The 140480-nt window shown below is 41.2% G+C and overlaps 1 protein-coding gene across 2 annotated transcripts; it reads left to right on the top strand.

The window, feature by feature from the left end:
* The first annotated feature begins 28100 nt into the window (after positions 1 to 28100).
* rspo2 (R-spondin 2) lies at positions 28101 to 116685 on the top strand. 2 transcript variants are annotated; one of them, XM_012964623.3, is made up of 6 exons: positions 28101 to 29238; positions 29920 to 30163; positions 72060 to 72248; positions 83081 to 83224; positions 84164 to 84352; positions 115898 to 116685. In XM_012964623.3, exons 2-6 carry the CDS (start codon positions 30070 to 30072, stop codon positions 116011 to 116013), a joined length of 732 nt encoding a protein of 243 aa, XP_012820077.1. In that variant the 5' UTR covers positions 28101 to 29238; positions 29920 to 30069; the 3' UTR covers positions 116014 to 116685.
* Positions 116686 to 140480: the final 23795 nt, after the last annotated feature.

The raw sequence follows: 140480 nt of genomic DNA, 5'->3' as shown, positions 1-140480 counted from the left end.
TGTGAGCAGCATTTAAGATAAAAAAAAGTTGGGGAGCAACGCAAGCATGAAAAAAGTTCCTAATAAAGGCTGTGATTGATTATTTGGTAGCCCCAGTGTGGACTGGCAGACTACAGAAGGCCCTGTTAGGCAGTACTTATGTCTTTATGCCTCCAAAACTTGCCTTCAAATCATAAATTCAAAATAAACAACTGCTTTGAGGCCACTGGGAGCAACATCAAAGGGGGCGGTGGGCAACATGTTCCTCACGAGCCACTGGTTGGGGATCACTGGTCTAGAGTGTAGAAACTGAAGCAAACCCACACAAGAATGGAAGGAATAAATAAACTCATTGCAGATACTGCCACGACAGGATTGGAACCTACAACCCCACAGCTTAAGCACTGATGCCACCAACTCTGCCAACATGGGGCATTTCAGGCTAAAATATTTTGTTGCTACATGTGTACAGAAAAGTAACCCTAAAAGTAACAGGACCCCCTAGCAAATTCTTTCCCCTACACCAGATACAATGTGTGCTTTCTTATATGGGAAGTTCACGTTTAAGTGAAATAATTTAAAATACAAATAATAACAAATTAATATGAACTGCAAATTGTCACCCTCTATATCAGGGATCCCCAACCTTTCTTACTCGTGAGCCTCAGTCAAATGTAAAAAGACTTGGAGAGCAACACAAGCACCATAAAAGTTCATGGAGGAGCCAAGTAAGGGCTGTGATTGGCTATTAGGCAGCCTCTATGCACACTATCAGCTTACAGGGGCTTTATTTGGTAGGAAATCTTGTTTTTATTCAACCAAAACTTGCCCCCAAGTCAGGAACTCAAAAATAACTCCCTGGTTTGGGGGCACTGAGAGCAACATCCAAGGGGTTGGGGAGCAACATGTTGCCCCCGCGCCCCTGGTTGGGGATCACTGCTCTACATCATACTAAAAGTTACAGTAGCTGAAAGATTAGATTGGAGTGAGATTTTTTCCACCCATCCCTAAAACTGCACAAATATATAAATATTCTGCTTTCGTCAGGACCCGTTCAATTTATGGGTCTGCTCTCTCTATTTAAATGGTTCCCAACCAGAGAGGACTGAGCTTGAAGGCCACGTAGGGTGAGATGAAGGTCAATTATAATGCAATTTGTGGTGAATTCTTATTCTTTGATCTATGGCTTTAACCTTGTTATATAGGGACCTTGAGCAACAGTCGGACCTTCTAAACTAGTCCAACAACTGCTGGTCTATTGGTATATTCCTCTTCAGACCATAAGCCTGTGTACGCTTAGCAGCTCTGCAATTTATATCAACAGGCAGTTAGAGAAGATGGAAGCCCAGCAATACTGGAAGGCAGGGGCCAACATCTGAGGGGTGGGAGGATGGGGTATAAACTACTACTCCTAGTACCCCCAGCCTTCAGCTGCTATTATCAGGATTATGTGAGTTGTAGCTGGAGGACTGGGAATCCCAGATGCACATATTGAAAATATCTAATAATTATTTCAGTATAATCTGTCCTTTATAGGTATCTATGCTTTCCTGTAATGGGCCTCTGAGCTGCCAGGGAATATGCCCTTTCTACCCTAACCTAAACTCTCTGTCCTATAGCCGGCTCTGGCTGCAGGTTTCTTGAGAAGAACGTTGGAGATGGGAGCTGGCTGCTAAACCATTTCTGCTTCATTTCCTCTTTATTTCTTTTGCTCTGAGTCAGCACAACCATCCTACGTGCAGTAATTATATTTCATTTTTATAAGAAGCTCTGTTTTTTAATATTCCTAAAAAAAAAACAAAAAGTTATGGCTTAGGAGAATATTCAACCCTTAATGCTTTCCCTTTAAGGGACGTTGTGCATTTATTGGACGCTGATTTTTCATACCAAGCAAAAGTAATAAATAATCTCGATTTCTTGGAAGACTAAACAAGCATGAATTAATTTCTGTGTTATATAATGTATTATACAGAAATCTGACCACATGGATCCAGGTTATTAAATAGCTGAAACAAGTTCTAGTATGACTCAAATACATTTCTGCAGAAATCAGCACTGTCTCAGTTTACTTTGGCAAATCACAATCTAGCGACGGAGCTATCAATATATAAGTGCATGAGTTGCAGTTTCTGTAGCAAAGAAACTCACAGTAGTCTTGTTTTTAGCTCGTTATTTTTGATTATTGATATCTGAGGAACATGAAGTCATTTGCTGGCGCTTGTTTGGAAATCTATATGCTTTTTCTATAGGCTGACATAATGATTTACCAGGCGGCAGTTGCTAGTACAAAAGAATATAATGGACTGGGGGATTGTGTTTTATTACATTTACAGTTTAAAGGGGCATGGCTGAGAATCCAGCTCTATAACACAACATTCAAACTGAACTTGCCGAAATGTCACCTCAATGACTGTAACAATTTCAGTAGGTTGGAACCCAGAAATGACAGCTAGAGCTGAACTTACTGCCCTGTGAAGACTGAAACCCCTGCCAGTTCTGGATTTCACCATATAGTTACATAGTTACATAGGGTTGAAAAAAGACCAGAGTCCATCAAATTCAACCCTTCCAAGTAAACCCAGCACACAACCTATACTAACCAATCTATACACTCACATACATAAACTATATATATACAACCACTAATACTAACTGTAGATATTAGTATCACAATAGCCTTGGATATTCTGATTGTTCAAGAACCCATCCAGGCCCCTCTTATAGGCATTAACAGAATCTGCCATTACCACATCTCTAGGAAGGGCATTCCCCAACCTCACTGCCCTCACCGTGAGGAACCCCCTACGCTGCTTCAAATGGAAGCTCTGTTCCTCTAATCTAAAGGGGGGCCCCTGGTGCATACTAACACTTTTTTGTGGCCCCAGAACTTTTTGTGGTGGTGCTGACCAGGGCCGGAACTAGGGAAAGGCAGAAGAGGTCCCCCCTCCACCCACACATTACTGGTACCTGTACCCCACTGTGTTTCTGCCGCACGTACTCACATGTTCCCCCTTTGTCTACACCAGTAATGCACATCTAGCCATTATTTGACCAGCCTATCAGCAAATTCCCAGCTAGGGCCATTGTCGGCAATGCAAATTTGTTAGGGCAGCAAACCTTCCTGTAGATCCCTCCCTTTCTTGACCCTCTCAACGGCGATCACTTCCCTTTTAAGTAGATGACCACCTCTTCCCCACCCATTGCCCCACCCCAAGTGACATCACTGTCCCTCTCCCACCCCGAAGGCTGGTATTAAAGTGGAAGAAAGGTGGCAACAAAGATGCGCGCTTGTTAGCATGCAGAGGTGATCATCTGGATTGCCCAGGGTGCCCAGCTGGCTAGGCTCAGCACTGGTGCTGACAGTGATCAAGCTTACTTCGGAATAAACTGCAGAGTTCAACAAATGAGCACCGAGGACTTGCATCATCTTTGCAAATAGCCCCTATTGTTTGGTAAAATGAATCAAGTATTTTACCATTGTTCATACCAATTTCACCAGTAGAAGGCACTGTTCCATAGGTGTTTATGGAGGAGCATTCATTGCACTTCTTCAGAGAAACCAGTATGGCAGTTCATCAATAGCTTCAAGAATATCTAGCCCAAAGATGAAGATAAATAGCATAAATATTGATTAATAGCCCCTGGCCATATACGTTCCTAAACACTTATACCAAAATAAAATGAATAGTCCCATATGGACTGCTGGCCTGAAGGAGGCTCAAAACTGTGTCTCTGTGCTTCCAAAACTGCAAAAATGTAGAAAAAATAGCCACCTACTTTGAGGCCATTGGAAGAAACATTAAAGGGGTTGGGAAGCAACATGTTGCTTATGTGCCACTGGTTGGGGATCACTGGTCTACCATCTATAGTTAGAAAGGTACAGATAGGAACCAACTGCACAGGTACATATACATTCTCTACAGTAGTGATCCCCATCCAGTGGCTCAGGGGCAACATGTTGCTCCCCAACCCCTTGGATGTTGCTCTCATTGCCCCCAAACCATGTAGTTATTTTTGAATTCCTGACTTGGGGGCAAGTTTTGGTTGAATAAAAACAAGATTTCCTACCAAATAAAGCCCCTGTAAGCTGATAGTGTGCATAGAGGCCCCTAATAGCCAATCACAGCCCTTATTTGGCACCTCCATGAACTTTTATGGTGCTTGTGTTGCTCTCCAAGTCTTTTTACATTTGACTGTGGCTCACAAGTAAGAAAGGTTGGGGACCCCTGCTCGACGGTGATATTAGCTGTAGTGTATTTGTTTGATGTTAATGTTAAGTAAAAGCCATATATTATGGCTCTTGACTTGTAGACAGTCACTAAGATCAAGGGTTAGACCCATGTGTCTTTGACCTTATTGTTAAAACTTTAGGGTAATGGCTGCAGGACAATTTTGTGTTCTTTTTAAGTAGTACAAAGGGGAGAGTTTCCTAGGATATCAGTCTACAGGCTATAAGTGAGTGGGGAGCAGTTTTGGGCACCTTGGCAATCCCATGATCACAATGGTTCTCTACACTAGGGCTACTTGCAGTTAAGAGGCATTTCACATAAGGTGAACCTGGAGTGCACCTGTTCTCACTTGTCTAGGTCATAAAATAATCCCAATATGAATCTATCTCTATAGTTTACCTTATAATACATGGAACAAAGCCCTGGTCATTTAGCGAAGCTCCATAATCCTTATTCCCCCTGTTTTAAGTTTTCTATCTCAAAGGCAGTTTTTGACATAGAAATTTCCTCTGGGGTGTTCTGCATCCCCATGACTCTTACTACTGCAGAGGAGTTTTTCCCAAACAATGACCTACTTGACTATCTGGTACACAACAGAGTAGCTGGACTGTGGCCAGCATCACTAATACAACAATCCAGCTCTGTACTGATGAGTTCCAGAAGGACTTAAACAGTTGCACATGGGTCAGTTTCTGGATGTGTGCTTCTCGTCTGTGCTGAGCTAGCCTTTAAAATTTATATTATACTGCTAGCAGATGCACATAATCATCTTGGTCAGTGGTAGAAATGTGCAGGTTTTATATATACTACATGTTCCTACCCTATATCTTTTCTAACTGTTTACATATGATCACCCATCTGATGCCCATCTGACCCACAGTTTGTTTAGTTTGGCCAAATACCGGAGCTTCGTAGTCTAAAGGTCCTCATACAGGGGCCGATTCTAGCTGCCGATATCGGTCCCTTAGACAGATTCGGCAGCTAATCGGCCCGTGTATGGGCACTACCGACAGGCCTGCCCGACCAATATCTGGCCTTAAATTGGCCAGATCTCGATCAGGCAGGTTAGAAAATCTAGTTGGATCGGGGACCGCATCGGCTCATTCATGCGGTCCCCAAACCGACTTTTCCTATACCCGTCATTATAATTCAATCCCCCAGGGCCAAATGATCGAATTATCCTGGATTCTCCCGATATCGCCCACCCATAGGCCAAGCGAGCGGATTGGCCAGTGTATGGGGACCTTAAGTGCAAATGACATTCACAAAATAGATCTTTAAATGATCACCCTCCATAGTGACAAGTAGCTGACCCAGGCTTGAAGCAGAGACACCTAGAAGAAGGGGGTCTGGCAGGCTTAAGGGTCAATAAAAGAAACAAGAGAAAACAAGAGACATTTTTCTAGTAAGAAATAGCTACTCAATTCATTATTTTTTGTACAGATCACAAGTCTCTCAATTTAGTTCATTTAATCTACATAAAATGATATGTTATTTAAAAGATAATTGTTGTAGAAGGTTTGTTATGTCCGTTTGATTCCCAAGTGCCGAAAAGCACTAGTCCAGCAGTTCCACCTAAGATTCATAAAACACCTTAAAGACCTTGAGCTGGTGTCAACTGTGACCTTCCATCACTGACCAGTAACATCTATAGTGGAGTTCTTTGAAGGGGTACTCAGGGCTGCTTTAAGTTACCAGTGGGCCCAGGGCAAGTATCTCATTGGTGGACCCTCACAACTGCTCCAATAAATTTCTTATAGTACTACCCAAAGTCAAAGGAAAGTACAGTAAGGAAGGAAATATTGAGAAAAGAGTGTTCTCACTGGTTCTTACTAAAATAGACATGGGATCCAGGTGTGCCAGCCTGTACTGACTGTCTGGAAAAAGTTAAACTGTAATGACTAATACTAACTTTTTATTAAAAATATATCCTTTAGGAACATGTTCTAATAGAGAGTAAAATAAATAGTTATGTAAAGCTCTTCCAGCTGATGAGGGAATGCTTCAGTCAATTGTTATAGCTGATAATGGTAGGCCCACAGTCCTCTTGGGCCCTGGGCAATTACCCCTTTTGCCTATTTACAAAAAATGGCTCAATATACCTCTTGTATAACCAGTTGGGGTTACTATAACACAGGAAGGGTATCTGTGACCTGTATATATAATTACCCACATATTTGACTGAGTGGTCCTTGCCAATAATGTACAGTAGGGGATCACATTGTTGCTTGGATAAAGAACTGGCTGCAATGCAGTGAGCAAAGTAATGCAAATGGATCAGTAATATGATGGCACATCACTAACATTTTTCCTTCTTTATCTCATTTCTGTATAAAATAGGCCAACTTTGGTCCTACTGATCAAATGTGTAAGTGATTGAACTGCTCATTTTAAAGTCTTGGTGAACTGTTTAACATTTCTCCTAGACATGTAGTATTCCAGAGTGGGATTGGTTCTTTATCAGTAAGTCCTATATAATATACACTATATAATATAATATACACAAGGCTAAATGAACTGCATTGAATAGATACAATATTTCCTATGGCAATGCTAGGCAAGAGATTTAACTTGCAAACATTGCAGATTGTTTCCTCCAACTCCATTTTTTTCTGTGTTACATGTATATTTGATATATATGATATTTACATGTTACCTCTCTATATTTTTGGTGATTTATATTTAAGTTACCCCTTTTTTTAAATTAAATGCTATGTTTCTCAAGGGTTCAGTTGGACGAAGATAAATTGTTCCCTTTGTTTACAAACACAGCTGACAATTCTGCTCTTAAATTATGTCAAAATCTCTACATTTGTAGATATTTATTTGTCTTCTTTTACCGGATCCTCTTCTCAACTGGTAATTTTAAACCTTTTGTCTTCTTTTAAAAAAATAAAAATGATTGAGAAACTGTTAGAGGGTACATCAAAAAAACTTGAGATGGAAGTTATCAGTGGAAGGATATTAGCAGAGATCAGTTGCTCTGAGCTAGTACCACAAGTTCAGAGAAGATGAAGGCTAGGATGATAACAATGTTTATGACTGGTACGAAATGACAGAGAAGAGCTGTCAGATTTATTTAAGTAAGTAACGTGGGAAAGGACTAACGCGGGTCAGATAGAGCCTTGATACTTATCGTGCAAACATCTGACACTGGCATTGTAGTATAAACTGCTTCCCGAGATGTCTGCGTGGCAGGCGGAGAGGTGGGGAAACACGGTTGCGTTAGGGAATAAAGATAAACTGAGGAGACAGGAGAGTGTCACCATGAATTGCTAACTGATATCTCCAGGCTTATTTATAGGTTATACTTCCATTGACTTGATGCAGTTTGTACTTTAATGTTAGTAGATTAGTAGGTTACTCACCTCTGTTGTGTGGTGCTGAGAATTAAATTCATTTTTGGCCACAGACCCTATCCAACTTAGTCATGCTCTGTCACACCTAATTATGCTATAGGTTAGCCCAAACCCTCACCATTTCTGTAATTGACTACCCATATAAATATGTACAACTGCGTTCAGCACTGTATGACTTGATATATCCAACTTATCCAAAACCGGCCACACCCAAACAACAGTACTGATACTGATTTCAATAATGATATTGATATATCCAACATTTCAAAACCGGCCACACCCAAACAACAGTACTGATACTGATTTCAATAATGATATTGATATATCCAACATTTCAAAACCGGCCACACCCAAACAACAGTACTGATACTGATTTCAATAATGATATTGATATATCCAACATTTCAAAACCGGCCACACCCAAACAACAGTACTGATACTGATTTCAATAATGATATTGATATATCCAACATTTCAAAACCGGCCACACCCAAACAACAGTACTGATACTGATTTCAATAATGATATTGATATATCCAACATTTCAAAACCGGCCACACCCAAACAACAGTACTGATACTGATTTCAATAATGATATTGATATATCCAACATTTCAAAACCGGCCACACCCAAACAACAGTACTGATACTGATTTCAACAATACTGATTTCAATCTCCGGTGGGAGTGCACCACGGATGATCAAGCAGAATAGAAAGTGTAACCCTATCTTGGCTAAAGCAGGCCGTCCCATGCTAGTGAACAGTGGAACACCTTCACATGTGCCTTCACTAAGTAGAAAAGGAAGCTGAGGGCGTTGTGTAAAATAAAGGTGATAGGGATGTTGCTTCAAGAAAGTATTTCTGTTTTTAACTAATTTTTTCTGGGCACCGGGAAAAACCTGGTGGGCCCCGCCAACGAAGACCAGATCTGAAGCATTTGCACTCCCCTGCTGACCTCCCTCTCTCCCCTGATCATGGTGAAGTTAAGTATAAGATACTTGGGGGGGTTGAGCAGTCGGGGCATGTGGGGGCCCCTGAAGTGGCAGTCTTAGTGGGCCCTGAACACCCCAGTCTGAAGCCCTATGTACTTGTGGGCCTGTAAAAGGTATCAGAGCAATGCCCCCATGCACATGTTTTGCCAAATGGTACTGTTATCACAAATCTCAATATGTGGAAAGCAGAAAATGAGTAACAGAAACTCTAGTCAAACACAGATAAAAATCACAAGGTCATGGGATCTCAAATAAGAATAATTCAGGCCCTAGCAGTTTAGTCTTGGATGGGAGCTGTGGCCTATGGAAATGATTTAATAGTCAAGTTGAAATATTGGATCTAACCCCATCAAGTCTGGCCATCCATCTGTTCCCATGATGACCTAATATTCTGGAGAAGGTGGGAAATTGACCAACGACAGCGCACAAATGTATTTCTATTGATCTCTATCCAGTATTCCTTCTTTTGTCTATTTTTACTTTGTGTTTATCTAATGGAAATACTTAGTTTCCTCTTGCCTTGTTTCCTATGGTTAAACACTTGGTGATCCTACGAGAGCAAAGAACATTATAGAAGAAGCCATGTTCATATTATTTAACATAATATTTCATGTAGCCCAAATAATCTGAACTGCAGATGTGCCATGTACTCAGCAACGTGCCGAATGGGCAGGGGAAGGTTTTGACACGTGACAGATGATCTGCAAAATACAGAATTGCAGGATTGTCTGTGGAAACAGCCCCTCCAACCTGGCATACATGCCCATATCATTGGTCAAAATCAACCAAACTGCCTCTATAGTAGTTTACTGAATCTGGTTGAAGTTTAAGCATTGCCTAAAGGCTCACTGGACTTTCTGGCTATAGCCTTCCTAATTATTTCCCACAAAACTTTTTTGTACTTTTTTATATTTTTATAATCACCTGACAAGGGTGTGTTCTGGACAATGGGCAAGGACAATTTATGGACAACGAACCAAAAGTTATTGGTGATATAATTATTAAAAAAAAAGAAGCATTTGCTCACAAGTGCACAGAGAGGTACTATGTCAGTACAGGTATGAGATCTGTTATCCGGAAACCTGTTATCCAGAAAGCTCCAACTTACGGGAAGGTTATTTCCCATAGACTCTATTCCAAGGGGCAGATTTAGTATGCTACAAAATTCGCCACACATGTAATAAATAGGCCCTTAGCAAATAATTCCAATTTTTAAAAAGGATTTCCTTTTTTTTCTGTAATAATAAAACAGTACCTGTACTTGATCCCAACTAAGATATAATTACCCCTTATTGGGGCAGAACAGCCCTATTGGGTTTATTTAATGGTTAAATGATTCCCTTTTCTCTGTAATAATAAAACAGTACCTGTACTTGATCCCAACTAAGATATAATTACCCCTTATTGGGGCAGAACAGCCCTATTGGGTTTATTTAATGGTTAAATGATTCCCTTTTCTCTGTAATAATAAAACAGTACCTGTACTTGATCCCAACTAAGATATAATTACCCCTTATTGGGGCAGAACAGCCCTATTGGGTTTATTCAATATTTAAATTATTTTTTTATTAGCCTTAAGGTATGGGGACCCAAATTATGGAAAGATCCCTTATCTGGAAAACCTCAGGTCTCAAACTTTCTGGATTACAGGTTCCATACCTGTATAAACACAATTCTATAGGAAAATGTTAGGATTTGAGATCCCTGTGATTACCACAAAAGATAATCTGGTGTAGAAATATTTTATATTGTTTGAAACTTTAATTCTATATTCATTTCTTATGTGAGATTCAAGTTCTGAGTCCAAAAATCTATTTTCTATTTTATTTATATATATTTTTTTCCCTGAAAAATGAATACAATTAAAACTGACAATTATATACCTATCAATGACAATGTTCCATCATGTTGCTGAGAGGTTTGACATAGTTTGCATCTTCGCCCACCAGTTGTATGGATACTGCCCAGTATTTTTGACATCCACTTTGATGTTCCTCAGATCCAGTTTCAGTCCCAGAAAATTAGACTAAATTGGTCATGTAAACACGACTTGAGGGGCTTTCTCATCGGAGGTATTTTACTTAACTTCTTCACATTTCCTTGGAAAGAAACCTTGTTATTAAATGAAAAACAAACCCTGTTTGCTCTTCTTTTATTTAGACCCTAGGAAGGAAAAAAACTCAGGTTATTTGGAGTAAAAGTGCCTCTGGCAGCCCTTCTTGAAAAACTGATTTATTCAAATCTAAATTTTAGTTTTGGTGTGATTTAAGAAAATTCCAGTAAATGCCTGAATTTTTTGAGATTTTTTTCAATTAAAAAAACTGTATGCAAAAATTTGTCAACTAATCTGGCAAACTTCTATATATCAATTGGAGGATTATTTTCGACATTTTGAAAATTGGAATAGTCTGCAATCCAAAAGTCACATCGTAAATGGCGGAAAAACCTTTCTGACTTTGATGCTTCAGTGCATGATTTTGGAAGCCTCCCATAGGACTCAATGGCACTCTGCAGCTCCAACCCGGCCCAAGGAAAGTCTCCCATAGGGCTCAATGGCACTCTGCAGCTCCAACCCGGCCCAAGGAAAGTCTCCCATAGGGCTCAATGGCACTCTGCAGCTCCAACCCGGCCCAAGGAAAGCCTCCCATAGGGCTCAATGGCACTCTGCAGCTCCAACCTGGCCCAAGGAAAGTCTCCCATAGGGCTCAATGGCACTCTGCAGCTCCAACCTGGCCCAAGGAAAGTCTCCCATAGGGCTCAATGGCACTCTGCAGCTCCAACCCGGCCCAAGGAAAGCCTCCCATAGGGCTCAATGGCACTCTGCAGCTCCAACCCGGCCCAAGGAAAGCCTCCCATAGGGCTCAATGGCACTCTGCAGCTCCAACCTGGCCCAAGGAAAGTCTCCCATAGGGCTCAATGGCACTCTGCAGCTCCAACCCGGCCCAAGGAAAGCCTCCCATAGGGCTCAATGGCACTCTGCAGCTCCAACCCGGCCCAAGGAAAGTCTCCCATAGGGCTCAATGGCACTCTGCAGCTCCAACCCGGCCCAAGGAAAGCCTCCCATAGGGCTCAATGGCACTCTGCAGCTCCAACCTGGCCCAAGGAAAGCCTCCCATAGGGCTCAATGGCACTCTGCAGCTCCAACCTGGCCCAAGGAAAGTCTCCCATAGGGCTCAATGGCACTCTGCAGCTCCAACCCGGCCCAAGGAAAGCCTCCCATAGGGCTCAATGGCACTCTGCAGCTCCAACCCGGCCCAAGGAAAGTCTCCCATAGGGCTCAATGGCACTCTGCAGCTCCAACCCGGCCCAAGGAAAGTCTCCCATAGGGCTCAATGGCACTCTGCAGCTCCAACCCGGCCCAAGGAAAGTCTCCCATAGGGCTCAATGGCACTCTGCAGCTCCAACCCGGCCCAAGGATGTCTCCCATAGGGCTCAATGGCACTCTGCAGCTCCAACCCTGCCCAAGGAAAGTCTCCCATAGGGCTCAATGGCACTCTGCGGCTCCAACCCGGCCCAAGGAAAGTCTCCCATAGGGCTCAATGGCACTCTGCAGCTCCAACCCGGCCCAAGGAAAGCCTCCCATAGGGCTCAATGGCACTCTGCAGCTCCAACCCGGCCCAAGGAAAGCCTCCCATAGGGCTCAATGGCACTCTGCAGCTCCAACCCGGCCCAAGGAAAGTCTCCCATAGGGCTCAATGGCACTCTGCAGCTCCAACCCGGCCCAAGGAAAGCCTCCCATAGGGCTCAATGGCACTCTGCAGCTCCAACCTGGCCCAAGGAAAGCCTCCCATAGGGCTCAATGGCACTCTGCAGCTCCAACCTGGCCCAAGGAAAGTCTCCCATAGGGCTCAATGGCACTCTGCAGCTCCAACCCGGCCCAAGGAAAGCCTCCCATAGGGCTCAATGGCACTCTGCAGCTCCAACCCGGCCCAAGGAAAGTCTCCCATAGGGCTCAATGGCACTCTGCAGCTCCAACCCGGCCCAAGGAAAGTCTCCCATAGGGCTCAATGGCACTCTGCAGCTCCAACCCGGCCCAAGGAAAGTCTCCCATAGGGCTCAATGGCACTCTGCAGCTCCAACCCGGCCCAAGGATGTCTCCCATAGGGCTCAATGGCACTCTGCAGCTCCAACCCTGCCCAAGGAAAGTCTCCCATAGGGCTCAATGGCACTCTGCGGCTCCAACCCGGCCCAAGGAAAGTCTCCCATAGGGCTCAATGGCACTCTGCAGCTCCAACCCGGCCCAAGGAAAGCCTCCCATAGGGCTCAATGGCACTCTGCAGCTCCAACCTGACCCAAGGAAAGTCTCCCATAGGGCTCAATGGCACTCTGCAGCTCCAACCCGGCCCAAGGAAAGTCTCCCATAGGGCTCAATGGCACTCTGCAGCTCCAACCCGGCCCAAGGAAAGTCTCCCATAGGGCTCAATGGCACTCTGCAGCTCCAACCCGGCCCAAGGAAAGTCTCCCATAGGGCTCAATGGCACTCTGCAGCTCCAACCTGGCCCAAGGAAAGTCTCCCATAGGGCTCAATGGCACTCTGCAGCTCCAACCTGGCCCAAGGAAAGTCTCCCATAGGGCTCAATGGCACTCTGCAGCTCCAACTTGGCCCAAGGAAAGTCACAATACCAAAGCTTGAATGAATCCGAAACTTTCATACTCGGCGCAACAATACGATTTTGTCGCACACATTTTGTTGCAAAGTACGAAAAAGTCACACAAAGTATGAAAAAGTCACAGAAAATACACACGGTATGAACCAATACGAGTTTTTTGTATTCAGACTCAATCGTACTTTGATAAATGTGCCCTTTAGACTGCAAGCTCTAATGAACAGTTCTCTCTCTCTTTATGCACCGAATCCCAGATTTGGTTCGAGATTCAGGCTTTTTTGAAGTATTCCGTTTTGGTCGAATCCACGATCCCAGCCGAACAGAATCGGAATCCTAATTAGCATAAATTAGTGTATGCTAATTAGAATTCGGAAGGGTTAAATGTTAGGGGGGGGGGGAAATCGGTGCGCGCAAGCTGATTTTTAACCCTTCCCGGTCCTAATTAGCATATGCCAATTAGAATTCGGTTTGGGATTCACCCATATCCATCGGGGTGGGTTCAGGGAACCGGAAAAAGTGGGTTCGGTGCATCCCTGCTGTATTGGTCACCATTTTAGCTAATCTCTGATAAAATCAAAACCAATTACTTAGCTGGACTATTGGATAAAACTGAGAATGTTTCCCTACCAAGGGGGGAGAGTCATGAAACTATGATGGTCCTTCAGGATGTTGCGTTTTGTTTTTTAAAAAATATGCCTAAACATTTATATTATAAAACCACCGAGAGATTCCTTGAGTTTATTGTAAATTCTAGGCAAAAGACCATACCTTGTGTAGCTCAGGTAATAGAGCAAAGCTTTACATTTTGGTTGGAGGGTGTTAATAATTGGTCATGGGAGCTTGGTCAACAACCATAAAATAACCAATTCACTCAGCTCTATGTACAGCAATCACTCACTCACTCTTTCTCTAGTCATCAAGGCAAAACATTGCAACACTGGTGCTGTCTAGCGTTTTTATCATGGCTCTAAACATGATGAGTGGTTAAATGTTTTATTAACTCAGTAACCAACCACATCTGTCAGGGAAGCATCTGCTTTCAGTTTATTTGTATCCCTTATTTACTGGTGTTTCCCATTATGAGAGTTACCTGTAGCTGTTTGAGCTTGAAAGAAGGTGCATGTCTATAAACTTTAATAGGTTTCAGCTGACCCAAAGTAATTGTCCAGTTTGCCTTAAAGGGGTAAAATAATTCTATAACCTGAACCCTCGACCAGAACCCCTACCAGCTGTTGTACTTTTTGTGTTTTCCCAAAAGGGTACCCATCACTTATACTTTATGCCTGAGGCAGCAGAGGATACTAGAAGGCTCAGCCATAGCTGGAAAGGCTTTAGCTGGCTAAACTATAAACCATATGACAATTAGTCCCACGGGGCAATGCAAAAGAAGTAATTGCAATCTGCAATGTTAGATTGTGACTCCATATCATAGAACCCCTGTGCAACACCCGCCAGTTGCAAAGAGCTCGAGCTTCAACTGTTTCCCATGGGGTCATGTGTGTTATCTGAGATACTTGCTCATAAATACAGCATTCAGAAACGTAACTGTGATCCTCGCTTTGAAGACGAGGCGATTCTGAAGCTTTTGAGATGTCATTGTCAATAACCAAGGGGCTACTTTGCTGGACAGTACAGCTGTCTCACCCACAATACTCCTCTCACGTACACATGGGGTGAAACGTGGCCTCAGCGGGGAAAATCAAATATTTAACGTCTCACTTGCCCTTTGAACTCTAGACTTACTGTTCAGTTTATGGAGCAGGAGTCTATGTAGCAGCTTGGCGAGAAGATGGGCTGCCGATTTCATGGTATCTGAAAGCCATTGTTAGAGGAAATGGACAGCTATCATAACACACAAAGGAATCCCCAGGAATGGAATTTTCATCATAGGGAGGAGGCATCATTTTTGTTTTCATAAAAGGCCTTATATTCGATCAAACACATGACTAACATGAAAAACACACGCAGCAAAACAATATTTATCTAAGTTTATCAGGTCCAACACATTGCTCCCTTGTTGTGCTGCTCTCTTGAAATATGAATTTGGGCTATCCTGCATAGTGTAATGAGTTGGATGGATAGTAGCATACTATCATTGTTTAGTCACGTACACGGGTTATATAATTGAATTAGAAGATGAATCCATGACTAGATTAATGATCCTTTCTAAGGACCATCTGTAAACTCTTCACAGGAGACTGAATAGAGTATGAAGTAAGGGATTATTAGATTATAAATGCAGGTGAAGTCTATTGGGTATTCCTGCCATTGGTTGACCCTTCAGGAGACCGTGCAATGAAAAGGAGAACAGATAAGGGCTCTGGTAGGTCTTTCTCATCTTCATGAATCAAAATGAAAAGAAATAATATAAATGATTATTTGCCATGCAGGATAAAGTTTTAATGTGTTTTCTACTATTAATCAGTGACCCGACATTGTTTTGGGGGGGCGATATATAATTCCATATGTTGAAGCAGTAAAATAAGTTTGAAATGGATATTTTCCCAATTTGGACACAAGTTGAATGGGGCTTATCTGATCATTTGTCTCTTGGCCTTATGTGACTGGGTCACGGTATCCCACTGCATCCACAGATTAATGGGATAATCAAGCAATTGGGTTTCCCAACCTTCCTGATCAATATCTAACAACTCCCAGTCAAATATTGCTTGAGGAGGACATCATTTTGCTCTGATAAACAGGACAACAAAATGCTTAGTGGGTCTTGACATAATTGAAAAATAAATGAATCAGCTAAGCATTAACATGGTCTTAAGTTACAGTTCACCCCAATTTATTTATTTATTTAAAACAGGTATACCTGCTTCCACTGATTGATAGGAACCATGATACTTCCCTTAGGCTCACAGAGTCATGCAACCCTTTCCTAGTGAAGTTTTAGTCTCTGGGATTTGAAGTCCCTTAGCTCTTGAGAGAATCTGTGCACCACCAACTATGGAAAGCAGAGGCACTTCTAGTCTTCCAATCCATCACTTCACAATGGAAAAAGGCGAGGGAGGGGTTGCAATACACTGCTAGCCTACAGGGGGGTTGGGAAAGGTTCATACTTTAACTTTGTATTGAAACAAAGGGGAAAATGGCCTTTTCTATTAGATAGATCATTAGTGGAGATTATTATTATTAACATTTATTTATAAAGCGCCAACATATTCCGCAGCGCTGTACAATAAGTGGGTTACATACATTGGACATACAGAGTAACATATAAAGCAATCAGTAACCGATACAAGAGGTGAAGAGGGCCCTGCCCAAAAGAGCTTACAATCTACAAGGAGAAAGGGTTGAGCCACAAGGTGATGTATTTTCTTGTGGTGTGCTGTGTAATGGTGTCACTGTGTTTGTTGTCAAGCAATGAGCACAAAATGGGGATTCCATCATTGTCTGCATTTATACTCAAATTCACCTGCTTGTGGGTAATACTTCTACAGATGTCAAATCAGATCTTTACCCTGGACCCACCAGTACCTTAAAGCGCCACTGCTTCCAACCCTGCTAAATGATTCATGTTGTCTTTATAGTGTTGCTGGTCCTTTTTAGAAGATGTAAAGAAAAAGCCTGAGCGTAGAAGAAACGTTCTAACTCTTCCTCTATAAAGCAAATGCATTACTCTCAGAGCCTGAAAACCACAGGTCAGCTTGTGTGGAATGCAGCGTGTATGGTGGAGCTAATGATGGAAAGATTAGTGGAAGATAAACATAAATAGGTTTGTTCAATAAATATTTGATGCATTTAACTTAGCCACATCTATAGATAAATTTGACCCGTTACTGCTGGTTAAAGACTTGCAATTAAAGTTAAGAGGAACAAAATAAGTCACGTAAATGCTAAAGCTTGAAAAATCCATCTCTGAGCACATGTACAGTATGTTTCAGTGCTTCTGTACACGTAAAACCCTTTCTTTAAAGCAGATGTTCTTCTTTTTATTGCTGCGTGTTTGCTACCAGTCCAGCTGTGTTCCACCATCTTTTATCTCTACTTCGAACAAAGCCCCACCCATTGTATTGTCTTCCATGTAACCTTAGCTCATATATATTCATGACCTGGGCCCCAGAGCCAGGCCAGAACTGACATCAGAACTCCAGCACAGCAAGGCAGAAAGGCTACCCACTGAGCCACCATGATAATAACTATGCGTAGCTCTAAATACTATGGCATTTCTCTAATAGAACTTAAAATGAGCAAAGCAGCCAACTTTGGGATTACTAAGCATGTTAGGACTTCAGGACATAAAAGCTGGCCACAGGCAAAGAGACCAGGTTATGTAGTTGGGAAGCCATTTGTTTGGGTGTGGAGCCAGGGCAAACATTGTAATTTATCAGACATGTACAGAATATAGTAATAAAGCACATATGTTCTTCTGTTCTGTGTCTGCCTATTACATTACACAGTAAGGTAGGATAAAAAAAAGACATACATCCATCAAATTCAGTTGATCCAGAGGAAGAACCCTTTCTCTAAAATGTTAATATTTATACAGAACCTCCTTTCTTCTAATTGGAATGGGTGCCCTTGTGTCTGCTGGAAGTACCTACTGGTAAATAATGAATAAGAGCCCTTATTATATGATCCCCTTATATCAGTGCTGTCCAACTGGCGGCCCGCGACCCCCCTCTGTGTGGCCCCCCACCTGTCTGGCTGCTTTGATGGCTTACCTTTGTGTAAGCTTTAAATAGTATCAGTACTGAGATTAACTGGCCCCCTGCATGGTTCTCACCTCAGATTCAGGCTGTAATCACCCTGTATTGTTTAAATATGTAATCCCCTGTGTTTTTCACACCTTTTAGTTTCAGCATTGTTCACCCCCTGCAGTGTTCACACCTCAGGCTCAGGCTGTAATCATCCACCTTGTTCACCTGTTCACACCTCAGACATTGTATGTAGTGCCTGGACTATGCTGCCTGTGTATATGGCACACACACACAGACAGCATAGGGTAGGCAAAGTATGGCACATAGGCAGTATAGGGCAAGGAGGGTATGGAACACACAGGCAGCATAGGGCAGGCAGAGTATGGCACATAGGCAGCATAGGGCAGGGAGGGTATGGAACACACAGACAGCATAGGGCAGGCATAGTATGGCACATAGGCAGTATAGGGCAGGGAGGGTATGGAACACACAGGCAGCATAGGGCAGGCATAGTATGGCACATAGGCAGTATAGGGCAGGGAGGGTATGGAACACACAGGCAGCATAGGGTAGGCATAGTATGGCACATAGGCAGCATAGGGCAGGCAGAGTATGGCACACACAGGCAGCATAAGGGAGGCAGAGTTCTGCCTGTGTGTGCCATACTCTGCCTGCCCTATGCTGCCTGTGAGTGGTGAACCTGGCAGGGGTTTGTTCTGGGAGTTTGTTAGTAGTTGGAAACAGCCATTAAATGGTCCCTAAGGTGTGTAATTATGTTGCTGGGGGTTGCTGTGCTATCCACAGGGGAGGAGGAGGCATATGGATTTAAGGGTGTGTCTTAATATGACATAATATAATTCTTTCATATATGAATAACTGTTGATATCCCCGTAGTGAGGACCAAGCATTTGGGTTTTTGCTGCACTACCACCATTGTGATAAAATGGGTGTGGTTCAAAAAAGGGGAGTGGCCAAAACTGGCTTCCATTAGCGGCCCTCCAACATTAGCGGCCCTCTTCTCCAGTGTAAACAGACCCAACTTGGCCAGTCTTTCTTCATAACCGAGACCATACCCCTTAGCCTTTGCCCTTCTTTGGACCCTCTCTAATTTAATAATATCCCATTTGAGCACATGAGGCTAAAACTGCACAGCATATTCTAGATGGGGCCTTACCAGCGCTCTGTTTTCAGATAAACACTAAAGTCTGTTCTGCCCAGTACCTAACCCTTTCATGTACAGAGAAGTGGGACTTTGTTTATCATGGAAAATTGGGTCTAAATTAGCCTTAATCTATATAAACCCTGTTTGTTTGAGAAGATTGATGAATTGGACCTACACCAGTCTGTTTCCTACTTCCCTCACTTAAACAAGGAAGTGATGCCATCTAACGTTGGACAGGAGGCCAGAAGAGAGATGGGAGACTTCTCCTACCAATTGCACCTATATGCACCCTTCTTTGGCTACACCACCCATATTTTACTATGGCACCCATCCCACTACTGGGACTTAAGAATCAGCCACTAGAAAACAGGAGTAATGTCTAACATAGGGTATAGCTCCTACAAATTTGGGTGGCTGATGGTAAGAAGTAAATGGCCTATAGAATGATGTTATTCTTGACCCAAAGCAGGGTATGGTCAGTCTACAGCCCCCTCTTTGTTACTAAGTTCCACCACACAGCATTGACTTGCTTCAGATACTGGGAGTCATAGTACAGTATTAACCAGAAAAACCAAACATTCCTGTTGGTGGGATTTTACTAAGATCTGCAAAGTCTTCACGAAGGCAGAAAAAGGTATAATGGGACCAAACGTAGCCAGGGAACTGGGAGAGCTGGGACCCTGCTAGTGACGACAATGAAAGTTGCTGTGACTGAGCGCACAAAACAAGTTTCTAGGAAGCCCAAAGCTGGGAACTATGGAATGAAAATTACATGATATGGATAATTTGCACGCAAAGCTTGAAAGGCTCTGCAGTAGTTGGTTATACGTTTCAGCAGATGCAGGAAATCATAAAAGCACAGAAGTAATTGCACAAAGATGAGATCTGTGTTTTTTTAGAGAACAGAAACTGATAAGACAGAAAGTTGGTCCAGTCCTAATTTATCTACTGGGGCGCTTTGTGCCCATTTCAAGAATGTCTTTGCTCATAGGGCTGCCTATCCTGCTCAATAAGAATGCCCTGTGGGGCCCCCTGCAGCTGGTTGAAGGGCTGGCACTACGGGACTCAGCCAGCAGCTCTTTGGCACAATTGTGACATTACTGCTGAATCCCCTCTATACGCACATTCACTGGAGCTGTATCATAAGCAACACGCTCCCTGATGGAAGGGGATAAAACTGCTACAGATTGTGAACAAGCCCAATGTGCAAGCTAATATGAAATGTCTTCATAGAACTCCATGCAAGTGTAAACCCATAAAGCCAACAGGAGCCTGAAGTACACAGTTTCTGAATTAAAGGGGAACTCCACCCAAACACAAATTAAGATTTTTGAAAAGTAACATTATTTCAAGCAATTTACATCAATTAAAAACTATTCAGCCTTTTCATGATGTTTAATGTAATAATATGGTTTGGAACAGTTCCCTAAGCCCCGCCCCCTGTTCCCCTGCTGATCTGGCTGACTACTGTGAGACTCAAATAAAATGTAGCAGTAGTCGCCTGACCTCAGCCTGCCTTCAGCCTGCATCCTCCCAATCCCACAATTCCCTGCACATGTGATGTCAATAAGGAAAGGAACATTACAGTGCAATGCATTGTGGGTTATGTAGTTCCTGCATGCTGTCCCTGGATTTCAACATATATAAATGGTATTTATTCATACTTACAGTAACAGATTACAGTGATCGATATATTAGGGTTTTGGGTCTCTTTTTGGTTCAGAAGCCAGAGTTTTCCTTCAAACTAAGGTTATTCCAAAACTCTGCAGTCTCTGAATACTATAATTTGCTGCTATCACGTTTACCCCTATCCCATATGTAGTTAAAGGTGCATCTTGGGGGACATTTAGCAATCATCTCAGATATACCTGCCGCAGATAGAATAATAATAGAAGAAAATATTCATTTGTTATGGGATACTGCACTACAGCCAAACTGCCCAGCTTCTAAAATGAGCCAAAATATCTTTATCTTTTATCCAACCAACATCCCCACAACCATCCAGCATCCAACCTGCTAATAGTTTTTCTTTTGCAAGACGGATAAGTCATCTATAAACAGCAATATTGTAATATACAAAGAGCAATTGCACAAACCCAGGCGGCTGGAATACAGAGAGACGTTATGGCAAATCCCCCACGTGGAGACAATGGAATGAGAAATATACAAAAGCCAAACCAAGATTTCATAATCTGGGCTGGATTTGTGTCCAACCTACATAGGCAATCCAAGTTAGAAATTCAAAAGGAATAAATGCTTACAAATAAGTCCAGCTTTTGATTTTTCTTTTACTTTTATTCCCCTTGTTCAACATGAATACAAAGAATAGGGCTTGTTGCTAAACATACCTTTTGCCTATTGTTTCAATCTCAAAGTAGGTACCAGAATAGCACTCAATAATAAACCCAAGTCCAGTTTGGGACTCCTCCAGTTACATGGGAGTAGGAGAAACAATAGGTTAGCTGAAAGCAGTTCTAATGTGTAGCGCTGGCTGAAAGCTCAGACTCAGGCACAATGCACTGAGATGGCGCCTACACACCAATATTACAGCTAAAAACATTTATTGGTTCAAGAATAAAATTTAAAATGGCAGAGTGAATTATTTGCTATGTAAACAGTGTCATTTAGAAATAAAAAGTACCTCATACAAATCATGACAGTATCCCTTTAATGACACAGATGCCCAAGGAAAATTCTACTGTGATCCTATTAGTCCTTACAGAAGACTGGGGCACTGGGATTGGCTGTACATCTAGATTGTAAGCTCTACGGGGCAGGGACCTCCATCCTCCCGTGTCTTTGACTCTTAACTTATTGCAACTGTATCTTGCATTTATTTGTATTTATTGTTTTAGGCTGCCATTTTGGCCAGGGGAGAATTAAGGGAACAGTATTATTAGCATGACCCATCAGCTGTTGTTGAAATACAACTCCCAGACTTCATGACAGGCTGTCGGGGGTGCCGGGAATAGTACGTATGAACAACAACATATAAATGTGTGCACAGTGGGAGGCAGGAGATTTGAGGTCCTTACTGGGCTCTTTCCCCATGTGATCTGCCCCCCTATTGATCGGCCAGTAACTGGTCTGTACACTTGGGCATATACTAAATATAATTCGCCGATACCCGCGCCACTGTGAGACAATATTTCCACCAGCTCAGCATCATCTCTAGAAGAATTTTTAATAACAAATGTTATTTGGGCGACTCCTTTATGGGGATTTGAAAGAGGTGAAATTCAAAAACAGTAAATACGCCGCTGTCTTGCTCTAATCCCTATTATGTAATGCCTGTCTTGTTCCTCGGCTCTCTTGTTCGCAAGTTACGCTCTGGAACAGACAGATAAAGGCAGATTGTTTCCATATGCACAGTTCTCACTTCTCTCCCGCTGTTGCCTTGATGCACAGACCCTCTAGTGGTTACATGACACACAGGGCTCCGAGCCGCACAGTCCCACCCAGCCTAATGAAAAAACATGCAGTTCTAAGCGACTTTTCGATTAACGTTGGTTTTTAAAAATGTCACTCGCTTTAGAGCTATTTGTACATAGAATTCCTACTGAAACAACAGCAAAAAAAAAAAGTAGCAAAAGTCAGTTCTCCTTCAGGTCTGTTAATCAGTCGGCTTCTGCTACATTGTTTTAGGAGTCAGGAGTGCAGAGAATATAATCAGCCAGGCACTGGTTTCTATAGCACCTACACTTAGGGGCACATTCATGAAATCATGAGTTTGAATCCCAAATGGGAAAAATTCGGATTGGATACGATAATTTCTGATGATCGCAAATATCACGAAAATGCTTACGAAAAAGTCATATTAGGCACGATAATATCGTATTGGCAATCCGAAAGTCATGACATTTTCATATCCAAACGATTGTAACCCGGCCCAAGAAAAGTCTCCCATAGGGCTCAATGGCACTCTGCAGCTCCAACCTGGCCCAAGGAAAGTCTCCCATAGGGCTCAATGGCACTCTGCAGCTCCAACCCGGCCCAAGGAAAGCCTCCCATAGGGCTCAATGGCACTCTGCAGTTCCAACCTGGCCCAAGGAAAGTCTCCCATAGGGCTCAATGGCACTCTGCAGCTCCAACCCGGCCCAAGGAAAGTCTCCCATAGGGCTCAATGGCACTCTGCAGCTCCAACCCGGCCCAAGGAAAGCCTCCCATAGGGCTCAATGGCACTCTGCAGCTCCAACCCGGCCCAAGGAAAGTCTCCCATAGGGCTCAATGGCACTCTGCAGCTCCAACCCGGCCCAAGGAAAGTCTCCCATAGGGCTCAATGGCACTCTGCAGCTCCAACCCGGCCCAAGGAAAGCCTCCCATAGGGCTCAATGGCACTCTGCAGCTCCAACCCGGCCCAAGGAAAGTCTCCCATAGGGCTCAATGGCACTCTGCAGCTCCAACCCGGCCCAAGGAAAGTCTCCCATAGGGCTCAATGGCACTCTGCAGCTCCAACCCGGCCCAAGGAAAGTCTCCCATAGGCTCAATGGCACTCTGCAGCTCCAACCCGGCCCAAGGAAAGTCTCCCATAGGGCTCAATGGCACTCTGCAGCTCCAACCCGGCCCAAGGAAACTCTCCCATAGGGCTCAATGGCACTCTGCAGCTCCAACCCGGCCCAAGGAAAGTCTCCCATAGGGCTCAATGGCACTCTGCAGCTCCAACCCGGCCCAAGGAAATTCACGATAACGAAGCTTGAATGAATCCGAAACTTTCGTACTCGGCGCGACAATAAGATTTTGTTGCAAAGTACGAAAAAGTCGCGCAAGCGGTGAAAAAGTTGCAGAAAATATGCACGGAGCGTTCGTGGATTAGTAAATGTCCCCCTTAGGGTGAAGACACACGGAGCTACTAGTAGCAGCTACTTGTCATGGCTACCAAATGCCAGAAAATACCCAGAATACTGAGAATTGCCTCTGCCTCAGTAAATGATCAGCATTGTGTATTTTAGTGGCCACAAGAAGTAGCTGCTACTAGTAGCTCCGTGTGTCTTCACCCTTACAAATAACTGACATTGTCTAAATCATTTTATATAGGATGGTTGCTTAGAATGACATCCTTATTCATTGTGCCAAAATAAAATTATGGGTGCCATTCCCCTTTAAATAAGAAAATGACTATCCTGATTCATAGTACAGCTGAGCACTTAGTACAGTGATCCCCAACCAGTGGCTCGCGAGTAACATGTTGCTCCCCAACCCCTTGGATGTTGCTCCCAGTGGCCTCAAAGCAGGTGCTCAATTTTGAATTCCTGACTTTTGGGCAAGTTTTGGTTTCATAAAAACCAGATGTACTGCCAAACAGAGCCTCCTGTAGGCTGCCAGTCCACATAGGGGCTACCAATAGCCATTCATAGCCCGTATTTGGCACCCCAGGAACCTTTTTCATGCTTGTGTTGCTCCCCAACTCGTTTTACTTTTGAATGTGGCTCACAGGTAAAAAAAGGTTGGGGACCCCTGACTTAGTACATCTAGCCATTCCAGCACTATAAGCAAAGGTGAATGTAAGTGGCAGAAACAATACTATTAAAACTATTAGGTATTTTACATTTTATGGCAGTGGTATAATTGTTATTATAATACATAAGAGCCATCAATATCCATATAAATATATATAATCGGTTCTTAGTGATGTCATTTATGTCACATGACTTACTGGAACTTGTGTATTTTTATAAATGATATGAGGATATGACCTGTATAAAAGTGCTTGTGCTCCTGCCTTTATATGGTATTGATGACTTATAATATCCTTGTATTTTACCATAGGGGGTACAATATTCACTAGGTAATCCATTACTGATATAGTGCCACAGTGGGTTACAGAGATTAGACATCATTCACATCGGCCCTAGTGGATCTTTTGATCTAATCCCCTATAAGATAAACATTAGGGCCACATTTTTCAGGAGCCAATGAAGCTGCCTGTATGCATATGGAATGTAGAGGGGATAGTAGAGTTCCAGGTGACAAAGCAAGAACGTACTAATTCCTCATAGATAGTGCCCTGCCTGGAACTGAACTTGGTGCCATAGGGGCAGCAGAACCCATTAGGTTTCTTTACCCACCTGTGTCTATTCCTCAAAATGTATAAGCATGGGGAGAGTCTCTAGACCAGCGGTTCTCAACCTGTGGGTCGGGACCCCTTTGGGGGTCAAACAACGCTTTCACAGGGGTCGCCTAAGACCATTGGAAAACACATATTTCCGATGGTTTTAGGAATTATTTTATGGTTGGGGGTCACCACAACATGAGGAACTGTATTAAAGGGTCGCGGCATTAGGAAGGTTGGGAACCACTGGTGTAGACTGTGGCTGGGGAGGCCCAGAAATATATCCTTACAAGCTGGCTTTGGGGTAGCAAGCTAAGCCCTTGATTAATGGGCAGTCGAATTGGAGACAGAGGCATGGGTAGCCTTACATATCTGGTTTCAGGGTTCAGTTCCATCCAGGGCGCTACCAGTATGGAGTTTGTAACATAAAAAAATATATATATATACACAGTATATATGATATAATGACACCAAGGAGTTCCATGACCATATAAAGGTATAAGGTTGCAGGCTGGGGGCTTTTATACAGGTCTGTGACCTATAATATCCCTGTATTTTAGTGCAGGGGGTACATGACATTTTATAATATGCATTTCAAGTCATGTAAATCAAGTGACATCACTAAGCAACGATGATAAATGATGACATCATCAAGGGCACAGTTAGGCACAGTTTTTTATTAGCCACAGAGGAGCTCCGTGGCCATGCAGGTCATGGATTTCCAGTATCTGTATGTCTAATAGCCTTATATGTTAAATAGGGGTACATTATAGCTTATAATAAAGAGCCCTGTGATATAAATGACTTTACTAAGAACTATTTATACCTGATGATATCACTAAGCACGTAGGATATAGTTTACACATGATTTTTAATGAATCATGTGACATCACTAAGCAGAGATTATAACTGATGACATCACTAAGCAGGAATTAACGTGTATGTGTGCTGGGGTCTCTTTGCATGGCCATAGTATTCATTTCAACTAGTAACCCTTGAGACGTCAGCAGAGGCTTCTGGGAGTTGTTCTTCAACAACTGACAGTCAGTGTCATAGAGGGTCTGTTAGGAGCCACCAAAAAGGCCACTGTTACAGCAATTATATATAGCTAGTGCCAAATAGTATAGGCTTTCTGTATATGAAATAAGCATGGGCATATGGGAATTGGTTTAGGCTGGGTCCAGGGCTGTCCAACTGGAGGCCCACAGGCCACATGTGGCCCTTCAGTGGATTTGTGCAGAAGCTCCATAGATTTCATTATATGGCATCATCATTTTAACTGAATCTGGCCCTCCAGCATATTATATGAGAGGTACCTAGCCCACTACTTGTTGGCCTAATGCCTCACTGAGGGATTTAGTCACCCGCGATAGGTCTCTGCTACCCCGGGTGACTAATCGCTTTACCGGTAGCAAAGAGACCCGCCGGTGGAACGGCCTGCACATCTCTTTGGTTTTCCAAAGTTGCCTGTCAGTGAAAAGGCATGTCGGAGCAATTAGTCACCCGCAGTAGCAGAGATCTATCTCGGGCTACTAAATTGCTCCATGGGACTTAAGGAAGTTGGACAGCACTGCATTAGGTCATGGGCCCACTGAGAGGTCCTATGGTGCCCAAGCATATCAGTCCTGCTGAAAGAAAACTATATTTCCCCAGGGGGAGATCCTAGGGTACCCGGGTGTGCCTTCCAGTCCTGCTGATGGGCCCCACATGTAACAACACTGATATTAAGAGCCACAGAAAACTATATTTCCCCAGGGGGAGATCCTAGGGTACCTGGGTGTGCCTTCCAGTCCTGCTGATGGGACCCACATGTAACAACACTGATATAAAGAGCCACAGAAAACTATATTTCCCCAGGGGGAGACCATAGGGTACCCTGCTGATGGGACCCACATTTGGCATCTCAGATATATTGTGCCACAGCAACTACCTTTTTATCTTGTCCTACATTCCCTTCTCAACTTAAACGCAGGTCCCTGGGACCTTAAAGTGGACCCCCTTAGCCATCTATGTGGGCAATAGCTGCCATTATAAATGGGAGGCAGAATGTTCATGTGAAATATCATTGGACCAGTTCTGTCTGTACCAGGGATATTGTAAATGGCCAATTGCATTAAGGGAATAATCTGTTTTCAGTTTGGGTAGGCCCGAGGGGGGGTCCCGGTCGACCTGTTGCCATTCGTCTGCAATCAGACTACTACTTCGGTAGCTCAGACATTAGAAGGCGACGTGATTACACAACCCAGCCTTTGTCATGCACTATAAACCTCATTCCCTCGCCTCGGTCCCTTTAAGTCTCCCCAAATGCCATTAAAGTTGTAAAAACTCTTTGGAGCACGAATGTCTTTCCTCGCAGTGTCGTCTCTTGCATTGTCCCCTTGGCTCCTCTAATTGGGCTTTGTGTTTAATTTCATTTAAATGCGGCCGCAGTATTCTGCCAGTTACACTCACTGAGAAACATGTGTATGCTGTGCCCCCCTCAGCCAAGGAGTATGGCGCAGGAATACAAACGCTGTAGATTGGGAGGGATATGTCCCCTAAAGTATAGGGGGCTTAGTGCAGAGTCTTAAATGTCTTATTCCCAAAGTTTAGGGGGGGTTCTGTAACTTCTAGTTACACCACTGTTTTAGATTGTAAGCTCTTGGGAGCAGGGCCCTCAGATCCTCTGTTTATTGCATATCCCTTGTTTGCTCAATCCTTGTAAGATTATGTAAATTGCTGTAAAGTGCTGTGTAACTCTTTGGCACTATAAATATATATAATCTATATAAATAAATTATGATGATAAATGCAGATGTGAGTATAGCAAACCACAAAATCATTTTTGTGCACAAGAGGTTATAGCATCAGCCTGAAACTGCTGCTTTCAGCAAACGGAGCGGTTTCGGCCGCTGTGAATCGCGCACAAATAGTTCTATCCCAGGGGCAGACATTCGCAGTCACATAGCGCATAATGCACTAACTATTGCGCGTCAGGGTTATTGGACGCACTGCGAGTGGCTGCTCAGGACTGAACCTTGGGAAGGGTTAGAGAGCTTGTTAGCCATGATGTAGGTGAGAGCTGGGAGTGAGGGATAGACTGGAGGGGAGGGGGAAGGAGGAGGATCAGGGTATGACTTTGTTTTATTTAGGACCCCGGGGAAAGCAGCCGAGTGTGGCTGGGAGGCGATAGTGCTCTATGTATATACAGGGGAGCGCAGCACCACCTACATACTGGCCCATTAAACCTGCTGCTCACCTCATCATAGGGATCGTACGGACAGCGCAGGGCTGGGATACAGAGGCGCACACACAGCGCAGGGCTGGGATACAGAGGCGCACACACAGCGCAGGGCTGGGATACAGAGGCGCACACACAGCGCAGGGCTGGGATACAGAGGCGCACACACAGCGCAGGGCTGGGACACAGAGGCGCACACACAGCGCAGGGCTGGGATACAGAGGCGCACATACACCGCTGGGTAGCAATAGCCAGAGGCGCACATAGTGGTGGGTAGCAATAGCGAGAGTCGCACATACTGCGCTGGGTAGCAATAGCGAGAGGCGCACATAGCGGTGGGTACCAATAGCGATAGGCGCACACACAGCGCTGGGTAGCATTAGCGATAGGCGCACACACAGCGCTGCGTAGCAATAGCGAGAGGCGCAGATAGCAATGGGATGCGCAAAGCGCACGGACAGTGCAGAAGAGTGAGAGGTGCACTGAGAGCGCAGGGCTGGAGCAGATAACGCTGCGAATCGCACAGAACTGAAGTTGAGTGCGGGGCAGTAACGGTGAGGGCTGGGGCAGAGATAAACGCAGACAGGGTTCAGCGCTCATGTACTAAGAGTACAACTGGATGGTGACAGGTTGTGCAAAGATTAAATAGACTGAAAGAGCCGCACAGCGAGAGACGCACAGACAAGTACACTAGTGCGATTCCCTTGCACAGACCATCACCTGCGACTTGCTGAATCCCCATGGACTTCTCCCCTGGCTGTGACTCGCTGCCGCCTCTTTCCCACTGATGGAAAAGTCCCAGGACCCCTGTGTGATGGTTAAACCCCCCCAGTCGCCAATGGAGCCCTCAGCCCAGCAGCCCTCTGCCCGGGACCTGCAGTGAGGGTGCCCAGACACTTGCCCAGACACTTGCCCAGACAGCACCGGGTCAGCCTGGGAAACCCACCGACTGATCAATCCCTGCGGATTATTGGAACAATCACTTCTCAAGGTAAGGGGGAAAGGGGAATGCAAACTGCCTCCCAGTGCAGCAGGGAGGATTTCTAACAGGTGGCATGGGAGGCTCTAATCCCTTTACCTGGGCCATTCTAATTACTCCCTCAGTCTCATTAAGATGATTATTCATTTACAAATGAGTCTTTAAGGGGAAGTCAATCCAAAAGCTAATGAAAAAAAGCTGCAACTCTAAGCATCTTTCTAATATACATCAATTAAAAAGCTGTCAATGGACTGAATGTTATGTGTAAATGTAATTGCTATTAAAAGCTGTGTTTGTTTGTCCCTCTGGTTCTGCCTATTAACAATGTAGCAGACGTTAGTTCTTTACTGGGGTTCCGCTACTTTGTTTCAGTAGTCAGAACCAGCAGTGCAGAGGGTACAAACAACCAGACAGATGGTGCTTTCACAAGCAATTGCAAATAACTTTAAAACCGTTAAATGTTTTGAATGAATGTATATTGGAGAGATGCTTAGAATTACATTTTGTTGTATTATGCAAAAAAACAAGTTGTGTTTTGGGTGGAGTTCCCCTTTAAGTGTTAAATCACTAAATGAATAGCACGGTGTGAATGGAGGGGGGCTGTGATCAAAGCACAGTTTGGTGATAATTGAATTTTAGGAGTTTGACACCCCTGGAGCTTACAAAGTGCCTTTCTTGTGTCTGTGTATCCAGGCTGCTGTGCTTAGGTGCATTGGGACCCCGCAGCACCTGGAACGCCTGCCAGAGGAGCTGCTGTCTGACCCCCCCCAGGAAGGATACCTTCTATTTTCTCTTATTATTTCTCTGCCTTCACCTAAACTTGGTGATACTGAGGCTGCCCAAATGCAGTTTCAACTCTTTTCATTCGTCCTGATCATCCTGAACTGTGTGGATTACAGTCACTGCCAAGCCAACCGCTGGAGACGGAGCAAGAGAGGTCAGTGCCTGGGGAGGGAAAGCTCAGCCTGTAACTGATCCACAAGCGCACACGTGTCTCGCTGGTAACACTGTCACCAGTTTGCCCCGTGGGCTTCCATTGGCGCAGGGAGCTGTTGGGATCTAATTCCCAGTCGCTGCTCACATTGTGCTTTCTGTATGGTCGATAGGTGGTGTTATGGTATAGGCATGGCGATGAGCTCACCGGGGCCTGTTCCTATTGGCTACGGAGATTGTAATAACTGGAGAAGGAGCTTAATATGAGCTGGGTGCAAGGCATAATAACCATGTCATTGGGGGGGCTTCAGCTTTACCATAGGGATGGTTTAAATGTAGGTCTCCAAAGTCAGGGCCCAAGCTAGGGGTAAGAACTGGCATGCATGTTTATTGGCTGACCGTAATATTTCTGCCATTCTGATAAGGTGACAGTTACAACCATTACATGAAGGAATTGGGGTCCTGGTCAATGCTTGATCATAACCCCATAAGCCTAAACACAAGTTGCCACCTTTACAACCTGACTTAAAGTCACTTTGCCTGTTTCAAGTAGTGAGGTGGCAGCCTAAGTGATTCATTTTGTGTCTTTATTGTGGTGTCAGTAGGCCAACACTGCCCGAAGAATGTGCCCGGCTGTCTCTGTTGGGTAGTGTGTGTGGCTCTGCTAGTGTGTCTATAGTCATTCCTACCTTTATACAGGGGATAGAGGGCACCGAGGACTTTAATTCTTCCACCTATGCTGTGCCATGTCTCTCCTATAACCGTATTTAGTTGGTGGGATGCTAGACAGAGCTGCTGTGCAACATAATCTGTCCTTACACACATGCCTTGGCCATCCAGCCCTTTTATTAAGTAACTGCCCCATTGAATTAAGCCAGCAAGCTAACAGAAGTACAGCAATGTTATGAATAGACTGGAGCCTACCCTCATTCCTGGCCCTCCTTCAGCTGCTCCAGACTCTGGAATCCTGGTTGGAAAATACATGCTGAATTGGCAAAGGTGGGCTTACTAACTCGATAGGGAGGCAGCAGCCCTTGCCCTGAGAGGGTTAATGGCCAAATAGACTTTCTGTCCCCAGAGGCGACCGATCAGCGAGGGAAATGTAGCTGACCAGCCGGTGACTGCGTTAGCACCGAGCACTTAGATTTCCATCGGGCAGCAGCGCGTTCTGGAGAGACCTCCCCGCCACTTTGAGGTGCACGGGGCTTCCAAATGTGCTCCGTCTGGTTTCAATTAACTGGTATTTGGCTGAAAAAAGATAGTAACAGTGGTTTTGCTGTGCAGTATTTTAATTTGTTACCATGTAACGCTGCACTGTGGGGTTTTTTTTTCTGTGTAAATATAATGCAATAACCTGAGATTATAAAGGGAATATAAAAAAAAACAATTAAACATAGAGTTAACTTTTCTGAGCTCCACCTGCAAACCTTATGGCCAACAATAGAGCCACATTATTATGTGAAATTAGAGTTCCTGGAGGACAAGGCGCAAGCCAAGTATGTGTTCTTTAGGCCGCGTTCCCAAGGAGGTTTTGGAATTATTGATGCACATCAATCAGAACTCATAGTGCAAACCCAGGCAAAATGTATTTATAGCCCCTCTGTTCCATTCGAGCCCCTCTGTGTTCCATTCGAGCATATGTGAGGTAGAGCTTTGGGTAATATTTTCATTTGGAATGGGTTGTCTTTATGGCCCTCTATGCAATGTATGGATAAATCATATTACAGGCAACCATAGTGTGGCTTCTATTTGCATGAAGGGAGCACGGAATGACTCTCACGTGTCCCTAAATTCTATATTATTAGCTTGAGGTTATGTGAAAATAGAAATTGAATGCATTCTGATCATCCCAAGGTTATTAATTCCTTCCAGAGGTAACGAACATTAGGTCTGTGTTACCTGCAGCCCTTTGACTTGTCCATTAAAGGGGCAGTTCACCTTTAGGTTTTAATATACTGTAGACAGTGATATTCAGAGACAGTTTACAATTGGTAGGCAATTGCAGCAGTTATCTGGTTGTCAGTGTAATTTATCTGGTTGCTAGGGTCCACTTTACCCAGCAACAAGGCAGTGGTTTGAATTGAATAACAGACTGTAAGATGAAAAGAAGACAACCTGAATATAAAGATAAGTTATACAAAGTAACAATATACATGTATGGCATGGTGTTATGGCATAGGCATGGAGATGGGATAACTGGAGAGGGAACTTTAGGTGGAAAGAGGAATGACCATGACTTTTGGGATATCATTGTAGTCTTACGGAGCAATGGATTTTTTTTTTTTTGCTGTAATCATTGACTTCCCACCCCCCAACAACCAGGGGGTTTTAAACTGGGCACTGGAAAAGGAAGAGAAAACATTTAAAAAATAGACCAATTGAAAAGTTGCTAAGAAAAAGACATTCTATAATAGACTAAAAGTTACACTGAAAGGGAACTAGCCCTTTAAATACAACCCCAGCTCTGGGAGTGTTGAGTTGTAACAGATGTAAGGACACAACGTGCCAGATATGCTGTAGAATATAGTACAACTGTTTCTCTATATTGGTTTTATGTAGAACTAGGGGGGAATCTGGCGACATTGTGCCAAAAAAATGGGGTCTTGACCCCCAAAAAGTCCGAGACCACAGCTGCCGAATATTAGCTGAGATGCTTGGCATTCAGCTCCACTTCTTTTTTATTATTAAAGATGTAATTGTTCAAGTTTTTCATATAATATAATATTTCTTATTAAATGTTAGTGTTCTGCTGCCCCAGGAGAGGAGTGTTCCAGTTGCACAGTGGTACCATCAAGGCATAGGTTTGTGCTGTATGGATCCCCCATACATTGTATGCAATTAATGCTACTTATTCCTTTTCTTAACAAATAGGTGCTAATTCTAGTACTTTGTTTAATATATCTGCAAATAATTCCACGGCTGCCAAAAAACCCCCACAATAAGTTAAAACCCAAATAGTTACAAGCCTTCACGCGATGCCTGCGTATATGTTCCACACATTGCTGGGTTTATTTGATTTAGATGACAGACATGTGCTGTTAGATTTGGGATATACTTCACTGCACATGGAGACTGGCTGAGAGCACCAAATATTATTATGCACAGTAAAGAGAGAATGGCTGAGATGTCAGATGCTGTAAATCAATACATGTTTATATTTTGGCCCCAAATATTTTATTAAAAGACAGTGGGAAAAGCACCCAACACTTGCTATATGGGAAGTTATGAGGAAAGAAAGAGTATAGAAAGCTCTGAAGAAAGTGCCCTGTTGGGAATTGAATCTATGACCCCCCCGTGCTGAGGTCTTATGTTCAGTTCCCACCAGGGTACTTTCTTTTTAGAGTTTGTATGTTCTCCCTAATTTTGAGTGGACTTTCTCTCACAATATACAAACATGCTGGTAGATGAATTTGTTTCTTAAAACAGCCCCCAGTACTACCTATTTGGCCTTCCTTCTCCCACTTTGTGCCATTTGTCTTATAACTATAGCCACTCAGAATAGCGTAACTATAAGTGAGTTGGCTAAGGTGGCAAGCTAAGGTGCATTGGGCTGCTATATATCAGTAATCTTGCAGCTTATAGGCTAGGTTTTTTTAGGCTTGAAATAAATCAGGCTTGGACCAAACAGTCTAATTATACTGTGGAAAGAAGTGCAAGAGACCATATGGGTTTCCTTTGCTCTTGGGCAAAAGCTTACAGAGGAGTCACTTGTTCAGAACGATTCCCTTGGACGCTGCAGTGTCTGAGTGTATCTGTTTTCCCTAAAAAGAATATTTACAAGAAAATATAGCCTGTGCTGCTCTATTCCGTGTTTTTAGTGTAGTGAATAATGGATGGTTAATGCCTCTAATGATAACAATGACGATAAATATATTTACAGCCTTCCCGGCTAAATTGAAAGCATAAAGCTGAGAATACTCCGGGGACGAGGATCACATAACCCTGTTATTGATCTTGTAATTGTACATGTGGTTTCTAGTAAGTACCACTAGAGCAGTCTCTTGTAACATCCAAATGTCATCCGTCCCTGACTAATCATCTGGCCAGAGATTAGCCGTAGATAAAGCACACTCACCGCCATTTACTCTGACATTTATATAGGATCCCAAATCTCAATCTCAGGTCTGAGCACTGATCTGTCTGTTCAGCCAACTGTCCCCTTTATTTCCAGATTAGTTATAAAGGAATACACAGCCTACATTCACAGGGGGCTGAGACCAGGCAAACTCAGCTAACCACACCAATGAAACAGCGCCCCTAGTGGACAGATAGTCAAAAAAAAAACAGCAGAATGCTTTTTATGTTATTTGAGTAGGACCAGTTTCTTTTGTTTTTTTGCATTTATACCTATGAACTGAAGCTGCCATATATCTTGCTTGTGCTTATAGGTTGTAGCAAAACAGCAACCCTAGAAACCAAATAAAGTAGCTGAAGCTTCCATACTAAGGACTATTACGTTTTCAGTTTTATGTAAGGCGTATGCATATTTAATAACATTACATTTTATTGGTTGGCTTCTGTAGTCATGTGATGGCAGTGTCAGGCGAATGCGTGGGATAGAGGGCATTATAGAAGGGCTTTAAGTGGGGCCACTATACCTTTAATTTACCCTTGGAAATATAAAGAAGGAAATAGAGCATAATTATGACTCTAGGACTCAGCTTGCAATTTCTTGTCTAAGCAGCCATTGTCTCTCTGTCTGGTCACAAGCTACTTATCTCTCATAGGCCCCCTATTGTGTAATAAATCATAGTGCCTTCAAGTTAGTAAACAGAGATGCCTACCCAGACAAAGTAATGTGTGTGTGCCTGTCCCACCCCCATTCTGCCAGCCCCCCAACAATCATGCTCTCTGCTTTTTGGATTTCCGGCCACTCTTATATGGGTGCAAATTGCTCAAGGGTGACAGGCTTGTTACTGCTGGTGACCAGGTGAGGCAGGGGTTAAATCATGGCAACTCCCAACCAAATACATGTGAATTGACATGTCTGAGAATAGCAATTGTTTCAAATAGGGGGCAGACTTTAAGAGAACTAGTGAGCAGCCCCAAGGGTTGGTCCTGGGAAAAATTACTTTCAGTCACTTGTGGGACCAATGGCTCTTCTGCATAAAGCGCTATGGACAGTATTTAGCCTTAATGTCCCTTTAACTTGCAGTTTTCTTTAATGATTTATTGTGTTCTTCCATGAAAATAAATGGCCTGCCAGAGAGCGGACCAGACCTGACTCATGGAGAGGGATGGTATTGCACTATTGATTTAATGTAATGAGATCAACTTGTGATTTGCCCATTTGTCCTAATGGTATCTTGTACACACAGTACTGTACATGCAGTCCTAGGTCTGGTGCGGGTAGCACAGGGAAATTAAGTGACTTGTTCTTGGCTACATGGAACAGACTGGAATTGATCCCAGGTCAGTCAGAGTTAGAATATAGTAGCGTGAAGGGCAAAGTAAAGTTTTAATAAAATTGTATTATTGTTAAAGGCCATAGAAATGCTGTACCAGCAGGCCCGGACTGGCAATCGATGGGTTCTGGCCAATGCCAGAGGGGCTGCTATAAGATGCCATAGACAGTCACTATTTATTGGGCTGGGGGGGCTGTTTGGGCCTCTGTGTACTTGAAATGCCAGGGTCTATTTTGGATCCCAGTCTGGATCTGCGCACCAGTACCCCTTTTTGTGTATGGAATGCTTATATTTAGTTGCATATAAGTGGCAGTACCTGCAAGACCTGTATTGCCTGGGACTTTACTGTTCTTTTAAAGAGGGGGTTCTTGATACAATTTATAGCCAAGGTGGCCATCTGGGCATGAAAAATGGTACTGGCAGAGATGTGACCAAGTTTATTTTCCAAAGCACCTTGTCTTGGACCATTGTCAGCCATGATGCCCTGCAATGTGTCACATTTTATATATACATATCTTTCTAGTGCCCTAGTTTGTCTATTGTGGAATTGACATTCCATGCACATAGGGAGAGATGGCGGTGCAGATTTGGGACATCTCACGGAAAGGAGTCAACCTGTCTCCATCTCTGCCTGTGCTATTATTGTTTCCCACAAATAAAATGGGCCTGTGTCATCCTGCAGCTCCATTGGGGCAAATATTTTGGCAAAAAATGTAGAAGCTAAACTCCCAACACCATATTACAAAAATAGAAGTTAACATAAATGTTAACTTCCCCTTTAATCACCCATCTTTTCTCTTCTTATAAATAAAATGTACCTTGCCGTAATAAGAAGCATTGAAATTTGATCTAGCGCTGAACTATACCAACTCCAAACTCTGTAGTCCTCCTGCCATCAGACTGGTAGCCATTGGGCACAGGGGAGCCACAGTTTCTATGGTTTCTGTTAAGGGGGCACAGGGGCTTGTAAGCAGCATAAGGACAATTCCCATTTAACCCAACAAATGTTTTTAATGTAACCCCCGTCAGCTGAAAGAAAGGGAAACTAAACATTCTCCTTGCAGAGTCGTTGACTAAATGGTATTTTATATATCTCCTTATCGTACACATCTGGGTAACCCCTTTTTGTAATCCACGTCCAATATGTTTCCTAAACAGCATCTAATTGTCGGGCTGTTATCCCTAACAAGGCAGTTACATACCTGGGTTTTAACCATATTTTCTGGAGAACAATAAAGCTCGCTCTGCTTAAACCTGAGCAGCCCCCTCGTAAAATGCCCCAGCAAAACGGTTTCAGCATTTAAAGTCTTGTAAATTTTTGAGTAACTTAAACATTAGATTATAAAGTGGGTTTTTATTTTGAAGTCGTTCCAACAGATGTTTTCTAGAATTTCAAACTTTTTTTCCCCCCCACCTCTTTCCCTCCCCTTTTTCTTTAGCTCGAATTTGATTGCAAAGCTTAAAAGTGACCTGGCAGCCCGTGGCAACAAAGGCTATACTGTGCCTTTAATTAAATGTGGAACTGCTTAGCCAGCCGGCTGGTCAGCAGCGCAGGGGTGATAGTTGGGCTCCTGCTTTGGAGCTTAAGTTTGGTATTGTGAGTGGGAGAAATGAATAGAGATCTAGCTGGAATTGTGTGAATTGTCCCTGTTACAATAATCTAAGCTGCTTTTAATTGATCTCCCGCCACACTGAACAACTGGATTAAGCCCCCCGAGCATGACTTGAATTGGCTCTTGGGTGAATGTTTGATTACCAGCAAAAGACTTGGTATTGGCAGATGCGCGGATATTGTCAACACTGTGGAATTTGAGCAAATCCAGGATGCGCTGTGTTTGTTTTCATTCCCCCCGCTAATTCCGTTGTGTAGGATGATGATTTGTGTCACAGAGAAAAGCAGAGCTGATTTTAATGGGGGCTCCCATACAGGCAGTTGTCTGGGGCCTGAGCGTTAGAGCTGCAGTTGTTGAGTTGGGGCAGGAGATGTAGCGAGGCAAGATGGTGACCAGAAGCCTTCATATCAGTCTTGCCCAAGCCGAGGGCCTCCAGGTGCCGTTGAAGCTCAGCATCCAGCAGGCACCAAAGGCTGCCGGGGGCCTTCAGAAACGAAGGGACATCCACTTGGTTATAAATGAATAATCCAAGCCTTGCTACAGACTATTTGTCGGAGATCAGTGTAGAGGAGCTTGTGACTTGGCACATCAACTTCCACCAACTTCTGTCATTGATGTGTGTTTGGCTAAACTGCGACTCCATGGGTTTAGACTTCTAATACTTGTTTGTTCTTTGTGGCTATATGGCCCTCATATTACTGATATTCTGCAATTTAGCTTTACACGTAGGATTTGGAAGATGTAGTTTCACAATAACCAGAGGGACACACATTCTACATCCTTGGTATGAATAATTAAGACAACTGTTGCAATTTGTACAGTCACTAGTGACATTTGTGTTCCAAGCGGTTCAGCAGTGTCACTGGGGGCACCTGGGGGCTCATGATAAATGGACTTTTTACTCTTATCTTAAACCAGCCCTGCCAACATCTGTTTTGTAATTCCCAGTAAGGGTGAAGACACATGGAGCTACTAGTAGCAGCTACTTGTTGTGGCTACTAAAATAGACAGTGCTGATTATTTACTGATAATTGTCTCTATGTGTCTATGTCTATGGCAGGGTATTTTCTGGCATTTAATAGCAGTGAAAAAGTAGCTGCTACTAGTTACTCTGTGTATCTTCACCCTTAAGGGCAGTGACACACAGGGAGATTAGTCGACATGCAACAAATCTTCGTTGTCGCAGGTGACTAATCTCCCTGCAATGCCATCCCACCAGCTAGAATGTAAATTGCCGGTGGGATGGCATACGCAGCGCCGTGATTTGCCAAAGTTGCCTTGAGAGGAAACTTTGGGCGACTTCGGCGCCACGTATGCCATCCCACCGGCACTTTACATTCTAGCCGGTGGGATGACATTGCGGGGAGATAAGTCGTCCGCGTCAAGGGAGATTTGTCTCCCCGTCTGTCATGGCCCTAAAGGTGACCATACATAAGCCAATAAAGGATACAGATGAGCCGAGTTGCCAGCTTATTGAGCCATTTATGGGGCCTACCTGGACAGCATCTGGCCGAAAATCAGATAGAGGTCGATTGGGCAGGATTAAAAATCCCATCAGGGGAGGTGTGTTCTCGTCCCAATGGCCCCATTCTCTCAATGTGATTTGAGCATTTGGCCCTCGGGCCAAACAATGTGATCAACCCTATATCACCCACCTCGAGGTGGGCATTTTAGAGAAAGATCTTGCACTACTAGCGGTCAGTGTATGGGCACCTTTAGTTGGAACATACAGGTTTTTTACACTGCACTGATGGTTCTCAAACTTGCTCTATAATGCCATTATTACAGCTTGGGACTGATATGCTCGATTGCACATGTGCTGTTGAACAATTTATATAGCAACGCTGGTATATCAGCCATAGTTCCAGGAATACCTAGCGAATAAGTCTCCTCACCCTAATTGACCTCCATGCTGCACTTTCGGGGGTATCTTGGACAGCAAATAAGTATTCTCCTATAATCTCCCATAAATTAACCCTTCAGCCTGGGCCCCCCCTGACACTGTTGCAGGACCCCCGCCCCAGGGAGGCCAGAGTTTGAGAAGCAGTGTACCGTATCCTTGACTTGAAAGAACAACATGTTTGCACATTTCGAAATACTATTGTCATGGTCTCCTTAAAATGTTCAGTTTAATGGTACTCTCAGATCTGGTATTAACCAGAATGTCTTGGGATACCTTGAAAAATGTACTCCTTTTCCTTCACGTGTCAAAAAAAAACTTTGAAACTATTTAAGCAATGTGAAAGGAGGGTATGTTACACTGAAAACAGGGACCCCTAGAGAGTTCAAGAACCTTTACAGTTTCCTCTGCCTGAAAATGTTGAGTTATCCTAGTGATGGTTTGTTGTTAGAAAGGCAACGTTCCCACCACTGAAAGGAGAGCATTGTTTAATTGTTTAAGCATTGTCACTTGTTTGAGAGGTGGGATACTTGATATTGGGCTGGATTTTCCCCCAAACTAGCAGTTAAGGGATAGCTTATTGCACATTGGCAGTATGAGGCCTCACCAGGAGATCAGTGGAGTAGATTCCAGAGCTCCCTGAGATGTCTCCAAGCAGGGAATCCAGTAGTAAAAAGAGCAAAAACCCTGCATTAAAGTATATAGTGTTATCCCAGAGATAACAGAGCTGCTTGCCATGACTGGGAGCTTGCCTTGGGCCTGGCCGAGTAGCAGATGTGGGGGAGAAATCAAGCTCCTATATATTTTACAGGGCAGTGACAATGGCTACGGGTTGGTAGAACAAACGGACACGTGTCTTTTTTGACAAATGTTCCATTTTGTTAAAACAATTTCCTGAAGAAAGTTTTAATTCCTCAGTAATTGATACCTTTGCCTCATATTTTCCTCTTTACTGTGTAGGCAGCATTATAAGCTCTGTGGCAACAGTTTGAATAATGGCCTTCCCTTGGCAGCTGTGTGATAGCAGGTATAGTAGGGAGAGATGGTACCTATAGTAGCGGGGGGGGGATAATAGTCACTGGGAAGGGACTGGGGCTGTGGGATAGCAGGTATAGTAGGGAGAGATGGTGCCTATAGTAGCAGTGGGGGGATAATAGCCTCTGGGAAGGGACTGTAGCTGTGGGATAGCAGGTATAGTAGGGAGAGATGGTGCCTATAGTAGCAGGGGGGGGATAATAGCCTCTGGGAAGGGACTGGGGCTGTGGGATAGCAGGTATAGTAGGGAGAGATGGTGCCTATAGTCACAGTGGGATAATAGCCTCTGGGAAGGGACTGGGGCTGTGGGATAGCAGGTATAGTAGGGAGAGATGGTACCTATAGTAGCAGGGGGGGGGGGATAATAGCCTCTGGGAAGGGACTGTGGCTGTGGGATAGCAGGTATAGTAGGGAGAGATGGTGCCTATAGTAGCAGTGGGATAATAGCCCCTGGGAAGGGACTGGGGCTGTGGGATAGCAGGTATAGTAGGGAGATATGGTGCCTATAGTAGCAGTGGGATAATAGCCTCTGGGAAGGGACTGTGGCTGTGGGATAGCAGGTATAGTAGGGAGAGATGGTGCCTATAGTAGCAGTGGGATAATAGCCTCTGGGAAGGGACTGGGGCTGTGGGATAGCAGGTATAGTAGGGAGAGATGGTGCCTATAGTAGCAGTGGGGGGATAATAGCCTCTGGGAAGGGACTGGGGCTGTGGGATAGCAGGTATAGTAGGGAGAGATGGTGCCTATAATAGCAGTGGGGGGATAATAGCCTCTGGGAAGGGACTGGGGCTGTGGGATAGCAGGTATAGTAGGGAGAGATGGTGCCTATAGTAGCAGTGGGGGGATAATAGCCTCTGGGAAGGGACTGGGGCTGTGGGATAGCAGGTATAGTAGGGAGAGATGGTGCCTATAATAGCAGTGGGGGATAATAGCCTCTGGGAAGGGACTGGGGCTGTGGGATAGCAGGTATAGTAGGGAGAGATGGTGCCTATAGTAGCAGTGGGGGGATAATAGCCTCTGGGAAGGGACTGGGGCTGTGGGATAGCAGGTATAGTAGGGAGAGATGGTGCCTATAGTAGCAGTGGGGGGATAATAGCCTCTGGGAAGGGACTGGGGCTGTGGGATAGCAGGTATAGTAGGGAGAGATGGTGCCTATAGTAGCAGTGGGGGGGATAATAGCCTCTGGGAAGGGGCTGTGGGATAGCAGGTATAGTAGGGAGAGATGGTGCCTATAGTAGCAGTGGGGGGGATAATAGCCTCTGGGAAGGGGCTGTGGGATAGCAGGTATAGTAGGGAGAGATGGTGCCTATAGTAGCAGTGGGGGGGATAATAGCCTCTGGGAAGGGGCTGTGGGATAGCAGGTATAGTAGGGAGAGATGGTGCCTATAGTAGCAGTGGGATAATAGCCTCTGGGAAGGGTCTGGGGCTGTGGGATAGCAGGTATAGTAGGGAGAGATGGTGCCTACAGTAGCAGTGGGGGGATAATAGCCTCTGGGAAGGGACTGGGGCTGTGGGATAGCAGGTATAGTAGGGAGAGATGGTGCCTATAGTAGCAGTGGGGGGATAATAGCCTCTGGGAAGGGACTGTGGCTGTGGGATAGTAGGGAGATATATAGTGAAATATCATAGGCTGTGGACCACATTTTCATGTATAAGGGATTCCGATATTACCCACGGGATACACAGGCACTGATGGCCAATAGTACCACTTTGTGTTATGGTACAGCCCTAATCTAGAGAGTTACAGGTTGACTGTTAAATGGTGAAATGTTTAGAACATTGCAACATCATGCTGCAGTACATCTGCTAATGGTTAAATGATCACCATGGGGCATTGGCCACAGAAATGTCTTTGGCTTTCAGGACACTCTATTACATAATCAGATGCGGTATAATAGAATTTTCTTAATGAAATAAAAATCTTGGCACAGGTCAACTGTTGCACTCAGAAATCAATTGCGTTCAGGCTCAAATGGAAATCGGATCGATTATTTACTTCATCTAATGATGTACATTAAAACCAATTTAACAAGGTGTAGAAATGCTTTGAGATCTGATTTTATTTATTTTTTTACCAGGATAACTGGTTATGAACTCATAAAAGCCAAGCTGCAATAAATAATGTAAGAACTTTTAGCAATTATATAGAATTTATAGAGTTGGTCCATTGCTAATGCGAAAGGACGGAGATAGAAATTACTGACATTTGTATCTAAGGTTGAAAGTTGTTTTTGTATCTAGGGTGGAGTCTCTGAATACTGTTGGGAGCTAATGTCTAACTAAGCAGCCATCTTGAATGTGATATAAGCTTTCTCTGGGCTCTGGTTGCGCTAGATGATGGAAGTTGATTGCCTGTCTTACCTGCCATTGAGTCCTAGGTGGCTATTATGACCGGTAGCCCAATGGACTGTGTGTGGTGGTACTTGTGGCAAGCATTCCTTGGAAGGTTCTTTCTTATTGTTAGGTTATATAGAAGTTATTGTATTTATATTTATGTTATTAAGTTGTCCTCATTGTCAATTTAATCTATCGCCTTCACCTGGTCCCAAACTGGACTCTCCCTTCTATCTATAAAGCTTCATTATTTTTGTTGAAAGGGGTTCAGGGGTGTTGGTGGGGTAAGTTCAGTGGGATGTTGCCTATTTCTGCCTGCTTGATGCTGATCTATTTGTGACTTGTTATTTTGGAGCCCTTAGGGCTCTGGTACACGGGGCGATTAGTCGTTCGCGAGTCTTTTTCGTCGATTTCCCGAAATCACGCCGCGTGTGCCATCCCACCGGCGACTTACATTGTCGCCGGTGGGCTGGCAGTGGAATGCAACTCGGGGAGATTAGTCGCCCGCGAACAGGGAGTTTTGTCGCGGGCGACTAATCTCCCCGTGTGCCAGAGCCCTTAGTGTATGTAGGAATCCATCTGTCTATTCCCCCATAACAGAAGGCCAGTTTCAGGAGCCCAGTATGCCTAATACTGGTCAAAAACTGGGTTACTATGATAAGAGATAGAAGAACCATGCAAATGCCATATAAAAACCTGCTTTTTGCTCTGGGGCTCTGCTTGAGAACCTGCTATTGGCCAGGCCTCTAATATATTTGGTGTAACACCGGATCCCTCAGCCTGGATTGCTGCTGAAATGCCCCGTTCAGTGGAAAGTAACGTTCTTGAATGACTCTTTAAGTGGGCCGTATGTTGTCATTTATTGCTATGCAGCAATCAACTAATATGGATTTTCAGAACAGATGCATGCCTTGAACTGTTAGAGGCCTTAGGAACTCCATGTGCTCCCATAGGTAGGGGGGGATGAGGGGAAATCCATATCATAGATCCTTTAATGGGTCTTTCAAAAGGGTCTCTATGAAAAAAGTCTTCTCTAATTGCAAAGTGCTCCTTCCTTCCCCCTATTTTTTTTTTTAAGTCATGTCTGTTTTTCTGCATGCTTTCAGGATTCCTCTCATCATAGAGGGTTCCTCCATGATGTAATTATACCCCTGTCCCTTGTTATGATCATACAATAAAAGCTTGGTAGTGTTCATACCAATATAATTACATTTTTGTGCTTTCAAAATGCCCGTGCCTTCAGTGATATTAAAACAGATCCATGTCCTTTGCTGGCTTCCTGTATGGGGGAGGCTATGATAGTATAGGATGGAGATGAAGCTCTGTAAGGCCTGTTGTGGCCAGGCAGCCTGATAGTCCTTAACAATCATAAGAAATAACTGTAGTCTGTCCCATTCTTTTATCTTTGGCTTCCAGTGTTGGATAACCATCTCCTACCTTTTATCTTCTCACTAACTAGCTGTCCACAAATTTCTCTTTCAACTACGGCCTTTACTTCCACTACAGCCTTTACTTAGGGGAATGAGAGCATATGCAGAATATCTTTTCATTTGCTGATGCCATGAAAACCAGTATCTAATTCTAACAGTCTACGTTTCACCAGGGAAACCGGTTACATGTATAGGACATGTCTCCCTTAATACACTACCTTGAGTTCTTGCTGACCTCAGTACTGTTGAGGCTCATCTCAGAGACAGTTTTTCTTGCTTACATATGGGTATTTTGGGAAGTATGAAGGCTCATTCTGCCTCACTGGTGGGCTAGTGATAGCCTTTAGCTTATCATGGGGTAGAATACTCAGTCATTTATTGCAACACTAACTGCAACAACCACATCAAAACCATGACTTTGATTGTATTCATATAGTTTCTTTGATAAGTAACCCCAACCGCGTTCCTGTCTGTAAAGATAAGTATGTGGCGCTTGCAAAGACATATGTGTAAGTGCTAAAGCTAATGCTCTTGGGCCAGACTTCTTACGGCGTTACATGTCTGAGATGATTTCTCTGGCGCTTTCATGAGGTGGGACGAATACTATTAAAAATCTGATGTAATATTATGAAAGTTCTCAGGCATGCTGCGGGATTGCCCATCATTGGAACATCTAACTGTCTGGTCATTAGGGAGGGGATGCAGACCGTGAACACTCATTGTAATGAAATGGTTTCTTATACCATTCTTCATTCCCCCTTCAAATCAGGCCAGTCCTAACAATCTATCATGGACCTGTTTCCTTCCTGTAGTTCATAGTCACAGTATATCCATATACTCATATATAGCCATGGTAATACTCCATATTGAAAAACATAAGAAGCTATAAAGTAAGCCCAGAAATTTACCAGACATCAAGGTCTTATTTCTCTGTCATTGTGCTAGTCCAGGACAATGATCTTTCCCCTTGATATACAGAAATAACACTTTAAAGGTTTTGGTAGGAATCTGGGGTGCACGTTAACATATTTATATACATTTATATTAATATAAAATGCTGTGTTCCATTTGCTTTAATGCCTGGAACAGGAACCGACAGCTGAGCAGTGCTACACTATGTGCAGGATACAACAATGTTTGTTTCCAAATAATACAGTGCACTGTGGCTCAGCTACTAGTTTGTATTAGAAGTTTATGTACTGTGACACTGTGTTTGCTTAGTGGTTAAAGAAAAAGTAAATCTTTTTTAAAAAAAAAAATAAATGCTAAAATTACTCTGTACAGCTCCCAGAATAATATACCTCTCCCTCCAATCAGATTTATTTTGTTTCTCTATTTCAAGCAGCTGAACCGTAGTTCTTTTATTCAATTCCTTGTCTAATGTGAAGCTCCACCCCCTTTTGTTTTCTTAGCCCTACTACTCTCACCTCAAGAAGGTGCCTACTCTGCCTGCCTCATTGATCTTAATTGAAGTAGTGGTAGTGAGCATGCTCAGTAGCAGGGTCCAACTGGGCCCTGTCGGCCCAGACCCAACCCTTGGCGACTCTCCCCCTGCCCGACCATTCCTCCCCTGATACGTTAAACTTACGCGTGCTCATGGAAGGACGTCGGGTGTAGTACCCGGGGGGGGGGGGGTTAGGGGGCGCGCACCTGCAGGGGCCCTGGGGCTGGAGCCATGGTGGGCCCTGCCCCCCCTGCTCAGTAGGCACCTCTTTGAGCTCTTCATAATCGGAGAGAGAAGGGGTGATCAGTGTATTTTTTGACCAACTTAGGCTATTGTTTATACAATCATCCCCCAAAATAGAGAGTTATAGCCACCACCTTGTACATGTGTCCACCCCCTCTGCACGTGTTGGTCAGAAAATGTAAGACCGCCCATACATTAATGGATATTATATCCCTCTGAAGTAAGTTATAAAGATTTAGAAGTCAGTAAGTAGTTCTGTAACTATGAAGACCACAGTGTGAGTTATATTGGCCAGGGGAAACTTTGTAAACTCCGTAAAGATTTTCTATTTAAGGCTCACGCTCCCCCTTCAATTTTAATATATGGTCTGGGACCCCACCTACATATAGACCTAATACAGTTCTTCTGTTTTTTATCTTAGCCATTGTTTGTAGCATGTCTAAGCACTTTAGGTTCCAGTCTAACTGACCTTCAGGCTGGTTAGGCATTGATGGTCAATTGCTCATTTTCCTGGTTTTTTAGTTTTTGATCTCATAAAACAAATATGGCTAATATTTATTGTCACCGTGATCATTTTGAGTCCTAAAATATTAAGCAGATCCCTTGTAGACAATGTGATGAATAAGAGCCAGGTATTTTTTTTTTTATATTTAAAGTACACCCTGTACTATGTAGTTAAAGAAAGATCAGTAGTGTTTATCCTCTATATTTCCGAAAGGCTATAGTGCCCACAGGCATATTATGTTCTGGTACATTTATTGAACGTGCCAAAATGCAGTTTATGCAGTACAGGTATAGGACCCGTTATCCAGAATGCTCGGGACCAAGGGTATTCCGGATAAGGGGTCTTTCTGTAATTTGGATCTCCATACCTTAAATCTACTAAAAAATCAATAAAACATTAATTTAACCCCATAGGATTGTTTTTCATCCAATAAGGATTATTTATTTCTTAGTTATGATAAGTTACAAGATACTGTTTTATTACTACAGAGAAAAAGGAAATCAGCTTTAAAATTCTTTATTATTTGATTAAAATGGAGTCTATGGGAGATGGGCTTTCCGTAATTCTGAGCTTTCTGGATAATGGGTTTCTGGATAAGGGATCCCATATTTGTATTTTGCATTCAAGAAACACAAAATGCATCGAGGTACAGTAGGGTTAAGTGCCAGATTTGTATTTTATTCAAGTGGGGATGTAGATAAGCTATGGCTTTGGAAATCCTAACTATATACAGAACATTTGTTTTCTTTAATAAATAGAATATACGGGGGCACAGTAAATTAGCGATTCCTACCAGAGTGATGCCACCTAGAGATTTAAGGTCATTCTTTCAGGGTGGATTCCCTGAGCTAGAACTAGTGGGAGAACGTAAAGAACGTAAAGGGGTTGTTCACTTTTGATTCATTTTTAGTATGATGTAGATAATGTTATTCTGAGACAATTTACAATTGTTTTTCATTATTTGATTATATTTGTGTGGTTTCTTTTAGTTATTTAGATTTTTGTTTAGCAGCTCTCCTGTTTGGAATTTCAACAGCAAGCTTAGGGAAAGTCAGCCTGTAGGGCTAGATAATGGTGAAGGTGCTGTACAGAACCTGAGTAGGAAGACCCCAGAGAAGTGCAAGCTTAGGGAAAGTCAGCCTGTAGAGCTAGATAATGGTGAAGGTGTTGTACAGAGCCTGAGTAGGAAGACCCCATGGAAGTGCAAGCTTAGGGAAAGTCAGCCTATAGGGCTAGATAACGGTGAAGGCGTTGTACAGAGCCTGAGGTAGGAAGACCCCAGGGAAGTGCAAGCTTAGGGAAAGTCAGCCTATAGGGCTAGATCACGGTGAAGGTGTTGTACAGAGCCTGAGGTAGGAAGACCCCAGGGAAGTGCAAGCTTAGGGAAAGTCAGCCCGTAGGGCTAGATAATGGTGAAGGTGTTGTACAGAGCCTGAGTAGGAAGACCCCAGAGAAGTGCAAGCTTAGGGAAAGTCAGCCAGTAGGGCTAGAACCAACAGAGAAATCTAGTGTCAACAGTGTTAAGCTCTGCGTAAACGGATTAGTACAGTTAGTACACAGATGGTTGAACCACCTGCATGTGGACCCTAACTGACTGTGATATTTCTGGAAATTATTCCTCCTCTGAGGGAGTGTGACATTGCTATTATATTGATTTAATAATATTGAATGTAGTGTCTTACTGAGATACAGTTTAGCCTACTTCCAAATAAACTGATACTGGGCATCTTAAAGACCAATTAGCTTGCCTATTTGATCTCCTTTGGAAGCCCGTCTTGAAGGTCAGTTAGAAAGCGAGATATGGGATGAACATTCATTTATTGTCTTGCTGCCTAATTCCCGATATTTCATGTATATAAGGGGCTCTTTACCAAATGTTAGACGTGTTAGTAGTTTGTGAGCTCCTGTTAACAATTTCTTAATCATTAGGGTAATATGCTTCCCTATCAGGCTGTTGTAGACCCTTTAAAGTTTGTAAACAATAACTCAGCTGCTTCAAGCTTCAGGGGCTGTTCCACTGAAGTAAATTAATACATTATGTATATCTGTTGCGTTCTTCATATGAAATCAATAACCTCATGCTTTTGTAGGGGACTGAAGGTTTAATTGCCATTTATTCAAGCAGTCCCCCAAGGTTTTGGCCAGCTAAGTGTGGTTTTAAATTACAGTTGGGAGATGAAGCTGTTTCCTTAACCTTGGTTAAATAATTTTTCTGGCAGTTCGGTACCTGGCTAGCAGATATCACTGGCTTGATCTCTTTCTCTGGATTTTACCTTCCTGGAATGTGGGTGCAGGTTAGGGCTTGGGCGGAGGTAGGCCCAGTAGGTGAACCTACAGTAGTGTGAGGATAGTCTTTTAATAGCTTACTCCAGGAGTAAGTGAGTTAGGATCAGGTTAGCTAGTAAGAAGCCTGAAGCTCCACCGAGGATAATTAGTCTTGGGTGTATCACCCTCTGGATAGGAACGCAAGTATACAGGGACTACTGTAACTCATCTAGGTTCCCCTTGGGGGACCTGATGCTAAGGATCGGACACTTCTAAGTTCTAAATCCACTGTTCAATTATAGACCCCTGATGGGTATATTCTTCTGGGAAGCATTGTACATGAGTAAATGCTGGAAAACCATACTGTATTTATCTGTGACTGTCCTCCAAGTGTGTTCCTGTGAGTAAAAGTTGCCATTTGTTTTAATTGATTCAGTCAACCTGAGGGTTGTAGTCCAGCAACACCATTTCTTCACTAATTCCCCCGTGGACTCATTCCCAAAGATTAAGTCACATATTTATTGATTTGTATGGTGATCAGAAAGTTTTCTGGAGCCCCCAGCAACTCCGTTTAACTATAGGCTTACACCCTTAATATTCAGTAAAGGGTCAACTAAATATCCAGATTAACAAACCAGTTCAGTTTCCTTTTGCTATAAGTGCTACTTTGCTTTTTCTTTTATACAGCCATATTATGAATATCTTATATTGTTGATTGATAAAATAATTTGTTCCACTAATCAAAAACCAATTTGGATTGCTTTCAGTCTATAGATGTTTGTGATTTATTTGCTGTCTAATAAAGACTTTCCATCTGTTACTTTGGTAGTTTGCGTTCTAAGAGCTATGAGTAAGAAATGAATGACTATAAACAAGTGGTAGCAATAAAACATTAATGATGTATATGTCTATTGGCTTAGCTGGGCAATGAAATCAAATTACTCAATACTTCAAGTCCAGTGTTCCCGGGAAATGAGTCAGTTGCTCTCAGAGCGAGAGAGACATGACAAAGATATGAATCTGAAAGTGATCTCTATCTCTATCAGACCTTTTGTAACAGGCTCTTGCTAATTGCACTTGTGTGGTTTTACTATGAATGTCACTTGGACCCGGGCTAAGAACTGTTTGGGAATTGTATTTAAGCTTTTTAGCATAGTTGGTTTAATTTTTTACTTTATTCTATTTTACTGTATAGTGAAAATATAATGGGATGTAAGTGGAGGAGGCCCTGTGCTTTATTGATGGGTTTTGTCAGACTCAACTCTTAACCGTTGGAAGTCAAAATGGTATCCCTTGTGGACCATATCTGGTGAGACCAAGCCTATTATTTGAAAACAACATGTATTCAAACAACAGTTCTAAGGATGGCCAAGAATGACCCCCTATATTGAGATAGCAGGTCATATAGCGATTGTACATGTTGTCCACTTGGTTGTGATCATAAGAACATATTTATGCATAGTGAGTATATGTTTGTGTTGTTAATAAGCTCTTGGAATTCCTCTCTCCGGTGCTCCAAGTGTAACAAAACTTCAAGTATGGCTGGGCAGCTTGGCGCTCCTTATCATGTGCCGGTCTAGGCCTGGGCCTTAGTGGCCATTCCACATATCCAGGCCTGGGGAGCTTAGTCTAAAGGCCAGATGGGGTGCGATTTGGGAAGACTTTGTTTTAGATACACCTTAAACATGTGTGGCAAATTCGTATTTACTCTCCTTGATTATGTTGAAACTATGGCTCCATGGCTGATAAAAATTTTCTATATCTTTAACAATGTCATGAGCTTGAAATGAAGTCCAACAACTACTTACCCAGGTCTTTAAGGTTCAAAACAAGCAATTTTACCATCAGTACCTATAAATTCAGGTTTTATGTAAATCCTGTAGCAGTTTTGATCAGATGTTTGTTTCTGTTGCAATTGTCTTTATATTTCCATTACTGTCTGTTTTGGTGCCAGCTGGGTTGCCTGACTGTACCTTCTCGGGTATTGGTTAAAGGTGGCCATACACGGGCCAATTGCAGCTGCCAATATTGTTCCCTTGGACCAATTCGGCAGCTTATCGGGCCGTGTAGGGGCAGGAACGATGACCATGCCCGACCGATATCTGGTCTGAAATTGGCCAGATATCGATTGGGTAGGTTAAAAGATTTAGTCGGATTGGGGACCACATCAGCTCATTGATGAGGCCCCCGAACCGACTGTGCCATTACCTCTGTTAGAATTCGATCGTTTGGCCCCAGGGCCCAGGTGGGGATATCGGGAGAAGATATGGGCACCTTAACCCCCTACTGGCTTTTTGTTAAACGCTGGAGCAGGAAGAAATCAGTAAAGATGTGGCCAGTAAACAATGACAACTTCAAAAAGGGTGAAACTGCCGGCAGAGTCAGTAACACCTGTATAGAAGCTAGAGAAAACATAGCAGGAGGGTTCATCTTTTTATACAATTTGAGAAATACAGGGAACATATAACATTGCAGTATAGTAGCCTTAAGAGAATGATCTGTTCTCAAATACATTAATCACCAATAAATGATGCACTAGAATGTGACATATTTGGTTTGTGCCAATAGAAATACTTTGGAAACAGAACAGTTACAACCATTCTGCCCTGGTTTGCGTTAACAGGCTCCCTTCTGAAACTCTAAAAAAAAGGTACTGCAACTTAATATGTGGTGGAAATACACAAGCTTGTGCTACTTAAATCTTTGTGGAAGGCTTAGAGAGGATAGAAAGGAAAATATTTGAGGAGATCAACTGAATGTGGTGGAATATAAGCAATATCACCTGAGAAGGATTAGCGTCTGCCAAAACTTGACCTGAGGAAGGGCTCTTCAGCTCGGATTTGTGTTGTGATCATATCAATTGCTAGTAGTTTATACAAGTGCAGTTGTTCACTAATAATAATCTTACAGTTAAATGAGCGGCTGATCTTTCTTGGCTTATGCATCTCAGATTAACGTTGAGAAATATCCATTCCAATGAGTGGCAGCTCTTTATTTCTCTCTTTCCTCCCCATTGACTTTGCTTTAAGAACAGGCGCCAAGCTGTGTTAACTGACAATTGGTGCAGAATAAAGAACATACCACCTTCCTTTTACTATTTCTGCATATTACATAGATTGTATAGTTGTAAAATAAAACATTTAGAAGGGTCATGGCAACCCATCCAAAAAAGCATGGTGACCCATTCTTGGGTTCCAACCTGTTGGTTAAGAAGTCCTGATCTCCATAAAAAAAACTATAAAACCAAACCTACTTGTTAATAGGTCATATATTTACTTTTAATGAGTTTCTTAAAGAGCCCCTTTGAGCAAGATAGGAGGGTTAGTCATTTTAACTGTGGTGTAATACAAACTCCCTTTGTGCAAATGTATTATTTGCTATCTTTAAATCACTGTGAAGGAACTGTATCTGGGCTGGCTGCTGACAACCTGTGAATTTTGTATACAGGTATGAGACCCATTATCCAGAACGCTCGGGACCTGGGGTTTTCCAGATAAGGGGTCATTCCGTAATTCGGATCTCCTAATTTAAGTATACAAAAAAATTATTTAAACAGTAATTAAACCCAATAGGATTGTTTTTCCTTCAGGGATAATTATATTTTAGTTGGGATCAAGTACAGGTACTGTTTTATTATTACAGAGAAAAGGGAATCATTTAACCATTAAATAAACCCAATAGGGCTGTTCTGCCCCCAATAAGGGGTAATTATATCTTAGTTGGGATCAAGTACAGGTATTGTTTTATTATTACAGAGAAAAGGGAATCATTTAACCATTAAATAAACCCAATAGGGGCTGTTCTGCCCCCAATAAGGGGTAATTATATCTTAGTTGGGATCAAGTACAGGTACTGTTTTATTATTACAGAGAAAAGGGGAATCATTTATATAATGTGAATTCTTTGATTAAAATGGAGTCTATGGGAGCTTTCTGGATAATGGGTTTCCGGATAAGGGGTCCGATACCTGTATATGGATACGGGCATTTTATCACATTTACGGTTTTAAAGCAATAAACTGTCATTACCATTCCAGTTTCCAATCTAACTTTGTTTTTTTTTATATCTTTTTAAAAATATAAAAAATATCAATCCTTCCCTTAATCAACCACCACATTAATTAACATTTGAATTTTCATGGTTATAGAGTTTTTTGAATCCACGGCTAAACTCATTTACTCTAAAACCAGAAATGTCTGGTCAATTATTAAAAGATCCAAACTGAAAAACCACAAACGAAAAAAAAAACCAAAACGTGAAAACCCCAACTTTTTCATTTTGTTACACAAATGAAAATGTCAGAAAACCACAAAGCAAAGGAAGAGCTTCCAGTTGTAAAATGGACACATGTCATTTACTTCTACATGATCTTGACAGCTTTAGATGGCATTGTTTTTCTTTTTGATTTGTCACAGTTTATGGTAAAAAAAAATCAAGTTTTTTTCTGTGACATATCGTATCGTGAAAAAAAATTGAACAATAGTAAATGCCCCCTTAAGGGGCACATTTACTAATCCACTAATCCGAATGCATTTTTTTCGTAATGATCGGTATATTTGCAACTTTTTCGGCGCTGTCACGTTTTTTTTTGTATTTTCCGTGACTTTTTCGTCACCGTTACAACTTTATCGTATATTTTCCGCGACTTTTTCGGCGCCGTCGCGGAAAAATCGGATTGGTTTTTCCGCCGTTTACAATTGCTCAATACGAAAAAGTCACGAAAAATACGATAAAGTTGTGACGGTGACAAAAAAATTGTGCAAAATACGAAAAAATTGCGACAGACGAAAAAGTCGCAAAATTTTCGTTTCCAATCTGATTTTTTCCCATTTGGGATTCGGATTCGTGGATTAGTAAATGTGCCCCTAAGCGTCTACTAAACATACACTGCTCTTTTTATGGACACCAATTTGTATTTTAATTCTATATCATGTTATCAGTCCGTTCCATGGTTACCACTGTGTAAGGGTCTTGCTTCAGTCCGTTCCATGGTTACCACTGTGTAAGGGTCTTGCTTCAGTCCGTTCCATGGTTACCACTGTGTAAGGGTCTTGCTTCAGTCCATTCCATGGTTACCACTGTGTAAGGGTCTTGCTTTAGAACCCTTCTCTTCATATTAAGCTATTAAGAATTAAAGGAATGTCATCTCCTTAAGGTTAATGCCCCATAGAGAGATTAGTCGCCCGCGTCAAATCTCTGCTACCGCGGGCAACTAATCTCCCCAAAATGCCTTTCCACCAGCAACAAAGTGAATTACCAGTGGAAAGGAATACGTTCCGCTTTATTTGGAGAAGGAAACTTTAAAAAAAACGAAGCGACGTGTATGCATTTCCACCGCCGATTCAATTTGTTGCCGGTGGAGAAGTATTTTGGAGAGATTAGTCGCTCGTGGTAGCAGAGATTTATTGCAGGGGAATAATCACCTTGTGGAGCATTTGCCTAATGGGACTTCATATGGGCCAACTAAGAGATTTTGAGAACAATACATGACTTCAAGGCTTCTGAGCAGACCTTGGGTATCTCAATCTCTGAGAGATCATTGGTTTTATTGCCAAGGCATTTTCATAACAATTATATGACTTGAGGGCAAGGTCAGTTTAGCATTAATGGGTAAGATTTTCATGATTCTTGTCAGAGCAACCAACAACTAAACAGAAAAGGTTAGAATAAGTACTTGCACAGCCTCAGTTATTGATGAGCAATCTTATTTTTATTTCCCCCAGTATTAAATGAATCCTCTTACTATTAGGGTTGGACTGGGCTGCCAGGATACCGGGGCCCAGGAACCCTGCGGCCCAGACCCAAATTCCTGTAGCCACTCCCCTGGCTGGCAGTTTCCCTGCCCTGATGCCTTGAAAGTAAGTTTCGCGCTCAGGGGAGGACGTTGGGCAGGTGGCAGGGGCCTCTGTGGGGGTGCGGGGCCCTCCAGTCCAACCCTGCATGTCACCTCCTGCTACAGTAGGCCACTGTCCCATTTTCTTTTTGGTATCAAGGGATGAAAACATAATTTTACCTCTTTATAGGTCCCTGGTAAGGCCTCACCTTGAGTATGGGGGGCAGTTTTGGGCTCCAGTCCTTAAGAAGGATATTAATGAGCTGGAGAGAGTGCAGAGACGTGCAACTAAACTGGTAAAGGGGATGGAAGATTTAAGCTATGAGGTGAGACTGTCGAGGTTGGGGTTGTTTTCTCTGGAAAAGAGGCGCTTGCGAGGGGACATGATTACTCTGTACAAGTACATTAGAGGGGATTATAGGCAGATGGGGGATGTTCTTTTTTCCCATAAAAACAATCAGCGCACCAGAGGCCCCCCCTTTAGATTAGAGGAACGGAGCTTCCATTTGAAGCAGCGTAGGGGGTTCCTCACGGTGAGGGCAGTGAGGTTGGGGAATGCCCTTCCTAGTGATGGGGTAATGGCAGATTCTGTTAATGCCTATAAGAGGGGCCTGGATGAGTTCTTGAACAATCAGAATATCCAAGACTATTGTGATACTAATATCTACAGTTAGTATTAGTGGTTGTATTTATAGTTTATGTATGTGAGTGTATAGATTGGTAGGTGTGGGTTAGGTGTGCTGGGTTTACTTGGAAGGGTTGAGCTTGATGGACTCTGGTCTTTTTTCAACCCTATGTAACTATGTGTGCCGACAATGAGGATATTCTCCCTGTCCGTGATCACATGGAAGGCCTGCACATTACTGCTGATCTGGGAAAGAATCCTTATGGGGGAGTTGAACCTGACGGGGCAGGGATGCTATGCATGCTGGGACAGACGTCACCCAAGCAGGAGCAATATGTAATCAAGATAATGGCCGCGAGTTTTGACTGACTTAAGGAAGCAGGATGCCTGGTATTAATATTATAATTTAATTGCCCGGGAATTGGAACCTAGTTACATGGTATGTGGATGGGAGGAAGACCTATGAACAGAGGGATTGTGTCTGAACGTTTTTGATAAATAAACATTTCCTTTAAGTTATGATTCATTAGGAGCTACATTTTTAAAAATAAGTTGGAAAGTCTGCAATACACATACGTTCTTATGCCGGGCGCATTGTGCGCAGCCTGTTTGTGCACTATATATTCAGGCCTGGAGCAGTCATGCAGAAATTACACACAGATTTTGGAAGCAAAGTTTCTTGAGAAAATAATGACATTGGAAAAGCCGCACAGAGTTAAAGTAGCACTCTTACATTTATTATTTTGCCTTTGGATTTGGTTAATGGAAACAGTAAGAGCGGAATGGATATATATTTTTCTTTTGCTTTCCCCTGGGTTTGTACAAAGGTGTTTGTGGCTAGCTGAGCAAGGATGCCATTTTAACTCTTAACAAGAGACAATATTCAGCCTAATACTGTAATTTCATTGCTAAGCAAAAATATTAGGGCATACCAACCCCCTAAAAAAATCCTTGGGCCGGCCAACCCAAACGCACAATAATACCCCTCCTCTAATCTGATTGGCCGGTAAAGATAACCAGACCGAGCCCTGGCTTCATTTCTGGTTGCACCAACTTAAATACTCATACTTTTACCATTTCTGCTCTCTTTAGACCCACTGAGAACTTTTTTGGGTCTTTCTATTGCATTTAAATGGTATCTATTGTGAAAATGAACATGTTTTATAATCTTCATCTCACTGGACTGTAATCAGTTCAAAAAAAATGTACTGTTTATGAAATATTCACTATCTGTCTCTTAACAAACATTCTCTCTCTTTATGATCTCTTTATGCAGGAGGTGGAGTCAAATTGTGATAGACAGTTAGGTCTAATGCATCTTTTGCCTAGAAGATGTATTAGAACTAATAAGCTGGCTCTAATGAAAATCTTGTTTTTCTACATGCAGGATGTGTGCTGGAGTCGGTTATTTTCTTAGATTTAGTTTTTTCTAGAGTCAGTTATTTGAGTTAGCTCTAATAACCTTTGCTAGGAAAGAGAGCTAACTCTAAAAGATGTATTAGGGCTACCTGTCAATTAAAATCTGACCCCAAGCTTCTGCATGAAGAGAAAATGACAGTTGCTGAGAGGGAGACGGTAAAGAATAACTTGGTTATTTCAGAAATGGGACAGAATTTTCATCGATTACATATAGAAAATGTCATATTTCCATGAGATAAAGCTCATACAGGTATGGGATCCCTTATCCGGAAACCCGATATCCAGAAAGCTCTGAATTACGGAAAGCCCGTCTCCCATAGACTCAATTTTAATAAAATAATTCAGATTTTTAAAATTGATTTCATTTTTCTCTGTAAAAATAAAACAGTTCTTTGTATTTGATCCAAACTGAGATATAATTAATCCTTATTGGGGGCAGAACAGCCCTATTGGGTTTATTTAATGGTTAAATGATTCCCTTTTCTCTGTAATAATAAAACAGTACCTGTACTTGATCCCAACTAAGATATAATTACCCCTTATTGGGGGCAGAACAGCCCTATTGGGTTTATTTCATGGTTAAATGATTCCCTTTTCTCTGTAATAATAAAACAGTACCTGTACTTGATCCCAACTAAGATATAATTACCCCTTATTGGGGGCAGAACAGCCCTATTGGGTTTATTTAATGGTTAAATGATTCCCTTTTCTCTGTAATAATAAAACAGTACCTGTACTTGATCCCAACTAAGATATAATTACCCCTTATTGGGGGCAGAACAGCCCTATTGGGTTTATTTAATGGTTAAATGATTCCCTTTTCTCTGTAATAATAAAACAGTACCTGTACTTGATCCCAACTAAGATATAATTAATCCTTATTGGGGTCATAACAATCCTATTGGGTTTTATTGATTTTTTAGTAGACTTAAGGTATGGAGATCCAAATTACCGAAAGACCCCTTATCCGGAATACCCTTGGTCCTGAGCATTCTGGATAAGGGGTCCTATACTTGTACTACATTTTAATTTTCACAATAGTTCTCTCTTAAGGATAAGCAATACAGAAATGGCCCAATTCCACCTATTTAGTAAATGAGCCATTGATGCCAGGCGCAGATCTTTACATCTGACCTCAGAGACATAAAGACTTGTGCCTGATTGGTGCCCAAAGTACAGGGGTCTATTCCACAATTTAGCACTGTGCCCTGCACCAATCATGCAAACAGGACAGCAACCAACACAAGGAGACATAGACATCAACTCCTATACTGCACCGGGTCTAAGCCCCAGAAGTTTGTTGTATTGCACAGTATTTTCTGCCCATCATCACACAAAGCGCCCGAGTCTGGCTTTAATAAATGTGCCCTTATTTGACCCTGTATCTTTCCTTTCCCCAAAAAATAGAATTACACCCATGGTTTATGAGTAAGATTCTTGTATCTTTAGTGTCCAGAAATCCTATTCCGTGGGTGTTTTATATCGACACCAATGGAAAATGCCCTAGGGAGGGTGGTCTTATGTGTTTCATCCATGAGAAAAGAAAAGACTAAGACACTTCTCCGCCAGACAGCTGATGGTCACCCTAAAATACTGATGTGTGTGTGTTTACTGCAGAGGTTTAGAATGATCTCAGCTGCCATAGTGACAAGCGATAACTTTAATAAATAGCAGATAAAGCTTCTCCTATGGGCACACTTTCCATGTTAAACTCCATTAAAACCATTTCATGACATTTCACAAATCATTTGAATTAAGTTAAATTAAAAACAAAACAAAACATAAGCTATGGAGCCAATGTACAGCGTCCAACTCAACCTTTGCATAGGTTTAACAGGATTAAAATAGCTGTGGAAATGAAAACTTTGACTTATTTTTTTCAATTGGCATATATATATTAACATATACTGAGCACATACAGGCTTTTCTCTACAGTCTCTATGTTTACTAAAGGCTCTCTCCAAACTATTTTTTTATTATTAACATTTATTGATAAAGTGCCAACATACCCCGCAGCGCTGTACAATAAGTGGGTTTCATACATTGGACATACAGAGTAACATATAAAGCAATCAGTAACCGATACAGGAGGGGAAGAGAGCCCTGCCCAAAAGAGCTTACAATCTTTGTTTGAGGTCATAATCACTCTCTTCTGCATATGTGCTCATATTAAACATTCTGTGGGTGATTTACAGGTGATTTCTACATGCCCCCCAGACACATTGCTCATGAAACCAGCAGTGGGCTGCAAGAGACTGTGTCTGGGAAAAAGTGTGAGTTTTAATAAAGGCCTTCTCAAGGCAACAAGAAGCACAGTAACATGCTGAGAGCATCACAGGGGCCCATTAATGGGGAGGGGGGGAATAGATAAATATAGAGAGGAAATGTAGATTGCATAAGTGCACGTGTTAAGGTGTCAACCTTTAGCTCAGGGATCCCCAACCTTTTTACTTTTGATCCACACTCAAATGTTGGTGAGCCATGAAAAATGTTCTTTGGGGATGCAAAATAAAAACTGCTATTGGCTATTTGGTAGCCCCATGTGAACTGCTGGCCTGTAGGAGTCTCTACTTGGAGTAAAACTCTGTGCTTCCAAAACTTGCCTCCAAGACAGAAATTTTGAGGCCACTGGGGTGGAAAGCAACATGTTGCCTTTGAGCCACTGGTTGGGGATCACTTCTCTAGCTATTGCTCAACATTTAATGCTATACTTCAACAACCCCTGGAGACCTGTGGATGAGACTTCCTGATTTATGTAACTGGAGCTGACTTCCATTTTAATGAATTTAATTTGATGAGACACCTGGTCAATATGGGGCGAAGCACTGGCCATGTATCCTTCACCCACCAGGGCAACCCTCAGCCCCAAGTAGTTTTAATCTTGCTTTTTGAGAAAAGTGTAATTTTCCTTCTTGGCTAAGTAGCGTGAATAGTGACCAGCCAATCCCCTTGATCATACCAAGACTTTCTACACTAATATCCCAGGGGCACTGCTTGGTAATTAAGCAAAAGTAACACTGAGTCGCTATAGTGTTATACCTACAGCAATTTCATCCAAGGAGATGGTGCTGTTTAACGTGCCTACCTAAATGAATGGTATGCCATTAGTTCTAGAAGATTAGATGTTTGGCACTATTACTAAACAGAACTTTGATTTAGAAAGTGTACTTCTTTAATGCTTGGACATAACACTGAGGGAATACACGGTTCTCCGTGGTGTAAGCAGGCCTCTCATTAGCTGTAGAATAAACAAAGGAATTCCACTCATATATTGGCACGGCCGCACAAAATGATAAGCACATTGGGCTACCTTTTTATTGCTCACACTTCATTTGATTTCAGATTTTCTAAACAGCTTTCAGGTTGACTTAAATAAGTGCGTTGCTTGGAATCACAATTGTTTTGTTGCTGTTTTCTGTTTGCAGAAGAGCCGCCATATCTGCACACTGTCTATGGCTGTAAAAGCAATAGCACCTACACAACACAGGCATGTTTATCTTGGAATATCTCCTCTTCTTTGTATTTATATACTGAAAGGTGTTTTGATATAAACCTGTTGTTGACCATGATTTAATTGAATTCTAGGCATACCATATATTACCCCCTGCATTTATAAACATATTTTTTTTATTATGATAGTTTTGCCTTTGTATCCACTATAAAAATACACCTATTAATACTAAACATTGGTCCATTACAAAATTGTCATTTTGATTTTTCTTTCCTGTTTAGGTATTCTGGTAATGTAAATGTTGCAACAACTGGTTCTCTGTTGACTCTTTAGGTTGGACTCTTATTGCACCTTTACTTTGAAAATGACATTTGATCCCTTAGAGCACATGTTTTTTAAACTTTTTCAGTTCAAGTCCCACTTGGGGGTCCAACATTTGTTCAGGCCCCCCCATAGCTCATAATATGGTTACAGATACATAGAAAGCACTGCCATTCCGCCATAGTTCTGAGAATATCACCACAAATAAGTGGCTACCTCACATTTCATCTTAACTGACCTTTGAGCTGGACTTCTAATAATATCCTAGAGAGCAACTAGGTGTTCCACAAATGTTACCCTTACTTGCCCTTAAGCCGGGCCCCCTAGGAGGGGCAGCCCGTAGTTTGGGAACTATGTCAGAAGAGGTGATGCATTTCCATTGCTTAGCCAACCCCTGCTGACTCTATTTATATGGACCATAAATCTCTATTTCAATCTTTAGGCCAAAACATTGGAGAATGTGGGATTACACAACACACAAGAGTGGCCAGGCTGCATTAATCAAGTTGAATAAAATCTGTCCCAAATAGACAAAAGTTGGTCAGTAGTGATGAGCGAATCTGTCCCGTTTAACTTAAATCTTTCAAAAGATTTGCGAAACGGCGAAAATGTTACGGGTAAAAAAATTTTGTCGCCCGCAACAAATTTTTTGATGTGTGACCATTCTTTTGACGTCCGCGACAATTTATTTTGACACTGTGACTTTATTTTGATGCCGTGACTATTCTTTTGACGTGCGACTATTTATTTTGATGGCGCAACAATTCTTTTGACACCCACGACAATTTTTGGACGAGCGGCGAATTTTTCCGCGGCAAATGTTTTCATCCGTTTCGCGAAACAATCTGTCAATGGCGAAACGCGGAAATCTGCTGCAAATCCAGGGCTGGCGAAACATTTTGCCCATCCCTATTGGTCAATTTAGTCAAAGACAACCAATTTGACCAATCCTCCCACTGTACTATGTACAGTATGGCAAGTCTGACTCTGTTTGTAGAACTGAAAAAAGATGGGCCTTTCTGGATACCTTGTGGGCAAATAAAGTGTGATTGGGCATAACTGCCCGTGGAATGGGCCCGGTTTTTTAAATAGTGAATGTTGGAAGGTACACAATGTTTACAACTAAGCAAAAAGTTATTAAATTGAAGTGTGGCTTACATTTTCTCACAGGGTTAAAAGCCCATGCATGAAACACATTAAAATGCATTTTTAATTTAAGTCAGATCTTCGGATCAATTGTCCCACGAAAAACTGTTCCCTAAAATAGAACGTGTTGCATGTCATCCTCGCCAGAAACAAACGGATAAGTTACAATTTCTTTTTGGGTTCCCAAATTTGGATTTACCAATTGTGTGTTTAACTAGAGCGAACGCAAAATATATCCTATGAATGAATGTATTTTTTTTACTTATATGTAGTGTCCTACTTTACCTTCTCTCTCCCTTATGGACAGAAGATTGTATCAAACCTTTTGACGTTCTCCTGAAGAAAAGCGTATATTTTAGAATTTCATTTTAGATTAAACAGGAAGAAAATAATTACTGAACATCAATGATCTCCTTTGTTGGTACTTGGGCTGGAAGTAAAACATTGCCCTGAGAGATAGCACACTTACCGTGGGCAAGTCGTTTTCATTTCAAAAGACCTTGACTACAGACCATTCAGTTCCTTCCACGGGGCTCCTGGCAGGAGTTCATTAGCCAAATAATCTTTGTTCGTACGGTGTCTATAAAAACTGATGTTGCAGAAATGTTTTTTTTTCCCCCCATTTTGTGAAACACCGTTGCTCTGAGGGCTTACAGCTGCACTTTATTAAAGTGGCCTTATATACTTCATAAAGGAATGAAACACAGCCTCTATCTAGACTTAAAAGCCAACGTTGTATGTTCTTTTGTGATAAGGTGCAGCGTTTGCGGTGTCGGAACATGGAACAGATGTGTTGCTTTGATTGGTACAAGTCATGGAACTAATCCCACCAGGGTGTTAAATGAAAACATTCGCACGTGAAATGGTTAAACTTTAAGGGTGTGAAACATCTGAATTTCTGGTTTCTGTTAAAAAAAAAAAAAAAAAAGTTGTTAATGCCAATTCCAGTGGGTAAAATTGTCTGTGTCCAGATGATTTCAAGGTTTCTGGTGAGAAAGAATGGCTTTCTTGCCCTGTGGTCAGCGTTTATTAAAAGGAGCTGGGTACAAATGTGTAAAAATGTTCTTTTGTTTCGTTACGGAGCTACAACCCTAGAGGCAAATCTAGGAAGCCGACCCCAAGACTTACAGAACTGGTGCTTAACAAAGAATTAGGCTGGAAATGCTATACATTATGTTCTGGGCTTGTGAAAAGCCCAAGGCCACCACAGGCCTTCTGTGCCTCCAGAATGCCCCAGTAGCTCCCCATTTTCTGTTCTGCTAGTTCTCAGCCCATACTCGGCTGTCGGTTACCTGAGTTAGGGGTCGACTCACAATATACCATGTGAATGTCACAATGCAAGACTCATTCAGGCTGAGTTTCAGCATCAAAACCAGCTTCTATAACAGATGCAGCCTCACTGTCTGCTAATGTTCTGATGATTTCTCACCAACCCTAAGCTTAGCTTCTCAACAACTGAGCATGTGCAGTGCCACTGACACTCAGAAGATAACCTAAAAAATCCAAGCTGCTGTGAGCAATATTGTAGACATTACCAGGGTCGGACTGGGCCGCCGGGACACCGGGAAAAATCCCGGTGGGCCCCGGCCCTAGTGGGCCCCAGCGGCCCAGTCCGACCTTTGCCGGCGCTCCCCCTACTGACTGTTCCTCCCCGACGCTTTCAATTTATACGCGCTCGGGGAGGACGTCAGGCGGGGGCCCCTGGGGGGCGGGTTAGGGGACGCGGCTGGGGCACCTGCAGGGCCCCTGGGGCGGGAGCCCCGGTACGCCCTGCACCCCCCAGTCCGACCCTGGACATTACTGTTATAGGGCTGCTGAACCTTTGGCGTGTATAGTAAGTTCAGTATATAAAATACATCATATTTAGCCATATCATTTTTCAGGCAGCTATTTACTCCATTTATAAGTAGAGTTTTCCTTCAGTTCTGATACCAGGATGATACAGCTTTCTTGCAGGTCTCGGGGCCTGTTATTCTCTACCTCTAGGTTTACATTGTGATCAATAGAACTAGAAGTAGTATCAGTATTTGAATGCTGAAAATATACTAGGCTGGTTTTACCCAGGACTGGAAAAATAGAGTAAATTAAACATTTGCATCAACACAGGAAATTTACAAATAGACAAAATGTCAAATTCGTGTAAAAACATTGATATACTGTACTTATTTCAGAAAGTTAGGCCCTATAACAAGCATAGTTTATTGTGTGTATAGAGAATCCATTTGTTCAATTTTACATTTTTTTTTTGCTTGCTGATTAAACAATTGATAATGTATTCTTTAGCGGCATGAAACGCAGGCATATATCCCTCCCCAACAGCAAAACCTTGCCTTTATCAATATTTAATCTCCTCTGCCGCTTACCAAATTATGTAAATCACTGAAGAGTGAAAAATCCCGCATGGTTCATATTACATTACATCATTTGTGTCGGTAAATAGAGATTCTGTTTTTCAGTGTCACCTTCAAGGTCATTAATGTATAGATAAGGAAACTGAGCCAAGGGTAGAGCCATGAGTTAGTTCATTCCAACCAGAGAATTTCCCATCCACCCACCACAACCGTGTGTCGGAGGTTATACAATAACATCCTGTGGGCTTCCGTATCAAACCGTTCTACCTGCCCCCTGGGCTTTCTCCCCTCCCTACACATACCTTCTGCATGATGTTCACATTCACTTCTCATCATTTAGTTTAAAAGGTGAAACCTTTTTGGAAAATGACTTTGCCTTTAAATTGTAGTTTTGGTATCCATCCAATCCCACTGCCATATCTATTGTGTTAATGCACAAGTCAAACAATTGGATGATCATTCAGCAATATGTGGTCATAGAGCAGGGGTCCCCAACCTTTCTTAAGGTGCCCATACTGCCAAGTGAGCAGATCTTCTCCTGATATCCCCCACCTACAGGTGGGCGATATCGGGAGAATCCAGGCTAATTCGATCGTTTGGCCCTGGGGTATAGGCAAAGTCGGTCCAAGTAGATTTTTTAAACTGCCTGATCGATATCTGCCCAATTTCAGGCCAGATATCGGTCGGGCAAGCCCGTCGGTAGTGCCCATACACTGGCCGATTAGCTGCCGAATCAGTCTAAGGGACCTATATCAGCAGCTAGAATCGGCCCGTGTATGGGGACCTTTACTCATGAGCCACAGTCAAATGTAAAAAGACTTGGAGAGCAACACAAGCACCATAAAAGTTCATGGAGGTGCCAAATAAGGGGCTAAGATTGGCTATTAGGGGCCTCTATGCACACTATCAGCTTACAGGGGCTTTATTTGGTAGGAAATCTTGTTTTTATTCAACCAAAACTTGCCCCCAAGTCAGGAATTCAAAAATAACTCCCTGGTTTGGGGGCACTGAGAGCAACATCCAAGGGGTTGGGGAGCAACATGTTGCCCCTGAGCCACTGGTTGGGGATCACTGTCATAGAGCTTAAATGATCAAAATACCAAAATACCAGAAGGATCTGCAATGAAATAGACATACAAGTGACAGTAAATCCCCCAATAAGCGGTTTATGGTAAGGAGGCTCTGTGAGGCCCTAAACCAAAGTGAAGCTCATTATTGGTTCAACGTGATATAGGACTTTTGAGGTATAGCAGCCCTATAATAAGCTTGTGCCTGGGTTAAAGTGCCAGCCTAGGGGCTGGAGAGTGCCATTGCTCAATAATGTTCCCAATTCTGAACAGCAAGGATGGGCAGTAAAGAGGAGCTGTACCATAGTTTCAGAGGGGGGAGGGAATTAATGTATTTAGGGGCGTTTGTAGGTCATGAAGCTGGTTCATTGACTTAATTTGAGTCCCTTGAGAAAAAGGTTAAGAAACACTGTAGGAAGCCTTATAAGGGCCACTTTATTGGGTTACTTAGTTCCCCCTAATAGGGTTTATGTGTGCACCTTCCTATTTATGTGGCCGGCGTGTACATTCCTCTATAGATCACCGCAGCAATTCTAATTTTCAGTTGTGGTTCTATAAAGGAAGGCTAAATATATACCCTCAATGCTATCATTCAACCCGGAGGCACAAGTTAAGATCTTAAGCTACAGTTTTGTTCCGATGTAAACACTTGACTCATTACATTCTTTGATTACTTCGTTACCAGTAATCAAGCAACGGTCACACATCCAAAGTGAATACCTTGCTTAAATAGCTAAACGGCCCTAAAATAGAGGCTAAACATGTCATTTACATTAAAGAACCACTGCTTGTTTGAAGTGTAAGGAATTGCCCCCAGAAGCACTAAAATGTTGAGTTAATGAAAGCTTTCAACATGATTCAAAACACACATAAGTGTCCTCTCTTCAAGGCCTTTCTGCAGTGTGTGTGTGTGTGTTTAGGCTCCAATTTTGTTAAGATTTATTATTTTTCAGCTTCAAACACCAGAAACGCCATTACTTCAAAGCATTTTTCCAATAGAATGTATGCTGGGCGGGTTTAAAACTTGGTCTTGTTCATAATAGATGTTTACATCATTGTGTGACGTTGCTCTGCAGACCAGAATAACCTATTCTCTTTAATTATGTCATTTTTACTTCAACAATTCTCTTCATGTACGGCTGCCTTATTCTGCCATGTGTTTTATAGTTGTGATGTTGTTGTGCATATCATCAAAAGGTCGCTGAACCAGAGAGAAACAGAGGGGAAACATGACGATTTGCACAGTACTCTCTCACCACAACTGTCTTTCAGACTGGGCTGTCCTAGAATAAGCTCTGGACCTCCCAGTGGGAAACCACTGCTCTAGTAGCTTTAATCTAGTTTTATCAATTTTGTAATTCTTTTGCCTTATTAAGCTTGGTTGTTCTAACTGCTCCTATCCACTTCTATCTCTGAATGAGCCCAATATTGCATATCGAGGAAAGATTCATTCCTTTGGTAATCTTGGAAAATAAGGGAATTTTATTATTTATGACCACCTTTAGATCTGCCTATTTTTACTACTTAAGGTCCCCATACACGGGCCGATTCTAGCTGCCAATACCGGTCCCTTGGACCGATTCGGCAGCTTATCGGCCCGTGTAGGGGTGGAAATGAGGGGCCTTTCTGAAATTGACCAGATATCGATCGGCCAGGTTAGAAAATTCAGTCGGATCGGGGACCGCAATGGCTTGTTTATGCGGTCCCCGAACCGACTGCCCCAGGGCCAAACGATCGAATTAGCCTACACACTCCCCGATATTGCCCACCCGTAGATGGGGATATCGGGTGAAGATCCGCTCGCTTGGTGATCTCGCCAAGTGAGCGAATCTTAACGTGTATGGGGACCTTTACTTACTAGACTGAAGACTTTGACATTCCTCTGGCTTCTACAGGAGCTTAATAGAGCCACAAAAGGGCTCTTTTGCGTGCTTACACTACTAAAACTTATCTTCAAGCCAGAATTTAAAAATGAGCAGCTTTTTTAAGGTCACCGAGAGCAACACGTTGCTCATGAATCACTGGTTGTGGATCACTGAATCATAGGCAGAGATTGAGGAGGTTAAAGTGTTCATCATGGCTGGCATCTTGGTTGTGTTGCTTCTGGACATAGAAGGCCTGCCAGATAGGCAGAGAAAGAGTGTGCCTTTTAGGGACAATTCTCAACCTGGTGCTGCTCCTGTGCGATGCCACCTACCCTCACCCCTACAGTTACCTTTCCTACATCAGAGGAGGTCCAGGGGGAGCACATCACTTGTGCAGGGAGTGGAATAGTGAGAGAGATGAATTTCTCATTCAAAAACTGGAAATTCGGCTCCTAAAGATACCAGCAGTGGCTCTTTGCCAGCCCTGGTAACTTTGGGAGGTGCTGCCACCTGAGGTGAGTTTCACACCTCATGGCAGCAGTGCCCCTTGTGCCTTTATTACTGTTAGGAAAGATTTGCATCCACCTACACACACATGATAACTTGGATATCACTCTTTGAACACAGTTGTCCTAAGCCAGTGGTGGGCAAACTTATTAGTCAACTGAGCCAAATATCAACAAAACAGCAATTGAAATTTCTTTTAAGAGCCAAATTTTTTGAAGACTGTCACTGACTCGTGCATGAAACGAGCAAGCCTCCCCTGCACTGTGTATCCCGCCCCCTGGCTGCGCCGCGTCTCCCATAGCCCAAACACCACCCCCTCCTGCTGATTTTTGCTACGGGCAACAAAAATGCGATCGCACTGTGCATGCCAGCCCGCACCTGCCAGCCCGCACCTGGAAGAGCCAAATTCAAGGGGCTAAAGAGCCGCAGTTTGCCCACCACTGTCCTAAGCAATTAAACTTGAGGAGCTACAGTATACTGAAACAGTTAGCCTTAATTCCTTTCTAAATATTTTAATTACTGTATACTTCATAGATGGGTGTCTTGTCTGGGCTTTAGTGATATCAGGTTAATAACTGTGTTTTCTAATTGAAAATTTCTATCTGAATTTAAACCTGGGGCCTGAATTAATCTAATTTGCCTTGCGTTTATGAGAAGTTAATAGCCAGTACAATAGCAGCGATAAATACCACACACTTTATGCAATCACATGCTTTTCTGACACTCTTCTGGATTAATGAGGCCTTTTGGCCGGAGAATTCTTAGTTATGTAAGAAAATTGGCAAAACAAAAAAATAAATTATGTCTACAGTAGTGCATTTCAGGAAAAAAAAAGTACAATATTTTATACATCTGTGTTTATTTTTCTAGACTTTTATTTTATATTGCTGAATTAAATTGTAATTGTGGAATATTAATACTCAATTCGCTGCTTGTAATCTTTTAATTTGTAGAGACAAGGAAAGGCAGATTCACAGGATGGATGCCAATTTGTTAGGTACCCCCTCCCCCCATTGAATCCAATCACCATTTTCCCTGGACCTGGGAACCTATATTTTGCTTTCCCAGGCATCCCTAGCGCATTCACAGAGTAAGATTGGAAAAAGTTACAATGGCAGTGCAATAATAAAAATAAAAGATATTTCCCCTGGGCCAGTGCAGTTTTTTCCTGAATAAATGCCCCATTCCTTGTCCTTATGATCCTCAAAACAAATGAACCTGCCAACCATCTGTTGAATTTCTTGTCCCAGTATCCAGCAATTGTTCCTGCCAAAGAAACCTATGACATGCAAGATCATAGCTTGTATTGCAGGGTAGTTATAATCTGTATCCTTATCGTCTGTACCTGGAAATCCCTCTCTGAGCTGCCAGTTCTTTTGGGCCTGTGTGAACCTCGAACTCACTAGTGTACATCCAGTTTGATGTTATTTGATTGGTAAGGAGACTGCGATATTAGATAGCACCAGAAGCATGAGGGAAATGTAGCCAGTAAATGTCCATATTTCTTTCTAAAGGTGGCCATACATGGACCGATTGTAGCTGCCGATATAGGCCCCTTAGACCGATTCAGCAGCTTATCGGCCCGTGTAGGAGCAGCAACGACGGGCCTGCCCATCCAATATCTGGCCTGAAATTGCCCAGATATTGATAGGGCAGGTCGGATCGGGGACCACATCGGCTTGTTGATACGGTCCCTGTACTGACTGCGCCCATTGCTGTCGTTGAGGGCAGTGAGGGCAGTGAGGTTGTGGAATGCCCTTCCTAGAGATGTGGTAATGGCAGATTCTGTTAATGCCTTTAAGAGGGGCCTGGATGAGTTCTTGAACAATCAAAATATCCAAGGCTATTGTGATACTAATATCTACAGTTAGTACTTGTGGTTGTATTTATAGTTTATGTATGTGAGTGTATAGATTGGTAGGTGTGGGTTAGGTGTGCTGGGTTTACTTGGATGGGTTGAACTTGATGGACACTGGTCTTTTTTCAACCCTATGTAACTATGTAACTATGTCGTTGTATTATTGGTTGCTATAAAGTAACTGAACTGGTGCTAACCTGCATCGTTACTGATAAAATCCACTTTGATTGAGAATACGTTGAGAATACGTTGAAGCAAAAGAAAAAGTTCCACCAGCACACCCTTACCTCCTCCAATTCTTGATACTCGGTGCTCAGCCCAGAGAGTCGGCGCTCCCAGCACAGTCCAATAAGAAATTTAGCCGGCACAACGAGTGTGATGCAAGCGGGGCTTAGCCCCGCTTGCATCACACTCGTTGTGCCGGCTAAATTTCTTATTGGATGTTACGTAGAAGCACATCTTTACCCGGCTAAATTTCTTATTGGATGTTACGTAGAAGCACATCTTTACCCGCATAAATTTCTTATTGGATGTTACGTAGAAGCGCATCTTTACCCGGCTAAATTTCTTATTGGATGTTACGTAGAAGCGCGTCTTTACCCGGCTAAATTTCTTATTGGATGTTACGTAGAAGCGCGTCTTTACCCGGCTAAATTTCTTATTGGATGTTACGTAGAAGCGCGTCTTTACCCGGCTAAATTTCTTATTGGATGTTACGTAGAAGCGCGTCTTTACCCGGCTAAATTTCTTATTGGATGTTACGTAGAAGCGCGTCTTTACCCGGCTAAATTTCTTATTGGATGTTACGTAGAAGCGCGTCTTTACCTTGCTAAATTTCTTATTGGATGTTACGTAGCAGCACATCTTACCCGGCTAAATTTCTTATTGGATGTTACATTGAAGCACGTCTTTACCTGGTTTTCCTAATCTTTTTTTTAGAACAAGAGTCAGTTTTGTGATGCAAGGTTTTCTTTCAGAATTAATAGTTTATCCTGTTTAAAAATATTGTGAAAACATTTTTTTTAAATCAGCATAAAATAAAAGCTTCCCCGCCCCCCCTTAAAAAAGCCCACCTTAACTAGAAATGACTCTAGCGATGGAGTCTTTCCAGGAGCAAATGTATAGGTCATTGAGCACTGCCTGAGAGTTTTGGCACATAGACGCTGTGTAAGCAAAACAGTGCCTGTTGGTGTCGCTTGGAGCAGGTGGCTTGGTTCTCCTTTACTAACTTTTGAGTTGTTAATCTTTGTTACTGGATCCTACCGTGTCTTGAAACAACTTTTGATCAACATCAGAAACCTCTAACCTTTCTTCCCCTTAAGAAGCTAAATACAGTTTTATTTTTCTTGCCACCTGCAAGGAAGTGGATGGGAGTTCTGGATGTTTGGGCTTCAAATCCAAATTATGATGAATGAGTTTGTAACCTTTTCACAAAGCAATTTCTCTAGAGATCTGAGCCGACCAGGCATCGGGAAGCCGCCACACCGCGTGTGCTTAATAATTACAAAGACCTTTACTTTGACAATTATGCGAGCTTGCCAAGGGAGCAAAAGGTTGCAAGTGTGTTTTTGTGCATTTGGGTGGAGCAGTTAAAGTTTGGTTTTGGAAGTGGGTCAGCAAGACTTTGCTTTCATTTTAGACCCTTTTTCTCGGGAGGGCCCACCAATTGTAATTGCTCTTTCATCTGAGTGTAATTAACTGTGAAATGGGCAGGGCTTGAGTCAACTCATAGTCAATCAGAGCACTATATTCTTCAGAAATTTACATTTCAAGAGCCACGCCAACCTAAACGGAACAGCAACATATGTTTGAAAGCGCCTCTATATACCCTAGTTGCCACTTGTTTTTTTCGTTACCTTTCTGAGAAGCCTTTGTAAATAAATATTGCAGTTAACAAGTACTTAGTGTGTTCTTTTCCGTGTATTTTTTAGACAGCAATATATGAGGTCATTTTGCAGAACCTTTGTTTTTCTCAAGCTGTGGGCCCAACCTGCCTTGTCTCATTTACAGTTCTGGGGAGGTTCATATGGACGCCATGATTCTCCTGCTTGGCAGTAGCTGCTATATAAAGCCTATAGCTAAAGTACTCAAGCACTGAATTTGAGTTTTTCTTGTTCCAATGTATATTATGGAGTTAATATAAAATTGTATGTAAACATAATTTTGCAGGTCCATGCAACCTTTGTATTTTCAGTACAGGTATAGGACCCATTGACCAGAATGCTCGGGACCAAGGGTATTCCGGATAAGTGGTCTTTCTGTAATTTGGATCTCCATACCTTAAGTCTACTAAAAATCAATAAAACATTAATTACACCCAATAGAATTGTTTTGCATCCAGTAAGGATTAATTATATCTTTGTTGGGATCAAGTACAGGTACTGTTTTATTATTACAGAGAAAAGGGAATCATTTAACCATGAAATAAACCCAATAGGGCTGTTCTGCCCCCAATAAGGGGTAATTATATCTTAGTTGGGATCAAGTACAGGTACTGTTTTATTATTACAGAGAAAAGGGAATCATTTAACCATTAAATAAACCCAATAGGGCTGTTCTGCCCCCAATAAGGGGTAATTATATCTTAGTTGGGATCAAGTACAGGTAATGTTTTATTATTACAGAGAAAAAGGAAATCTGTTTTAAAATTTAAAATAATTTGATTAAAATGGAGTCTATGGGAGATGGGCTTTCCGTAATTTGGAACTTTCTGGATAATGGGTTTCCGGATAAGGGGTCCCATACCTGTACTAATGTTTTAAATGTAAATGAATCCAGGGATATATGGGTAGAACCCCTGCATATATTGTCAACATATAGTCCTTTCCTGATAGGTCTGCATGGGCCCCTATCATAATTTGATCATTGACCTGATTGGATTAGCCTATTTTGAATTTCTATTCGGGTCGCAATATCTGCTCGCTTGGTGACCTCGACATACGAGTGCATCTTTACATGTATGCCCTGCTTTAATAATCGTTTACAGATGGAAAAAAGAAAGTGAAATGAAATAGGTGCTTACGCCAATGGCGCAAAAAAAGAAGTATTAAGCTTTTGTTTACAACTTTTATTTTATGATATAAAAGGAATCATTTATTGACCAGTATCCAAAGTAAGCAGTATAGCATTGAAGTGGGTCTGTTTTCAATTGAAGTTCCTTGACAAGTATCCAAGCTGGCACAATTCTACTTTTTAATGGTTCCTTTTACCCCACCCTAAACTTTTATTTGTGGAACTGATAGGTGCTTTTCAACTGTTGTTTTAATGGTTTTTTGTTTTACAGCCAGCTATGGGACCAACCCGATATGCAAAGGTTGCCTGTCCTGCTCGAAAGATAATGGCTGCCTCCGCTGCCAGCCAAAACTGTTTTTCTATCTGCGAAGAGAAGGTATGAGGCAGTATGGAGAGTGTCTGCAGTCCTGCCCTCCTGGATACTATGGAGTCAGAGGACCGGATATGAACAGGTGTTCCAGTAAGCAGATTTATTTATTAACTTACAATTGTACATTATTATATGCTATGTAGTGATGAACGAATCTGTCCCGTTTTGCTGCGCCATAAAATTTGCGAAATGGCACGAAAATTCGCGAAACGCATTTGCCGCACAATTTTTTTGTCGCCCGCGACTTTTTTGTCGCCACAGCTATATTTTGCCACCTGTGGTTTTTTTTACGTGACCGCACCATTTCAACACGACCGCGCCCAATTTGACGCGCAACAAAAACAAAGAATTTCCACGAGACAAATTTTTTGCGCCAAATTTTCTCGGAAGTTTTGCGTAACAATTCACCAATGGTGAAATGCGGAAATTCGCTACAAATCCATGCTTGGCGAAAAAATTCGCTCATCACTAATGCTATATCCTAAATGTATGTCCTTGGGGATGTCCAGTACCATCTTAATATTTTGGTTGCATTCTAATAACAACACAGCACCTTTATAAAATGGTTCCTAACAGTGTTGAGGCAAGTTTTTCCAGGTCTAGTAACCCATAGCAACTAATCAAATCTTTGGTTTCAAACAGCTGACCAGAAAATGCTATCTGCTGATTGGTTGTGATAATGCAATGGACTTGTTTGGTGGCAACAGTGTCTCCTGTTCATGTTAAAAGTATCAGGCTGGCAATTCAAATCCAAATATTAATTTTAATCTTATTAAAGTTCCTTTATATATTTAAAGCTCAAGTCACAAATTTTAAAATGACTTTAAAGGTTTAGGATCATGCATGTTCCAAGCTTGATGTGGCTTGGGACGCAGAGAGAAGAAGGCAGCCCATAAGGAAAGACTCTTATTTCTACTTATATTTCTTGTGATGGGAAAGTAGTCTGGAATGTTAAAAAAAATGTGGGTTTAGTATGCATTTAATATATTCAGAATCACCAGATTTGTCTTTTGTTTGGAACGTTCCCAGGTAAGAGCCTTCATGAACTAGACTAGGAAAAAAATGTAATAAAAACAAAAACCTCTCCACTTCCGAAGCACTTGTGTCTCCGGCCAACCCGGTAATCTAATACATATTTGAGAGATGTCTTCTGTCACTCTTTCCTCGTGCTTCCACCTTGATTTTATAAAGGCACATCTGTAAGGTCAAGCGGATTCAAAGATCGACCAATCAAGCTTCTATCACTGCCACTATGGCTGAGTTAATGGCTGAATTCCCTCTGTCAAAAAGGGCGGCTATTCAAACAGTAGGTCAGAGTTTCAAGAACCAGATGTAAATACCAATCAGGGCAGCTAAATTCACACTGCGTATATGGGAGTTAGAATGTGAGTAGGATGGGCTCTGTAGCATTATATCGCTAAGCTAGACATCACCGTAACTGGGAACATCTGTGTTATATTAAGGTGGCCATACACCAGGAGATCCACTCGTTGGATGAGGTTGCCAAACAAGTAGATCTTTCCACCGATATGTTCACCTGAGGGGGGCGATATAGAAATAATCTGATTGTTTGGCCCTCGAATGACAAAAACGGCAGTAGGATAATAAGCCAATGTGGTCCCCAATCCGACAATTTTAGTCCAGATATCGGTCAGGTACGCCCATTGGGGTTCCCCATATATGGGTAGATAAGCTGCCCAATTGGTCTGATGGACCTGAATCGGCAGCTTAAAGGAGAAAGAAAGGTAAAAACTAAGTAAGCGTTATCAGAAAGGTCTATGTAAATACAGCCATAATCAAAAGATTAGTTGTGTCTGTTTTCCTCTGCCAGAGACACACCGCTCTCTCTTCTCTCCCGTCTCCTGCTCCCCCCTCCCTCAAGAATGCTAAGAACTCAATCCCCCCTTAGGAATGTGGATCTGAGCAGGAAGCTGACTCATAGGGGCACATTTACTAATCCACGAATCCGAATCACGAATGGGAAAAAATCGGATTGGAAACGAAAATTTCTGAAGATCGCAAATTTTACGAAAATGCTTACGAAAAAATCGTATTAGTTACGAAAATATCGTATTGGCGATCCGAAAGTCACGAAATTTTCGTACCGAACAATTGTAAACAGTGGTAAAACCTTTCCGATTTTTTCGTGCAAGCGTCCGAAAAAGTTGTGCGGTGTACGAAAAAGTCGTCCGGACGCCCGAAAAAATTGGTGAAAATACGCTCGGAGCGTTCGCATGAACGCTCGAGCATTCGTGCCTTTGTAAATGTGCCCCCTAGTCTTACTAACTGAGCATGTTCACTTGGTCTGAGTATTGGTGCAGGAGTGAGGCATTATGGGAACTTTCTTTACACAGCTCAGTGTTTTTTCTTCCTGTTTGGCTTCTGATCATCTGAACGGGAGAAATATGGGGAGACTTAAGGTCACTATTGAGAGAACTGAAGGTATGCCTGCAGCTTGAGATTAACTCTTTATTAGCCTTTCCTTCTCCTTTAAATCTGCCCATGTATGGCCACCTCTAAATACATAAACAACTTAAAATGTTGGTGAGCCATCATACACTGTGAGCCCCCATGATGGCAGCTCAATGAAACAAATATATGTGCCTGTAAGGCCATTGTGGTGAGAAGTGTATCCCTTTGGGGCACAAACAGTCTAGTGCTCATGTGGTTCAAGAGCAAAACTTTTTCCTTGCTCCAGTGAGTCTTGCAAGTATGAGTAGCTAACCTCCTCAAGATAAAGGCATATTCTACCAATTAAAAAGGCAAACACTGTTTGTTTGGGCAGCAATGAAACCTGTGTCTGGCCAACTGCAAGCAGCCGCTGAGGGGAGGTAGAGAAAGCAACCGCTGATCCTCAAAAATACATAAATATGGGAAATCTAAACCTCTGTCTACTATGACAGAAAATAAAGCAACGCTGTAAACTGGGTGGGTATGTAATAATGGTATCCTCTATTATGGGGGTACGGTTTCTCAGAACATCAACTAATCTCACATTCTTTGCATTAAGGGTGGTTGTTTTCAGTGTATCTTCAGGTAGTCATTACAATATGTACTGTATATGTATACACACAGAGTGTTGCTTCCATATGAGTAGTGGGAGGCTTTTTAAGGCTTGGTTTAGGTAAGGTACATTTATATGTAACCCATATTTGGCTACAAACCAGTTAAACACCAGCTATTGGTAGAGCATGGGGTACATTGGGACTCTCTTTATCTGGAATGGGCCTTCGCTATATGGAAGGAACTGCTGGATAGTGTTGTTAAACTACACCTGCCACTGCCACTGTGTAGTGTAATTGCTTAGATCAAAAGATAAGGTGGACGCCAGGAGCTCTTGCAATTAAACTTTAACTATTCATTGTCCAAGACAAGTTGTAGAATGCAGGGATAAGTAAATACTCACAAATGCACAGATATAGCAGATACCTTCTGAGGATAGTAAGAGAGGATGCCACCGGTTTATCCCACCTCTTTGGGAGACTGGGCAGGATAAATGCACCTGTCAGCTTGGTACTACTTGGGAGATCAGTGTGAATAGTTACTCTAATCCTCAAGTTGAATACCTTTAACTGGTATGGGTCCTACAGCCGACTATGGGCCAGGGATTTACACTGACCTGTATCCTGTGTCTGTGGCCCTAGGCTAAGGCAACATTGCCTGTATGGAAGGGTACTTCCAGCTAACCTTCTAGTTGGAGCCTGAACTGCTCTTGCTATCTAGTTCTAACTGCCTCACTCTCCTAGAGGGTGCTATTACAGTATCCTGCTATTCTAGATAGTCCTCATTCACGGGGTCCCCGTCCACGACTTCACCAGAGTGGATGTTAAGCTCTGGGGCAATGGCTTGGCTTTACTGGGGCGTATGTCTGATCCCAGGCTCAGTGGAGCTTTCCTGAGACTCGGAGGCAGCCAAAGATGAAGCCACACCTCCTTGCTAGACACTATATGAGTGTGCAAGGGGTGTGGTCAACCAACTAAACCAATAAGGTATAGTGCAATAACTGTAAACTAGATACATGGGACTTTGCCCAGTAACAGTTCAATCAGGAAGAGGTAGGGTTTAAAGCCATAGGGCAGCTTAACCCTTTGGGTCCCTATATGTTTTTTTTTAGTGATCTGTTGGCTCATAACCTCATGCCATATACACCTTATTGGGTTGCAAGGTGGCCTTGGAGTGAAGGATATCTAACATATGTCTATAACTTGAAGACTTTCAGCTGGCTGTTGATAGTAAGGGGGGAAATAGACTTGGTCTGCAAAATATGGAGGGATGTACAGTAAGTTAAACAGTAAGCTATTATCTCCATAATATCCTTTTTTAAATATGGGAGGTGATAATGCTTAATAAAATTAACATCAGTGATGTATTCTCCAATAAGAAAATGAAAATGGTGGGGGGAAAGGATATTAGAGCTAATGCTTTGCCAGGAATCCCAGACAGAAAATGTAAAAACGTCACTTTAGTTCAATCTTCTTAGACGATAATCTTTGATGTGGCTAAAAGTTTGGCATGGCTTGCTAATCCAACTTTTGTTCGATACAGTACATTAACACATGATTTACATCATTTTCTATGAGTTCTGAATTATTTTTCACATTTTATTCAGGTTGATTAAAGTTGGCCATTGTACGTATTTTAACAGGTGATTTGTGTTGGTTAATGTCATTTTTATCTCTTTTCTCCAGCACATGACTTTATTCAGTAGTCTAAATATATTTGTTGTACATCAGCAGTTTAGGGTTTGTATAAAAAAAAGAAGATAGGAAGATATGGTATATAATGGAATGATATAAACTACTGTGCTTAAAATATATATATATATATTGTGAATTATCTTCACTTTTCTTTCACTAGCAAGGACTTGGTCCTAGCAACAATGAAACAATCTATATATTGCTATTGTCACTGAGCACAATTTATACAGATATAATGTATGGGATAGTCATGGCTTTTGTTTATTATATTGTTATTTTTCTTCTGTAAAAATTAATAAATTAAACCTTTTCATTAGATTGATTAGCACTGTAATACGATTGTTAGAAAATAGCCCAAAAGGAGAGCCCAGTGTGGGTCAGTATTAGCAGAACCGTATAGACATTGCAACTGAAGGTTTCTTTACCCAAACCCATCGGAACAAATGGCTTCCCATAGCCCCCTACTGAAACTCTGTAAACCAGAAGTGACATCAGTAACAGGGACAGGACGAACAAGAAGTAACATCACTGATGGGAAGGACCACTGGAGACTCTGTAATTAATTTCTATCACAAGGTCTGTTTTAATGAAGTAGGACCTGACTACATTAGGCTATCTGAGTACTACAAAGTTGAACTGAGCTTGATTCTTGAGCCTACAGTTGGTAATAGCTAGCATAAGAACCAGAGAGGTTATAGTTAGTAATAGTCAGTAGAAGAACTAGAGAGGTTATAGTTGGTAATAGTCAGTAGAAGAACTAGAGAGGTTATAGTTGGTAATTGTAGAAGAACTAAAGAGATTACAGTTGGAAATAGTTGGTAGACGAACCACAGAGGTCAGAGTTAGTAATTGTCTGTATAAATACCAGAGAGGTTAGAGTTGGTAATAGCTGGTAGAAGAACCACAGAGGCTGATAATAGGTAGTAGAAGAATCGGAGAGGTTAGAGTTGGTAATTGTCTGTATAAAAACCAGAGAGGTTAGAGTTGGTAATAGCTGGTAGAAGAACCACAGAGGCTGATAATAGGTAGTAGAAGAATCGGAGAGGTTAGAGTTGGTAATAGCTGGTAGAAGAACCACAGAGGCTGATAATAGGTAGTAGAAGAATCGGAGAGGTTAGAGTTGGTAATAGCTGGTAGAAGAACCACAGAGGCTGATAATAGGTAGTAGAAGAATCGGAGAGGTTAGAGTTGGTAATAGCTGGTAGAAGAACCACAGAGGCTGATAATAGGTAGTAGAAGAATCGGAGAGGTTAGAGTTGGTAATAGCTGGTAGAAGAACCACAGAGGCTGATAATAGGTAGTAGAAGAATCGGAGAGGTTAGAGTTGGTAATAGCTGGTAGAAGAACCACAGAGGCTGATAATAGGTAGTAGAAGAATCGGAGAGGTTAGAGTTGGTAATAGCTGGTAGAAGAACCACAGAGGCTGATAATAGGTAGTAGAAGAATCGGAGAGGTTAGAGTTGGTAATAGCTGGTAGAAGAACCACAGAGGCTGATAATAGGTAGTAGAAGAATCGGAGAGGTTAGAGTTGGTAATAGCTGGTAGAAGAACCACAGAGGCTGATAATAGGTAGTAGAAGAGGTTAGGATAAGGAGGCCTAAAAAGAGCCAGAATCCTTTCCATTGTGAAATAAATGCAGTAAGTCTTCATTTGTCTAGTTCTCCGCACATAGTATTCCTTTTAAACAAAACACGAAAGGGTTTAACTCCTCCGTGCATCAAATGTGAAATTATCAGTGAGCTACAGCCATGGATATTTTGTTTAATTGGCCATTACAATTTTTAAAAGAAAAAGTATTAATATGGACTGATGTTTAGTTTTTGATTTTTTTGTAACAAACTGCACAAAGCACATCACAATAACCCATGCATGCCCAACATATCCGAGCACTTTCTGCATGGCTAGAGTTTTGGCTTGTTATGGAATAATTAACATGGAAGCCAGAAACATCAAGGAAATCTGTCTTGGAAGAGTTATGCCAAGTGGTTGTATTGAGAGATATACTTTGTATGTTATCAATAAAAGTGGAACATTTGACTTCCAGTTTGTCAGACATTCTATGTTATCTTGGGATTGGAAAGTCATTGTTTTGACATGACCCACAGGCTACAATTGTTCTGTACATATTTATTTAAACCTGTATTTTATGTGAAGTGTCCATCACAGGAAGTGTGTTTCATGAAACCATGTGATGCAGCAGAATGATTTCAGCAGGTTGTTGCCAGATGGATGAATCCATACGAAACATTCCTCAAAATACATCCAGCTGACAGATATTGCGTGATACATGGTGTCAGTGAAGGCAAAACACACACACTATCAAACAAACGATAAGAAGACACAAGTTAGATTTAATGCTACAACTGAATGCCATATCTGAAATACCAGAGCTGTAGCCCCTTTTGGAGGAAACAAAATGTGCTTCATAAACCCCAGGCAAGATAGATTTACACATACAGGTATCCTACATTGTCTGCCAGCTATGATGTTTGGTTAAAGCAGAGAGGGTGTTTGGACTTTTGGTTGGAACCAAAGTCTTAAGATGGCCATACACTATAAATAATAATATAGGTATGGGACCTGTTATCCAGAATGCTCGGGACCTGGGGTTTTCCGGATAAGGGATCTTTCCGTAATTTGGATCTCCGTAACTTGTCTTATAAAAATCATTAAAATATTGAATAAACCCAATAGGATTGTTATGTCCCCAATAAGGATTAATTATATCTTAGTTGGGATCAAGTACAGGTACTGTTTTATTATTACAGAGAAAAGGGAATCATTTAACCATTAAATAAACCCAATAGGGCTGTTCTGCCCCCAATAAGGGGTAATTATATCTTAGTTGGGATCAAGTACAGGTACTGCTTTATTATTACAGAGAAAAGGGAATCATTTAACTATTAAATAAACCCAATAGGGCCCCTTAGAGCGAGGACCACAGCAATGAGCCAATGCAGTCCCTGATCCAGGGGCTGATAAGCTGCCAAATCAGTCTGAACCAGCAGCTTAAATCTGCCTGTGTATAGCCACCTTTGGAGCTGTCCCTTGCCCAGTGCTTAGTATATTACATTGGTATAAAAAATATTTTATCTGTTATATATTTAGTTTTTTTAATAGGTTTTGCATGTGGACGCAACACACATGCTACTTGGCACTTGAGCATTCCAAAAAGTTTGCTATTCCTGTGTCAGTTGGAAACATCAGGGATATCACATGGTGACGTGTATGTAAAGGTTGGAGCCAGATGGGCTCAGAGATCAGTGATCTCACAAGAAAGTATCTGAAAAAGTTTTCCAGGGCTTTCTGATGCTGTTGCAATATCCCTAACAAGTGCCACCAGGAATAGTAAAAGGTGCAGTCAGTGTTTTTTAAGTGGTACTGGGGTAACATTGAGCCACCGGGTACCATCAATGGCCAGTAGACTACTAAGTCCTCAAATAGGGCCACACTGGGACACGGTTACTTATGTTACCTGATCCAATAAGGGGTAATTATATCTTAGTTGGGATCAAGTACAGGTACTGTTTTATTATTACAGAGAAAAGGGAATCATTTAACCATTAAATAAACCCAATAGGGCTGTTCTGCCCCCAATAAGGGGTGATTATATCTTAGTTGGGATCAAGTACAGGTACTGTTTTATTATTACAGAGAAAAGGGAATCATTTAACCATGAAATAAACCCAATAGGGCTGTTCTGCCCCCAATAAGGGGTAATTATATCTTAGTTGGGATCAAGTACAGGTACTGTTTTATTATTACAGAGAAAAGGGAATCATTTTTAAAAATGTGAATTATTTGATTAAAATGGAGTCTATAGGAGAGGGCCTTTTCATAATTTGGAACTTTCTGGATAATGGTTTTCCGGATAAGGGGTCCGATACCTGTAAGTTCGTCTCTGCAGAGTTCATACACCAGAGGTTGTCATATTTATGTCTTTGTTGTGACAAGTTTTAAATGTTGATGAATGTTTTTCAATTTTGACGTTTTACACTGTACTTATTATGCACCAGTGTTATATAAAGTATTGAACATTATTAGGGGAATTTATTATTTTTAAAAATGATTGCCAGGTGTTTTAATTGATAGTTTAAGTATTTTATTTAAGGAGGTCCAAGGAGAAACCATACACCTGTTACACATCTAGCTGAGTGATGGCATGAGGTTGTTTAAGTGAAAGACATTGAACTTCATGGAGCCCAGTCTCTAGCAAAACTGCCGCTCCTATATCACCATTAAATAAATATATATATATAGTCAACTTTCACCAAGAACAAAGGGCTAGTTTGCTGCTCAGGTTTTACATGTATATTTGCCTGTTTGACCTTGACGGCTGTAAGAAATAAAAAAATCGACAGTTAAAAACCGCCTTTGGGAGTTTGCAAATGGCTGTGTTAGAAGTCCTATGTTCCTGAGACGCTGAGACAGGAATGATTTATTCCGCTGCCCGAGAAAGCCAGTGTTGTGCTGCGCGAAATGAGTTCCAAATGCGCCGCTGTAACCCCATCCGTCTGTTGGTTGTTTGTATCAGCGCTGAATAAAGTGTTTCAGAGACAAACCACCCATTGCCTACACCTAGAACATACCTGATTTATCAAGTGTGTTGCCGTTGTTCTTACAGGCATGTAACTACCCTGTCATAAACACTTTTACATGTATGGGCATCTTCTTACAGTATTTTTTGGTGTAAAAAAGAACATTTTTATTATTTAATACTTCAAATAATTATTTAAAAATGTCTTTACATGTTTAATAAGGAAACATTTTTGTCTCTCTCTTCGTCTCTGACCTAAAAAGCTGGATTTTTTTCATTATAGATAATTCCTTACATTTGCTTCTTCATAACCGCTGTTGCATTCTTCCCTGTGCCAATCAGGCTTTGAGGTTTGAAGGCAAAATTTTACCCTAGCCCTGTATCCCTTAGCAACCAATCAGATCCTATACTAATCCTTTTTAAAGTATTGCCACTGCCATTGAAGCATATTGTCGATACCTTTAACCATCAACAGAATGTTTTCTATATACATTTAGTCTTAGGGGCACATTTATAAAGGCACGAACGCTCGGAGTGTTCATTCGAAAACTCCGCGCGTATTTTCGGCAAATTTTTTGGGCGTCTGCACAATTTTGTCGTACACTGCATGATTTTTCGTACGGCGCACGACTTTTTCGTATGCTTGCACAGAAAAATCGGAAAGGTTTTACCGCTGTTTACAATTGTTCGGCACAAAAACTTTCGGATCGCCAATACGATATTATCGGGACTAATACGATTTTTTCTTAAGCATTTTCGTGATATTCCCATTGGGATTCGAACTCGTGATTTGATAAATCTGCCCCTAAGGTATTGCGATAACATAATAATAATACGAGGGTCCTTAAAAATGGACTGGTTATCATTCTTGGTAGACTGAAGAATTGAGACAAAATATACAACATAAGTAGTTGAAGGAACTTCAAGCACAGCGGAGTTTGCTAAAAAAACAGTCTTTATTGGTCCATTGAAAATCAAGGTGCCTTGACCATTTTGCTTCTCTTTAACTGGTTTGGGATCGTATACTTTAGGCGATAGGTTTGGGGTCTATACACCTGAGCCTCCACATTTTACCAGGTACGATTCATGTTACCATCCCAATACAAACTTTATAATCTATTTATCGCTTTATTTTGGAGTTTATTTTGATTTCGGGTATGTTTTTTGTAAAATATACAACATATATGGGTCCTCCAAAATTCCCTGGTCAAAATTCTTGGTTGCAGCAGTTTAAAGAAACAGTAGCAAAATATTAGGAGCAATGCGATGTGCTTTGCACACTAGTGTGTCCCCTGTAGCCACAGAAGCATCGGATAAATAGGAAAGTCCCAGAGCGGGTGTTTTACCATGTTTCCCATTTAAGGGAATGGGAGCTGAGGTTGGTGGGTTCTGGCATGGTTCCACCATCACAAATATACCGTGTGCCATAGTTATTATTATTGCACAAGCTTTCGGGGGTGACCCCTTCTTCAGGTGCAGAACCAACATATTCCACAGAGCTGTACAATAAGTGGGTTACATACACTGGACATACAGAGTAACATATAAAGCAATCAATAACCGATACAAGAGGTGAAGAGAGCCCTGCCCAAAAGAGCTTACAATCTACAATAGTCCTTATATTATTCTTGTTTCCAAAAGCCGGAAGCCCTTTCCTCAACTGTACTTTGCTTTGTTTGTCTTAACAGGATGCAGAATCGAAAATTGTGACTCTTGTTTTAGCCGAGATTTTTGCATAAAGTGCAAATCTGGCTTTTACTCCCACAAGGGCCAATGCTTTGAAGAATGCCCAGAAGGATTTGCCCCATTGGATGACACCATGGTGTGCGTGGGTAAGTTTGTCGGCTCATTAATAATTTCACCTGAAATGAAGGGAAAACTCGATGAGAAAATCTCAGCCCTTCGTTACATTTTTGAAAACAGGTTTGAGAATTACTCACATCATCTTCTACCAAAGCTCCACCTTCCTCTCCCTAAAACCCATCCATTTGAGCTTTAGTTAAGAAACAATGTATTTTGTTGACTAGAAAAAGAATGACCTGCGATTTACATGAGTAATTATTACATGATAGCTGTGAGGCAATGTGTTTTATGGGAATTTCACTAAAGTAATACCTAAATAGAGCTATAAACTTGTGCAACATGTACCGTATGTTAATTTGGTTAAATGCTTATATCCAACATAATGGCAATACATGTAATAACTAGTGCAGGCATTGTGCATTTAATACATTAAAGTTTCAAATTCCATTTAGCAGCAAGAACTTTTGACTGTGCTCTGAGCATATTCACTGTGGGTAGAAGAATAATTTAGTCAAACTCTCCAACCCAGTGCAAGGAGTGATATCAAGATTGATTTATTAGCGCGTGCCTTCCCCTTTAGAGCTGCACATTTGTTTTTGGAACAGTGAGAAGCAAAACTAGATGATATTTTTTGATATTGAACACTCTGCCCTTTTCAACTTTAACCCTTTGTATTGGGTTTATACTGTTAAAGCTCATTACAGTAGTAAGGCATAGTAGCTTCAGGCAGAAATGCACCCCTATGCGATTGGAAGTTATAATATTCTTGTATTATATTTAATTTATTTGTATTTACTTTGGATTGTAAGCCTCTACCGTGTATTTGATGGTTTCCAAGCCACACACAAAGTCACAAGCACTTAGTAAAACCCACATCTCAGCCACAACGAGCCACTATCTAAATGCTGGATAAAACCACAAGACCACACTTACAACAAGCAGTATTTTTCTTTCTGTTGCCTTCCCAGATGGCTGTGAAGTGGGGCCATGGAGCGAATGGGGCACGTGCAGCCGAAATAACAGAACGTGTGGCTTCAAATGGGGCCTGGAGACCAGAACGCGACAAATTGTGAAGAAGCCAGCAAAAGACACCATCCCCTGTCCAACTATTGCTGAATCCAGAAGGTGTAAGATGGCAATGAGGCACTGCCCAGGAGGTAAGATACCACAGGATAATGGCATACAGTGCACAGAAGTAAGCAGATAGGAATATTTTTGAAACCTATAAATCTTGTTTTGCACTACAATACTGGGTAACACATTTATATTATGTTATTTATATGATTAAAATGTCACATCTATTAATGCGAAAGCATACAAACCCACATTATCATGGAAGATTGGAGATGGGTAATTCATTAGCTTTCTCTTATCTCATTGGATGAAGATTTCCTAACCTGACACACTGCTTTCTTGAGTAAGGGCCGTGACACTTGGGGAGATTAGTCCCGCCACGACAAATCTCTGTTTTCGCGGGTGACTAATCTCCCCGCAATGCCATCCCACCGGCTAGAATGAAAATCGCCGGTGGGATGGCATACGCGGCGCCATGATTTGCTGAAGTCAGCGAAGTTTCCTCTCAAGGCAACTTCGGGCAAATTGTTGCGCCCTATATGCCATCCCATTGCTGATTTACATTCTAGCCTGTGGGATGGCATTGCGGGGAGATTAGTCGGCTGCGACAACGGAGGTTTGTTAACGGCGCGATTAATCTCGGCCTAAGGGTGAAGACACATGGGACTATTAGTAGAAGCTACTTGTAGTGGCTACTAAAATAGACAATTCTGATCATTTACTGATAACAGTCTCAACATGTGTTTAAGCAGAGGCAATTCTCAGTATTGTCTATTGGCGTTTAGTAGCCGTGAAAAAGTAGCTGCTACTAGTAGCTCCGTGTGTCTTCACCCTAAGACAGTGAATTCAATTCATCATGTAGAAACAGCAGCATGTTATGTATGAGGTATTCCCTGCCACATTACCCTTTGTCAGGTAAGCTGCTATAGAGGGCAACTTCATGCAACTCGTCCCTGGTTTGGCACGTAATATTGGTTTACAAACCCTGCTATTTCTCGTCAGTAGAAATTTAAGATGTTTGACTACACATTCCTGACAATTTATTGCTTTTACAACACCTCCGTTTATAAACAGCACCCTTGAAATTGGTTACTCCTCAGTAACGCAGGTTCTTTCCCTGCCTTAGTCTTTGCCGGGACCTCAAGACTCACGGACCAATCCCTCCTTATATAAACACTGAGCATGTGGTTGGGGTCACCTGTCATCTTTACCCAAGTAAAATAATCACTCTCCCTCCAATACTTTCTACAAAAAACTCACACAGGGGCACATGTTTTGTATGGATGCCTAACCAACTACATCCCTACAACAACATTAAGACCAGAAGGGTCTGAGGCTTTGTCTGAAGCCCATTGTTTAGATCACTAAAGGGTTGGAGGGACAACTTTCCTGAGTTGTCCCTACTGATCACCACTGTACATACTCCCCATAATACATAATGCTCTGACTGTGAGGCATCTTTATTTTGCCCCCCACATAAAAAGTGGGGATAGTGAAGTGTACCCCTTGATATTCAGCCAACCATGACCTATACCCCTTGATATTCAGTCAACCATGACCTATCACTGAAATGGAGGTGAAAAGACATCAAGAATATGCATGCTTTAATCTGTAGAAGCGGTTGGAGGTGAAATAACTTCCCTTCAACCTCTCAGCTCCTTACAGCAGATCATTTCTAGGAAACAGAAAGGGTGTGAAGGAATATCCTCACCAGTAGAGAGTCATCTCAGTGATATGGATCCTTTCCACTAGAAGTCTCTCAGGGAAAAAATAGTCCCTTTGTAGACTGTGGAAAAGTTTAATAATGTGGTCTTAGGCACTAGGCTGAACATCCATCCCTGGTACTAGGTGGAGGCCAATAAGGATGAGCAATTTGCTCCTTTTCTTTTTGTATCTTGAAAAATAAGTTAACGTTAGCGATGTTAATGAAACCTCTAAATATACTACTCAGTATCTCTATTACATTTTTTGTCTACATTTCTGTTATAAAATAAAAGTAAAAGTTTGATATTATAAAAATGACAGTTAGAAAAGGTAAACCTGGACTTTTTTCTTTACTTTTTGCATAATGAAAAGCCATTTTTTTCTTTATCAGAAACATTAAATGTGAAATTTGAACACGCGGCCAAATCAGATTGTAGATAACCATAATTAATGAATTAACCAATGCATTCCACTGGGGATCATATCATTAATCTTAACTTCTCAAAAAACCCTTCTTATTCCTTCTTTAAACTTTATTCTGTTGGCACGCGCTTCTAGAGGGAGTGGGAGCAGGCCGCAGAAGCAAAAGCAACACAGAGTCATGTTTCACTTCTCGCCTTGATATGAATTGACTTTGGATAAAAGTCGAGTAATCAAAATAACTTTTTCTGTAATCCGTTGTATTCATGTAATGTTCATAGGCTGGCGTTTATAAATATCAGTATTCACTTTTGTAAACTGAAACAGACTTTAAGTCTATGTAGTACAGGTATAGGACCCGTTATTCAGAATGCTCGGGACCAAGGGTATTCCGGAAAAGGGGTCTTTCCATAATTTGGATCTCCATACCTTAAGTCTACAAAAAAATCAATAAAACATTAACTAAACCCAATAGGATTATTTTGCCTCCAATAAGGATTATTTATATCTTAGTTGGGATCAAGTACAGGTACTGTTTTATTATTACAGAGAAAAGGGAATCATTTAACCATTAAATAAACCCAATAGGGCTGTTCTGCCCCAATAAGGGGTAATTATATCTTAGTTGGGATCAAGTACAGGTACTGTTTTATTATTACAGAGAAAAGGGAATCATTTAACCATTAAATAAACCCAATAGGGCTGTTCTGCCCCCAATAAGGGGTAATTATATCTTAGTTGGGATCAAGTACAGGTACAGTTTTATTATTACAGAGAAAAGGGAATCATTTAACCATTAAATAAACCCAATAGGGCTGTTCTGCCCCCAATAAGGATTCATTATATCCAATTGAAGTTACTGGGCTTCCCAGTTGACTTTGTTATGGTCCCCAGAATATGAGGGAATGGCCCATTTCACAAAGTAGATATAAATGCTGCTTCATTCAGGGCCAAAACATATAGGAACCTTCTAGAAAATATTTTCTTGGGAAGTTTTTCTTTTCAATTGACACTAAAGGACCAGTTGCTGCTGGGCCATTGACTTGATGGGCAGTTGATGTTTTTTGCTTAAATTGACTATGTAACACATCAGGCAGAGATACTGTAACTGTATAACATTTTATTGTTATGCACCTGTATGGAGACCTGTAAAACAGTAGGGAGAACCTGCCACTTTCAGGTACATAACAAGGCCACCAGTCCACATCTTCTGTGGGGCTAATGCACTGAAAAGTAATAGAACAAGAACACTTATTGATTTTACATAACAGAGAAATTTGTATATAAATATACCTGTAAAACACTAGGGAGAACGCTGCCACTTTCAGGTATATAACAAGGCCACCAGCCCACCTACATTACAACGGGCAGTTAATTCAGCAGATCGCCATTAAGATATTACCGGTTTAAAAAAAAAAAAAAAAAAAAAAAAAATGAAAGGAAATATTTGGCAGATATTCAAGTTAACTGTGTTACACCTAGAGCAAATATTTTACAACTAAACTTAAAAGCAGGAGTAATATTCTCAGTTGATAACAAAAGTAGTTATCATTTATAAATAATTAGCAATTAACATCATAATAATTGGTCAGCATAGTTACTAAATACTAACTTATAATACAGGAATATTTAGTTAGGGACACATGACTCCCCTTTATATAGATAGGGATGCACCGAATCCAGGAATCCGTTCGGGATTCGGGCCAAGATTCGGCCTTTTTTGGCAGGATTCAGATTCTGTCAAATCCATGTTCCTGGCCAAACCGAATCTTAAATATCACGTGACCAATATGTGTCACGTAAACACAGAAGTTTAAAATGTAACCTTTCCGTACCCCAATTAGCGTATGCTAATGAAGATTTAACCCTTCCGTAACCTATTTAGCATGTGCTTATTTGGTTTGGCATTCGGCCAAATCCTTTACGAAGGATTTGGGGGTTCGGCCGAATCCAAAAACGTGAATTCGGTGCACCCGTAATCTTAGAGCTGGAATAAGGATGGCTAATATGTCAGTAAGGTTTCTAATGGCCCATGCCCTCCTAATCTACATCCATAAATAGTGGTAGGAGGTATACCAGAAGGATGCAAACTCTTTTCTAAATAGGGATCACCAAGATGGATGGAAACTGTCCTGTGTAATGATAGTAGAGAGGGAGGCAATATGCTGGGGTTGAGCACTATAATAGGGGGTACTGTAGGTAATAGTGGGGGAGTATGGATTGTAACTAAAGGGGTACAGATCCCTGTGAGTATCGGGATGTCTCTGCCTGGATTTCCATCAGGAATCCTAATTGCAACTAAAGGCTTTTGTTTTGTAACAGACTTTAAAGACTTGCATTTTTTCGTTGAGATAAATAGTTACAATCCCCACTCCATTTCAGTGCCTGTTTTTACAAGATAATTTATACATCTATAATTTAAGGATGAGCACATGTGAGTTAATCCAGGAACTTCCCATGAGATGGGAAGATAAAGTGCCTGCTGGCGGCAGGTACTGCCAAGGAGCTTCGAGCAAGGTCACTGTGGGGCTGGTGGTTTTGGCAGGGGCTGTTAGGAGGAATACTGTGTAGCATACCTGGGTGCTCTCATCTCCGCTGGTTTTAGGCCCGGCAGGCAGCACCTGCTTCTTCTACATTTGCAATAGCTAAAAGCTGAGCATGTTTAATGAAGATCGCTGGTGCCATTGCATATACATTAGTGCAGGGGTGCCCAGACTATCACCCTGTGATCTACTCTCATCTCATCATGAGATCTACCACAGTTATAATAGTGCGACGTCTATCATTTGGCGCAATAAGCAAGAGAAAGTATCAATTGATGTTTAACAAATACACATAGCAATATATACAGTGGCTTGCAAAAGTATTCGGCCCCCTTGAACTTTTCTACATTTTGTCACATTGCAGCCACAAACATGAATCAATTTTATTGGAATTCCACGTGAAAGACCAATACAAAGTGGTGTACACGTGAGAAGTGGAACGGAAATCATACATGATTCCAAACATTTTTTACAAATAAATAACTGCAAAATGGGGTGTGCGTAATTATTCAGCCCCCTTTGGTCTGAGTGCAGTCAGTTGCCCATAGACATTGCCTGATGAGTGCTAATGACTAAATAGAGTGCACCTGTGTGTAATCTAATGTCAGTACAAATACAGCTGCTCTGTGACGGCCTCAGAGGTTGTCTAAGAGAATATTGGGAGGAACAACACCATGAAGTCCAAAGAACACACCAGACAGGTCAGGGATAAAGTTATTGAGTAATTTAAAGCAGGCTTAGGCTACAAAAAGATTTCCAAAGCCTTGAACATCCCACGGAGCACTGTTCAAGCGATTATTCAGAAATGGAAGGAGTATGGCACAACTGTAACCCTACCAAGACACGGCCGTCCCCCTAAACTCACAGGCCGAACAAGGAGAGCGCTGAGCAGAAATGCAGCCAAGAGGCCCATGGTGACTCTGGGGGAGCTGCAGAGATCTACAGCTCAGGTGGGGGAATCTGTCCATAGGACAACTATTAGTCGTGCACTGCACAAAGTTGGCCTTTATGGAAGAGTGGCAAGAAGAAAGCCATGGTTAACAGAAAACCATAAGAAGTCCCGTTTGCAGTTTGCCACAAGCCATGTGGGGGACACAGCAAACATGTGGCAGAAGGTGCTCTGGTCAGATGAGACCAAAATGGAACTTTTTGGCCAAAATGCAAAACGCTATGTGTGGCGGAAAACTAACACTGCACATCACTCTGAACACACCATCCCCACTGTCACATATGGGGGGGCAGCATCATGCTCTGGGGGGGCTTCTCTTCAGCAGGGACAGGGAAGCTGCTCAGAGTTGATGGGAAGATGGATGGAGCCAAATACAGGGCAATCTTGGAAGAAAACCTCTTGGAGTCTGCAAAAGACTTGAGACTGGGGCGGAGGTTCACCTTCCAGCAGGACAACGACCCTAAACATAAAGCCAGGGCAACAATGGAATGGTTTAAAACAAAACATATCCATGTGTTAGAATGGCCCAGTCAAAGTCCAGATCTAAATCCAATCGAGAATTTGTGGCAAGATCTGAAAACTGCTGTTCACAAACGCTGTCCATCTAATCTGACTGAGCTGGAGCTGTTTTGCAAAGAAGAATGGGCAAGGATTTCAGTCTGTAGATGGGCAAAGCTGGTAGAGACATACCCTAAAGCCTGGCAGCTGTAATTGCAGTAAAAGGTGGTTCTACAAAGTATTGACTCAGGGGGCTGAATAATTACGCACACCCCACTTTGCAGTTATTTATTTGTAAAAAATGTTTGGAATCATGTATGATATTCGTTCCACTTCTCACGTGTACACCACTTTGTATTGGTCTTTCACGTGGAATTCCAATAAAATTGATTCATGTTTGTGGCTGTAATGTGACAAAATGTGGAAATAAAACCCAGTGTAACTGTCAAACAGAGCCTTCTGTAGGCTGCCAGTCCACATAGGGGCTATCAAGTAGCCAATTATACCTCTTATTTGCACCCCTAGGTAACATACAATACTTTCTCAATGTTATGTTATAAGCAGGGGTGCTAATATAAATGACAATAAACTGCAACAGCTGCAATTACCAATAAACACATTTTATATCAAGAAAGTTATGCTTGTAGAATCTTTATTAAGCCATCAATTAATAAATATTTCCTATATATGATGAGTCCTGGCCCTGAATTCATATTACATCATACAATTCATATACAGCTAGAATGCTTGGCACAAAGTGCCTGCTGAGAAAAGGGAATCATTTAACCATTAAATAAACCCAATAGGGCTGTTCTGCCCCCAATAAGGGGTAATTATATCTTAGTTGGGATCAAGTACAGGTGCTGTTTTATTATTACAGAGAAAAGGGAATCATTTAACCATTAAATAAACCCAATAGGGCTGTTCTGCCCCCAATAAGGGGTAATTATATCTTAGTTGGGATCAAGTACAGGTACTGTTTTATTATTACAGAGAAAAGGGAATCATTTAACCATTAAATAAACCCAATAGGGCTGTTCTTCCCCCAATAAGGGGTAATTATATCTTAGTTGGGATCAAGTACAGGTACTGTTTTATTATTACAGAGAAAAGGGAATCATTTAACCATTAAATAAACCCAATAGGGCTGTTCTGCCCCCAATAAGGGGTAATTATATCTTAGTTGGGATCAAGTACAGGTACTGTTTTATTATTACAGAGAAAAGGGAATCATTTAACCATTAAATAAACCCAATAGGGCTGTTCTTCCCCCAATAAGGGGTAATTATATCTTAGTTGGGATCAAGTACAGGTACTGTTTTATTATTACAGAGAAAAGGGAATCATTTAACCATTAAATAAACCCAATAGGGATGTTCTGCCCCCAATAAGGGGTAATTATATCTTAGTTGGGATCAAGTACAGGTACTGTTTTATTATTACAGAGAAAAAGGAAATCAATTTTAAAAATGTGAATTATTTGATTAAAATGGAGTCTATGGGAGATGGGCTTTCCGGATAATGGATCCCATACCTATATAGGTAAACTGCTCTTTGTCTCAGGTGCTATAAGGACAAGTTATTTTATGAAAATTGCAGATATTTAACAGATATTCTTTTATCCACAGCTCTCTCACATTGCACAAGCTTATCCCTCACGTCCTGATTCCTATACTCGTTCTTTAGCCTGAACACAACCCAGTTATTCTCCTAATCTGCTGTGTCTCATAGAGCAATGTCTGCGTGTGGTTTGTCTACATTGTAGTTATGTGAGACAAGTTATGAAGAATTATTATTATTATTATTAACATTTATGTATAAAGTGCCAACATATTCCGTAGCGCTGTACAAAAAGTAAAGGAAGGCTGAATTTTTTATTAAGATACTTAGAAAGATACTAAGTCTTAGTTACAATGTGAGGAAGATGGAAATGGATCACGCTGGACGGTCAGACACACTCACCATGGTCCACGTAAAACAGCCAGGTGGGCCGGATTGTGAGAAAAACAATATTGTGCCAATGAATTGTACTCATCTAAATATAGAAGGATTGTGCTTAAATAAAAGCCGGCGGCACTCAGCGCACTGCACTGTAGGATAGGAACCAATCAGCATCTAGGCTGACCTAATAGGGAACTGAAGCCTGCCTGTCTTTGCTTGTGTGACTGCAGGGCTGTGATTGGCTCTCCCCCTCCTACTGTGCTTCTGGCAGGGACTGTTAGGACACGCCCACCCATCGTTTCAAACACAGACAGGGACCTGATAGGATCTGTAGGGAGCTCCAATAAAGGGGCCATTTTTACAGATAGTATTAATTTGTAGCCCAAAGTGAAACCAGCACCCAGTATTATTCATAATTCATATTTCATTTATCCTATATGTCTCCTTTAAAAATAAGATTATATGATACTTTGAATGCCATGCAACTTACTACCCAAAACCTAATTTTTAACTAATATATGTGCAGTGATTTTATCTGAAATCCCTGGTTTCTAAATGCCTAGTCCAGCCTTTCTGAAATGCAGTAAAATAATTACCGCCTTAATGTTAGCTCTGTCCCTCTGTCTCACCCGTTCTGAATGCTGGAATTGGGGCAGGCTGATCACCTCCATTAAAACAAATATTCTCATTTGAAGACTTTGGCAAAGATCCATAGACCTGCAGGGGGCCTACACATTTATATTGGGTATAAAATCTCATGTTACTCCGCTAAGGAAGAACAGATGTGCTATTCTTAGAAATATCTATAGAAAAACTCCAGGTCACTGCAGGGTTAGGAAAAGAAAGCCATTCCACTAAAATATTGCACAATAGAGATGTAAGCTTGTGCCTAGTTTGCCGTCTGTGTTCTTCATGTCGCAGGTTTTCTTTTTCCAGGATGACTTGAACATTTCATACAGTTTTGCTTCCACTGATTTGGTGCCTAGCTAAAGGGAAAATATACATGTATTAAGGTTTATTATCTCTATATATCCCTCTTCCTTCTCTAAATTTGTGGGATCTGCTATACTGATTGCCATGGAGGACTTGTACTCTTTCTGAATTTCTACCCAAATTCTGCCTTGTGTGTAGACATTATTACTATTAGTTCTGCAATCAAATATGATTGCCCATTCATTGGTTTATTTGTTATTGCTTATTATTATTATTATTAAGTTCCTATCGCAAAAATTAATATTTTTGTAATACATATTTTGGTAACTGTAGACTTGCAGTTCATCAGCAGACTTTGGAAGATCACTACATGGTAATAATAATTCATTTAATTACCCTCAAATAGGAAACCACATTTAATACCCAGGGTATAACTTAAGGTCCCCATACACGGGCCGATTCTAGCTGCCGATATCGGTCCCTTAGACCGATTCGGCTGCTTATTGGCCCATGTAGGGGCACCAACAATGGCCTGCCTGACCAACATCTGGCCTGAAATTGGGCAGATATTGATCAGGCAGGTTAAAAAGTTTAGTCGGATCGGGGACCGCACCGGCTCGTTGATGCAGTCCCCAAACCGACTGTGGCCTTTACTGCTGTTTTAAGTCGATCGTTTGGCACCCAACCGTTGGTGGGGATATTGGGAGAAGATCTGCTCACTTAGCGACCTCACCAGCCAAGTGGATCTTAACGTGTATGGGAACCTTTACTTGTGTAATTGTGTTCCTTCCATTGTATTTTATCCAGTCCTGTAGTTTAGGGTAAATGGCACTCCAAGCAAAGTAGTGCAGATCATGCTCTTCAACAATATGAAAAGCAGCATCTAATGTACAGTGATCCATCTCTTCTACATGGCCGGCCCTGATTTGTGACCTGTCACAGAGTCCCAGTTGTTCCATGATGTCACTGTGTAAATCTGTTGTGGTCTGAGCTCTGAGGTTTGAGCTTTGATCTCTTGTTAGGGAATTCGATAAACTGATTGTAAACTAGGTATGGGTAACAGCTTTAGTCCTGGCATTTCTCCAACCAAGCTTTACTTTTTCTGTGGTATCCAAACGACATGTAAAATTGCCAATAAATATAACATGCTATGTCCTAATTAACCTAGCTATGGAGAGACCCTGGAGGTAAGCGGAGGGGGAGATGTGCTCTGATAAACTTCAGTCACACTTTACTGCTGCACTGCAAGTTGGAATGATATCCCCTACCCCCCATCCCTCCCAGCAGCCGATCAGGAGAACAATGGGAAGGGAGCAAGATAGCAGCTCCCAGTAGGTATCAGAATAGCACTTAATAGTAAGAAATCCAAGTCCGGCTTGGGACTCCTCCAGTTACATGGGAGTAGGAGAAACAATAGGTTAGCTGAAAGCAGTTCCAATGTGTAGCGCTGGCTCCTTCTGAAAGCTCAGACTCAGGCACACTTTACTGCTGCGCTGCAAGTTGGAGTGATATCCCCCCCCCTCCCAGCAGCCGATCAGCAAAACAATGGGAAGGGAGCAAGATAGCAGCTCCCAGTAGGTATCAGAATAGCACTCAATAGTAAGAAATCCAAGTCCGGCTTGGGACTCATCCAGTTACATGGGAGTAGGAGAAACAATAGTTTCGCTGAAAGCAGTTCTAATGTGTAGCGCTGGCTCCTTCTGAAAGTTGGCGCCTACACACCAATATTACAAATAAAAAAATAAATTTGTTGGTTCAAGAATGAAATGTTTAATAGTCAATTTTTGTTGCTATGTAAAAAGTGTCATTTAGAAATAAAAATGACACCATAAACTCATGACAGAATACATTTAAGGGCATTGGCCCAAACTTGCCAAAACTAAATCAAGAGGTTGGATTTGAGTTTAGTTTTAAAGAGGCTGAGGAACCTCTTTAAATGTGAATTGTAGTGCCACACACCAGGTTGTGCTCCTCTTACACTTTGATGTTGTGAAACAATGTGCATTTCCTGACATATTCTTATTATTTCACTAAGCAGCGGTCAAGCAAGTACAGAGGCATTAATTGTCTTAGGTTTAGGCTTGCTACAGTGCTCTATAGGGAAATATAAAGCTACAAACTAAGTCAGACACATATTACACAAAAAAGGTGGAACTTACTCACTATATTCTAAACAAACAATTGAAACCAAAGAAATAAAACAAATCTAAATAAGTAATATGAAACATGAAAAACCGGTAAATAATATTAAAAGGAGAGGCTATCGTTACGCCTGCTAGTTTAGACTGGAAATTGCATATAATTGTAGCTTCTGAAACAAAACAGCTGTTTTGAGGTCTTAGAAACCTATAACCTCAGCGTTATGAGTATTCAAGTGTTTGTGAAGCAGATTGGCCTTTTCTACTTTAGTGTTGTGGATAGTGATGAGCGAATCTGTTCCGTTTCGCTGAAAAATTCGCAAATCTTTAAAAAGATCCGCGAAACGGCGAAAATGTTGTGCGAAAAAATTTGTCGCCCGCGGCTATTATTTTGTCGTGCGGCTATTATTTTGTCGCGCGGCAATTGTTTCGTCGCCCGCAGCTATTATTTTGTCGCGCGGCTATTGTTTTGTCACCCGCGGCTATTGTTTCGTCGCACGTGGCTATTATTTCGTCGCCCGCGGCTATTGTTTCGTCGTCTGCGGCTATTACTTTGTCGCGCGGCTATTGTTTCGTCGCCTGCGGCTATTACTTTGTCGCGCGGCTATTGTTTCGTCGCCCGCGGCTATTATTTCGTTGCCCGCGGCTATTATTTCGTCGCCCGCGGCTATTATTTCGTCGTGCGGCTATTATTTTGTCGCGCGCCTATTCTTTTGACAATTTTTGGACATGCGGCAAATTTTTCCGCGGCAAATTTTTTCATCCGTTTCGCAAAACAATCCGCCAATGGCGAAACGCGGAAATTCGCCGTGAATCCATGCCTGGCGAAACATTTCGCCCATCACTAGTTGTGGATGCAGGAATACACAGCATTTAATCCACTGCAGTTGAGATGTAATCAAACTGTTGATATTTCAGTAGTGCTCCCTGCATGATCTGCCTTCCAGCCTGGTTATACTTTGCAGTAGTGATGAGCGATTTTTTTCGGCAGGCATGGATTTGCAGCAAATTTCTGCATGTCACCATTGGCGAATTGTTTTGCGAAACATTCGGAAAAATTTGTCGCATGGAATTGTTTTTTTGTCGCGCGACAAACCGGGCGCAGTCACAGCAAAAAAAGGTGAGGTAGCATCAAATTAAGGGCGCGCCAAAATTCAGCGCAGTCCCGTCAAAAAAATGCGGGCGACAAAAAAAGAAGCGGGTGACAAAAACGACATAGGTGACAAATGCATTTTGCAAATTTTTTGCCGTTTCGCAAATTTTCTTGCTGTTTCGCGAATTTTATGGCGAGGGAAATGGGACACATTTGCTCATCGCTACTTTGCAGTGTATCCCTATACAGGGATTTATATGGCTTACCTGCAGCTGCCATGCACTTTTATTCCAAGAGATTGGTATCATTTTCTTTCTTTAGAATTTTTCTATAATTTTTTTTATTAATCTTGCGGTTCCAACAGTACAGTAATATCATAGCATAAATCAGAGAAAAGAGAAATGCGGAGAACATATACACTGTAGTTTTGGTATTTCTTGCTTAGATAAAATAAAAAGCACGTGAAAATGACTAGAATTGGGATACAATTTCGTCTGAACCCATCGGTTCCTCAAGAAATTTTACTTAGCTAACCATTAACTGAAGTGAGACTGGTATAGTTTTCAAACATACTGCATGTACATCTTCATCCCCTGTTCAAATACACCTCAAATTTTAATTTTGGGTCTCTCCACTGCTTCCATACAAAAGGTACCACGGAAGAACAGGCACAAAAACACAGTTTTCCACAACTGCTAATGAAACTAAAAATTCAAATGGCTTTATTCCCTATTTTACGATACCATAAGTATTTTACTCTGGTTTATATAGGGCCATTATCTGGTACATAAGAGAAGGCCCTCTTGTTAAACAAGGGCCACTGACTTTTTCTCCATAACAAGTTTCTCCAATCAGAATCCAAACATCTCTACCTTTTCTCATAAAAAGTTCTTTGGCAGGGTGCCACAATTTCCAGCCATGGCTGGGAAGTATAAAGCCTGGAAGCCAGCCTTCCACTTTCAAAAGTTAAAACCATTACTGGAATGTTGCAGAAAGCCATCAGTGCTAGCCCTTCACATCCAATTTCTGACAACAGAACCAGTAGCATCATAAAATAAAGAAATATAGTATGTCCTATAATGGGCCTAGCAGCCTACATACAGCTGACCAAACAAGCTCGCAATCTGAGGCATAAATACAAGATATCCCAAGAGTAAAAGCTCTTTAAATTGGTCTGGAAGTTCATCTATCTGGAGTCTGAAGTCATAAATTATTAAAACACAAGCCTGGATGGGTTTTTTTTTCAAGGGCTTTACTTCCAAAATGAAAGCTAGGAAATACATTTCCTATCATATTCTATTGTTTCAGCAATTTTGAAATATTATTTTCAACTCTCATATAAAGTGATGCCTGTGATCTTTTCCATATTTGTGCTGAAGAATGTGCTAAATCCTTATAGATATATACTGCCATCAAAATACATTTTATTGGCGAATGCAAACAGGGAATACTACTATTTTGTGTTATGGGGGAAATTTTGTGGAAGTTGAAATTACTTTTATAGACTTTAGATTTAGATATAGATTTACTTGCATAGATGATTGAAATCCTGGTACACAAGGGACTAAATTAGTCTACAAACAGACCCCCTTTATAGAATCAAAAAGTAGCAGTGGTATGTTGGTACCACAAATACACATAGTTTGGTCATTCATAACCAAAAAAGTTAATTGGACCTTATGCGGGTTCCTGAACAATTGAATCAGTTGATAAATTTCAAGTGTCCCAGTGTTATCCAAATTAAATTAACAAAACAACTAAACTGACAAGTCTCGTCCATGTTTCACAGGTTTATCAGCCTAGTTGGAACCTGCGAAATTGTATAATTATTAGTTGAATCAAAGTAAACTGACCCTTAAAGGTCCCCATACACGGGCCGATTCTAGCTGCCGATATCGGCCCCTTAGACCGATTCGGCAGCTAATCGGCCCATGTATGGGCACTACCGACGGGCCTGCCCGACCAGTATCTGGCCTGAAATCGGCCAGATCTCGATTAGGACGGTTAGAAAATCTAGTCGGATCGGGGGCCGCATTGGCTCGTTGATGTGGTCCCTGGACCGAGTTTGCCTATGCCGTCATTATAATTTGATCGTTTGGCCCCAAGGCCAAACGATCGTATTACCCTGTATTCTCCCGATATCACCCACCTGTGGGTGGGGGATATCGGGAGAAGATCCGCTGGCTTGGCGACATCGCCAAGTGAGCAGATCTGCCTGTGTATGGGGACCTTAAGTTGAGGGTAAATACTAAAAAATTGCCCCTTGTGCCAGCTGATTGGATATGCCAAAATTTGACCTGTATGTGTCTAGCTTTAAGTGTTTTCAGTGTTTCATATATTTTCCTTGGTTTGTATATAATTAGATACCTTCAGACTACATAAATCTGCTTGTATGGAAGGGCCGTGGACTATGGCACTTGGGATACGTGATAACTTCAGTGATCTGACAGAGAACTGTGGATTTCAAATTGCATGCAATGACCTATCTGCCTGTCTCCAACTAGTCCTGTAATAGGCAGGACTCTACACATGCTTTGTTATAGGAAGCTTTAATCTGTGATTTAAGGCATTTTGGTTGCCACGAGAGATTGTCATGCCCAAAACACCCTGTGTGCCTTAAGCTCAAGGTGAAAATATCAAACATTAAAAGACTAAAATGAAGAAATAATTCCCAACGTTCTTTAGAAAGGTGATGGTTGTGTTATCCAATCTCGAAGGCTAAAACATTAAGTGGTTTTCTCTCTCCTTAGAGTTGGACAGTACAGGTATGGGATTCCCTATCCGGAAACCCGTTATCCAGAAAATTCCAAATTACGGAAAGGCCATCTCTCATAGACTCCATTATAAGCAAATAATTCCAATTTTTAAAAAAATGATTCCCTTTTCTCTGTAATAATAAAACAGTACCTGTACTTGATCCCAACTAAGATATAATTACCCCTTATTGGGGCAGAACAGCCCTATTGGGTTTATTTCATGGTTAAATGATTCCCTTTTCTCTGTAATAATAAAACAGTACCTGTACTTGATCCCAACTAAGATATAATTACCCCTTATTGGGGGCAGAACAGCCCTATTGGGTTTATTTAATGGTTAAATGATTCCCTTTTCTCTGTAATAATAAAACAGTACCTGTACTTGATCCCAACTAAGATATAATTACCCCTTATTGGAGGCAAAACAATCTTATTGGGTTTATTCAATATTTAAATGATTTTTAGCAGACTTAAGTTATGGAGATCCAAATTATGGATAGTTCCCTTATCCGGAAAACCCAATTCCCGAGCATTCTGGATAACAGGTCCCATACCTGTATTTGCAAATATTGTGTTCATGAGGCAGATATAGCAAATATTTTATTTTGATAACAAAATGACATATGACTTTTGTGCATGACTATTATACCCAGTCCCATCTTCTATAAACACAAACACTTGTGCAAATATGCCCAAGATCCCTGTCTTTTTGTGTGTTTCCATAAAGCAACATTTAAACGTGTTACAAACGTAACAAACTCTGTTTATGTATAATTATTGATAAACCATGTAGTATATTGAATGTAAATTGTATATTGGTGATATTTTTCTCAGTATCACTTTAAACAACGTGAAACGGGCAAAGGAAGGAACCTTTAATCATGGATTCCAGGTGCAACGGAGAAATAAAAATTCCCAATCGTGAGATCTCTAATTGCTATTCTAACATGCTCAGACTGGTCAGTTCAGAAAGGTTAATTTGTCAACATTTTGCAGTTTTGAGTATAGTGTTGCAGATGTTGTTTTCTGTGCGATACTCTGTCAGGATTGTGTGCTATTGGAAACATAAGGCCAGTCATTTTCTGGAGTCCCATGAGGTTGGTCTCTGCTGGATGTCATTTGGGCAAGAACATATCCTGTTGCAAATTTGAAGAGGTTGTAATCTAATGTGCCCAATACTTCATAGTGTGTCAAATATACTGAGAACTTGGCTTGAGAAGTTCAAGAAAAGGTTGTGACCTTGTAGGACCTTTTGGGTTTCAAACACCAGACATGTGGCAAAAAGATCAGTGTGCAGTTTCCCTAAAGTATCCAAATTAAACTGAAGCGTAACTGACAGCATTTTAAGCATTTAACCTCTCTAACTAGTTTGATGGCAAGGAACAAATTGACTAATTATTGTGTTTAACATTGAAAAAAAAAAACATGCTGAGTTATGTTGAAATTATGTGATTATAATCTATCCTGGCAAGGTTTCTCAAATGTCTCTCTCTCTAAAGCTGGGTTGATCCTTCTGCAATCTGATCATTAGGCCCCGGGGCCAAACAGTCATATTTTGTTCAGTTAGTCTGTGCTTGGATGCTAAAGTGTACTGATAATCATTCAGCCCTTGGGCCACAGATCTAGTTGGAAGCAGAGGTAGTATGCAACCCTTGCAGTGTGATGGTGTCTCAACCTTCATTGTGCTCATATTGAGTTGTAACCGGATGTTTATAGCTTGGAAATGTCTTGTCCAACAAGTCATATAGATCGTGTTGGCCAGTCCAATAAAATATGACTGAAATAGCTACTTAAATAAGTGTGTTTTGTTGGTGTAATCTCACCAACAACCCAGCGGATCCTCTCCCGATATGCCCACCTAAGGTGTGTGATATTGGGCTAAATCAATAGGGCCAAATTATTAAATTTGAGAGGTGGGCATAGGCGCTGTCAGACCATGGACTGAATCAATGAGCTGAGGCAGTCTCTGACCTGATGGGAAAATCAAACCTGCCCAATCAAGATCTGGCCAATTTTCAGATGTCAGTTGGGTAGGCCCTTCGGGGGTGCCCATACACAGCCCAAATCGATCTGAAAGACCCGAGTATGGACACCTTCAGCCATTAGGTTTAACAAGAGATCAACTAAATATACCCCAAAAACTCCAAATTTGATTAGTTAATATAAATGAAGTAACCAACAATAAAGTGAACTAGAAAAGCTTCTATTTGGGATAATATTATTAAGGATCGTACCCAGTAAACTATTAAGGCTCGGGTGTATAAACCCCAAACCTCTCTCAAGTGAATCTCAACTCCCGAAGCATTTAAGGAAATCAGACTTAAATAAGATCACTCACCAAAGTCCAAGAGTGGTCCGGGTGCTTGAGGCCCCGAACCCGTAGCTGAAGGGGAAGATCATAGACGAACATAGACGAACGTCTATAAACAAGAGATCAAGAACAGAACAAGATGCAATATTTGTGCAGTTCAAGTTTCAATATATCGAAATTGAAGCACTCCGATTTCATATTCATAAAACTGCCTTTAACAAAGATTCTTTGTTAACTTGAGAAAGGACCAGGAGGTCCGAAACATTGCTGTTTCTGTGCCATATGTAAAATAAAGGCGGTTTTATGAATATGGAATGGAAGTGCTTCAATTTCGATGTATTGAAGTCTGAAGGTATGTGGGGGTGAACATATGATGCTGAGTGCACCCCTCTGATAAACTTCCCACAAGTGTGCTGGAAACCCATTGTATTGTGTAGTTCTAGTTACAAATAACAACCAAGGGCAGTCACAGAGATTACTTCTTAACTGGAGGCCCACAGGCTGGATGTGGCCCATCATGGTATTTCTATGGCTGCCTGTCTGCCTATGGGCTCCTCAGAATGCTTTGTATGATAAAATTTACGTAATCTGGGCCAGGAACATGTAGTATGCCAACTATCTGGCCCATTACATTTAAAGATTTGGACATCTCTATTCCACAATATGGTTTAGTTCTTGAAATCCCAAAATGGTAGTATCCATGCCTCAGTGTTGCTAGTGTGAATTCAGGGGGCCTCACGTTGGTAATTAAATTGTACATGGAGTTTTTCAGATGAGTATACGATTAGAACCAATGTCTAAAAAACATGTCTGCTTGTGGGACAGTAAATATTCTAAGGGCAAATCAAAGCATCAGCAACAAGCTAGATGGAAGAATTATGGCACATTGTGTGACTGATAGGTTAAAAAATGACCTAATTGTGTTACATGTACAGCATTTAACAGCAGCTGTTCACAAGAAGTATCCACACAACCTGAAGGATAATATCACATGGCTGCTAAACTTGGGGTGTATACACTGATAGGTTACAGATACAGAGGAACATTCCTTTCTCTCATCTAAATTCTAGTTCCTTTTTCATATTATAAATCAAACAATGCATCGCTGTGCATATAAAGTAGTTTACCCAACGGATTTCTGACCTAATTGTTTCCACCATATAAATTGTCTTGTCGGCATAAGATCTATCCATGAGAAGAAACATTAGTTGAATAAAACGAAACATGAGGGGTCATGTGTAGCCTTCTGAAGTGATGGATTAACATAAGCGGAAGTTCCAGTAGGTACAGGAGACCTGAATATGTACTTTCTTCTGCATACGAACAGCAGTGCAGGGTCTCCGAAAAGTATTCACATCTGTTAGCCAGTTGTATCAGCAAGAAACCTTGGCTGGGGTATGGGCGTCGTGCAAATGCAAAATCACTAATTTAAAGGGGAAAAACACTTACTGTTAAATTAGTAAATTGGCAAGTTAAATAAAACAGGGTAATGCAACCTTAGCCTTCCAGCTATTGGGGCACCATTACAGGGGTGAAGGGAAGGTAATAACAAATAATTACAACTTTAACCGCAGAAGAAAAAAAAAACCTGCTGTGTGTTGGGGCCAAATTATAATTCCATATGAAGTGGGAGTGGGATGTCACTTGATAGAGTGGCCTAAAGGAACAGGTGTTTAAGGTTGTCAAGATGGACCCATAGAGTTTTATTGGCAACTTTACCTCCTACTGGCGAATAGATCAATTTAGGAGAGGTTGCATAACAAGTATGGCTTAAGCAATTCTTTCTGCCAGCCAATCAAGGGTCAGAGTGCCAATGTAATTTCCCAAGTATTCTCTCACTCCTGTTAGTAGCTAATGGTAAGGGTATAACTATTGAGAGGGCAGTGGAAGAATGGCAGTAGTAAGACAGGGTTAGGCCAGCAGGCAATGCTTGGGAGAGGCTCCACTGCTGATGCACACAGGGCTAGGCTATCTATAAACATAACTAACAACATAAACATAACTAAACAACCCATATTTGAGAATATTAAACTGTAAGCCCGTAGATTGACGTCTTGGGATGTTGGGAACAAGGACCCAGACTAGGGCAAGGAGAAGAAAGAGCAATGTTCCTAGTGCCCCCCCATGTGGTTGCGCCCTAGGTTCCCAAACTATGGGTAGACCACCTAGGACAGCCCAGAGCAGTAGAAGGAGGAGGTGGTCTGATAGTTATTTAATATGTAGGATAACCCTGTAACTAGGTTGGTCCCATGTGGCCATAAACTAAGGAGTTCCCAACCAAATGGTTGACCAAAAAGGAAGGTCTTAGTCCAAGACTTGAAGACCTCTGGTGTAAGTTTAAAAAAATATATAAGGCCTCAGAGAGCTTAGAATAACCACATGTAATTAAAAAGAATGTTAATCACCAACTACTCAAAGTGTAGCGATCAAGCCAAGGATGTACCCAGGTGGCAGGTCACACCTTACATTTTTAATTCTTGTGTTATATTACAGGTATTTATACATTGTAAGGGACAGATAAACTATTACAGGGGGAAAAAAGGGGGCAATGCTCCCTTTATGTATATTTGTACTGGTTGGAAGTATAAATTGGGGCTTGTGCTATACACACGTCATGAGGATATCGGAGAAAGTGTACGTGCACACCATCTATCCTTTATTTAAAGAGCTTTCTCTCCCTGACTAGCCTGCACTTTCTAAGCAAAGCGCCAAAGATTTGTTACCTGTCCAGAATGTTTCAGCAGCCTTTAAAGCAAAGCCAGACGAGAATAACTGATCTGCAGGCGGAATGGCATGGCTGGACTCCTATGGTGCATCCTTTTCTCTTTTTCCCTTTATAGCCTGTAATGGATATTAGATATGTAGGTCCCCCTCAGCCTTCCTGATGAGGGAATATCACACATGCTTCTTCCATTGGATCTTTTTTTTAGAAAAACAGGCACTTAAGATAAAATGATGAGCAAAATAATTTAGCAAGTTGAGAAATATTAAGTTAAGAAAATCCCCAGATATGTAGGTGAGAATGTCTTGGCCTGTCTTCTACAAAATATTCACTGAGAACTGTGGAAAGGAACAGTGGTGGGTGCACTCAGCGGTGCATAGTTGAATGTACTGTGTGGCTTTAAAGGAGAAGGAAAGGCTAATAAAGAGTTAATCTCAAGCTGCAGGCATACCTTCAGTTCTTTCAATAGTGCCCTTAAATCTCCCCATATTTCAACTGTTCAGATGATCAGAAGCCAAACAGGAAGAAAAAATTCTGAGCTGTGTAAAGAAAGTTCCCATAATGCCTCACTCCTGCACCAAGACCCAGACCGGTGTCCATGCTCAGTTAGTAAGACTATGAGGAAGCTTCCTGCTGATTGGCTCAGATCCATATTCCTAAGGTGGGGGAGTGAGTTCTAGCATTCTTGAGGGAGGGGGAAGCAGCAGAGAGTAGAGAGCAGAGAGCTGCGTGTCTCTGGCAGAGGAAAACAGACACAACTAATCTTTTGACAGAGAAGTCAGTGCAGTATTTCTGTGAGTGCTTATGGCTGTATTTATATAGACCTTTCTGATGAAGCTTACTCAGTTTTTACCTTTCTCCTTTAAGTGAAATGCAGAAAAAAGTCTGTTTTGTCCTTCCAAAAACACCAGAGAATGTTCTGGCAACTAGTGGCTTTGGGGTGAAGTTGGGGCATAAAATAGACAATCTCTATATTGTGTGAGAGGTGGAAGAATACTAATTGTTGTAGGGGCCAAACTATTCTGCTTGTGCTCTTTGGAGCTGAGATTGGGGCGACATAAATCAAGTTTAGTGATGAGCGAATCTGTTCCGTTTCGCTTCGCCGAAAAATTCGCCCGCAGCTTTTGTTTTGTCGCACGGCTATTCTTTTGTCGCCTGCGGCTATTATTTTGTTGCCAGCAGCTATTATTTTGTAGCCCGCGGCTATTATTTTGTCGCCCGCGGCTATTATTTCGTCGCCCGCAGCTATTATTTAGTCGCCTGCAGCTATTATTTTGTCGCACGGCTAGTCTTTTTCTCCTGCGGCTATTATTTCGTCGCGTAGCTATTCTTTTGACGCCCGCGACTATTCTTTTTTGACGCCGGCGACAATTTTTGGACGTGCAGCAAATTTTCATCCGTTTCGAGAAACAATCCACCAATGGCAAAATGCGGAAATTCGCCGCAAATCCATGCCTGGCGAAACATTTCGCCCATAACTTAAGTCTACTAAAAAATCAATAAAACATTATTTAACCCCAATAGGATTGTTTTGCATCCAATAAGGATTATTTATATCTTAGTTGGGATCAAGTACTGGTACTGTTTTATTATTACAGAGAAAAGGGAATCATTTAACCATTAAATAAACCCAATAGGGCTGTTCTGCCCCCAATAAGGGGTAATTATATCTTAGTTGGGATCAAGTACAGGTACTGTTTTATTATTACAGAGAAAAGGGAATCATTTAACCATTAAATAAACCCAATAGGGCTGTTCTGCCCCCAATAAGGGGTAATTATATCTTAGTTGGGATCAAGTAAAGGGACTGTTTTATTAATACAGAGAAAAGGGAATCATTTAACCATTAAATAAACCCAATAGGACTGTTCTGCCCCCAATAAGGGGTAATTATATCTTAGTTGGGATCAAGTACAGGTACTGTTTTATTATTACAGAGAAAAGGGAATCATTTAACCATTAAATAAACCCAATAGGGCTGTTCTTCCCCCAATAAGGGGTAATTATATCTTAGTTGGGATCAAGTACAGGTACTGTTTTATTATTACAGAGAAAAGGGAATCATTTAACCATTAAATAAACCCAATAGGGCTGTTCTGCCCCCAATAAGGGGTAATTATATCTTAGTTGGGATCAAGTACAAGGTACTGTTTTATTATTACAGAGAAAAAGGAAATCAGTTTTAAAATTCTAAACTATTTGATTAAAATGGAGTCTATGGGAGACAGGCTTTCCGTAATTCTGGATAACGGGTTTCCGGATAAGGGATCCCATACCTGTACTTAGGTTTCCCCAAACATTCCAAAAAACCCAGAGAAAATGTTAATATTTGAATATTTCTGTTACATTAAAACCATTTAAACCAGTATATTTATCATTTAACACTGTGCAATACTTTACGACACAGAAATTGGAAATCCAAATTCCCCCGTCCCCCCCCCAACTCATGCCAGATCTTTTTTTTTCCTTTACTTTTTACTTCTTTGAACTACATTATTCAGTAATATCACAAATAATCTTCATTGCAACCTCTTAAATGAATACAAGTTCCTAATGGAACATAATCTAATTCTGTGCACTGAAATCAAATCTAGTCGGCGCCACAGATCCTTATCTCTGTATTTACTTTATTTTCTAATAGGTCAAGAAATTCAGAGAGTTTTTATTTTTTTATTTTTCTACTTTGTAATGAGTCAACAGTATAGAACTGGTCTAAAACAGGGGGTTTTAACCATTAAATATGTTCTTAGCAAGAGATATGTTATTTTAAAATATGAACAGAACATATGTAGCGGTCATGCCGAATGTATTATTTGGCTCTAAGACTTATTACATCCGACATTACAAACATGGACCATTGGCCCAGTGATGGGTAAATGGACCAGCCAAACATTCTTCTGATTGGAACACAACAGTATTGTGTATCCAATAGAGTATTTCATATTAATTTGCTATACTATATACGTGTATATTGTCATTTCAAGACCTTGAAACATAACTTACTTAGCTAGGATATCAAGCACATGGTTTCCAGTAATTGGATTAAACCAGTAAACAATACTTAACTGTATATATTAAATCTTACTGAAAATTAAGGCAATAATTCAAGGGATATTGCTTACTGGGAAATGTACTTTTTACATCCCAAGTCAAATTTATGTTCCTTTTATTTTCCTGTAAATAAAGCCTACATGTGTGGCCAAGGCATATAAAGGCCAGAGCATTCCGGTCATATTGCCCTACTAATTCCATTCAGCATTTTACATCCAGTATTTCCATTCAGACACAACAAATGCAGTAATATGGAATAGCAGGTATATATTAAGGGATACATAAATAACCTATAATAATAAATAACTTATGTATAATAAATAACCTATACAGGTATGGTATCTGTTATCCAGAATGCTCGGGTACTGGGGGTTTCTGGATAATGGGTCTTCCTGTAATTTAGATCTAATCATTTAAACAGTAATTAAGCACAATAGGGTTGTTTTGCCTCCAATAAGGATTCATTATATCTTAGTTGGGATCAAGTACAGGTACTGTTTTATTATTACAGAGAAAAGGGAATCATTTAACCATTAAATAAACCCAATAGGGCTGTTCTGCCCCCAATAAGGGGTAATTATATCTTAGTTGGGATCAAGTACAGGTACTGTTTTATTATTACAGAGAAAAGGAAATCATTTAACCATTAAATAAACCCAATAGGGCTGTTCTGCCCCCAATAAGGGGTAATTATATCTTAGTTGGGATCAAGTACAGGTACTGTTTTATTATTACAGAGAAAAGGGAATCATTTAACCATTAAATAAACCCAATAGGGCTGTTCTGCCCCCAATAAGGGGTAATTATATCTTAGTTGGGATCAAGTACAGGTACTGTTTTATTATTACAGAGAAAAGGAAATCATTTAACCATGAAATAAACCCAATAGGGCTGTTCTGCCCCCAATAAGGGGTAATTATATCTTAGTTGGGATCAAGTACAGGTACTGTTTTATTATTACAGGGAAAAGGGAATCATTTAACCATTAAATAAACCCAATAGGGCTGTTCTGCCCCCAATAAGGATTAATTATATCTTAGTTGGGATCAAGTACGGGTACTGTTTTATTATTACAGGGAAAAGGGAATCATTTAACCATTAAATAAACCCAATAGGGCTGTTCTGCCCCCAATAAGGGGTAATTATATCTTAGTTGGGATCAAGTACAGGTACAGTTTTATTATTACAGAGAAAAGGGAATCATTTAACCATTAAATAAACCCAATAGGGCTGTTCTGCCCCCAATAAGGGGTAATTATATCTTAGTTGGGATCAAGTACAAGGTATTGATTTATTACTGCAGAGAAAAAGGAAATCAATCTTAAAAATCTGAATTATTTGATTAAAATGGAGTTTATGTGTGACAGGCTTTTCGTAATTCGGAGCTTTCTGGATAATGGGTTTCCGGATAAGGATCCCATACCTGTACTATAATTTAAAAAATTGCAGTGCCCTCAAAGCATCAAAGGTTGTATTCAAAAACTTCAATAAACGTTTGTGCACTCTGTAATGCAACAAGATGCTCCAACGTGTATATTAGTGGGCGCTTGGTTTCACAGTGGGAAGTTCCATAAAAGAGTTCAGGAATAGCAAGTGTTGAGAGAGAATACCCTCCCCACAGCAGGAGAGCGCTCGTACAGACAAATGTTTGGTAAAGTCCCATTAGCACGTGCAAAAGCCACTTATTTGTAGCCTGTAATTATTTAACATATATTAACTAAATTATGCTTTTTGATTTTTCTGTAAGAGTTCGGCACCCTAGAGCCATATGACCTGTTTTTTACTTTGACGAAAAAATTTCTTTGATTATACGGCCTGGAGAATGTAGAAAAGTCAAAGGTTTTTTTTTTTTCCTCCTTTCTTTATTCCCACTGTTGTAAAACATAGGTCAGAAGATATATTTCAGTCGACAATTAGATACTTGGCTAAGGTTAGCTAATTAAGTGGCCAGAGCTTGATGAAACAAAATATTTTGGGCTTAATTCAATGACTCGGGTTTAAAAATAAACAGAAAACAAATTCAGACAAAATACTATAATTACCTTAAGTGGCTCGGCTACTCTAAACACAAGCGGGACTTGCTCCCTGCGACGACAGCACAAGCCTTGTATTCGCGGCAGTGTATAATGTAATGTCTTGTCACAGCTCATAATGTAACATAACATTACTGACTGCACAAACTATGTTTGGACTTTATTTGCTTTCGCTGTGGTTGATCCCCTGGCGTTACATTTGTACACGTATTAATTTCACAAATTGCCTGCAAGAAACCTGCTCTAGCTCAAGCTAATCAGGGTAATACCCCACTGGCGGGACTTTGGGGCTGCCAAACAGAGTGCTGGCCATTGTATCGCTATGATAACAGAATTAGATTGCACTGAAATACTATTGCTAAATATAAGCAGAGCAATTACCAGCATTATTTCGTAGTGGGGCCCATCAAAATAGGTTCTCTTTCATTCTGTAACCAATAACAGAGGTCTCCAATGTTTCTCTATAGAAGATGACCCAAAAATACCAGCAGATCATCCATCTGATGATTTATGGAAGGATCCTTTCCAAAGATCTATTAGCTAACAGAGGGAAACCTCTAGACCAGGGGTCCCCAACCTTCTTAGCGCCAGGGACCAGTACTGAGCCGAAATTTTTTTCCAAGGACCAGGGGGTAGGGGTGGGTTGCGCGAATTTCAGGCACGGGCATGCGCTTTATTTGCACCTTGGTGCGCATGTCACGTTTCTCCGCGCCTCTGCGTGCATTTAGTCGCGCCTTCTTGTGTGTGGCGCGCCAGTTTGTGCCTTTTTATGTGCCGCGCGGGAACCGCTGTGGCCCGGTACCTAACCGTCTGCGGCCCGTTGGTTGGGGACCTCTGCTCTAGACCCTATGCCCAAATTTTTCAAGACTCCAAATCTTGGGAAAAGTGACCTGTTTTCCAAAAATATATTAAAATTGCATACAAGCCATAATCACCTGGGCCTTTTACTTCTACCCCAGGGCCACTTTATATTTTTGTTTTCTATAATATTAAGCACTGAATATATATACGTAATTATTTCTGTTTTTGAAAAAAAATATGAGGGGAAACATGATTTTCAGACTGGCTGGTTGCAAACTTCACCTTAATGTCCACATCCCCTTAGAAGAAGCAAGAAGGGGATATTGCTCAGGCTCCATGGGGTGATGTAGCTGTAGGTATAGTTAATGTAACATGGCTGGAAATATAATGCACCATTGCAAGGAACTCTATAGGTTTTTCTCATAAGTTGTAAAGAGAGAGAGAACATTATAAGATGCCAGCATATTGGTTCCTTGTGTAACGTTCCTTGTGTAACGTGCAATTGAAGAAAGCACATAGTAGGAAAATGACATTGTAGTTTATATGTGAATAGTTGGCCTAAGCTAATTCTTTGTTGGGACTGGTTGATGGTGATGAGCAAATCTGTTCCGTTTCGCTTCCCCAAAACAATTTGCGAAACGCAGGTGTCGCAATTTTTTTGACACAACTGTCCCTATTTTGACATGACCATGCCCATTTTGACTTGCCCGCAATATTTTTCACTGAGGATTTGAGCAACAATTCACTAATGGCAAAATGCGGAAATTTTCTGTGAATACATGCCTGCCAAAAAAATTCACTCATCACTACTGGTAGAACCATGTACAAGAGTTCTGTCATAATGTTTGTATGTGTACTGTGCCACCCTGATAAGGGTACAGACGAAAAACATCTCCCAGAAGCACTAAGTGATAGCACATCATAGGGTTGATTCACTACGGTGCGATAACGCTTATCGCATGCTTTTTTGCGTTATAATGCGTTAAAAAAATGCGCGATTCGCTAAAGTATTATCGCATAGGGCGCAACCGAATGCGTTAATTTTTACAAATTTCGTTAATTAGCGCACAGAAATAATACTAACGCATGATTCACAAACACTTAAGGTCCCCATACACGGGCCGATAGAAGCCGCCGATATCGGTCCCTTGGACCGACTCGGCAGCTTATCGGCCCGTGTAGGGGCAGAAACGATCGGACTGGCCGACCGATATCTGGCCTGAAATTGGTCAGATATCAGTCGGCCAGGTTAGAAAATCCCGTCGGATCGGGGACCGCATCGGCTCGTTGATGCGGCCCCCGAACCGACTGCCCCATTGCCGCGTGCAGAATTCGATCGTTTGGCCCCAGGGCCAAATGATCGAATTCACCGACATGCCTCCCCGATATCCCCACCCGTAGGTGGGGATATCGGGTGAAGATCCGCTCGCTTGGATCTGCCCGTGTATGGCCACCTTTATACGCGCTTAATATCGCATTAGTCTGTGTGAAAATTAACACCTAATTGGGGCAGGCGGTAATTATAGAAAAGTACAGTTCATGAGCTTTTGGCAACACAATATGGACTTTGCAGTGGGATTTATTCAAGTATGTGTTGGCCCCAGAGTGATGCAGCCGCCAGTTTGCAGGGAAATGGGCATTTTCAGAACAGTAGTTTTACGACAGTAATGGCGTGTATGGCTAATATGGCGTGCATTTTTTCGCACGCGGTGACAATTTGTGTGTGATGTGTTAATTCGTGCGCGTTGCGTCAAATACCGCACGGTCTTCGTAACTTAAATAACGCAAACAGCATCGTGTCTAAATTAACGCAAGTATCCTTTTATCGAATCGTGCAATAAGACGCGAAAAATAAGACACAATAAAATTTTTAGCGCATGCTATAAATAGCGCACATTTTATCGCACTTTAGTGAATCAACCCCCATGTTTCCAAGTACTACTATGGAAGAGGACAAGCTGTAGGCTTGAGTGCCTGGATATCACCTTGTGAAAATAGGGGAATAGTGACTGCAACCCTATTGAGTTAAAAAAGTTAATGTGGCAACATTCTCTATACTGTTGTCTCATTATCAAATTCCTTATTAGCCGTATAGTATATAGTAGTTGTGAAGTATGATGGAGACATGTAAGACTTCAACATTACCGACCAAAGAATATTCCATTGTTGTCTTGTTGGCAGAAGTTTATGTAGTGTTTCTGCTCTTTTCGTCCATAAATAAACATTTCTGTTCCTACGCCAAGGGTTTCTTAACCTTTTTCCCAGAGGGCCCCCCGTTATGTGTCAGAATTAGCTGTTTTAGAAACTGTTATGCAGTAGTTACTTTTGCAGGAAGAAATTGTAATGTATTTCAAGAATTAGGCCCTTTGTACAGAGCCAGGGACATGGAGACCATACCTTTCTATGGAGTAGGTGGAGAAGGTCTATATTAATTCTGAATATAGGTTTCATGGCTTACTTATTTACATGATAATTGTTTCTGTAAATAATGGCAGGGAAAGTATTTAATTTTGTTAATTGCTACGTTAAACACAAAACTATTGACTGCCCCCTTGTGGATCATGTTTGTAGCTCTTGGAAAAAAAAACATAAAATGGTTCCATAGACATATCTTATTCCTTTTATAGATGCATTTCCAAACAACGTAACTATGGGAAAAGTCTTATTTACATTCATGTTTGCCTATAAGTAGTTGTTCAGCCTAAGCACATAAATGCAACAAACTATTTAGCTGTACCAAAATTCCCACAAGGCAAAACCATCTGAACAAATGATAAACACATTTTGAACCACATATATAATATTGTGTGTCTGTGAATAGTGAAACAAAGTAGTATAGTGCGTTGTTCTACTGGAGATGTAACAGGAATGTTCTAACAGGCCCGTTAGTGGATATTATTACTATTTCTACTCCTTACCCATGGATTGTATTTATAAAATGGCTGCTTGAAATCTTCCAAAAATACGATTTTGTTAAGAAAAACGTGATTTTTTTCCTGCAGTTTATTATGTGACAAAAGCGCAACAAATCCAAAAGCAAAAATACTTCCATCGAGATCATGTAGAAGCCAATGGCAGATGTCCCTTTGCAACCGGAAGGTCTTCCTTTGCTTTGTGGTTTTATAGGTTTTTGGGTGTTTTTGTACTGTAGGTGTTCTTGTCATTTACACAACAATACAAATGACAGTTTTTGTGTGACCATTCGTTTCTGCTTTTCCAATTCAGATCTTTTGATATCTGAATTTTGATATTCGAATTGCTGACATACGTAGAAATCTAAAACCACCAAAATTCAAATATTAATAAATGCTCCCCTAAAATTTGAGTTTGATATTTTTTGCCACAATTTGAGTTGCTGCAAAATTGTTTCTCCCCCCCCCCCAAAGGTCTTAGCGAAGGTTTATTAAATGAAGATGTAATTAACAGCCTATAGTTTGCCACTTGCCTAGTAACTTGTATGGACCAATCAACAAGTAGAATTACTTGGTTGCTATGGGGTAGATGTGGGCAAACTTTAGACATATTTCATCAACCCAAGTTTTAAGCTGAAACTAAAATAAAAGTATAGAACCCATTATCCAGAATGCTTACGACCTGGGGTTTCTCCAGATAGGGGGTCATCTGTAATTTGGATCTCCATTCCTTAGGTCTACTAAAAAAGAATTTAAACATTAAATAAGTTCATCCAAACTATGGAAAGGCCATTTCCCGTAGACTCCATTCATACAATGAATCCTAATTGGGTTTATTTAATGTTTAAATTATTTTCATACCTACACAAGACAAGACCTAATGCTAATCTCAAGGTAAACTGCCCCCTTAAACTTGTGACCAGTGTGCCACAGACGCACAAACATGAGCCGAACGTAGTCGGACGGCTAATCTCTGTGGTGCAGATGATCTATAACTTCTTACATTCAAGTCTTTTTAAAGGTCGGTGGCATCAACCCTTGTGCTGTTTTTAATTATGATCGTTAGACGTTGATAAGGTTAGAAGACCAATCCAAGTCTGATTGACAACAAATGACTTCCAGATGCTTCTCATTCTTCCTATTACCTATTGTTTTTTCTTTAGTAGGTTATGCAATAGAACATGCTTTCATTAAAGCAATAAGTAGAACCAGATATCTGGCTTCGATGGGAAAAAAAAAAATCCCCCCAAAAACCATTGGCGTAGCTTCATACTGCAAAAAAAACCCAAAACAATGATAAGTTACTAATCAGTAGTATTAAAAATGCATATGTATTAAACTACAGGTCTGTCCTATCCTATACACTATTCACTTTTATAGATATTGTGCATAGAGTTCTAATGCAGATGCCGGTGCCCTGCCAGCCCAGTCCAACCCTGTAGATATTTGAAAATGCAGTTTTAGTCTTCCTGCTGTTATCACCAGCATATTTACTTTATTTTCCATATTTATCTTATTGGTGACCCCCTAAGCTACAAACTGTTGACATTTTACAAAGGCAGCATTCAGCAAGCCTCAATATATAAACATATCTTATCGTAGTTTTGCACAATTTTGGGGCAGATTTGTTTAAGATTGAACTGGGGAATCTAAAGGAGTCAGTTCAATCTACATTCCTGTTTAACAACTTTATAAATGTATTAAAGCAGATACAAGTTAATTGTATAGATAGGTCGGTACGGGTCTGTGTGTGCTCTGGGGAAGGGTACAACTTGATAGACTTTGGTCATTTTTTTCAACCCAACTTACCTATGTAACTATGTCAGTGTGTGTTCAACTGTTTTCAGTTGAATGCATTCATTTTGCACATTGAGCATTAACACCTGTCCAAATCCTCATCCATGATGCATATTGCATTTTGGGAGAAAGGATACAAAGCAATCATTTATGGTGCTTGGACACATCATTCCGGCACAGACAACACATTGTTAAATAGAAACAAGTTTGTCACCGCGTGCGAAAAAACGCACGCCATATTAGCCATACACGCCGTTACTTTCGGAAAACTACTGTTCTGAAAATGCCCATTTCCCTGCAAACTGGCGGCTGCATCACTCTGGGGCCAACACAGACTTGAATAAATCCCACTGCAAAGTCCATATTGTGTTGCCAAAAGCTCATTAACTGTACTTTTCTATAATTACCGCCTGCCCCAAATAGGTGTTAATTTTCGCACAGACTAATGCGATATTTAGCGCGTCTAAGTGTTTGTGAATCATGCGTTAGTATTAATTTCTGTGCACTAATTAATGCAATGCGTTAAAATTAATTTATTCAGTTGCGCGCTATTTAACGCATGCGATATGCGCCTTAACGCATGCGATAATACTTTAGCAAATCGCACGTTTTTTCCGCGTCAATTTTAATGCAAAAAAGCATGCGATAACGCTTATCGCACTTTAGTGCATCAACTCTTAAGTTTCTACCAGTGTATGCATGTTAGATGTAGTGTAGTAGTTTAGTTCCTAAAGGCTGGGCTTGAGCGCTAGGGGTAGGCAGGGGAGGTGCTAGGGATGGGCAGAGGAGGCGCTAGGGATGGGCAGGGGAGGCGCTAGGGGTAGGCAGGGGATGTGCAAGAGGTGGGCAGGGGAGGTGCTAGGGATGGGCAGGGGAGGGAAGCACTTATGATTTAGCTGATTATATAAAGAAGTATTTGGTTTGTTTTCTTATCGCCTCTTCATTTTTAGCGCAAACACTTTCTTGCATATACTGCAGAAGTCATAATTATATCACTAATTACGCTTTCTTTGCTCGCTTTCTCAGGAACAAGAACCACAAAGAAGAAGGACAAGAAGAACAAGAAGAAGAAAAAGAAGTTACTGGAGAGGGCCCAGGAACAGCACAGCGTTGTCCTTGCTACAGACCGGTCCAGCCAATAAAGAGACAATTCCTTAATTAACTTTTTTTTTTTTTTTTTGCTAAGTGCACAATGGCTGCTACATGCTCTTGCACACTAATGAACTGCGGAACCGCTGCTTTAACAGTATTGGTTGCAAATAACATGTGAACCGATTCACAAAGTTGTTTGTGTTATTTATACTTTTTTAAAAAAAAATGTTTTTTCCTCAATCCGGAACTTCCAAAAAGGAGTGAGCGCTGAGTTGAATCAGTGTTGTAGTTGGGACAAAGAATTTTTTTTTATTTTATTTTTAATTATTTTTTTGGTTTTTAATGTAGTGCCTGTGACGGGCACTGGCAGAATTTTGGAAGAGGAATTGTTGTAGAATTGCAGAAACGCTCTACAACTACTCGGACTTGTGTGTATTTCTGTGAAAGGAAAATAGAACAGAATAAAGAAGCCCATTGGAGGGAGCGATCCAATATTGTTTTTTTTCTCGTTTTACATACTGTACATTTCACAATTGTACATGAAATATTTGTTTAGGTGATGTTTGTTCCCAGCGCCTATTTTATTAAAACAGTTGTATAATGAAACTGTTTAAGCTAATATACTGTACTACAGAGGTAACTGCATATTGTCCCATGTAGCCTATCGGTTATTTGTACATAGTGCTGAGAAGCTACACATAATAAACTTATTTACTGTGTAATAAGGTTTCTTTGGGTCTAAATTCTCAGGTTTGCATAGAAAAGCAACAGTATACACCTTTATCTAATTTCAATCCAAATGATAGAGCTTGTGTTATAAATGCTTTTTGTTTTTTACTTTGATCACATTTCTTCGGTTCTTTAGGGAGGATAAGAAGGTAGTTAATCCGATTCTTCCTCCCAGTTAAAGCCACTATATCAGTGATCCCCATCCAGTGGCTCAGGGTAACATGTTGCTCCCCAACCCCTTGGATGTTGCTCTCAGTGCCCCCAAACCAGGGAGTTATTTTTGAATTCCTGACTTGGGGGCAAGTTTTGGTTGAATAAAAACAAGATTTCCTACCAAATAAAGCCCCTGTAAGCTGATAGGGTGCATAGAGGCTGCCTAATAGCCAATCACAGCCCTTATGTGGCTCCTCCATGAACTTTTATGGTGCTTGTGTTGCTCCCCAAGTCTTTTTACATTTGACTGTGGCTCACGAGTTAGAAAGGTTGGGGATCCCTACACTATATAATAAACTTGGTGCAGGTGACACTCGTGACTATACCTGGAGCAAAGTTTGCAACATAATCCACTCTTTCTTCTAAGTAACTGGGATGCACCGAATCCAGTTGAATATGGAATTTACCACAATTTTTGACTGAATCCTGAACAGAAACTAAACCCTAATTTCCATGAGTAAATTAATCAAATTAAAGTAGAAGGAAAGTTACAATCATTGGGGGTTTAAAATTTTTGCCCCCCGTGATTAAGATCACTTACCTGATACCATGGGCTGTTGCTCCTATTAGCAGAAACCACACCGGCTTGGGGTGTATGCAGACGAGCAATCCTCTTCCTTCCTTCTCTATTTGCTCTGATCTTGGGACACACACATGCACAGTATGACTTTTTTGTGGCTTTCCACTCTGTGCAGCCGGCATGAGGAAAGATGATGGAAGAGCATCTCTCTTCTGTATATACCCCAGGCCAGGGTGTCTTTTTGCTAACAGGAGCACCAGCCCGGGGTATCAGATACATTAATACAATCACTGGAGAGTGCCTAACATTTTAACACCCCTGCTAATTCTACCTTTCCTTCTTCTTTAAATAAAAATAAAATAACTATTGCCTTCAGTTGTCACATGATCTAAAGTCATGTGATATTTAGGGTTTTGATTCAGCTAGGCCAAATCTCAGTCCTGCACAAAAGGCTTGGCTTTGGCGGAATCCAAAATGTAATTTGCAGATCTAAAACAGAAAACACAAAGTAGCTAAACACAGTTTGAATACTGATCCTGGATTCAGTTCAGGATTCAGCCAAATCCAATCTTTTTTTTGTTTTGTTTTTGCAGAATTCAATTTTGCCAAACCCTGATCGGAATCCAAAAGGCCTCCCTGCCAACACACAGGCGGAGGACAGTTTCAGTGCAACCCCTGTTATTGGGACTCATATTGAACATAACATAGGTGTATATTGCAATTTTGAAACAGACAAATCTATTTTCTTAACAAGGTGATTCTATCACAATGTATGAAAAATGTATATTTTGTTCTTAGAAGGGAAACTATAGAGCTCATTCAGCTAATTAAAAGAAGCTGTCTGCCATTTCTTGCTGGTTTTCTTTTTCTTATTCAAATTCTTCCAGGTAAGTTCTAGAATATGGAGAATATTTCCCACCTATTCTGCCAGCAGTCAGTGTTTTCCATAGAGTCCAAATAGAGCAATACCAAACACTCTGTGCAGTGGAGGGGAAATTCATGTTTACAATTGAATAACTTTTTAATGATCTCAACAGTGTTTGAAGTTTAAATTCTACCTAATTTTACTGCTTTTTATAGTAATTACATTACAGATGACTCTAAAACCATATTTTCGATTAATGTATATTAGAAAGCTGATTGGAATGACAATTTATTTTGTTACAAAAACAACAAAAAAAGATAGTCCCCCTGTAAGGAAAAAATAGAGTGCCCTGACCAAAGGTTGTCTCACAAAGGGGGATCTAATATCCAAAAGTCTAAAAACAAACAATCTGGTTCTTTGTGTCCAAAGGGCTCCTTCAGGTACTCAGGCCTAGGAGTAGTTCAAACCTCTGCACCACCTGTAGTTACAACCCTGTGTAAATACATTTATTTTGTAGAGGCATTCTTCAGGGCACCATCTTAGTATTACCTTGTAATGGTCATAGATATATATATATATATATAGTGCTATTATACTTAGTAGAATGCCTTATGCATATTCACAAATTCAGAAACAGTATTAAGAAAAATCACATTCTGGATACGGTCAGTAAGAAAATGTCTTCCTAATCGACCTACATTTCACCCTTCTACTTTGTTCCTGCTCAGGCCTTGGCCAACCTACTATAGAGTTAATATGCATAGCACATGCAAAAATCTGTATATCTTGGAATAATAAACTTTTCTTGATCATATTACTTTGCTTATTTGGAATATGACTATCTGTCAGTTTATCAAGGCTGATCTGCGTTGGTCTGTGTAGGGACCAACAATATGGCATTTATTAAACAGAGCAAGTGGAAAATAATGGAAAGTATTTATCCCTCAGAATTGGACCACTTTTATGATTGTTTGGTTTCCATATGCACCAACTAACATGTACCAAAAGCTCCCCTGCGAATATGTTCCAGGAAATCTAGCACATTACATCTGGGAGAATCCACAATTCCTTTGGCAAGGTCAGAAGTCAAAGTCATTGGTTTAATTTCATGTAAACATACATTTCAAAAGTAGGGTCATGTGTCCCCATCAGTGATCCCCAACCAGTGGTTTGAAAGCACCATGTTGCGCCTCATCCCCTTTGATGTTGCTCCCAGTGGTCTCAAAGTAGGTGCCATTTTTAAACTTCTATCGTGGAGGCAAGTTTTGGAAGCACAGAGACACCGTTTTACTCCAAGTAAAGCCTCCTGCAGGCCAGCATGGGGCTACCAAATAGCCAATCACAACCCTTATTTGGCATCCCCAAAGAACTTTTTTCATGCTTTGGTGGCTCCCCAACACTTTTTACATCTGTGTGTTGCTCATGAGGTAAAAAAGGTTGGGGATCACTGGTCCCCATTATAGGACTGGAAAAAAAAATCACAAAAGGGCAAAAAATGTAATTGAAAGGGGTAATTCACTGTAAGAGGAACTCTTTGTATGGTTTAGACAGTTGGTATCTTCAATTTTAATGTTTTTTTTAAAAATTCATTTACATATTTTGTTCTGCTGTCTAAATTTAGACTCCTATCAGGTTGTTTGGATTTAATTACCCTATCACCCAGACAGCAGTGTGAAAGTCAGGATGAGGAAAGAGCAAAGTGGCTACTTTAGAAATATTTGTAAATTGCCCCTTTTTAAAATGCCATTATACCAAGGAACTCCACAAAAGGAGAGGAAAAACTGCCATGTATGGAGACCAGAAAAGTAAATGTTCACTTTTATAATTCTCTTCGTACCTTCCTTCCTGGAAGCTTTACGTTTGGAATTCAAAAATGCTTAACATTGGTTTAAAGTATTTAAGAATATTGATGACAAGCTGCCCACTAGTTCTACCGTGTAGGCTTCAAGTTCTACGGCTGTTGAACAGTGTATAATGATGTAGATCAGTGATCCCCAACCAGTGGCTCGTGAGTAACATGTTGCTCCCCAACTCTTTGGATGTTGCTCCCAGTGGCCTCAAAACAGGTGATTATTTTTTAAATATTGCCTTAGAGGCAAGTTTTAGTTTCATAAAAACCAGATGTACTGCCAATCAAAAGCTCCTGTAGGCTGCCAGTCCATATAGGGGCTACCCAATAGCCAATAACAATCTTTATTTGGCACCCCAGGAACGTGTTTTATGCTTGTGTTGCTCCCCAACTCTTTTTACATTTGAATGTGGCTCAGGGGTAAAAAAAAATTTGGGGATCCCTGACGTAGATAGTGACTAGCACATATCAATGTGAGAAGTTGACTGCAATTTAGGAGTTGTTATTGTGAGTAAACTGTAGGCCCCTTAGTTGCACCTTACAGATAATTTGGGAATCCTGTAGTGTCCATACCGGTAGCTTTAGGGTAGTTTCAAGTTGCTGTAAAAGGGGTAGCAAAACCCGCGATGAAGATAAGGTGATGAGTCTTGTTACCCTTCTTACTATTAGGGACACCAGAAAGTAGGTGGGCAAAAGCCTATGGAATATAACAAAAAAAATATATAGTGGAGCACCACGTGGATAAAAATAAAATTCAGTCTTTATTCCATCAACAGTAAAAGGCACATGTGCATCCCAAGCTTCTGGATGCTTCTGAGGAAGTGGCAGGATGCCACGCAAGGCGTAAAGCGTAGTTACATTGGGATGTACATGTGCCTTTTACTGTTGATGGAATAAAGACTGAATTTTATTTTTATCCTCGTGGTGCTCCGCTATATATATTTTCTTTAGATTCTATTTCTGGGACCCATCTGGGAGCGGGTCCACGTGTAGCACACTTGGGTTGAGCGGTAAGTGCTCCCGTGTATCATTGTTCTTTTTGGGCAAAAGCCTATGGTCTGTGTCTGCAGTGAATCTAGACCTGCTGAACTCTGGATCATCCAACTTACCTGCTAAACGTGGGACAGATTATCCCAAAAGGTGAGCAGTTTGTTCATATGCTGCTTGTTCAAAGAAGCTTATCACAATCGAGTATAGCATAGAGTATAACATATAGACTCAACTCTCCTCTGTTATGTGACTGCTGCACAGTGTAAAGTTCAATAATATTTATTACGTAACATTTTTGTGTGACAGTGACTGACATGGGAACTATTAATGAAGGAAACAGATAAGAATGGAACAATGGTTTCAAACCAGGGTGATGTTTAAAGCAGTTAAAGCAATGGTGTCTCCAAACGATGTTGCGTCATGGTATTACAGAAACAGACGCCAGGCTATTAGAATGTCATCGATCAATGTTACCTACAAAGGAATACCTGCCATAATGCGTAGAATTTGTTTTTGCTATAAACTCCTGCACATACTGTGACGGATAAAAGAAAATACTAAACATTTATAAGTGAAAACATTCATACTTCTGTATTAAATTATGCGTATTTGCAAGCAATGCTATCTAATCTTACAGTTACAAGCTCTATAGATGATTACAGGGATATGCTCAATGTCAGGGTGTGCAGCAAGCTTGGAGTAACTTCATTTTCCACTAAACTTCTCAGATAGTAACTACAGGATACACTCTAACCTCATTCCTTGCAATAATATCTGGCAAGGTTCCCTTGTTTCACACCATAAACAATTAAGCAATTTGCTGGCACTGCAACCCATATTTTCTCACTTGGTATGAAGCCTTTGTAGTTGTCAGCTGTGCTTTACTTCTGTTTTCCGACTAATCACTGATGTTTCTCAAGAATTTCCGTGGACAATTCTTAGGGGTATATTTATCATGCTGTGTAAAAAATGGAGTGAAGTATTACCAGTGATGTTGCCCAGGGAAACCAATCAGCAATTAGATTTCAACAGTTAGAAAACCAAAGGCTTTGTTTTCTTATGGGATGATTTTGTATTTAATACAGGTATAGGACCCGTTATCCAGAATGCTTGGGACCAACGGTATTCCGGATAAGGGGTCTTTCCGTAATTTGGATCTCCATACCTTAAGTCTACTAAAAAATCAATAAAACATTAATTAAACCCAATAGGATTGTTTTGCATCCAATAAGGATTAATTATATCTTAGTTGGGATCAAGTACAGGTACTGTTTTATTATTACAGAGAAAAGGGAATCATTTAACCATTAAATAAACCCAATAGGGCTGTTCTGCCCCCAATAAGGGGTAATTATATCTTAGTTGGGATCAAGTACAGGTACTGTTTTATTATTACAGAGAAAAGGGAATCATTTAACCATTAAATAAACCCAATAGGGCTGTTCTGCCCCCAATAAGGGGTAATTATATCTTAGTTGGGATCAAGTACAGGTACTGTTTTATTATTACAGAGAAAATGGAATCATTTAACCATTAAATAAACCCAATAGGGCTGTTCTGCCCCCAATAAGGGGTTATTATATCTTAGTTGGGATCAAGTACAGGTACTGTTTTATTATTACAGAGAAAAGGGAATCATTTAACCATTATATGAACCCAATAGGATGGTTCTGCCCCCAATAAGGGGTAATTATATCTTAGTTGGGATCAAATACAAGGTACTGTATTATTACAGAGAAATAGGAAATCGATTTAAAAAATCTGAATCTGGGTTTCTAGATAACGGATCCCATACCTGTATATAAGAGGATAAATAAAATTCCTTACTTGTTTAAGTTGATTAATAACCAAATTAATAGCAATAATGCCAATTGCTCTGCTCTCTTTGGAAGGGATCGCCGGCACCAACTTGCATTCTGCGTAAACAGGAAGTCGACACTAACCTGGTTACTGCGCATTCCTTTTTTTCCTGCTTCGTTTGCATTTCATAGATCCAATTGGCTGAACCTTTTTTATTTGGCTGCCTACCAAGTCCTGGTCTGAGACTATCCCTACAGAGAGAGCAAATTGGTGAGAGTTTTGGTGGTCCTGGTCTGTAGCTTCAAAACTAAACATTTGAAATAATAAAGATGAATTATAAAAATGTTTTTTTTTTCTGACAGGGGCTTTTCAAATTCAGACTGTTGTCTGAATGCGGACATTCCATACATTCGATACACCCAGTGCAATTGTGGGGAATGCGGTGCCAAGACCGTACTTACAGGTAGAGAACTAAGACATAACAAACTAATCTACAGGTTAAAGGTTGGGAAACTCTAGGGGGGTATTAAAGAACACTTTGTTGCTTCTCTCTGACCTCTCAGAGTGACCCAAAGTCCTCAGAGTATGAGGATTAAATTGTAATACCGCTATGCACTCTACTCGCATTTCTTCAGAGTATTATATTGTTACATATGTTTTGTGGGTATGAGATATTTCTTGTAGGAAGACAAATACTTACAAGACACCACATCAAAGATGAGACTTGGTGTTACTCTATCACCAGATCCCATGTTCTGCAGGCAAGTCCTAAATGGATTCCCAGTCAATGTTCTCCAAACCGCGTGCTGGGGAACGCACTTAAACTTACGTGACATCACATAGAATATCAGTTAGCACATCCACTATAGTGTCCCTTACTGTGCGGTTAATAATTTAGTAATGTAGAATCATCTGAAGGTCAGAGAGTGAAATATTTCAGGCTGGAAAATAAACTTTAATATATGGTTTGTCTAAATCCTGCTTAATCTGTTATTTTTCTTGGATTAGTCTAAAATATGAAACTTTCTATACCGGTGTTCCTCAGACTGCAATGAAAAGGAATATCTTCAGAAATACATTCCGTATCGCCGCTTCTGTTTCTTTAGGAGTTGGTTCCTTGCCATTTGGGTCCCAGAGAGAGTAGCTAAACTGTCAGTAAAATATAAGTGCGTCTGAATCAATAATGAAACACCGTGTAATAGAAACATGATTGCTCTAAAAAGCCTGTTACCAACTGGGATTGGAAATATGACATAATAAACTTCAACCTTCAGCTGAAAGCGCTGGGATTAAGGATTGGAGGAAATCGGCTCAGGGTGGCTGAGGGAATCTGTAGAGTGAAATTTTTTTAAAAATTGACAAATTCTGCAGGAGAAGAAAATAATTTATAAAAAGGGACATTTGACTTGGAAAACTAGATATTGATGACATCTGTAGTTACTTACTATGTTAATCTCCATACCTGTAATTCATTTGCGAAATAATATTTTATTATTTTATCCCTAACATTACATTTATAGTATGCCTTTGTCATGGGCTGTTCTACAAGTCTGGAGGTAGTAGATATAATAATACAATCTGATATTTAGTAGAAAAAATGTTGCCCCCATTACCTAATCATCACTCTTTATAATAAAATCCCATCTATTGTTCTAGTGAATCAATTCATAATCTCAATCGACTGGGTCTCTTAAATCCCTAATGTGCATTCAGGACTTCTATTAGCTCATGGGGGGGGGGTGTGTTGTTTGGTCACCCTTCAAATAAGGCCATCAGAAAACTTGTCCACATTTAGTGGACTCAATATTATTATTATTAACATTTATTTATAAAGCGCCAACATACCCCGCAGCGCTGTACAATAAGTGGGTTTCATACTTTGGACATACAGGGAGAGATTTACTAATCCACGAATGGTCTGAATGCGTTTTTTCGTAATGATCGGTATTTTTGCGACTTTTTCGCCGCTGTCGCGACTTTTTCGTATGTCCCGTGATTTTTTCGGCGCCGTTGCAACTTTTTCGTATGTTTTCCGCTACTTTTACGTCGCCGTCGCAAAAAAAAATCGGATTGGTTTTTTCCCCGTTTACTAGCGCTCAATATGAAAAAATCGCGACGGTGACGAAATAGTCACGCAAAATACGATAAAGCAATAGCAGTATTGGGGAGCTCAACCCTCTGTTAACTTGCCCAAACGGGTATCAGGTGCAAATACTGGAAGAACCTCACCTTGCATGGGGGTCAATATCCAACAGCAAAAAAATCCAGTAGCACACTGAAGATGCAAGCCGTGAAAAAATTGTATTTTATTTGCCCAAGTACATATAAACAAGCAAAGAGCAACAAAATACGATAAAGTCGCGACAGCGACGAAAAAGTTGCGACAAATACGAAGAAAATCGACGGCGACGAAAAAGTCACAAAATTTCCGTTTCCAATACGATTTTTTCCCTTTCGGGATTCGGATTCGTGAATTAGTAAATCTCCCCCACAGAGTAACATATAAAGCAATCAATAACCGATACAAGAGGTGAAGAGGGCCCTGCCCAAAAGAGCTTACAAGGGCCTGAAACATGGGCCTGACATCACCTCATAAGGAAATCTCCTCGCCTGTGGTCAATGAAGCAAACAACAACACCTTCTTCTTCACAATGCAGGGTGCAAAGTGCAATTTCTGATGCAATGTTCTTTTTACCCAAAATGCAGGTTTTTCTTTCCCAAAATCCTAGTCTAATTATGACTGTGAGGGGTAGTTGAGTCAAAATGCATGCGATTGGGCTTACACCATGCTCTTTTCTGGCAAAAAATATAAAAGTATAAAAATATAAAAGTAAAAAAAAAATCTTCATTAATGTAGAATTAAAAAATAAACATCTCCAATGGCCCAAAACAAAAATATAAACAAAAAAAATTGCATTTACAATAATTAGTAAACACAGATCACTATCCACTGAGATGATTGCTAAAATGTATTTTAACACAATACCTGGTAGAACACTAAGGGGCATATTTATTATGCCGTGTAAAAAACGGAGAGAAAATTCGCCACACATCACCAGACTTTGCCGTGTAAAAACGGCGTAAAAATTTGTTTTTTCTTCCACCGGAACTTATGGAAAATAACGGCGTAATATCCGGCATTCAGACGGTGATCTTTTCCATTTGTTTTACACAGCTTTTTACTTTTTCGCCAAAATAGTTTTACACAGCATAATAAATACGTCCCTTAGTTTATTATTTTGGTCACTAGTCCATTCATTGAAGCTGGAAATTATTAAATACAATGTTGTACATGGTCGAAGTGCTAGCGGCAAAGAGATTTTTCAAAATCCTTCAGGAACTAAACAGAAACTCATTTTTCCCATTTGAGGGTGCCTCGTGTAGTGCTTCTGGCAAAAAAGAAACATTCATAGCAGAGATTCCAAGGAACTGCAGGCTCTTCAGGATACTCCAGAAACTTGACTGGGTTCCAGGAAGGCACTACCTCAAACAAATTGACACAATTAAGCAGAAAATGTGTAAATAGGAGACCACACACCTTACCTAGAGGAACTTGGCTGCTGCTTTCAGGTCACGGTGCCATCGTTTGAGAGGGAGTGCCAGGCTAGTTTAATCATTTCTAACCATCTCCATAGTGCCAATATCCATAAAAAGGCAAAATGTTTGCCAGAACTGACTGCAGGACTAAAACAAAAGGAACATTACAGGGTCAGTTTCAAAAAGACAACAGAAATGTTATCGTTTATTCAACCCCAGGACTGGGATTCACAATAAACCCTGGCATTTCAAGTACACAGAGGGCCAAACAGCCCCCCAACCCAATAAATAGTGACTGTCTATGGCATCTTACAGCAGCCCCTCTGGCATTTGCCTGAACTCACAGATTGCCAGTCTGGGCCTGGGTCCTGGCATTCCAACTACACAGAGGCCCAAACAGCCCCCCCAGCCCAATAAATAGTGACTGTCTATGGCATCTTACAGCAGCCCCTCTGGCATTTGCCTCTGGCACAGATTGCCTTTCTGAGGCCCAAAATCCTACCTTATCCAATCATTTCAAAGTATGGCTTACTAACAGCCTGTTTCTGAGCAACACATGTATCAATTGCCAGTAAGCATGTCAAATAGCTTCAGAAATGGGCACTTAAAATCATGTGACTTTTAGCAAAAGACTTTCCGTATATCCTTGATGTTTTGTTTTATTTATTTTTTGTATATCTATAGGGTCCATGGTATTATTTCATTGTTTTACTATTTATGTATGGAGAAAGGACCATGCCTCTTTAAGATCCCACCCCCCCCTTTTCCTTGCTCAGATTGTTTTTGGATTTTCTTTGGCTGTTTTTGTTTTGTCGTTTCTTACTGTGGTGGGTTATCCCATGTCTGCAAGGCATGAAATGCGCAGGGCCACCAGAGATGTTGAACTTTTACCATATTTTTCAATAAAGACATTCTTTTTACTTGTTTTTTGTGGCCCTTGTGGAATCCTTCGGAGTGCCTGGATGCCCCCCAACTGCTCATGTGTTTTTTCTTCTGGAACCAATACTAATCAGAAACAGTTTGCACCAGTTCTGTTACAAAAAATAATAAGGTTTCCCAAAGAATAAAGAGAGATAAAGGAGTACTGTCAAAATAAATATATGTTTAATATTTATATTTCTGAACTAGTTTTTTTTATTACTTTTTTTCTACCATGCTGTTTATCAGTAGCTCAACCTGGAATTAGCCACTTAGCAGGAGAAATCTGTTAATAACTCCTAGCATGAGTTTTTTATTTGCAGCCAAAAGAAAAGGATAGGTTGAATACAAATCATAAAAAATATATACAAAAAATAAAAGAGGCAGAGTTAACATAGATCAAACTGGGAAGCCTTCAGTGTCGAAATTAAAAAATCGTTGTTTGAGCCTTTAGGGCAGTGATCCCCAACCAGTGGCTCAGGGACAACATGCTGCTCCCCAACCCCTTGGGTGTTGCTCTCAGTGCCCCCAAACCAGGGAGTTATTTTTGAATTCCTGACTTGGGGGCAAGTTTTGGTTGAATTAAAACAAGATTTTCTTCCAAATAAAGCCCCCTGTAAGCTGATAGTGTGCATAGAGGCTACCTAATAGCCAATCTTAGCCCTTATTTGGCTCCTCCATTAACTTTTATGATGCTTGTGTTGCTCCCCAAGTCTTTTTACATTTGACTGTGGCTCACGAGTAAGAAAGGTTGGGCACCCCTGCTTTGGTGGTTCATCATCTTAGACACAGAAAACAAGTAATATCTCATAGAAGACTATGAGCAATCTTATATATGTTTTCCAGTTGACTAGATCAATGTCGATATTAATCAATACCCATTAAATTACGATGATTATGATTAGATTTGTTCTGTATTGAATGTAGGATTTTGTTATTCAAAACTGTTAAATAGTAATTCAGGCTGATATTAAACAGCCACTACAGTTAGGGTTCCATTTACAACAATCTTTTTTTTTCCTGTATCTCAGGGTGTATTGGTTACTGATCCCTAATACGTCTCAATTTAAAAGGCCCCCAAAATATTAGTCACAACTGTGCCATAGCCATCTGTTACAGGCATCAACATTTCAGTTTCCAGTCCAATATTTCAGTGGTACACTGGGAAAATGCCAGCAAAGTTTATACTACCTTAAGCCACACATGCACTTTTTATAAATTAAAAAAAAGACCAAAATCTTTTAACCAGGATGAATTATCAGTAGGGTTACCATGTAATACCTTTCGACAGAAAAACATATGGTTTCTATGAAAACCTATGTTCTATTACCAAACCTACCCCTGACTTTATTTGCACATTTCATCACTGGATATAATGTTGCTTCTGGGTATAAAACCCGAGTACACATTTGTCAGGTGTTATAGAATCCAGATTTTGCAGGACGAGAGTCCGTCCCCTGCAGAGATAGAGGAACGTTTGGCTTGATTATAGTCTCCATCAGCCTTGGAACATTCTCTTTTCAAATTTATTTTGTAATGCCAATGTTTTTTGTTTGTTTTTGTCTCCCTGTAGGAAACTGTTGTTAAACATGGTGAAAGCCTTCAACTCCGAGCAGAAAACAGCAGTGATTGTAATTGTTTTTGAGATATGTTTTGGTGGAAAAGTTTGTTTTTGAGAAGTATGTTTGATGGGGTATCCCCAAACGTCACTTGAGGCACGCTGAATCTACAAACAAGCCCCTGTCAGCTCAGTGACAATTTAACATTAAATAATGTGTTATTTTAGAAACAATTTGCTTCTTCACAGAATATGAAATTTTGTTATTTTATCTGTCATAGGGATACATGATGCTTTTCCCCTGTCATCAGGCATAAAGTTGTTTGAATGTGTGAATGGACAGTGTTTAGTTGTGGTAGGGCCTGGGGCAAAACAGACTTTTTTATTTATATAAAATAGGACTTTTGACTGTGGGAGGGTGCTAGGAATTCTACTTCAACAGCAAATGAAAGAGAACTGATAGCGTTACTGCGGACAAGATAATTAGCTTCCAAAAGATTTAGGGGCCCATTTATCAAAGTACGATTGCCTCCGAATACAAAAAAATTGTATTTTTTCTAAGTTTTCGTATCTTGCGTAATTTCACAGATTTTTTCACTAATTTGCACAACTTTTTCATACTGTGCGTCAAAATCATATTGTCGCAACGAGTACGAAAGGTTCAGATTCATTCAAGCTTCGGTATCGTGACTTTTCTTGGGCCGGGTTGGAGCTGCAGAGTGCCATTGAGCCCTATGGGAGACTTTCCTTGGGCCGGGTTGGAGCTGCAGAGTGCCATTGAGCCCTATGGGAGACTTTCCTTGGGCCGGGTTGGAGCTGCAGAGTGCCATTGAGCACTATGGGAGACTTTCCTTGGGCCGGGTTGGAGCTGCAGAGTGCCATTGAGCCCTATGGGAGACTTTCCTTGGGCCGGGTTTGAGCTGCAGAGTGCCATTGAGCCCTATGGGAGACTTTCCTTGGGCCGGGTTGGAGCTGCAGAGTGCCATTGAGCCCTATGGGAGACTTTCCTTGGGCCGGGTTGGAGCTGCAGAGTGCCATTGAGCCCTATGGGAGGCTTTCCTTGGGCCGGGTTGGAGCTGCAGAGTGCCATTGAGCCCTATGGGAGACTTTCCTTGGGCCGGGTTGGAGCTGCAGAGTGCCATTGAGCCCTATGGGAGACTTTCCTTGGGCCGGGTTGGAGCTGCAGAGTGCCATTGAGCCCTATGGGAGACTTTCCTTGGGCCAGGTTTGAGCTGCAGAGTGCCATTGAGTCTATGGGAGGCTTACAAAATCATGCACAGAAGTATCAAAGTCGGAAAGGTTTACGATCATTTGGATACGAAAATGTTGTCATTTTCGGATCGCCAATATGATATAGTGACTTATACGATTTTTTCATAAGCATTTTCATGACATTTGCGATCATCCGAAATTATCGTATCTAATCCAAATTGTTAATACTCAGTATCTATGAACTGAATAACTTCTACTGTACAGAGTAGGCATTGCATTCACTCATTTTAAATCAGTAGCCAATAAATCATGCCAAATAGGAGCTTATAATCTAATTTTTTAATAATGGGCACACGCGGCACACGTGGAAACTAACGCTATCATCACCAGCTGTTCAACCTACTAGTCTTTTTTTTGGACATTGGGAAGAAAGTAGAAAGCGTCTGTTCTACGCCATGTTTTTCCCCACTACTTAATTTAACTTTTGCATTCAAGTTTAAAATGCTATTTTTATCTGTGATCACATTTTAAAAAACTCAAATTCAGAAATAGCCAATTCTAGGAGGGTACTTCAGACTGAATATGCACTTTGATTGTTCAATGCCACTTGGATCACCATATTCATTACGATTAGCACAACATCAACCCAAATAGCTATTATTATCGGTAGGAATTCCAGGGCTCCTCTGTATTAAGTGGGAATATTCCTACTAGTGATCTTGCTTATGAGCATCTCTCTTGAGTTTTAGATATATATTTTATAGAGTACCAGGGTGTCTTCCACAAATGTATAAAAAAGATTCATCAACCACAACCTATGCTAAACAAACCCTGCCGAGGATGACAAATCATTCCTTGCTCCCCTGTAGTAGTAAACCTGACATTTTGCTTGCCAAGGCAATTGCTATAAGAGCAGTAACATAAAACTGGGAGCCAATTTTGTAAGAGTTCACTTAGACACTCTCCATGACATAAACAAACTCACACACAAAGAAAAAGCCACAGATGTTGCTAGGACAAGCTCTTCAACTGGACTTACGTACAAACACAAATGAACAAAAACGGTTTCACAGTAATCCTTGAAGGAAATCGGTGGGATGGTTCCCCATCATGACAGGTCTATATATCCTTTTAATTTGTTATGATATTTCTTTTTTGTGAAATATCTGGCCGCCCCCTATCAAAACCAGTAATGAGCAATGCCTACCAGGTGCAGCAATAAGGTTTTCTCCATCTGTATAAAAGTCATTGGGCTTTGTAAAGCGTTAAAGAATGGCTAGTTTAATTAAATAAGCAGTGTGTCGTCCTTTGGCGAAACCTATGCAGTCAGATATTTTATGTATATTTTGCTGCCCCCCTGCTTTTAATAGGAAAATTGGCATGTATGATAATAGAGAATCTGTAGCCTCTTAAGAATGCGCTTAATCATTTTCCATATACATCTGTTCCTTTTGATACAGCTGCTGAGTCTGCTGTTCATTGCATGGGATTGTTTAGTTATCAGAGAGCAATTTTGAGAAATGATGCCAATTTGATGTTTGTCTGGTACCATTTTCTGGTCTTCTTATCAGAAATGCTTTGCGAGATTGGCGCAGCTTTAACCTTTGATCCTGGCATGTAAAAAAGCAAAATTAACCAAATCCCACATCCTGGAATACATTTGAGTTGTTGAGTTAGCACAATCAGAAGCTGCAAATGCTTTACATCCATATTGACATTTTTCAGACTTTTTTTTCCGGGGTGGGCAAAGATTTTGCAAATTTTTATTGTACAGGTATGGGACCTGTTATCCAGAATGCTTTGGACCTGGGTCTTTCCGAGTAAGGGATCTTTCTGTAATTGGGATCTCCATAACTCAAGTTAAAAATCATTTAACTATTGAATAACCCCAATAGGCTTGTTTTGCCTTCAATAAGGGGTAATTATATCTTAGTTGGGATCAAGTACAGGTACTGTTTTATTATTACAGAGAAAAGGGAATCATTTAACCATTAAATAAACCCAATAGGGCTGTTCTGCCCCAATAAGGGGTAATTATATCTTAGTTGGGATCAAGTACAGGTACTGTTTTATTATTACAGAGAAAAGGGAATCATTTAACCATTAAATAAACCCAATAGGGCTGTTCTGCCCCAATAAGGGGTAATTATATCTTAGTTGGGATCAAGTACAGGTACTGTTTTATTATTACAGAGAAAAGGGAATCATTTAACCATTAAATAAACCCAATAGGGCTGTTCTGCCCCAATAAGGGGTAATTATATCTTAGTTGGGATCAAGTACAAGGTACTGTTTTATTATTACAGAGAAAAGGGAATCATTTAACCATGAAATAAACCCAATAGGGCTGTTCTGCCCCCAATAAGGGGTAATTATATCTTAGTTGGGATAAAGTACAGGTACTGTTTTATTATTACAGAGAAAAAGGAAATAATTTTTAAAAAATTAGAATTATTTGCTTATAATTAAGTCTATGGGAGATGGCCTTTCCATAATTCCGAACTTTCTGGATAAGGGGTTTCCGGATAAGGGATCCCATACCTGAACTGCAAATGAAAATGTCATTTCTCCATTTCTCTTGGAATTTAAAGACATGCCTTTGACATACATATCCTCCATTGTTCTTGGTATCAATAAAATGGATACCACTGGAATAACGACTGCCTCATTTTTTTTGCTAAATATTGGTTTGTACCATATATTTCAGGAACTGGGCTGTTGCTCCAGGTTTTATAAACCCTCCCGAAAGCTGGTCACCAACATGCTTTAGAAAAACCTTATATTAAGAGGTCAGACAGAAGAAAGTAACCTGTTTTTCCTTAGAGAAGAACCTGCTAAAGTTGTAGCAGTTAATGACATTCTTACCTGCTGGAGTTAGATGCCATTAAGGAGAGATATGATGCTATTATTAAATTGTCCTTGTATCATCTGCGCATTAGCCATGACCAGCTGGGATCAATTTCAGCACAGCTTCCTATACGCATCCAACACCTGCCAGAGTGTTACAGTCGCTCATTTGGGTTGAAGCTTTGAGTAAATGAGATAAATGAAGCGGTAGGGGGTGTCTGCTGCCCTTCGAATTTTATTGTTCAGGTTTTCTCATCATTATCAAAATTTTCCTTTCTCCATACTGGATGGCTCCAATTATTTTTGGAGCACTTTGTGCTATATTGCAACATCCAGGGTTGAGATTTCATTGTATTTTTCATATTTCTTGAAGCTTTATGTGTCATTACCTTGCAGTTTGTCTTACATTCCCAATGACTCCTTAATATGTAAAGCTACATTTTTATTGAAATATAGCACATTTGCTTAGATATAAAATTCTGGTTACTATGCCATTCACACTATGGGGCACATTTACTAATCCCAAATCCGAAAAAACGGATCGGAAACGAAAATTGAGCGTTTTTTCCGTCGCTGTTGCGATTGTTTCATATTTGTCGCGACTTTTTCGGCATCATCGCGACTTTATCGTATTTTGCGCGATTATTTCATTGCCGTCGCAATTTTTCCGTATTGCACTATAGTAAACAACGGAAAAACCAATCCGAATGTTTCGCAACGGTGACGAAAAAGTCGCGCAAAATACGAAAGAACCGCGACGAAAAAATTGCTAAAATACCGATCATTACGAAAAAAACGCATTTGGACGCTTTTGGACGTTCGTGGATTAGTAAATGTGTCCCTATGTCATTTTCTGAAAATGACATATTACCCAGAATTACAGATACACCGAATCCATCATTTTTGTATTCAGCTGAATTTCCGATTTAGTGAAAATGACCGAACTGAATAAAAGCCTTACTTTGCATTTTCAAATGTGAAAAAAATTAAAAAAATCATATTTTTATAAAAATTAAATTAGCAGTCCAGTTTTAGCAGCCACATGAATTTAAATGGCATCACGGTATCACAATAACTGAGCAAAAAAATCAACAAAACACTCACTTAACAAGTTTGTTTAAAAGTTAAACACTAACTTCCCATTAATTTCTATACGAATGTGTTAGTATAGATTGGTAGGTGTGGGTTTACTTGGAAGGGTTGAACTTGATGGACTCTGGTCTTTTTTCAACCCTATGTAACTATGTAACTATAACTATATAGCATAATGATAGGTTTTTGGTGGCAGAATTTTATTTTTAGTTTTTTTTTAATGTCCGTTGGGTAAATCTCAGAATTGTTACAGGGAAATATGTTATTTCCACTGTGGCATTTTGTGGAGGAAAGTATCTCACAATTTCTTCCCAGCAACTCATGGCAAAAAATGTAACTCAGATTTGAACAGTAGATCCCATACCTGTACAGGAAGAAAGTGCAAGATAAATCTTGACTAAAGTAGATGTGCTGATAGCAATAGCATTCATTGCGCGTAAAATGCGTGGGGGCATAAAATCCTCTTGGTCTGGAATCAATCTTTTTTTTTTTTTTTTTTTTAATAATCACGGCCAATTCTCTAATCAAACTTAAATAAGGGAAAACTGACTTTGATTTATGTCACTGCGCCTGCCAATTAAAATAGAACATAGCTGGCCCTTCTGTAAGAGACAATAATGTATATTTTCTCTGGTTACTTAAAAGAACTCACAGTGGAAGCTGCAGAAGATTATTTTTTTAACCTTCATCTTTCTATGAAAGAAGCATTTTGTGTGGATATCAGAGTCCTTTAAGGATTTCTAGTCCACTGGAGAGGTAAGGAAAACACTGTACCAATCACGTGAAACTCTTATTATTCCAAGTGGTGTCTGATTTATTTAAATGTACTTTTGTACTGTACTTTTCTATTTTGTAATGTTTCACACTCTTCTATCTCTAACATTTCCCTACTAGAAACAGGACATTCTTCCATTAACTCTTTGAGTGTCGCTTCTCTTTGATGTTGGGGCTGATTTACTAAGACACGAATTCCGACCGAATTGGAAAAATTCCGATTGGAAAACGAACATTTTGCGACTTTTTCGTATTTTTTGCGATTATTTCGGCGCCTTTACGACTTTTCGGAAATTATCGCGACTTTTTCGTTACCAATACGATTTGCGCGAAAAAACGCGAGTTTTTCGTAGCCATTCCGAAAGTTGCGATTTTTTCGTAGCGTGAAAACTTGCGCAAAAAGTTGCGCTTTTTTCGTAGCGTTAAAACTTAAAAGGCGCAACGTTTTGCGCAAGTTTTAACACTACGAAAATCGGACGCATTCGGCCCGTTCGTGAGTAAGTAAATGGGCCCCTTTGAGTGTCGCTTCTCTTTGATGTTGGCTTTTTGTCATAGATTACCCAAACAGGCTTATTTATCAAAATTCGAATTTGTGAATTAGGGAGGCCTACAACATTTTGTGATTTTAAAGGTTTTTTTAAACCACAATTTTCTCTAAAACTACAAATGCCAAGTAATTTATCAAAACAGCCTTTAAAAAAAGCCTGTACAAAAAAAAAAATGGGACAAAAAACAAAAAACGCATGGAATAAAACCATTAAAAAATGCTTTGAATTCAAATTCTTCTCATCATTTTCAATGGGTCTACAGAAAAATGACTTACATGTAGGGGCTGATTTACTAACCCACGAATCCGACCCGAATTGGAAAAGTTCCGACTTGAAAACGAACATTTTGCGACTTTTTCGTATGTTTTGCGATTTTTTCGGATTCTGTACGAATTTTTCGTTACCAATACGATTTTTGCGTAAAAACGCGAGTTTTTCGTATCCATTATGAAAGTTGCGTAAAAAGTTGCGCATTTTTCGTAGCGTTAAAACTTACGCGAAAAGTTGCGCATTTTTCGTAGCGTTAAAACTTAACGCTACGAAAAATGCGCAACTTTTCGCGTAAGTTTTAACGCTACGAAAAATGCGCAACTTTTTACGCAACTTTCGTAATGGATAGGAAAACTCGCGTTTTTACGCAAAAATCGTATTGGTAACGAAAAATTCGTAAAGAATCCGAAAAAATCGCAAAACATACGAAAAAATCGCAAAATACCGATCATTACGAAAAAAACGCAATCGGACTCCATTCGACCCGTTCGTGGGTAAGTAAATCAGCCCCTTAGCCTAGGAGCAACTCCCATTGACTTCTACATGAGCACACAAAAATTAGATGTTGAAGTTTGAAATCTGAGTTTCTGTGCTTAATAAATATTAAACATTTGAGTTTTGGAAACCCTAATTCGAATTCTGGAAGTTTGAACGTTGGTAAATCAGACAAAAAAAAAAATGACACTTTGGGGCACATTTACTAACCCACGAATCCGAATTGGAAAAATTCCGATTGGAAAACGAACATTTTGCGACTTTTTCGTATTTTTGCGATTTTTTCGTCGCCTTTATGACTTTTCGGAAATTGTCGCAACTTTTTCGTTACCAATATGATTTGCTCGTATCTTGTCGCAACTTTTTCGTATTGAGCGCTCATAAGCGGTGGGCGAAACTTTCAGACTTAGCATGATTTTGGAAGCCTCCCATAGGACTCAATGGCACCCTGCAGCTCCAACCCGGCCCAAGGAAAGTCTCCCATAGGGCTCAATGGCACTCTGCAGCTCCAACCCGGCCCAAGGAAAGTCTCCCATAGGGCTCAATGGCACTCTGCAGCTCCAACCCGGCCCAAGGAAAGCCTCCCATAGGGCTCAATGGCACCCTGCAGCTCCAACCCGGCCCAAGGAAAGTCTCCCATAGGGCTCAATGGCACTCTGCAGCTCAAACCTGGCCCAAGGAAAGTCTCCCATATGGCTCAATGGCACTCTGCAGCTCCAACCTGGCCCAAGGAAAGTCTCCCATAGGGCTCAATGGCACTCTGCAGCTCCAACCCGGCCCAAGGAAAGCCTCCCATAGGGCTCAATGGCACCCTGCAGCTCCAACCCGGCCCAAGGAAAGTCTCCCATAGGGCTCAATGGCACTCTGCAGCTCCAACCCGGCCCAAGGAAAGCCTCCCATAGGGCTCAATGGCACTCTGCAGCTCCAACCCGGCCCAAGGAAAGCCTCCCATAGGGCTCAATGGCACCCTACAGCTCCAACCCGGCCCAAGGAAAGCCTCCCATAGGGCTCAATGGCACCCTGCAGCTCCAACCCGGCCCAAGGAAAGTCTCCCATAGGGCTCAATGGCACCCTGCAGCTCCAACCTGGCCCAAGGAAAGTCTCCCATAGGGCTCAATGGCACCCTGCAGCTCCAACCCAGCCCAAGGAAAGTCTCCCATAGGACTCAATGACACCCTGCAGCTCCAACCCGGCCCAAGGAAAGTCTCCCATAGGACTCAATGACACCCTGCAGCTCCAACCAGGCCCAAGGAAAGTCACCATACTGAAGCTTGAATGAATCCGAATCTTTCGTACTCGGCACGAAAGCTGCAAAAAAGTCGCGCCTTTTCGCACAAGTAGTAACGCTACGAAAAAAATCGCAACATTTTGCGCAACATTCGGAATGGCTTCGAAAAAGTCATGACAATTTTCCAAAAAATCGCCAAATACCGATCATTACGAAAAAAAACGCAATCGGACGCATTCGGCCCGTTCGTGAGTAAGTAAATGGGCCCCTTTGAGTGTCGCTTCTCTTTGATGTTGGCTTTTTGTCATAGATTACCCAAACAGGCTTATTTATCAAAATTCGAATTTGTGAATTAGGGAGGCCCATTTATCAACATTTTGTGATTTTAAAGGTTTTTTAAACCACAATTTTCTCTAAAAACTACAAATGCCAAGTCATTTATCAAAACAGCCTTTAAAAAAAGCCTGTACAAAAAAAAAAATGGGAAAAAAAACAAAAAACGCATGGAATAAAACCATTAAAAAATGCTTTGAATTCAAATTCTTCTCATCATTTTCAATGGGTCTACAGAAAAATGACTTACATGTAGGGGCTGATTTACTAACCCACGAATCCGACCCGAATTGGAAAAGTTCCGACTTGAAAACGAACATTTTGCGACTTTTTCGTATGTTTTGCGATTTTTTCGGATTCTGTACGAATTTTTCGTTACCAATACGATTTTTGCGTAAAAACGCGAGTTTTTCGTATCCATTATGAAAGTTGCGTAAAAAGTTGCGCATTTTTCGTAGCGTTAAAACTTACGCGAAAAGTTGCGCATTTTTCGTAGCGTTAAAACTTAACGCTACGAAAAATGCGCAACTTTTCGCGTAAGTTTTAACGCTACGAAAAATGCGCAACTTTTTACGCAACTTTCGTAATGGATAGGAAAACTCGCGTTTTTACGCAAAAATCGTATTGGTAACGAAAAATTCGTAAAGAATCCGAAAAAATCGCAAAACATACGAAAAAATCGCAAAATACCGATCATTACGAAAAAAACGCAATCGGACTCCATTCGACCCGTTCGTGGGTAAGTAAATCAGCCCCTTAGCCTAGGAGCAACTCCCATTGACTTCTACATGAGCACACAAAAATTAGATGTTGAAGTTTGAAATCTGAGTTTCTGTGCTTAATAAATATTAAACATTTGAGTTTTGGAAACCCTAATTCGAATTCTGGAAGTTTGAACGTTGGTAAATTAGACAAAAAAAAAAATGACACTTTGGGGCACATTTACTAACCCACGAATCCGAATTGGAAAAATTCCGATTGGAAAACGAACATTTTGCGACTTTTTCGTATTTTTGCGATTTTTTCGTCGCCTTTATGACTTTTCGGAAATTGTCGCAACTTTTTCGTTACCAATATGATTTGCTCGTATCTTGTCGCAACTTTTTCGTATTGAGCGCTCATAAGCGGTGGGCGAAACTTTCAGACTTAGCATGATTTTGGAAGCCTCCCATAGGACTCAATGGCACCCTGCAGCTCCAACCCGGCCCAAGGAAAGTCTCCCATAGGGCTCAATGGCACTCTGCAGCTCCAACCCGGCCCAAAGAAAGTCTCCCATAGGGCTCAATGGCACTCTGCAGCTCCAACCCGGCCCAAGGAAAGCCTCCCATAGGGCTCAATGGCACCCTGCAGCTCCAACCCGGCCCAAGGAAAGTCTCCCATAGGGCTCAATGGCACTCTGCAGCTCAAACCTGGCCCAAGGAAAGTCTCCCATATGGCTCAATGGCACTCTGCAGCTCCAACCTGGCCCAAGGAAAGTCTCCCATAGGGCTCAATGGCACTCTGCAGCTCCAACCCGGCCCAAGGAAAGCCTCCCATAGGGCTCAATGGCACCCTGCAGCTCCAACCCGGCCCAAGGAAAGTCTCCCATAGGGCTCAATGGCACCCTGCAGCTCCAACCCGGCCCAAGGAAAGCCTCCCATAGGGCTCAATGGCACTCTGCAGCTCCAACCCGGCCCAAGGAAAGCCTCCCATAGGGCTCAATGGCACCCTACAGCTCCAACCCGGCCCAAGGAAAGCCTCCCATAGGGCTCAATGGCACCCTGCAGCTCCAACCCGGCCCAAGGAAAGTCTCCCATAGGGCTCAATGGCACCCTGCAGCTCCAACCTGGCCCAAGGAAAGTCTCCCATAGGGCTCAATGGCACCCTGCAGCTCCAACCCAGCCCAAGGAAAGTCTCCCATAGGACTCAATGACACCCTGCAGCTCCAACCCGGCCCAAGGAAAGTCTCCCATAGGACTCAATGACACCCTGCAGCTCCAACCAGGCCCAAGGAAAGTCACCATACTGAAGCTTGAATGAATCCGAATCTTTCGTACTCGGCACGAAAGCTGCAAAAAAGTCGCGCCTTTTCGCACAAGTAGTAACGCTACGAAAAAAATCGCAACATTTTGCGCAACATTCGGAATGGCTTCGAAAAAGTCATGACAATTTTCCAAAAAATCGCCAAATACCGATCATTACGAAAAAAAACGCAATCGGACGCATTCGGCCCGTTCGTGAGTAAGTAAATGTGCCCCCTGGTGTTGACTTTGTCTCCGTTTTGTCGCATAATGAATGGCAAAAATATTGTGTGTTTTGGCGTAAAACATACGAATTGTGAACAAAAAAGCAAAGGTTAGTCAATTCCCCTTTAAGTGTTTTCCTGTTACATGCGGTTGCATTCAAAACATCCCATACACCAGAGATCCCAAACCTTTTATACCTGTGAGCCACATTCAAATAGAAAAAGTGTTGGGGAGCAACACAAGTATGGAAATGTTCCTGGGGGGGGGCAAATAAGAGCTATAATTGGCTATTTGGTAGCCCCTATGTTGGCTGGAAGCCTATAGAAGGCTCTGTTTGGCAATTACACTGGGTTTTATGCAATGAACACTTGCCACCAAGTCAGGAATTCAAAAATAACTCCCTGGTTTGGGGGCACTGAGAGCAACATCCAAGGGGTTGGGGAGCAACATGTTGCCCCTGAGCCACTGGTTGGGGATCACTGCCATACACCATAGGTCCTACATTATATTACTA

The sequence above is a fragment of the Xenopus tropicalis genome, chromosome 6 (genome assembly GCF_000004195.4).
Source record: "Xenopus tropicalis strain Nigerian chromosome 6, UCB_Xtro_10.0, whole genome shotgun sequence".
Lineage (NCBI taxonomy): Eukaryota > Metazoa > Chordata > Amphibia > Anura > Pipidae > Xenopus > Xenopus tropicalis.
This window is presented reverse-complemented; position numbering and strand designations above follow the sequence as displayed.

Excerpts from the sequence above, each read along its gene's own strand:
- rspo2 (XM_012964623.3), top strand. The coding sequence starts at position 30,070 with ATGCAGTTTCAACTCTTTTCATTCGTCCTGATCATCCTGAACTGTGTG. Across the intron at positions 72,249-83,080 it reads GGATATGAACAGGTGTTCCA|GATGCAGAATCGAAAATTGT; the intron begins GTAAGCAGATTT and ends TTGTCTTAACAG. Across the intron at positions 84,353-115,897 it reads AATGAGGCACTGCCCAGGAG|GAACAAGAACCACAAAGAAG; the intron begins GTAAGATACCAC and ends TCGCTTTCTCAG.